This window comes from Eublepharis macularius, chromosome 5 (genome assembly GCF_028583425.1).
Source record: "Eublepharis macularius isolate TG4126 chromosome 5, MPM_Emac_v1.0, whole genome shotgun sequence".
Lineage (NCBI taxonomy): Eukaryota > Metazoa > Chordata > Lepidosauria > Squamata > Eublepharidae > Eublepharis > Eublepharis macularius.
In genome coordinates, this window is record NC_072794.1 from 87,546,950 (window position 1) to 87,691,128 (window position 144,179).

At 42.2% G+C, this 144,179-nt stretch overlaps 1 protein-coding gene across 1 annotated transcript; it reads left to right on the plus strand.

Annotated features, from left to right (window-relative positions):
- Positions 1-283: 283 nt before the first annotated feature.
- EPS15 (epidermal growth factor receptor pathway substrate 15) lies at positions 284-105,660 on the plus strand. The gene is made up of 25 exons (XM_054979590.1): positions 284-424; positions 29,440-29,481; positions 40,193-40,282; positions 41,946-41,993; positions 45,193-45,288; positions 51,287-51,349; positions 56,655-56,780; positions 57,627-57,686; positions 64,492-64,692; positions 64,787-64,932; positions 66,521-66,677; positions 69,856-69,941; positions 72,944-73,016; positions 77,711-77,872; positions 79,354-79,551; positions 80,394-80,588; positions 81,628-81,699; positions 81,869-81,956; positions 90,361-90,396; positions 92,270-92,400; positions 94,931-95,000; positions 97,070-97,146; positions 98,184-98,346; positions 98,847-99,025; positions 103,491-105,660. Exons 1-25 carry the CDS (start codon positions 398-400, stop codon positions 103,635-103,637), a joined length of 2,733 nt encoding a protein of 910 aa, XP_054835565.1. The 5' UTR covers positions 284-397; the 3' UTR covers positions 103,638-105,660.
- The last annotated feature ends 38,519 nt before the right edge of the window (positions 105,661-144,179 follow it).

Sequence of the window (144,179 nt, forward strand, 5' to 3'; positions counted from 1 at the left end):
TCGCACTCTACTTCAGGCAGCCATTCAACATAACTTTTCGTTGTCAAGAAGTCGCTAGCAGCACGACACAGTTTAACACCAATTCCAAAACCACCCCAAGAAAATATTGTCCATACCACACGCCAAGATCCAGCAGGTCTTTTTGTTGCAGCCGAGTCTTGCTTGCTCGTCGGAGGCCGAGTTTTGCAGCTGGCCGGTGGCTCCACTCCAGAAGAGCAGTCGGGAGAAATCCGGCGCCGGGATTTGCGGCGTGGCAGACAGGCGGGCGGGGCCTGGCTGGGGTGGCTCGGGAAGTTACTGAAGTTGGGCAGCGAGCGGAGGCACAAGCGCCTGCCCGCCCAGGCCTTCCGCAGTGCCTTTCCTTCTTCCTTCTCGGCCGGTGCATGATGGAAGCAGCATGGCTGCTCATTTCTCCTTGACACAGGTAACCACCGGCCTATCGGAGGGGGAGAGCCCTGTGGGGGGTCCGTTTAGCCTAGCGGAGAGGCGGGCAAGCAAGAAGCCGCTGCGGGCCTCCTCTCGCGAGGAGCAGCGGAGTCTCCCCGCCTCGCGTAGCTTCCCTTGCCACCCTCTCGCCCCGTCCCTCCCCGTAGTCCTTTCGTCGCTTCTTCGCGCCCCCGGCCCGCGCGCTTCCCCGGCCTGTCGCGCGCCCCGCAGTCTCCTCCCGCCCTCGCCGTCCCCCAGCACTTTGCTCTCCCTTTAAGGCTCGGGCGCTCTCGCCGTTCCACGGTTTCTCCCCTTTCGTGATCTTTCCCCCTTTCAAGTTCTGCTGTGGTCCCAAAGCCGCTCGGCTATTGCTTTGCCGCCGTTTCTGCAGAGACTCCCGTGTTTTGTGCACCCGGCAGGTTTGGGAGCTGTTGAAAAGGACTGTCGTCCGTTCACGAACCTCGCGTCCAATAAATTGGCTGCGATTTAATCTGCCACAGGAACCTGCAGTTTCTCCATACCCTGTGTCACAGTGCAGCTTCCCTTTTCGTGTGTTTGAGTTGGCTCCCAGAACTCCTGATGAATCTATTTAAACCCCAGTTTTAATGCTTTGCTTCTCTGGTGGGGTTTCCTGCTTCTTTCATTGCTTTAGCACACTATCTTTTTGTGTTCCCACCTCCCTTGATCCTGATTTTTTACTTCTCATCCTCCCTTAGTTTCCTATGAGGTACAAATGTACGCTGCACCTTTCAGTTGGTTTTGTTCTACACACCTGCTTGTATGGTGTGACTTTTACAAACACTGTTTTTTCATTGATTAAACACCTTTCATTGATTATAACACTTTTTTTCTCTCAGTGGGCCCCAGAGCAGCTTACAACATTGGTCTCCCTGCGCCCATTTTTTTTTGCTCATAATAACAACCCTGTTGGGTAGGTTGCACTGAATGTGAGTGGCTGGCCCAAGGCCACCAAACTTCAATGGCTGAATGGTGATTCAAACCTGGTTCGCACAGACGGTGGTTTAGCATTCTAACCACTACAACCACCTAATTTTAAAAATTATTCCTTCCTTTCTCATACAAACTGGGCAGAGTAGGCGTGAATAGATAATGTTAAATAAACTTAAACTCAATTTTGTATAATCCATAGCTTGATAAATCCTAGGTCACCATGGCACCTAGAATTTTCATTGTGGCGGTTAGGATTTCTGGCAGTGATTTTATTGTAGTGTTTCTCTGTAAGCATAGAGTTTGTCAATCATTTTACATCAGAATGTTTCATTGTATGACACACAAAATCTACATCCATGAAGTTCTTGTCAATGCTTGTTTATATGTTAACTATATTTCATTCAGTGGTAGTAGACGAATTAATTTCTTAATCAGATGCTTTCTATACTCTCTCCAATATTCAATTAAATGCAGCTTTTTATAGCAATAATGACATTATCAGAAGTTGGGGAGAAGTTAGTTTAGAAGTTAGCTTTATGTTCGGTGATTATGAATGGGAAATTTCACTAACTGTCAAGCAGTCTCAAATGTTCCATTCATGAGCAAGGTGATTGAACAGCTGGTAGATGGACAACTTCAATCCTGGATGAAGCAGATGGTTTGGATCCTTTCCAATCTGGATTTAGGCCTGGTTATAGGACTGAACAGCCTTGGTTGCGCTGGTGTGCTGGGAGATGGATAGAGCAAGCATGACTCTGTTGATTCTCCTGGACCTTGGTGATTTTTTCATACTGTTGATCATGGTATCCTTCTGGACCACCTTTTCAGGCTGGGATTGGGAGGAACCATTTTGTGATGGTTCTGGTCTATCTCACACTTCTAGCTGATCTGATCCCAAGGAGACTGTAGAAACCCTGAACCAGAACCTGGATGCAGTTTTGGGGTAGATGCGGGCTAATAAACTGAAGTTTAATCCTGACAAGAGTGTTACTGGTGAATAGAAGATCTGACCCAGGATTTAAGGTGCTACCTGTTATGGTTGAGGTTGCACACCCCTTGAAGAAACAGGCCCATAGTTTTGGGTACTCTTGGACCCAGGCCTATGGCTGAACAAGCAGTTAGCAGCTTTAGCAGAAGGACTTTTTACCGGCTTTGACTGATTAGCCAGCTGTGGTATTTCCTGGGCAGAAAATATTTGTCCACTGTGGTGCATGCCATGGTTACATCTAGATTAGATTACTGCAATGCACTTCACATGAGGCTGCCCTTGTAAAGTGTTCAGAAACTTTAGTTGGTGGAGAATGCTGCAGCCAGGACATTGACTTGATTGGATTGTAGGGACCATATCATTCAAGTCTCAGCCCATCTCCACTGGCTTCTAATCTGTTTCTGGGCAAATTTCAAGGTATAAGCATTGACCTTCGAAGCTCTACATAGCTTGGGACCAGCATACCTGAAGGACAGCCTTCACCTGACCACTACAGTCATCTTAAGAGGCCCTGTTTTGGATGTTCCTGCCTTCTGAGATTGGCAACCTGGGAGAAGGCTTTCTTGGTCATGGCATGAAAACTCTAGAACACTCTCCCCAGAAGGAGTAATCCATCCCCTTCTGTTGCTGTCTTTCACCAGTGGGTGACTTTTTTTTTGGTTGGCATTCCCTCAGTGAACTTATTTCTTGCCATGTTTTAGTTGTTGTTTTTATGTATGTGCATTTTTGTACTGTATGTAGTTTTAATTGTTTTAATTGTGTTGTTTTTGTTTTAATAGGTTTTAATACATGTTTTATTATGTGTGTTTTTAATCTGTTAGCTGCCTTGCCTTGGTGGCCTTGATCAGGCAAGAGATACATTTTCTGAATAAATAATAATGGCAAATAAATAATAAACCCATATTTATTTCTATAGGAATGATTTTTAAAAAACAGTATTTTAGCATCGAAACAGTTTGTTTTAAATTGTCTGTGCTCTTTTTTATGATTTCTGTTTTTATGTTGGGCTGGGGCTTTTAATATCTTAATTTTAAAAAAAAATGTACGCTGCCTTCAAATTCCTGGAAAGACAGCATAAAAATGTTCTAAATAAATAAATAGAAATAACAAGAAAAGGTGTTCATTGAAGTACAAAACCCTGAAGGCTCAAAATAAGTGTGGTTCATGAATTTTTTGGTCTGGCTCCTAAAGACAAAGAAAATGTGTCAAGTCCTGGTATAATTAACAAGTGGATAGCATATTTCTGAAGTTTTCTGCAACGTAAAAGCAAGAACTAAGTTCAGCATTGGTTAATAACAGAATTTATTTGTGGGGTGGGAAACTAATTCTTATCATACATGTTATGGAAATCAGTCCTTGTGTAACATCAGTGCAGATGTTAATTTGGAAGACAGAAGATCCTGGTTACTTCCTTAGTGATAATTAGGGTTGCTTTTTTAACAGGAAGCCCAGCCATTATGACTTATACAGGTGTTATTTATTTGTTCTCTGTGCTCATCATCCTCATGTATTTGTCCACTGCTCCACTGCATTAATTGAGGGTTTTTTAATATGTGTAACATACTACATAAGGAATGAGATGGCTGTAGTTGATTTCTTGGTCTGGATATATTGCTGCATATAAATATATAAACATATATACATTGCTGCGTATAAACATTGCAGATGAAGTGAAGTTCAGGGGTGCAGTTTTATGTACACTGAAATGGCACTATGTTCCTTTGAAGCTGAATTCATTTTACAGCACTGTGATCATTTATAGGATTGGCAAGTGGAGCTTGTATCCCTGCTTATCCAAAAGAGTATCCTAGAAGAGAGGCCCTATGGTTCAGTAGTTAAATTATAGAACGTTAGGGCATTACAAGACCATATGGAGGACTTGGGGCTGCGATAATAACTTTGGATAAGGCCTGTGTTGGAAACCCGATTCATATCTGGACTGCAGGGAGATGGAGCTTAAACTCCCAACCCCCTTCCCAGCACTTGCACATGTTTTTTTTTCATCTGGAGGTGCACTTAGAAGCCACTGTCTGCCCTGATGGGAAAACATACATGTACTGATGCTAACTTGTAAGTTTCCTGAGTGAGGTTACCCCAGTGAGGCTAATAGCATCTCCCAGGACACTTTTGCATCAGGAAAAATATGGAGGGGGGAGTTTTGAGCCCCTTCTTCACAGGCACCATGGCCCTGATCCAAATCAGACCCCTGTATGCTTGGAAATTGAGTTCCTGGTACATAACTCCAGGCTCATGTTGACAATCCAGGTGGACTTAGTGACGTGTGAATTGGCCCTTAGTGTTAAGTCTGGATATAGAAGTTCCAGATTCAGGCTCTTGTTTGATCATGAAGCTTACTAAAGGTGAAAATAAATTTGCATTCTAAATATGATGGAAGCATTTGGAACATTTTCACTGTGAGGCACTTGTTTTCAGGGCAGAGAGGGTATATACAAACAGCTTTTCCCACACTTTGATTGCAGGTCTACATGTGAATTTCTCAGCTAGATTGACCTCACTAGATTTTTATAAAGAGCTACTCTGAGTTCCCTGGAATACGAGCAGGATACTAATGGCAACATTTGTCAGATAATGCTGAAGCACAAGCGTTGTAGGGGGCAGAAAAATATAAAACAGCCTTGGCTGTCATAGATGAACTGAGAAAAGAGCCCTTGACAATAGAATAGACTAGTGAATGGTGTATCATAGGTAACTGACCTTGAGGCATTCATTTAGCGAGGCTTTCCAATCTATATGTGTGATAAGGGATAGTATTTAATGTTTAGTTAATGAAAGTATCTTATTGTGACAAATAGACTCAGAAAAACAGTTTTGTACTCTTTACTTGTAGCAGGGCTGAAAACTATAAAACAGAACTTGGGATTTCTAGGATTCGAAGAAGTATTTTCCCATATAAGAATGTGTCTCTTGAAGTGCCTTCTCCTTATTAGCTGAGGAATATATAAGAATCCATTTGTAGTCACAGATATAGTACTATTTATATAGATGTAGTCCCCCAGTATATACCCATGTTCCCAGAAACTCTTGCGTGTACACAGAATCCATTAAACTGGATCTTCTCTGTGAAATTTCCTTGTTGGGGGCATGAAATTGTTCATGTGGAGTATTATCATATTGAAGTAAGTGGGAGGGACTTGCCTGGAATTCTGTCTGTCAGAAAACCCACATGCAGAACTGTTGGGCCAGGATTCTTATGCTGTAGCTCTTTATTTGTCTCACTGCCAAAGTAAATCTGTAATGAAAATGAGAGTAAGTGTTCAAGTAATACTGTGAAGTGTTAAGTCTTTTCAGGTTTCTGATACTTGAATGTAGCAGATGAATTGTTTAGATCTTGTTGTGATTTTTTGTTGACCATTGTAATGTTTACAGTGATAAACATAGTGAATAATTAAATTCTGCATTTTGTATGCATTTAGGGTACCATGTAACAGCACTCTAGCACAGAAAAAAGACTCTTGCAATAGATGGTATTAAAAGTTTAAACTCCATTTGTTAATATCTCTTCTATTGAGAACATTCTATCCTCACTTTTAATTGATGTTGCCTGAATGATTTATGTTACTAGAAATGTTTGGAGTTAAAATGACTAACACAGATGCTTGCTTTGTTTATACAGCAAGATATATTTTACAAAGTACAAAACAAAACAGGTGTAAAAGTGCCAATAGACATCTGCCTGCTTCCAACAGAATCAAAATGAGTGGGCATTATATAAAATAAACATGACCCATTTAGACATAGAACATTTTTTTCTTTTTCTTCGGGTTAGGCTGTGCTCATATTGATCTAGTACTATAGATATTCCCAACAGACTGCCTTAACATCTGGTAAAGTCACCTAATTTTGACACTAAATAATAGCACTGAAAATACTCTTTTATGCTGGCACAGCATAGTTCTAATATTGCATGTAGAGAAGTATGCCTGCATGAGCAGTGATCAAAATAGAAGTTGTGCTATAAATAATAAGAATGGCCTTGGGAAAGCTTTGCAATAATCACATTCCATAAGGAAATGCAATTTCATGGTAGATCACAACTTTGACTTTATGTGCAGGAAAGAGGTATGCATGCACATACTTAGCTACTTTAATGTGATGGGGCTATGCAAGCACAAAATGTGTGAGTGTAGGTTTCAGCATCTTGAGAATATCATCTCTCATTTTTCTTTTATAAAGCAGTTTTCTATTTCTATAAGCTTCAAAGTTTTGTACAAGGCATATGAAAGACAGTGGAAGGGTTAAGTAGCATTTCCAGTAGTAAAGGGGAGGGAAGGATTGATGCCCTTGTAAATAGTTATAGGTTAAACCAAGCAAATATATGCAAGTTGAGAAAACTTGCATAACCTAAACAGGGTGCAGAATTCACCATGTTGATGAAGATTTCATTTCTTAAATGTGAGGAACGTAGCAATCTCTTTATAACAGTATATATGGAAGCAGATGCAAGTTGTGAGGGGAGAATGTCATACAGGAAAGCATACAAGAGAGCCAGCATTGTGTAGTTGTTAGAGTATCAGACTAGGATTGGAGAGACCTAGGTTTGAATCTTCACTCTGTCATGAAAGCTGTCTTGGTGACCTTTGGCCTGTCAAACTCACTTTAAACTAACTTTCAGGATTGTTGTGAGGATAAAATGGAGGGGGGAATGATGTCATTGAGTGAAGGTGTTGCATGTCTGCCTCCCTAGTGATGAAACTACCAGACAATGTACTGCAGAGGCCTCAGACTGGGAGGGGCTCTCTTGCCCTTCATTTTACCATGTCCTATTTGTTTTGGGGCTGGAGGAATTTAAATAGTCACTAACAGTCCCTGCAAGTCCCTCCCTCTTCCTCTGGTTTGTGGGGAATCAACCTATCATGGGTGTTGCCTCATCACTTAAAAAAAAAAGCTTGGGACGGGATGCACCCCCTTGTGGCCATGTGTGCTCTGGCCTGGCCTGAGTCCATCAGGTCACCAGAGGCATGGCTTTGGTTTCTTCCCTGCTAGGGTTCAAAGCCACGGCATTGCCAGTTCAATTGATTGGGCAGTTGACTGGACTGGACACAGCCTGAAAGGGCTTGCCCCTCCTTGTCCCCTCCAGGCCAGTGGAATGCCTGGCAAGGACTCCCAGCTTGGCCTCACTCACCAGCTCTAAGATTACCAGGTCCCCTGGGAGTGAAAGTGACAGGGGTTGTGAGGTGAGTAGCATGAGAGGGCATTCACCTTGCACATGCACTCTGGAGCGTCCCACTTAACAAATTCCTGGGATGACATAGAAGTGTTGTGATGTGCCAGGGGTCAAATTGACTCCAAATACTTAAATTGGGGGCAATTTTTAAAAATCGGCCCCCAATTTAGTATTTGGGGTCATTCAGACCCCCTTCATGACCCATCACTTCCACATCATGGCACAATGTGGGGGTGCTCTGGGGATGTAGGAGCTCGCTTTGCCCCTCCCACTGTCATATTTCCACACCTTCTTCCTACACTGGCCAGGTAAGAGATGGAAGAAGGCTGGGGGTGGTGGATCCCTTGCCTATACTGGGGGGTGCAATCCTAGGCAGCTGATCTTGGGAGAAAGTGACGGAGCCCCTGGGAACTTATGGGAGCAGCAGACAATGTGGCACTGGCCAGTCATGTCATCAGCCGGCACCTGAAGAAAGCAGCACCAACACCAGGGGAATATCTTGGTGGCCTGCTGGACCTGAGGCCCCATTGTGCAAGCTGTCCAGGCCTGACTCAACCCTCAACCATGCCCAAGGAGCAGGACACCCAGGGATTGGAAGAGGCCACTCCTAAAGAAAGGCAAAGCCTGGAGCCAGAAGCAAAGGGTGGGCCCAGCTCTTCCCCAACCACTAAAAGGCCAAGGCATAGTGGGTGGGGGGTGGCTAGACTTGGCCGGGCAGGGATTAGTGTGGTTGCCTGTAGCCCAGGTGCTTGGGTCTTGGAGGTTGGGCAGGTAGGGAGGACTGGGGAGAATATAAAGGAGGGCTCTATCAACATGGCCAGGGAGGATCCACTGGAAGGAGTTGGTCCTGCTATAAAAAGGGCAACAATCCCAGAGCAAGTTGGAGGGAAGCTGGTGATGTAACCTGGCACCTCCTTGCATCTGAGGCTCCAGGAGCTCCCATCATGTGGCATGGCAAGACAGAGGGCCGGGAGATGGCCGGGGAGCAAAAGCAACTTTACACACCTGCTTCTACCACCCTGAGGAAGCCTGGCTTGCAGCTGCACTGACCACCAGCCTCACCTCTGGAGCTGTAAGTAAGTCCTGTGACCTCCTCTTATACTCTCTGAGGAGCTGCAGCCCTGCCCTCCTGACCTGCTTTTGCAGTGGTTGCGCGACTGGTATTAGAACTTCCATCTGGTTCTAGCTCTGGACAGTTATATTGTGTGGTAGCAAACATTCTGTTTCATTTAATCAATCCCTTTTTTAAGATTGGTGTTGAGCCAAATTTTCACATGCCTCTGACTTCCCTCTGACTTCTTTTTTGTATAAAGTGAACATTGGATTAACAGTTGCAGTAAACCTTGTTGCACATGACCCACTGCAGAGCACTACTAAACTCCTTACCAATAAGCCTCCCAGCAGAAATCTTTGTTGTCATAAGTAGTTCAATTCTTGGCCCGTCTTACAAGGTCAGTTTTTTTAAATGAGGTAACAGTTGCAAATGTATTGGTGTAAGTAGAAAAGTGTACTGCATGTCTGATTTATAAGAACAGGTCTAAACGGAGAGCTAGAACCAGTCAACAATTTCACAGTCTCTTACTGGAGATGAACATTTATTTTGGGGGTACATTTTTATCCCAATGCACAGATGAGAAATCTAGTTGAACTGGAACATAAGCCAAAGGCTCATTTTGTACAAGTAACTACGAAGCATTCGGTCATGCTCCTGGATTAGTGATTTATAGGCCATTTTAAATCCACGAACCATGATTTCTTTGCCAGATTTTTCCCTTTGTCTGCCATTGTCTACTTAGAAGTGGATTTTTTTTTTTTGGTAAGGGAGGAGGTCTCATTGCTGAACTAGAGGAGGGACCCCTGGACAAATATTCATAAAATGGAGGAGAGAGGACTAATATAAGATTCTTTGGGTCCCCCTTGGGGACAAAGTGGGGTATAAATGAAGTAAGTAAAATAAATAAAAAATACTTTAGGAGGAAGTATTGTTAAGCTGGAGAAAGGCTTCAGACTGCTGAGCAGAGTAGGATAAGAGTACCTAATGGAGAAAGGGGCATTTGTGTAAACCAGAATAGAACATGCTATCTGGGCTCATGTGCACTTGCATTAGAAAGCAAGGGGACTGAATTTTATTTTATTTATTTTATTATTTTATCCACTCTTCCCGCAAGTGGGCTCAGGGCGGATTACAGATGGTAATAAATACCATAAAAACAAGGTAGCATAAATTAAAACATATCAATCAGTTCAATAACATCTATATAAGACAGTCGCGCCCATATTGCACATCCACCAACATTAAAACAGATCCGTGGGGTAGGGTGGTCAGCTACCAGATTAAAACAGTCTATGGGGCAACATTCTCCCCCTTGGCAGGAAGCCGGCTTTTCAACCTGTCCACCCCGTATGCCTGGTGGAACATCTCTATCTTGCAGGTGGGAAAGATAATAAATCCAGCTGGGCCCATGTTTCTACACACAGAGAGTTCCACCAGGTTGGGGCCAGGACTGAAAAAGCCCTGACCCTGGTTGAATTAAGGTGAACCTCTCTAGGGACAGGGACCACTAGTAGATGTTTATCTGCCGAATGGAGCAACCTCCAGGGAACATGTGGTGAGAGGCAGTCCCGCAGGATCCTGAAGAGGGTGGGTCATGTGGTAATGAGGTCATTGTGCTTAATTTCATAGTTCAAACTTTAAGGCTATCAACATTCAGAAGTCTCTAAGGCCTAAAACTGCTAATGTTCATTAGGGCACGTGCTTGTGTTCCACAGCAAACTGAAGAGAGTCACAGTATTATTTTATTTTTATTTTAAAACATTTGTATGCTACCTTTCTACTCAAATCGAGTCTTCAATACTACCTCATGCTTGTAAACAGTTATCTCTTTGACTTTAAAACTTGATGCATAGAATATTTCCTATAGCTCAAAATTTTCAGTACAATACTTAAAAATTCTAGCTGTTCTGTTGGCATTGCAAGAGAGTAAATATCTCCAATGCTATCTCCATATCTTCTTGCCAAATTTGACTTTATATCATAATATATGGTCCCTAGTTATTGAATGAAGAATTTAGATGTCTTTGCAAGATTCTCATTATATGGAAAATGTAATTTGTTTTCCTTGGTTAGATATTGAACTAGAAATGTTAGTTCAGATAGCTTGTATATTTGCTGAATAGAGAGTCTGCTTTCTTCTTACAAGGTTATATAACTGCAGGATATGAACCAGCATCTGTTTCCTATTCAACAGTAAGTTTGGCTGTAGTAATGATTTGTTAGCAAAATGATGACATTGCAATAGTTGACTCAAGATGAGAGATTAGTAATTGTTCTTCAGAAGGGACACAGATTAAGGAATTTAGATTTATGATGTGTCAGTGCCTCTACAGTGGTTTAGCAGAACTGTTCCTCCTCCTAGCTGTTCATCAGTTTCAGAAAACAGTACCTTTGAATGGCTATTGTTTATTATAAGATGAACTTTCTAATAATTGTACAGTATTACATATGGAGGCTCCAAAAGGTAATGTTTTATAGCAGTTCATAAGAAACTGCACAAGTGAGGGAGATTACTAGGGATGGACACAAACCAAAATATGAACCAAAGTTTGTCATGAACCATTCCGGTTCATGGTTTACAGCGAACCATGAACCGCCATACTCCCAGTTTGTGCCCATCTCTAGAGACTACCCATTTTACTGCAGTGTTGTGAGAACTAAAGATAATTGAACTGAGATGGATTCTAATGCACCTTGTAATGAATTTTTTTTTAGGTTTTAGCATGTGACAATCGGATAACAAGGTGCTAAGGAATATCTCACACTTAAACAGTAAGATTGGAATGACTGTCTGGATCCCTTGACAAAAGTGACTTGAAATCTGGTAGTAATTTCTAAATATGGAAATATTTTTAATGCATTGTCGAAGGCTTTCACGGCCAGAGAACTATGGTTGTTGTGGGTTTTCCGGGCTGTATTGTCGTGGTCTTGGCATTGTAGTTCCTGACGTTTCGCCAGCAGCTGTGGCTGGCATCTTCAGAGGTGTAGCACCAAAAGACAGAGATCTCTCAGTGTCACAGTGTGGAAAAGATGTTGGCAGGTCATTCGTATTGATACACCTCTGAAGATGCCAGCCACAGCTGCTGGCGAAACGTCAGGAACTACAATGCCAAGACCACGGCAATACAGCCCGGAAAACCCACAACAACCATTTTTAATGCAGTCAGCATGTTATTTGCTCTAGTCAGTCACGTCTCAGATAAACTGTATAAAGTACTTGAGATTTGCCAGAACTTCAGGTACTACCCAAAACTACATACATGTTCTTTTCCCCCATGAAATGGAGACAATTTTCTAGGTCAATGTTCTATATATGTAATTTTCTCACTGTGGTTCTTTATGTCTATCTGAAGCCAAACACAAAGTATCCAGCTTAGTGAACATAGGACTGCTGTTCCAGTCCACTAAGACCCCTCTATGTAATTCTCATTTAGACGAATATGAAAGCTCATACGCTGGAAATCTAGTTGGTCTTTAACGTGCTACTGGACCTGAGTCTATACTAGAGATGGGCACAAACCGCATTACGAACTTCAAAAACCCACGAAAATGGCGATTGCGCAATTGCGACCTGGCGGCTCATGATTGTCCATGGCCAACGAACCAGCGTTCAGAAGAAGGCTGGTTCAGTGCATTCGGCCACAGTTCAGGAAGCCAGTCAGGCGCCAGCAATCAATTCCCCTGGCAACGGAGCCGGGGGAATGCCTGAACTCTGTCTGTGCTCCTGTTGCCCTGGAAACCCGAATGGAAGTCCAGCTTACCTTGATTGGCAGGTCTTCCTTCCAACCACGGAGCTGCAAAGCGGTTACAAGTTGGGAGAAGACACCCAGGGGAGGGAGGGGGAAGGGGGTGTCATGTAGCCACGGGCACTCCAATCTCATCCCTGTAAACCCTGATAGGCAGCTCTGACGGCCAAACACAGACCTCCTGCATTGCTCCATGGGACCTGTGCTTATAAATAGCCGTGGGCTCCCAGGCTGGGTTTCACTTTCAGTGAGCAGTGGAGTGGGACAGAGCTCTTGCTTGCCACTTGCTAGCCTTTGGGGAGAGAGACTGAGAGTATAATTCAGCTTGGATTTAGGAGATAGGGATCTATCTCCTCTGGTTCCAGGGCTGCTGCCTGGCTCTGGGGCCAAACTCAGTGGACACCTCGGCTGAGGGCTCACATTGATTATTGATCAGTGCCTGATCGGGTCAGGTCTGTGGGAGTGGTGGGCTAGGGCTCTAGTCCCTCCCTCCCTCTGGTGCCAGGGCTGCTGCCAGGTCTGCTGCCAGGCCCTGGGGCCAAGCTCAGTGGGTACCTCGGCTGAGGGCTCACATTAGTGCCTGATCTGTTCAGGTCTGTGGGAGTGGTGGGATAGGGCTCTAGTCCCTCCCTCCCTCTGGTGCTAGGGCTGCTGCCTGGCTCTGGGGCCAAGCTCAGTGGGCACCGCGGCGGACAGCTCACAGTATTATTTCCAGTGCCTGATCTGATGGTCAGGCATCTTGGTGTGCTGGACTAGGGGTCTATCCTCAGCCTCTGGTTCCAGGGCTGCTGCCAGGCCCTGGAGCCAAGCTCAGTGGGCACCACGGTGGAGGGCACTCAGAGTCATCTCCTTTCCTGTCCTCCTTAATTCTAATTTGGTGGCACAATGAGTCTTCCTCTTGTGTTGGCCGCCAAGGGTGGTTGTAGGGTGAAGTGCGATGGCACTCCTTCTGGTTCAGTTGTGGAAAGCAGTATTGGGTGTGGCTCGGGGGCCACAGAGAGTTTTCCCGCTCCCCTCAATTCACCTGTGTAGGCTGTGGAGGAGGCCAAAGAGGTCTTTGCACAGGGTGGGTGGGCGATGGATCCCTGGAGGAATGGTATGTGTGTTATGGAAATTCCCTCCCGTCTCCATCCCAAACTCTTGGTGGTGTCCCCGCCTGCAGTCCACCCCTCACCCCGTCGTCTGTGTCCAACCCCACAGCACAGCCTGTAACCATTCGTCCTCCTTCCCCTGGGACAGTTAGTGGTCGACATTTCAACACCTCCATATGGAGGCACTTTCGGGCCCTTCCTGCTGACTCCCGTGTGGTGCGGTGCCGTGCCTGTGATGTCCTGGTGCGCAGGGCCAAAAACCCGAAGCACCTGTCTTCGACAGCCCTGACTCGGCACCTGAAGAGGCACCACCCAAGCCTGTCTCCCTCCTCACCCAGTGAAACATCCATTGGGAGGAGAAAGGGGGCCACCAGCTCTTCTGAGTGGGGGTCAGTGGGAGGGTCACTTTGCCCTGAGGGTGATGCTGGTGAGAGCAGAGTGCTCCGGCAGGCCGCGCTCGCGGAGGTTGTCCCCTTGGGGTCTGGGACAGCACCGCTTACAACCTTGAGGTTGATGGCTCAGGAGGCAGCTGCCGCTGCACTGTTCCTCAGTGGGACCCTCGGGTGAGAACCCACGGTGGCTGGGGGATCAGGCCCCCCGGTTTGAATGACACGTCCTCTCCCTCCCACGCCGGGAATACCAGCGCGCTCCTCTTTGGCCTGGCAGTTGCGGGGGGATCTTCCCACTCCCCCCCCCACATGACAGGTCCTCTCCCTCCCATCCTTTCTGGCAAGGCAGGAAGGTGGGTGATGCTGCCAATGGCAGCCTCCTTTGGGCACTAGCGCAACAGCTCAGGAACTGTTGCACATATAGTTCAGCCGCACGGTGCCCCCATCCATCGCAAACGCAGAGCCCTCTGAGCAGGGGGGAATGGGTCGCTCGACTGATGTCCTTCCCGCAAAGGCAGGAAGGTGGCCGATGTCAGCTGCTGCTGCTGTCATCACGTTTCCGTCTCCCCCTCTCAGGAACCACGCTGACCCGTCCAAACAATGTCTCCTGTCCTGCCCATCCCCTACTTTCCGCAAAGGCAGGACGGCGGATCAGGTCAGCCCCTGCTTCACAAGGGACTATCCTGTTACTGCTCCCTCCTTGGTTACACAGCTTGGTTGCGATCGTGCAGCTGATTGTATTGTATAGGGATACAGTCAGATGACAGCGTGGCGGCTCCCCTGTCAATGGGACTGACGGGACCCCTTTCAGCTGGGTGGGAATGTGTCCCACAACTTCCGCCCTTTCCATCAAGGCAGGAAGGTGTGTACTGTCGGCTGCCACCGTATTACTCCTCAGTGGGACCCTCAGGTGAGGACCCATGGCTGCTGGGGGATCTTCCCCCTCCCTCTCCTCATGTTGGACAGAACAAGACAGAGAGACAGATAGAAAGATGTATTGAAAAACAAAAACATTGGAAAAAGATGGACACACAAGCCTACATATGGATGATGATAGAGAAAGGAATATAGAAAACATAGTTATTGAAAGAGAAAAAAAAGACAGCTAGAGATGGAAAGAAATAATAAAGGACAGATATATACGTAGAAAGAGATAGATTCAGATAAATAGTGGTGGAATCATATAGGAAGAGACAGAGAGAGATAGAAAGTTGCAAATAGACAGTGAGAGGGAGAAACAGAGAAACAGATAGAACGGGGCACACAGATATCAACCATTCTAGAAGTAGAAATAGAATGTGAATGCATCAAGAAGATATAGAATCAAACAGAACACGCCACATCCATGGAGAAAAGGACTGAAAATCAAAAACAGAGAAAGAGACAAACAGTACAAAATGTATCAGTATAATGCGAAAGACATTAGAATGTATGCACAAACATTAGAGAATAAATGTTACACTCAGAGAATGGTATATGGTTGGAGAACTGTATGTAGAGACAGAGATTCCCGGCCCCTCCGTGCCAGGAATACCAGTGCGCTCTTCTTTGGCCTGGAGGTTGGGGGGGGGGATCTTCCCACTTACCCCCACATGACAGGTCCTCTCCCTCCCATCCTTTCCGGCAAGGCAGGAAGGTGTGTCCTGTTGGCTGCCGCCACCGCACTGTTCCTCAGTGGGACCCTCGGGTGAGGACCCGTGGAGAATGGTATATGGTTGGAGAACTGTGTGTAGAGACAGATAGAGATTCCCGACCCCTCCGCACCGGGAATACCAGCGCGCTCCTCAGTGGGACCCTCGGGTGAGGACCTGCGGATGCTGGGGGATCTTCCCCCTCCCCCTCCTCATGATGACATGTCCTCTCCCACCCACTCCGGGAATACCAGCGCGCTCCTCTTTGGCCTGGAAGTTGGGGGGGGATCTTCCCACTTACCCCCCCCCATGTGACAGGTCCTCTCCCTCCCATCCTTTCCGGCAAGGCAGGCTTATCGCCGTCTCCCGGTGCCCGCCAGGCCCGGTGTCCGCTGCCAGTACCCACCTTCCTACATAGCTGGGAATACCAGCGCGCTCCTTTTTGGCCTGGCAGGTGGGCACATAGGGGATGCCACCAGTGAGCAACCAAACCCCCCGCCCCCTGAGGAGAGGCAGCTCAATGCCACCTTCTCATGCCCGCCAGGCCTGGCAGCCGACGCCGGTATACACCTTCCTGCCCTTACTGGGAATACCAGCGTGCTCCTTTTTGGCCTGGCAGGTGGGCACCTGGCGGCCGCTGTCACCACCCACATTGCCTGCCATTGCCGGGAATACTAGCGCGTTCTTTTTTGGCCTGGTGGGCAGGCACATGGGGGTTGCCGCTGGTGAGCGGCCAGCCCCCCCCCCCGCCCCCTGGGGGGAGGTGGCCACCACCAGTACACACCTTCCGGCCTGCGTCGGGAATACCAGCATGCTCCTCTTTGGCCTGGAGGGCGGGTACATGGGGAGTGCCGCTGGCGAGTGGCCAGACCCCCCGCCTCCCCATGCCCGCCAGTTCCAGCAGTCGCCGCCAGTACCCACCTTCTGTACATTGGGCCAACGTCAACCGGTGGCTCTAATTGTATCGAGTGGGAGTTTCCTGGGGGTCTTGGATTGGAGAGGGGGTAACTCAAAGATCCCTTTTGCAATCTTGTCCAAACTTGGGTGATGGCTGTAGGAGAGCCTGCAAAAGATGGGCTCTCTAAGTGCCACAGGGGCTGTTCTGCGCCCCACGAACCGCAAACCGGTTCGGTAACAGAAAATGTTCGTTGCGGTTTGTGATCTCGGAATCGTCATCGGCGCCGAACCACGAACTACTGGTTCGTTGAATTTTTTTTGGTTCGCGCCCATGTCTTGTCTATACCCCTGTGGAATCCAGACTTTAGAATCTGTTGCACAGGACTTCCGGTTTGGGATTCATGGAGGTCTAACGCAGCTCCATTTGCGGAGCTGACCGGATTGCCGTTTTAACCGGCCGGAGGGGTGAAAATAACCCGCGGCCGACTGCTCTCAGGCGGGGAGCAGGCAAAGAACGCTCAAGACCCTAGGGTGAGCTAGATCTCGGACGAGGGGGGGCTCTACACAAGGAGTCTCCCCCCCGATCCTTGAGGTCCCACCTTGCGACGGGTCGGCTATAATCTCTGCGGCAATTTTGGGGCCAACTCGGCTGGCATAAGACCTACATACCCAAGCTTCGATCGGGGAGGGAAGTCGAGAGGAGAATTTAAGATCGAAACAGCGATTACAACCCGAGAAAGTTGAAGAGAAGGTAAAGATCGCTATCTCTTGAAACGGGACAGATTGACAAAAACAGAGAGGAAAGAAAGTAGATTTTTAAACTGCAACAGACTAGTGAAAAGGAGGTGAAGACTCGGCAGGAGTTGTATTTTAAAAGAGACTAAGTTTAAAGAAGTTATTACAAAAATCGGACTATTGTTTTGAATACCTGTGGTCTTGGAGCTGTGGGAAAAAGACACCATCGCGAGACCTGCTGTGGGAAGACGGGAGACAGGAAGTGCGTAATAACAATAGAGTGGCTGGAGGGAAGCGGCCCTTGCCAAGGGACAGGAAGTGGGGAATCGCCATTTTTGAAAGTGGAAGGGTCGTGGCTTCAGCGGAAGAGGAAGTAGGCCATCTTGGATTATAATAACATAGAGAAACCATAGAGAAAAGACGCCCGACATTTTGGATATAAAAAATTAATTTTGGCAAAGATTGGGACATTTGAAAAAAAAGGAAAACGTTTAATTATACGCCACGGAGCTGAGGAAGAGAGCAGATTCGTGGGAGCGAGCTAAAGCAAGCCCCACGATGTCGAAAAAAGAGTGGCAATCGGCAATAGAAAATTTGGACAAAAAACTTATAGACATGATGAAAGAACTTAAGGACACGAAATTGGAGCTTATTAAAGAGGTCAAAGAAGTTACACAGACAGTAAAGTCGGAGCTGTCAGAAGTGAAAAAAGGCGTGGAAACGATTAGCAGTGAATTACAAGGAACGAAACAGAGAGTCAAAACAGTAGAAGACGCGATGGAGAATTTAATAGAAACGCAACAAACAGAGATGAGATCGGTAAAGGGGAGGATGTCAGTTGCAGAAACTAAACACATGGAGAAGCAGCTTCGTTTTCGTGGTCTGCCAGAAGTTGAAGGGAAGTCAGCGCAAGAACAGATGACTGAGGTGTTGGCTGAATACCTGGGGAAGGAGGAGGAGGAAATTGTGGCTATCCTAGATGTGGCGTATCGTGTGAACTCGAGAATTGCAACCCAGAGGAAACTACCAAGGGATGTGATCGTGCAGTTTACAACTAGAAATATGAAAGAGAGGATTGTGACAAAACAATTTCAAGACCCATTGGAGATTGATGGCAAGACGATTATCATAATGAAGGAATTGCCCAGATCAGTGTTACTGGACAGGAAAAAATATAGAGTGTTAATTCAGACTTTGAAGGACATGAACATTAGGTACAGATGGGAGTTACCGGAAGGAGTGTCCTTTGAGTTTGGAGGGGCAAAAAAGCGTATCAGATCTGAGCGGGAGATGGAGAGATTTATTAAGGACAATGAAAAAGACTTACCAACAAAACCATGAATATGGAGAGTAAAGTATTATCTTGGAATGTAAATGGACTAAACTCACCGAATAAGAGAAAAAATATTTTTCATTGGCTACTAAAACAAAAATGTGATATTGTTTGTTTGCAGGAGACCCATATTAGAAAACAGGATGTAAAATATTTAAAATCTGGAAAATTGGGCAAAGAATTTGTAGCGGCTTCCAACAAGAAAAAAAGAGGAGTGGTGTTGTATATAAAAGAGGAGCTGCAGCCAAAATTTGTTATGAGAGATGTGGAAGCTAGATTTGTAGCAGTGGAATGTAACTGGAACTTAAAGAGAGTGTTGGTAGTCGGACTTTATGCACCTAACGGTGCAAAGGAAAGCTTCTTTGAGGACTTAAGGAAGCACTTAGACGATCTTGTATATGACCAGATAATTCTTGCTGGAGATTTCAATGGAGTGACAGATTTGGAACTAGACAAAAAGACTACAAAAGCACAAAAGAAAAGAGGATTATTGCCAAAGCTTTTTTTTGAGTTGATTCAACAAGAGACTCTCGAAGACGTATGGAGGAGAGAATATCCTAAAACCAGACAGTTTACTTTTTATTCTGCAAGGCATCTTACATTATCAAGAATTGATATGATCTGGGCCTCAAAGGACTTAGCGTTATGGACTAAGGAGGTAGGAATAATGCCGATGGTAGGCTCAGATCACAACCCAATTATGTGGAAATTCGGAAAAAGGAGAAAAAGGAAAGCCTGGAGAATAAATGAGGACTTGTTACAGGAAAGTGAGAATATGGAAATATTGAGAAGAGAGACAAAGTTTTTTATACAATACAACGTGAATAAAGAAGTACCAACCAATAAAGTTTGGGATGCGTACAAGGCGGTTGTAAGGGGCATACTAATGGACTTAAATGGCAGAGCAAGAAAAAAGAAAGAGGAGAAAAGACAAGAGATTGAGGAGAAAATAAAAGCCAAAGAAGTACAGTTAAAAAAGAGACCAGGGAAAAAGAAAATATACCAGGAAATCAAAATTCTTCAAGAACAGCTAACAGCAATGAGTAATAAAGAATTGGAGTGGAATCTTAAAAGACTGAATCAAAAAGCGTTTGAGGGTGCTAATAAACCTGGGAAATATTTGGCATGGCAATTGAAGAAGAAAAGGGAAAAGAAAATAATAAATAAAATATGTGAAGAAGATAAAACGTACTTGGAGCAGACTACCATTAGTAGAGCCTTCTATAAATTCTATGCTAAGCTGTATAATAAAAAAGAAGTAAACAAAGAATCAATAGCATCATATCTGGAGAAAACCAAACTTCCAGAAATCTCGGAAGCTTGGAGAAGTAAGTTGAACAGTGAAGTAACTGACGAGGAAATAAGCAAGGCAATACAATCTGCAAATCTAGGAAAGGCGCCAGGGCCAGATGGACTTACGGCTAAATTTTATAAGACAATGGCCAATGAACTGGCACCATTCCTAAAAGAGGTGATGAATGGAGTTTTTAGGGATCAAAGGATTCCAGATACTTGGAGTGAAGCGAATATATCATTGATCCCAAAGGAGGGCCAAGACCTGACCAACGTGAAAAATTACAGACCTATATCACTACTTAATAATGACTATAAAATTTTTGCGAAGATATTGGCGGAGAGATTGAAGGGGTGGCTCTCGGAAGTCATAGAGGAGGAACAAGCAGGCTTTTTGCCAGACAGACAAATAAGAGACAACTTAAGGACAGTGATCAATGCTATTGAATACTACGACAAGCGTTGTGACAAAGAGGTTGGTTTCTTCTTTGTAGACGCCGAAAAAGCGTTTGACAATTTAAACTGGGACTTTATGTTTGCCACTATGGAAAAGCTACAACTGGGAGAAAGATTCGTCAGAGCAATCAAGGAAATCTATAGAGACCAGACTGCAGCAATTGTAGTGAATGATGAACTGACCAAGAAATTGACGATTAGTAAAGGAACAAGACAAGGTTGCCCGTTATCTCCATTGTTGTTCATCTTAGTATTGGAGATTCTGATGATACAAATCCGACAAGATGAGGAAATACGAGGAATAAAGATAAAGGACTATTCATATAAGGTCAGAGCATTTGCAGACGACATAATGTTAATTGTAGAAGACCCACTGGAGAACATGCCAAAAGTGATAGACAAGATCAAGGAGTTTGGAGACTTGGCAGGTTTCTTCATTAACAAAAAGAAGTCAAAGATATTATGCAAAAACATGACTAAGCAGAAACAACAATTGTTAATGGAAACAACGGATTGTGAAGTAACTAGTAAGGTGAAATACTTGGGAGTTGAGCTGACTGCAAAAAATATTGATTTGTTCAAGAATAATTATGAAAAATTATGGACTCAGATAGAGAGAGACTTGATCAAATGGAATAGATTGAACCTGTCATGGTTGGGCAGGATTGCAGCAGTTAAGATGAATGTGTTACCAAGAGTAATGTTTTTGTTACAGACAATACCAATCATCAGAGACTCTAAACAATTTGAAAAATGGCAGAGGAAAATATCAGATTTTGTTTGGGCAGGCAAGAAGCCTCGAGTGAAAGTAAAAGTTTTACAAGATGCAAAGGAGAGAGGCGGAATGCAACTGCCCAATCTGAGACTTTACCATGATGCAATCTGCCTAGTTTGGCTAAAAGAGTGGATGACATTAAAGAATAAGAAACTATTAGCCCTAGAGGGATATAAAAAAATTTTTGGATGGCACGCATACCTATGGCATGACAAAGTAAAGGTCAACTCGATGTTCCTGCATCATTTTGTAAGGAGAAGTCTATTTACAATCTGGAAGAAGTATAGAACTTACCTACAAGAAGGAACCCCCTTGTGGGTGGTTCCATATGAGGTGATAGATCCGAGAGCTGTGGATAATGAACAACAATGTTTAACGTACAAAGAAATAACTAAGATTGAAGTATCTAAACTTAGAATAAAGACGCAAGAGGAACTATCACCTAACTATGATTGGTTCCAGTATAGACAGATTAGAGACTTATACAACTCAGATTTTGCAAAAGGGGGCATACGAACAGAGAACTCGGAACTAGAGCAGACCCTTCTTAAAGAAGACAAGAAAAGAATATCCAAGGTATACCAAGTATTGCTGAAATGGTATACTGAGGATGAGATAGTTAAAACACAGATGGTGAAATGGGCTATAAATTTCAATAAAGAAATAACAATGGAGGCATGGGAATACTTGTGGAAAACTACAATGAAGACAACGACATGTATCAATATTAAAGAGAACATTTTCAAAATGATCTATCGTTGGTACATGACACCAAAGAAGATTGCGCTAGGGAACTTGAATACTTCTAATAAATGCTGGAAATGTAAGAAACATGAGGGCTCCCTCTATCATATGTGGTGGTCGTGTGAGGTAGCTAGGCAGTTCTGGGGGGAAATAATAAGAGAAATGAGTGAAATTTTACAGTTTCAAATAAATAAGAACCCAGAACTCCTGCTGCTAAACTTGGGAATGGAGGGAATTCCAGCCCATCATAGGACGTTGATTTTTTATATGACTGCAGCAGCTAGACTTTTGTATGCGCAGAAATGGAAAGTACAAGAAGTACCAACTATTGAAGATTGGATCTACAAATTGCTGTATATGGCTGAAATGGACAAGATGACAAGAAAACTGAGAGACCTGGACTCAGGGCAGTTCAACACAGACTGGGAGAAGCTGAAACAATACCTGGAGAAGAAATGGGAGGTGGGAGGAAAACTGTGGCAGTTTGAGAACTACTGAAATATAATAAAAGTATAAAAGAGAGGGGTGACTTTACCGGGGGAGGAAGAGAAATGTGAATTTATAAGCAGTTAGATTAATTGATTGAGATATATATAGATATGTATAGGTCAACTGATAGAGAATAATTAATGATAAGGTTTAAACATGAGGATTGACTAACTAACAATATTTTCTTTCTTTGACAAGATTTATATGCACCAAACTGAATATATAGAAGAGTTAAATTGATTGAGTATCTGAGGAGTTATATAGAATTACCATAAAAAGTTGAAATGAGTAATATATAGAGAACAAATCAAATTGTTTGATTTAAATGTGGGAAATTTTTATGGTTTATGATATATAGGTTTATATAGAATTATTCAAAACTGGAAAATGGGATAAATTGTTTATCTAAAGACGTATAGTTTGGGTGTATAATAAGTAAAGGAGTTAAAGATGTACTGCTTAATATAATGGAGAATGTATATCTGTTTTAGACAGAGGAACTTAATAGAAGTAAGGGAAAAGGGACAGAGGGTGGGAAAGCTGGAAGTCAACAAAAGGGGGGGAAAGGGAGGGGGTTAGAAACGAAAAATTAGGGGAAAATTGACTGTAATGTAAAAATAAAAATGTTCTAACCCAATAAAAATTTTTCAAAAAAAAAAAAAAAGAATCTGTTGCACAGGTTTTTTTCTTTTCTTTTAGGCTTTATGCTAAATTAACACCATAGTTCTCATGACCACATTGCCAAATTGCTCAGCTGACTATCTTTTAAATTTTCTTTCGAGGAATGATAGGACTACAGCAATAGTAGTAACATTTATCTCAAAGGCATTAAACCTTTGTGATAAAACCCTGAAGTCATCTTGATAGATTGGATCTTTCTGTAGTTGTGACTTTAAAATTTATCGTTAGCTTTATGTGATGATTTTATTATCTGTATATATTTTAAAATATCATACTATTATTTTATTATTAGGTGTATCTTTGGAGGTTTCTGATTTTGATTTTATTTGTATTGTGTGGGTGAAAAACTAGATAAGTCTAACAAGATGTGCTTTATGGACTATTTTTGGAGAAAATGAAGGAGAATTTTGTGTCTCATGTTTTTAAACATCTGTCAGTGTTTTTGAGTGTCCTTTAAAACTCTACTTTTGAAAAGTAGTTTATAAATCTAAAGATTCACAAGTATATGATTTTGTGAGTTTTATGGACAAAGCTTTTATTGTTTATTTGAAGAAATGAACTCTTGTCAATGAGAGAGAGCTCATGCTACAATGCATCTGTCAATCTGCTTTATAGTAGCTTTAGTGGTTTCCTCAGAATATGAATCCCCTCTCTGCTCAGATCTTGCAATGTCATCATTATGTTTTTTTATAATTAAATTTTTATTTCAATTACTAACTCAAAAACATACAACATAAAATACAATTAAAAATCATCCAGATCTTATCTCTATCATCATCCACAACTACAATCATTGATTTTGTGTGTGTGTGTATGTTAGGTAAATTATATCATATATCTGTATGAAACTTGCTTATGTATGTTTACTAGCTTGATACCCGTGCTTTGCTACGGTATTTAACAACTTTAAATCCAGTTATAATACTTACGACTATGTAACATTTTTGGGTTTGGTGTATCTTGCACAATGCCGAAGTCAAAGAGGGGAACGGTCTTGGAACGCAAAAAAACAAGGCAAAGCCACACAGACCGTTGTATTGCAAAATAATGTTTTACTCAGTGTCGTTTTCCTTTCCTTTTTGTTTCAGGCACAAGTAAACGTAGTAATAAATGAAAATTAAAGTCTAGGAGCGTCTGCCCACCGGGGACTGCTCCCGATGGGAGGATGGCAACGGGTATGTCCGGCTAGGATGCCAAAGGTGCAAATTGCACACAGCACCCTACAAAAACGGACTCTGATTGAGTCCACCAGGAGCCAAAGTGGATTTTCAAGCTCAAAACTTTGGCTCCTGGTGGACTCAATCAGGAGGCAGACTTCACACCGTTTTTGTAGGGTGCTGTGTGCAATTTGCACCTTTGGCACCTGAAAAAGTGTATCCGTAATGTTTTATACCAGTACTGTTTTGTGTATCCCATTAATGTAATGTGATCTGTATTGCTTGTATGGTTGTAAGGAAAAGTTTTGTGTGTGTACTCGGTAAAGGTCACTTTAAGTAGCTTTGCACCTGGGGATAACGATTCATCGGGGGCGTTTGTATTTAAATCCCACCCACTTTGTAGCAGCACCAAACAGGAGATTTTGAAAGGATTGAGGCTTTATGCACGGTATTAAACAAAAAAAATATTGGACGACTCCTATCCAGCGATTGTTACACAATTTATTGGTAATTATATATGGAGGGCAGCCTTTGGCGTTTCCATTGGACAATTTAAGTTCTAAACCATTGTGCAAATGATGTATTTATTGTATGTATATATGTTTTCAGGCAATTTTACGAAGGCTTTGGAAGAAGCGTATGTTCAGCGAAATGGGATATCTAGCCAGGCATACCCGTTGCCATCCTCCCGTCGGGAGCAGTCCCCGGTGGGCGGACGCTCCTAGACTTTAATTTTCGTTTATTACTACGTTTACTTGTGCCTGAAACAAAAAGGAAAGGAAAACGACACTGAGTAAAACATTATTTTGCAATACAACGGTCTGTGTGGCTTTGCCTTGTTTTTTTGCGTATCTTGCACAATGTCTGCCAGGAGGTTTCTTAGGGGCAGTAAGAGGTAATGGGGCTGCGAGAAGTATGAGATGGAGTTGGACTGAGGGAGGGGTGGTGTGGTGGGCACTTTGGCAGGTTCATGTGAGTGATTTGTATCGAAATGGCCCCTATAAAGTTCATGCACCATCTCCCCATGAACATTTAAAAACTCAGTTGCCATACTGACTTTTATATGAAATCCCTATTCAGGAGTCTTGTACTGTCTTTCATTAACTGTCTGCAGTTTCTTTTATCTGATTTTTACTTCAGAACACCGAGTTCCACAGCTGACCAATCCGGGAGGGGGGGTGCAAGCTGTCAAGAGACTGCCAGCCACACAGGAAAGCCAGGCCCCATAGGGAAATTGGCAACCCTAGTAAACTTTTAGGGGAAGACTGGGAGGTGCATTTTACCTCAGGACACATTCAATAACACCCAATAGCAACTACATACTGTTTAGAATGTTGGGGTGAAGACCAATAAGGCCGCGTATGCAACTGACCTTGAAAGGTTGGCCTAATCAGGGAAGAGTGGCTGAGCTGCCTGGGGGCGCAAGCAGGCAGCAGCCTGCCAACCACACAGGGAAGCTGTATCCCTTTGGGAAAACACTTTTTTACCCCCTTAAGGGGCAGATTTCTTAAAATCCCTTCTTAGGGATCTTAAGAAATGATGTTCACATCATGAAAGGAATGTTCTCCTCAAATTTCATGTTTCTAGGTCCAGGGGGTTGTGCTGGGCATTGATGAGTCAGTCAGGACACTTGTCTTTATACAGAGAGAGATAAGTATTCACTTCTATTCAAATATCTTTCTAGCTAATTTTCATATCTAATAACATTTTTTTATTTATTCTTAATTTTCAGCTATATAATCAAAAATACTTTTTTCTTGAAATTCTGAAATTAGCCTATTATGTATATAAGATGTTAATTTTGCCACCACGTATATTCCTATAGATTGTTCTTCCATTCCTTAAGATCTGGGCAGCTTTCTGTCTTCCATTTTGTTACAAATACTATTTTATATGACTGCAGCAGCTAGACTTTTGTATGCGCAGAAATGGAAAGTACAAGAAGTGCCAACTATTGAAGATTGGATCTACAAATTGCTGTATATGGCTGAAATGGATAAGATGACAAGAAAACTGAGAGATCTGGACTCAGGGCAGTTTAACACAGACTGGGAGAAGCTGAAACAATATCTGGAGAAGAAGTGGGAGGTGGGAGGAAAACTGTGGCAGTTTGAGAACTACTGAAGTACAATAAAAGTATAAAAGAGAGGGGTGACTTTACCGGGGGAGGAAGAGAAATGTGAATTTATAAGCAGTTAGATTAATTAATTGATTGAGATATATATAGATATGTAAAGGTTAATTGATAGAATATTGATAGAGAATAATTAACGGTTTAAACATGAGGATTGAGTAATTAACAATATATTTTTTTTTTTACTTGATAAGACTTATATGCACCAAACTGAATGTATAGAAGAGTTAAAACGACTGACTATGTGATGAGTTATATAGAAATACTATAAAAAGAAGAAATGATTAATATATAGAGAACAAATCAAATTGTTTGATTTAAATGTGGGAAATTTTTATGGTTTATGATATATAGAAATATTCAAAACTGGAAAATGGGATAAATTGTTTATCTAAAGAAGTATAGTTTGGATGTATAATAAGTAAAAGAGTTAAAGATGTACTGCTTAATATAATGGAGAATATATATTTGTTTTAGACAGAGGAAGTTAATAGAAGTAAGGGAAAAGGGACAGAGGGTGGGAAAGCTGTTGGAAGTCAACAAAAGGGGGGGAAAGGGAGGGGGTTAGAAACGAAAAATTAGGGGAAAATTGAATGTAATGTAATGTAAAAATATTAATGTTCTAACCCAATAAAAAAATTTAAAAAAAAAAAAACATTTTGTTACAAATACTACTGTTGCCACAGTCACCGTATACTTAAATAATTCACTGTGCACTTTTGTAATATTAATTGGTAAAATATTTAATAACATATTTTAGGAGTTAATCAAAACTTTTATCTAGTATTTTCTTACTTTCTTGTATGTCCACCACATGTAATAAAAGGCATTCGTATTCTGGCATTTCCAGCACTTTCCATTATCGTCCTCCTTACTAGTTTTTGCTGTATCTTCGGGAGTGATATACCATCTGAAGAACATTTTATACCAATTCTCTCTTAACAATTGACATTCAGTAACTTTAATATCTTTAGTCCATACATTTTTCCACTGGCTCATACGTATATTTTCTCCAAAATTTTGCATCCATTGTACCATACAATTTTTACTTGCTCTGTTTCTGTATCATATTGCTGTAATATTTTATATATTTTTCCTAGTAGATGTTTTGAATCATCTGCATAACTTTTCATCTCATACTCTTCTTTATCTTTTATTTCAACAGTTCTGGTGTCTTGTCTGATTTTTATAGCCAATACTAAAATAAATAGTAGAGGTGATATTGGGCAACTCTGACAAGTTCCTTTTGCTGTTTCGATTTTCTCTGGTAATGAGCTGTTCACTAAAATTCTAGCTTGCTGGTCTGTATAAATACTTTGCATCCAATTTAAAAATTTGACTCCATAGTTCATATTTTGTAATACTTTCATTAAAAATAATCAAGCCACATTATCAAAAGCTTTCTCTGCATCCAAAAACATTACTGCCGTTTTTTTCTTTCTTGAATATTCAGTTACGTTCAGGAAATATTGAATATTGTCTTTCATATATCTCTTTGGCACAAATCCCATTTGAGCTTCATGAACTAGGTCCAGAATATATTTTCTTAATCTCTCATCCATTATTGCTATAAAAATCTTATAACCCACCTTTAAGAATGAGATTGGTCTATATGTTGGTGTTAATAATGGATCATTTCCTTCTTTATATATTAAAGGTATGTTCTCTTATTGCCAAGTTAATAGTATATGCTTTCTTGTATTTTCTTCATTACTCCTTGTAAAGGTGTTGCTAATATATCTTCAAAGCATTTATAATATGTTGCCCTCAGTCCGTCTGGACCAGGCAATTTAATTTTTTAAGTGTTTTTATAGTATGACTAATCTCTTTTATTGTTATTGCTTGATTCAAGATTCTTCTATGTTCGAATTGGTACCTCAGATAAATAGTTCTCCATTCCTTCCTATGAGTTCTTTTTTTACAAAGATTTGAATTTTCAAAAATTTGTTCTTGCATTTCTTGTTCTGCCTAGACTATTTGATTTCCTTTCCTGATCTTGGGTATCCTTCTTTTTTCTATTTCTTTTCTTAAACAGTACACTAAATATCTTTCAGTTTTATTCACAACTTCAAAGTGCCTTTGTTTTTAATATTTCAATTTTTTCTGCATTTCTCCTACTTCCAATAGATCCAGTTGGTTATTTAGTTGTTTCATTTCCTTCAGTTTTTCTTTATTTCCTGTACTCTTATGTTCTTGTTCTAATATCTTCAGTTTGACCATTATCTTCTTTATAGACTCTTGCTTCTCTCTTTATCTTTAGTACGGCTATTGCCAATATAGTTCCTCTCATATAACCTTTGCCAGGTTCCCATATTGTTGTCGCGGTAACATCAGTTATGTTGTTCAAATTAAAATATTCCAACAAATCTTTCTTACATTTTTGTATTACTTCATCTTGTAATAATAGAGTATAATTTAGTCTCCATCTTCTGTCTCTCTTTCTGCCATTCTTCCAAATTATCTCTATTGGCTTATGGTAGGCTAAAGTCTTTGGGAGAATCTCTGCTTTCTCAGTTTTCGTAATTAAGGTTTTTGATACCCAACATATGTCTATTCTAGAATATAATTGGTGCCTGTCAGAGAAATATGTGTAGTCTCTTCCATCTGGATTCCTCTTCACTGGCAGTTTTCAAGAAGAGGCTGGATGAATATTTGTCAGAGATGCTTTACAGTGCAATCCTATGCAGAGTTACTCCAGTCTAAGGCCATTGACTTCAATGGGCTTAGACTGGAGTAACTCTGCATAGGATTGCACTGTTAGGCTCATCCTGTATTGGGCAGGGGGTTGGACTAGAAGGTCTGTATGGCCCCTTCCAACTCTATGATTCTGTGAATAGTTGCCAAACATCTTCCAGTTCCAACAGTCCCATATATCTAAATACATTTTTGGAAGTTTCCTTCCAAGATTTTTTGATCTTTTTTTGAATCTAACATCCATTCATATCTCCAAGAATTAGAATCTCACCTTCTTGAAAGTCTAGTAATTTTTGGTAAAAGTTTTCAAAAAAATGATTTTTAGTATTATTTGGGGCATATATTGACGCCAGTGTCCATACTTGTCTATATCTCAAGAATAAATGTTCTTGGTCTTTTTTAATGCGAGTTTCTTGAACACATATCTGTTTTTAATTTCTTCGATTGATTATTATTTTAAGTTTTTGTGATATGTTGGGCAGGTTGGACTTTGATATCGTCAGTTTATCTTGTCTTTCTAATTAGAAACATTAATGATTAATGAAGTTTTTAAAAAGCATTTATTTTACATTTTAACTTTTTTCCCGTAGCTGTCAAGTGCAAATCCTGTATATGAGAAGTACTATCGGTTGGTAAGTGTGATTACATCCTGTGTTCTTATTTCTTTGTGGAAATATGTATGTAAGTCTATTATAAGTCTATTATGTTAAACAGGAGAAGAAAATGGTTTCTGTGGTTTTTGTCTTTAGGCTCCAAGTAGAGTCAGATAAATAGTTTGATGTAAAGTTAATTATTGAGATATTATTTCACCAACTTTACAATACAAAGGGCTCCATTCATGCCATGCATGTTTTATATAAATCATTATTTATACCAATATAAACTAGCTACTGTTAGTCACAAATGGCAGTCGCAAAAGCTAACTGCTGTATATCATTCCATGTTTGCACCAGAAATAATGGACTTACTTCATTATAAGACGAATTCAGGGAACACTATTATAAGGACTCCTTGTTGGAAGAGTTCATTGCAACTAAATTTGCTTTGTATGTCCTTCAATAGACAGTTTTTGAAAATGTTAAGTGTTAAAAATAAAGGATTGTGGTGTTGGGCATTGTGGTGTCCACCCATATTATTATAGCAAGCAGAACTCTATTCTGGATTATTTTCATAAATGTTCAACAATTTCTGTGTTAAGACCAAGGGATTACTATATGTGGGTCATCTTTTTGAAAATCCAAGCTACCAGCCTCTTGTTGCATAGGTAGAATAGGAGTCTCCTTCAATTAAGCTATGAAGATACGGGAGATTGAGCAGTATTCCTATAGGTTCCAAATATTTAAATGCAGAAGTGTTTGATTTCTGATTTAAGTCATGCTTAGATCAAATACTAATTGTATTGATTAGGAGCTAGATCCTGTAGTAATTAATAGGAAAATTTTATTCCAAGCGAATCTCTCTTCATGGAATGTAATAAATGCTGTTTTTCAGCACAATTTGGATCAATGACCTCTACTATTAAAAAAAATTAGACTTCTGTCTGCATGCTTCATGTAGTAAAGTAAAGAATTTGCATTCTAGGGATGTTTGTGATAGAACCACATTTGAAGCTACTTATGTCTTTTGAGAGACTGTGTAGTATCTTTGTAAAATGTCAGTGATTGTGCAGTGGTTATTTAAAGGTAAAGTTATAAATAAAAAACTTGCAAGTAATTCTACTGAAGCAAGTAAGACTGTTTGTTTATTTATTTATTTATAGTCCATCTTTCTCATTGAGACTCAAGGCAGATTACCAGTAACTGGTTTCAATGGGTACTAGTCTGTGTAAATTCCCTGGCTGGTAGTGTTCTGTGCACAGTGCATTTCTTTATACATATGGGTTAGTATGAGTTCCCTGTAGTAGGATATAATATTCATAATATGAGTATGGAAGTGCACTTCCATGCTTTTCTTAGTGCTGTGCTTCACACGCAGTGTTGGAAGTGTGCTAATTTGCCCAATCCCCAAATTTACAAAGCTGTGTGCAATTGAGAGGGGTGAACCTGAAGGCTTTCTCGGGTGCAGCACCTCATGCCAGCAACTGTGAAACTCCATTTTATCTGCTGTCCACTTCTCCCTTTAATGTGCATACTGGTTTTTGTGGTTGCTGATTTGAATGTTAAAGAATTAATTTCAAAGCAGAGAATCCTATTGCGGAGACTCTTACCTTTCTGATCAAAACAGAGCCTTGAAATGGAAAGTCTACAGCTCTAAGCAGAAACATTTGCAAAATCCTAAATGGGGCCACTTGTCCTCCTAAAGAACTGATTAGGCAGACACTACGATAGATTATAGGCTTTACAAGTAGGGGATCCTTAAGGACTTGTTGGGGGTATCTCATTCCACCCTTTCCTCACTGCCTTCTCTGAAACCCCATAAGCTCTCCTCCTTTCCTGCTTTCTTCTTTCCTTCCCACAAACCAAGCAATCTATATCTGTCCCTCACTTTCAGCTTTCCCTTCTTCATTCCCTGTGGCAGTCTCTACCTGAGAAAATGTATGGCCCAGTTGTACAATGCTAGCCACTGAGATGGACCAGTTGCACAGTGGGGAATTGCAGAGGGCACCTCATTTACCCCTATATCCCTATCCCTATATTTCCTCTTTCCCTCCTCCTGACAACCCCCATATCCTCACCTTTCCTTGCTTCTTTCTGTCCTTTCCAGCTACCAATCAGCCTGCCTTTTATCTGCCCCCATTCTTCAGCTGCCCCCTTCTTCCTTTCTACCCTTTCTCCATTATGGGGATCCACAGCATTATCGAATCCTCCATTTTTCCTCACAGCAACCTTGTGAGGTATGTTAAGCTTAGAGTGTGCAACTGGCCAAATGGTTCCCAACAAGTTTCCACGGCAGTGTTGTGATTCAGACTTGAGGTTCCCAGACTGTAGTCTGAAGTTCTAACCAGTATACCAATCTGACTTTCATGGGGTGACTGCTCTTGTAAGCAGCCAGACCTGATTCATTCAAGTTGGGTAGTATCAAGTTGTCCAGTGGTTTGTGCCAGGCCTGGCCTCAATGAGTTCTCACTGAAAGGCCAAAACAGCCTTGGAAGGGGCCCTTCCCCCTCTCCCTTCCTTTTACTGACTGAAATCAAGGCTAAAAAGCTGACAATATTGTGGTTGCCAAGCAACAGTCACTGAGGGCATTCATTTCTTAAAATTACAGGAGCTGCTACTATTATTTTGAGGGGTTTCAATCTCTGGATTTAAGTATTTGCAGGTTTGGTCATGTTGAGAATTAGATGTTTTGACAAGCAGGAAACTGAAAAGACTTGCAGAGAACATCTAATTTCTCCCTCCCCACCATGTCGTCTTTCCTTTCCCTGCCCCCTATAGTTTCTGTCCCTTTTCCTGCTTCCTTGTCTCCTTCCCACCCACCTTTGTCTGTCCCTGTCTTCACTTCCCCACCCCCTTTCCTGGCAGCCTCTCTATGGTCCGGTTGCATGTTGCTGGCTAATCCAGGCCAAGCTGCATGGTGGGGAACCTGCAAGGACTTGCGGGGAGGAGGTTATTTCACTTTTCCCTGTATCCCCTTCCCTATGCTATTTCCTCTCTCCCTCCTCCTGGCAGCGTGCAGATTTAGTTCTAAAGGTGACATGACTCCTTGTAGCCTCTTTCTCTCTATGTCCTTCTCTCCTTCAAACCCACTAAACAACTTGCCTTTTATCTGTCCTTCATCTTCACCTATATTTCTTAATTTATTTTATTTATACACTGCCTTTCTCCACAGTGGAGACCTAACACAGCTTACATCATTCTCTTTGCCTCCATATTATCATCACACAACAACCCTGAGAGGTATTTAGGCTGAGCGTGTTGACTGTATCAAAGTCATTCAGTGTGCTTCCGCAGCAGAGTGGTGATTTGAACCTGGGTCTCCCACATCGTATTCTGAAACTCTAACCAGTACACTGGCTTTGGGCGGGGGCTACTGTTGAACAGTAGCAAGCAACTGACCCTAGATCAGTTATGCAAGTCACTCAGTGGTTGACTCTGGGCTTGGCCCCAATGAGTCTTCCCTCAAAGGCCAAAACAGCCCTGGAAAGTACCCTGCCCCCTTCCCCTGCCTTTTGTTGACAGAAACCAAGCCTGGAATACTAGCTAAACTGTTATGGTTGCCTAGCAACTGGTTAAAGCTACAGATGTTACTTTTATCATTTTGGGGTTTTTTTAACCTCCCTAATGTATTTTTGTTTAGATTTCAGGTTTTTCTACAAACCTGTGGCATTTTTCAGGTGTATAGCAAGATCTGTCTTGTTCATGGCTCCAGTCTCTGAATTTAAGTGGCCTCAGATCAGGGCTACTTGGCCATTGGTATATAAAATTTAAAATTATAAGGAATTGCAAAATGCTGTTTTTAATATAAAAGAGAAAGACGCTACAAGGAGTCAAATCACCTTTAGAACAAAATAAGGGAACAGGCAAAAGGATAACATACAGGTGAAAAGAAAGGATAATAAAGGCAAAATCCCAAACATCTTTTTAGAATCTTAAGTTAAGTTGGTCTGTCAGTCCTGGTACCCATAAACTCAGTGGCTGGACACATTCCACAAGGAGTGCCAGGTGTATTTTACATGAACTCAGAAGGAAATGCATTAGGAATTGGTGGGTTCCTAAGTGCTTTCCTCCCAGAACAGTTTGCATCTTAGAACTTTCATGGGCACCAGGTTTTCCTGATGCTGGGGCAGGGGGAACAGGGAGGGCTGATGCCTTTACCCAAGCAACTATCTGAGTTGTCTTCAATTGGAAGAGGAAGGAAGAAGTCCTCATCTTCTCAAACCAAGAATAAACTCATTACATAGTGGATCTGCTGGCTCAGCTGAGTGAAGTACCTGAAAGATGCTCAAAGTAACCCAGGAGCTTCTTTTGAGAGGGGGAAGTACACAAAGTGGGAAAGGTAAGTTTTAAAAAGATGGAACATCAGCATGCTAATAATGGATTCACATTTCACCATGTTTTCAGCACAACCCAATGCTTTAAGCAACTGTTTCCAAATTACTTTGGTTCAGGGGTCATTTCATAGAAAAAGAGCTACAGGAACTCATTAGCATAACTCATTAGCATTTACCACACCCCTTGCCATCACCGGAAGTGTGTCATTGGCATAACTGATTTGCATATGCCACACCCCCTGACATCACCGGAAGTGTGTCAGAAGGCAAAACCCACCCCTCAGGCTCCACCCCCCAAAATAGGACTTCTTACTGTTTTTACAGCCTAAGTCATAAACAGCAACCCTCATCCCACAGGAGGAGAACCAAAAAAATTAGTTATCGTGTAACTTAACAACAGCTGCCAAAAGTTTCTGCAGATTTCAATGCAATAGGACTACAATTACGGACTAGAACATAATACCACCCCTCAATGGCCCCTAAAAGATGACATACCAATGGGGAGGAGATAATAGCAACACTCACCACCACTCAGCACCATAGCTTGCAGGCTGGGAGGATGGGCCGCGCAGGCTGCAGCAGCGCCGACTGGCCGCAGGGTCAGCTCCAGAGGCCGCTGTGGGCTGCACACGGCCTTGACCGGCTCGCAGGCTGGGACGACGGGCCGCACAGGCCCGAGCGGCCTGGCTGGCAGCAGGGTTGGCTCCAGGGAGGAAAAGGAATCAAGTGGGCGGGGCCACCACCCACATGATCTCTTTTCAGAGGTTCTGGAATGGCGTTATGGCGCGTTCCCCCTCAAAATGAGCCCTGCTTTGGTTTAATGGTGTGGTGGAGGCTTAATTAAAGTAGGCCTTTATACCAGAAACAAATTGCCAGGATTTGGCTGTGTTATATGATGTAATACTAAAGAGGCTGCTTATGAACATATACTTCACTCATAGCTGAGTAACCACAGTTTATTGCTGCATAACATTAAATGTTGTAGCCCTGCATCCAAAGCTACAGCCTTAAGCTGTTGGTGCAGAAACTATTAAAGGTATGGCCTCGACATTGCCCTCTCTGGCATGGAGCTAATGTTTGTGGTCAGTTGACTTTGAAGAATTTCTAGCAATTCTGTGGAATAAGTGTATGCACTTATTAAATCTCACTGCTTCAACAGCATATGCAATAAAACTACTTTTGTGGAACAGGTTTATAAATGTGAACATTTAATTTGAACTCCTCTGCTGTAATGACGTTTGCCTCTTGCTTGGGACAGGGAGTGGAGGAGAAAGTTCTGACAGGAGTCTCAGATTTGCAGGCTGCATTTGTTGCAAGCATTGCCTCTCTATAGAATCTGCAGAGAATATTTAAGGAGTGACATTTGTTTTTATATTTTAACTTTGAAAGATCAAATCCCTGTATTTATGGTTTTTTAAGATCCAGAGGAGTTAGCCGTGTTAGTCTGCAGTAGCAAAATAGCAAAGACTCCAGTAGCACCTTTAAGACTAACCAACTTTATTGTAGAATAAGCTTTTGAGATGCATCTGACAAAGAGAGCTGTGGCTCTCGAAAGTTTATGCTACAATAAAGTTAGTCAGTCTTAAAGGTGCTACTGGATTCTTTGCTATATTTTTTAAGGTTTTATAAAATTACTTTTATATCAAATCTGTGCAATTCGAGTATGGCATCTATCTATGTTTATAAATGAATGTAATGGTTATTAACTGTAATAATAAATCAACTGTAATAATAAATCAACAAAACATCTCTTTATTAATGTGATAATATCCCATGTTTCCTGCTATTTATAGCTTGAGGACACTAAATTTAATGCTGTATTTCACATATGAGGCATTCATCGGAAAAGCTTTTACTCTTCTCCTATGCCTCAAAGAGTGGCAAATCTACTATACTACTTGCATAAAGGTGTCCATTTTCAGTTTTATTTGTTTAAATTATTTTAGCTGAATTTTCTGCCTATGACTTGCAAAATATGTACAGTTAAAATAATACACATCGAAGCAATACATGAGGCAACTACATAAAGTATAGTAATTGAAATCAGTTTTTAAAAGTACACTGCATGCCCATCAATTTAAAGTCTACAGCTAATTACCTTCTGGAAAAAATGCTGTCTTAAAACAATATTTTAATTTCTTGCTAGAAGGTCAACAGCAGAAAAGCCAAGCATATCTCCATGGCGTAACTGCCTTGCCTTCAGTAAAGGATGGGATGTTAAGCAATATGTCTACACAACACCCTGGCCATTCCTAACATTTTACTGAGGCCGAGGCCCTTATTCCGAGTTAATGGGGGTGACTAGTCCCCGATGGCTCGTCCATCTGGAGTCGTCTACAAGGTGACTGCGACATGACTCTTGGCCGCGCCAGATGACATAGCGCGAACCAAGGTAGTAATCATTACGAGATCCCTTTGTTGGGTGCTACCAATGTGACTATTTTACAGGTGAATACCACAACCAGGAACACATGTGTAGGTTGGGTCGGGGAAGGAGAGAAATAAAAGAAAAGTGTTTAAAAACTGACGTGAAATGGATGCTCTATATCCAGTAAAAGCACACCCAACAGGGTGGGACTCGCAGACCAGTCCAAGGTCACTCACTCTCCTTCTCCAGTTGCCACCGCGTGAGCAGAAAACAACAGTCCGTTCGAGACTTTCGAGCTCCCTGGGCGAGCAGATGACAACCTCCTTCACTTCTCCGCCCAGGTCTTGGGCAAAGCACTTCTTTCAACACTTCAGGCTTACATCTCTCTCACCGATGTGCTAATCAATAGCTGGCTCTCACCCAGCGCTCGACTCGCCACCTTAGGTGCACCTCCAGTAGCTGTTCCACAGTTCTCTCACTACTGTGGGCATGCTACCTTCAACCTTTTCACAACCATCTTCAAACCAGCCAGGCACATCCACAGACACTTTTGTGGATTGTGCCACCGTTCAAGTCAAATCTGATTTGAGGGCACCTTCCCTCACAGCATCCCACGTAACATCCGGTAGAGCACCGGGGCTAGAGAGCCACACCAACGTGTCATGTCCTTGGAGGGTCACATCCGGGCTCTGGCACCTGGATCTGGTCTCCCCAGCAGAGTAAGCTCAAGGAGAGGCCCCCTCGCCCCGACGCACGGATTTCTGGTGTTACTGGGGGCATCGCTTGCGACATAATTATACCCAGAAGCAAACAGACAGCTGATGTAATTGGACAAAAATGGATTTATAATCTAACCCTCGGGAGAGGAGGGGAGGGTCAAGTCGACAGAAGACAGACGACTTGTTGGAATTTAAAAGGCCACATCTATATTGGTTTCAGCGTATGGAGCCTTGGTGCTACATAGGGCACGGGTCCAAGCATCAACCAAACCTCCTTGCCTGCTGATGGGGGAAACCACAGGATGACGGGCTGTAGAATTCTACATGGGCCCGCACCTCTGCGTGGATCCCCCTACCACCTGGGAGTGAGCATGCCCTGACAGCCCCCATCTGGGTTTGTCCCTACAATGCATCACCACAAGATCCTTTAAGAAGATCCCCAAGTATGAGGAAACTGGGCTTGTGGCCTTATTTCCCCTCAAAAGGATCCATGCCCAATGCCAAAACCACAAGATCCCCAAAATGGCTCCCGCCAAAGCTCCTAAATCTGCAACAAAACCAGGAGTCTGGCTGGAATGCCATGAAACCAAGCAACCTGTCCTACCTGACAGGTGAATCTCAATGGGCCTCATAGCTGCCGATGTTCCCACAAGGCATCTTTTATCTTCAGATGTGCCATTACGTAGAGAATCTCAGTGGCATGAGGGGACCCCTACCGCACTGCAGAGAAAATAAAGTAAAGCAACTAAGATGCATTTCAGAATCCTGGAGAAAATATTTGATGTGCCCTAAATACTTCAGCTAGTGAATTTGTAGCCATACCATACCAACTGTAACGTTCGTTCTGGTGAGACACGGAAGTTGGACGAGGGAGGGCAGCCCGTCCATTCGCTCCTCAAATGATGAGGAATAGGGGTGTGCACACCAGAAAGATTCGGTTTTCCCACTTCGGAATTTCCGAAGTGGGAAAAAGAATCAGAAATAAGCGATTTCTGAATCGGCAAGCAACTTCAGAAATTGCTTATTGACCCTCTTTGGTATGCTCTGTGACGATTTGGAGCACACTGAAACTTCCCGCCCATGGCTTATTTCACCCGAGGGGGAAGAAGGGTTTCCCTCCTCCCCCTCCTTTTGGGTGAAATAAGCAGGTGGCATTTTCCATGCTTCATTTGGGAGGCAGGGGAGTCCTCCGCCTCCTAGCTGATGTTTAAAGCGCCAGAAGCTGGCACTTCCCCGCATTTCAGCTTGGGAGGTTGGGACTCCCCTGCCGCCCAGCTGAAGTTTAAAGCCCCTTTTGGCTGCTTTAAATTCAAACCTCGAGGCTGGCTCCAGCTGACCAGTGGAGGAGGGAGCTCCCCCACCAGTCAGCTGAAGCCAGCCTCATGGATTGAAAGGGCCCCAAAGCTTTCTGAAGCAGCCCCAATCACTTTGGAAAGCTTTGATTCATCATTTCTGAATTGGGGCCAGTATGCTGGGCCCAAATCAGGAATCCCAAATAGTTATGAATCAGGTCCAATTTGAGTATTTATCCTGAATCGGAAACCCGAATCACATACCCTTAGTGGGAAATACTGAGGTGGCTTCCTCAGCAATGTGCCCAGAGCCAAACCTGCCACCGCTGAGAAAGCCACCTCAATATTCCCCACCACCACCCGGGGATCCTGAGGGGGCCAACACTAGCCAGACAACACCAGCCAAGGGAGGGTGCCCTGCTTGCTCACTCCCTGGCACTGCCCACCATGAAGCAGCATGAGCTTCACTGGCAATGGCATGCCCACAGGACTTCCTCCTACCACTGCATCCTTGCAATGCAATGGTCCCTGAGGAAAAGAAGGCCACCACTAAGTTGTCTGGCCTGGCCTCCTCCACTTTGCTCTCCGGTCCACTGCTGCAGCCTCTGCTGCTCCTTTTCCCTCAGTGAGCTGTGATGCCTCCAGCTTCCTTGCCAGTTCAGGAGCCAAGTGCTGTGGCCCAGCTTTGCTCCCCGACTTTTCTTTTTGTCGGCAGACTGGAAGGAAGCTGTGGCTGCCCGCCACGCCTGTAGGTGAGCTTCCAGGTCCTGCACAATGTTGGCAGACTTATGCTGTACCCTCCACCCCTGAATGCCAGAAACTGGGCCGCAGGTGAATCTGCAGCCATAGCTTTTGAACCAGCTATTGAGCTGGATCTTGCAGGTCTATTCCATTAGCAGTGGCACTTTCTTCCAGCACAAGGAGCCATCCCCTGATGTAAGGATCCAACCCATAGCTTTCAGCTACCTTCATAAGTAGCCCTGAATAGAGCATGTTGTAGTAATCCAAATCAGAGGTTACCAAAGCATGGGTGATTCCTGTCTGAAATCCCTATCTGAAAGGAATGGTCGTAGCCAGTTCTCAGCTTAAGTTTGTCAAACTGCTACCCTCTGATTATTGTAGCAACACAGCATCAAGAACAACTCCCAGATGCTGAAACTAATCCTGCAGAGGAAACATAACTTTGTTCAGAAAAGGTGAAATTAATCACTATGCTCTTTTCAATCCCTTGGGGAAATGGGTGGAGGAGCTTCTGGCTGGTGGTTACAAAGACTGAGCAGAAATCTTGTCAGAGATGCTTTAGGCTGATCCTGCACTGGGCAGGGGGTTGGACTAGATGGTCTGTATGGCCCCTTCCAACTCTATGATTCTTCAAGGATCCATGGCTGCCAATAGTAATAAACATTCCACAGACTGGGGCACATAGCATGACATGGTAGATGCAAAATGAGACAGGGTTTGGGTAAGACAAGCTAGCAAATAAATGTTCAGGTGATAGCCTGTCTGTAACTTGTTCTCTTCCTAAGAGGCAGAATGCAACATTGCAGTCTCGTCTGCCAATCCCATGGCATACTTTGTCTTTTGAACAAGATGCAACAGTAAGAGGGCTCATAGCTACTACTGGGAAAACACAGTGGCATGGTGTTAGCCAGTCGTCCATTATTGTGCCCCCCCCCCCATTAACCTTAGAATAGTGAATGCTGCACGTAGTGTGTTTCCCAGCACATCCTTATGGTATATTAGCAAGTTTGTTTTCACTCCTTGCTGTTCAGCCAGGAGTACTTGAGGGTTCGTATTGTGAAGAGAACCTGTTCCTACAGTATTGGAGATTCCTCTTATACATTTTGAAGTTCTGTATGGAAAAAATACATCCTTACAGATAAAAAATGCATGGTGATGGTATACTTGCAAGTTTAAGCTAAACACGCCTTATTGGTTCAGAAAGTAATCTAAGTTGCCATATGCTACTTTCGTAAGGTTCTTATATGCAAGTTCCATCGTGTCTGAACACCAACAGTGTCTCTGTTTTGGCAGGTTGATCCTGGCAACACTGGAAGAGTTTTAGCCTCTGATGCAGCTGTATTTCTGAAAAAATCAGGACTGACCGACTTGATTCTTGGGAAGGTAGTATTAATTTTTTGTCATTCTGTCTTAATTTTGACAAAGTCCCCTACTGCCCCCTGTGGTGCTTTTAAACATAGCTTTTTGTTGTGTTTTGTTGTGTTTACAATCCTCCAGATTCACTGTAAACAATAGTAATTTTTCTTGACAAGTCATGATTGCAGCTTATGATACTAGGTTGAGTAAATCAAGTAGTGGGCATTTCTGGGTGCATTCAGTAGCTATACTTCAACCTTATTAGATATGATTAATACCGCTGGAAAGGGCGTAAGCACCTTTTACTCTGCATTGAATTGAGGTTAGTGTGTTCAGTATTTCTCAGGACTGACTAGGGGCTTTAACTGGTTGCAGCTCTGGCTTGTGTTTTCAAATAAGAATCAATACACGATGAAATCCTTTGATCTGGAAAAGGTATCTTTGCTGTGATATGAGAAGTGGCTATCCTCATTCTAGTTCTACAGTCTCTCACTGATGAGAGACTGTAGAATGAAGATGGTATAAATATTGGCCAGGAAGAAGAGTATCGAAATGAGCTGATTTCAAGCCAGTAAGCTCGTAGCCTTTATATTAATTACCTTCTTGCTAATTGCTGTTGCTCAACTTGGAAGACGCTGGAGGATTTTCTTGTCCTTGATCAAAGGAAAGACTGAGACAGGATGATAAATTCTTATTGCTTTGTTGTTAAGGGCTGTTATTCTGCCTTGTAAACGCCAGAGGATTTACCATGGCATTCTTCTTTGTTCCTGATTGAGGAAAGACTGAAACAGAACTCTATGTATTGATTAATGAAAGGAATGAATGTTGCCTTCCCACTGTGCACTAACTATCTGTATTGACAATATAATTGGAACAATTTGTCTATGTTTGTCTCCCTGGGGATTTCCCCCTTTATTTTTCTGGTCCGAATTTCTAATTTGGCAGTCCCCCTGCGTGGACCAAGGACCAAACTACATGAAACAATTTTGCAGGGCATGAGCTTGCAGATGCTATGGAGGCGGCAAAGTACTCCTTCGTTGCCTTCACAGCCACCTCATAGGCCTTCATAAGCACTATAAGAGGATCTCACTTCTTCGCCCCAATTCCGCCGCCACACTCACTCTAGGTGTCTCAGTTCCCGCTTCATCCGACGTTGCTCCTCCATGTACCAGGGAGCCAGTCTGACACGGGGACGGAGAGGGCAACGGGGAGCAATTTCATCGATGGTTTTCAAGAGATGGTCATGCCAATCCCCTACCAGCTCATCTAATGAACTGCCAGGGGGCATTGGCTCCCACAGAGCATTCTGGAAGCCAATTGGATCCATAAGTCTCCGTGGGAGAGTATAAATTAGCTCGCCACCTATGCAGGAGGGGACTGGCATACCCAAACGAGCCCTCAGGACCACGACACCACTTTAATAGCGTCCAGATCCACCTGTATAATGAATATACAGATTTTGTGTAGGTAGTGTGTGCGTGTGTGCAGATGCACGCACACACATAATAAAAGCTTGTGTTGATGGATAATCTAATGTATTGTACTGGACAAAATTCTTGCTAATATATTAAGATATGGTTACATGTCTGAGATGATTTTCTGGCACTTGTTTAAAGTGGGGCAAAAACTTTTCTGACACAACTGCTTCAGCACTATTTTTACATGTTGTTTCCATCTAACTGTGTTTTAGATTTGGGATCTGGCTGATACCGATGGCAAAGGTATTCTCAACAAACAGGTAAAAATGTGTTTGTCTCTCTTACTAATTTCGTTTATAACTTTCCTTTCTCACTGATATCCAGGACAGACTACAAAATATAAAAAGGAATTAAGTCAGCTAGCCAAGACCTCCAATAAACAATGTAATAAGACTGGTATTTGGAACTGGAAAACAATGCAAATGAAAAACTGTTTAAGGCAACAAGAACTGTCTAAGGCATGACATACCATAACAAAGCTAGGGAGTTAAAAAGGTAGAGGACACTGCAATTAAAAAAGGGAGATGATATGTATAATAAGTATGGCAACAGACCACAGTGCTGTCCCTTGAAGAAGTGACTTCCTGTGATGTTCCATTATACTACTACCCTTTGTAACTATGTCTTTCTTTTTTTTTATAATTTTTTTTATTTTTCATAACTACAAAACACTACACAGCACTACACAAGACTATCACAAGGAAAGGGGAGAGGGAAGGGACAAAGGGGGATGGAAAAGGAAAAAGGGGGGGAAATGAACTACAAACACTAAACACTACACTTCAATGTTTTCCCTTCATACTGTCATAATACAAAAATAGCTCCATAGGATAATGATGGAGTGGTTAATCATACAGAGAATAGGCATTTCAAATTCTGATTAAACTTTCCTCCCCCTTCTAGGTCCCGGACGCAATTCTCTCTGTGCAACCGCTGTTGCGGTGCTCTCCTCCCCCCCCCCTCCGGCTTCTCCTTTTCTTCGTTCTCGGTGCAGCAGAGTTCCGGGTTTTTATTCTCAAAATCCTTTAGTTGATCTTCTGATAGTATCTTATAGGCCTGATCTTTATATCTAAACCATATTCCTTCCGGAATAACCATTTGTACTTTATTCCATGGTCCCTCAGAAGAGCTGCAAACTTTTTATACTTAAAACGCCTTTTCCGGACTAGAAATGGAACGTCCTTCAAAATCTTGACTTTCAAACCCAAAAAGTCCAAATCCGCATTATATGAATTATATAGGATGGTGTCCCGAATCTTTTTAAATGAAAAGTCAATAATGATCTCACGAGGCAACTGTCGCTTTGTTGCATATTTTGAAGAAGCCCGATGGACCTCCAAAATGGCGCTTTTAACCTCTTCTTTAGTCGTCCTCGCAGGTATCGCCAATAGTTCCGAGACCACCTCCCACAGATCCTCATTTTCCTCCTCTTTCACGTTTTGGAGACGCAAAATTGTCTGCGTTCGTTCCATCTGTAGCCCGATCAGCTGGTTCTCAACCAACTTCAGCTCCTTTTTTGTAGCCTTCACAAGTGACGCACTTTCCAGAGCAGACTTCTCTGCCCCCCCCCCCCGCTGCTTCCTTGATGGTTTTTACTTCGCTTTCAATTAAGCCCACCCTTTGATCAGTTTCGTTCAGCTTGTCAACAAAGGGTTTTATGGCTTCCACCACCGCCCTGCGCACCAACTCTTCGAGCGACTCTCCCTTCAAAGTAGCCGAGATTGACTTACCGAGAGCGGGACTTTGCTTCTTTGCTGCCATTTGGGGGGGGGGGGCGCCAACAAAATTCTGGAACTCAGCGAAGGGGAAGAACGAGTCTTCTTCAGATGAACCTCTCCTTCACGAACGCTTGTAGAACAGAAGGGATTCGCTTGTTTACGGGCTTCCGCCTGTTTCTTTTATTTGCCGTTTCTCGTTGCCCGGCGGCACTCGAGGCGCCGCGCATGTCTGCCGGCCTCCATAGGGACAAACGGGCAATTCCCCCCCCCCGCATTGATTTCGGGGAGTTCTTCCCGCAGCGTCCCGGACCCTGGCTCCCTCCCTGGGAGTCCTGGAGGCTAATCCTTGCGGATCAGCCGCCCGGTCAGGGTGCCCGGTCGTTTCCTCCCGGACCAGCCGATAGGAGCGTCCGGCATGGCTGAGAAAACGAAACCGAATCCTGTAACTATGTCTTTCTGAACATTTCTGGTTTGCACATTTATGTGCTAGCTTGGCCACCTCAAAAGGACTTTGCCAATAGCTAACAGCCTATCTGAACTTGCTATCTGCAGCTATGTTTTCATTTCTTCAGAGGTGCTGAGCTCTTATCTCATGGCCATGGGAGAGAGGAAGCAAAATCCACACTGACATGCATATTTGCCTCGTCTTGTTCTCCCTTCTGTGCACATCTGTGGTCTGAGAGAATTCTCAATCAGTGAATTTGATTCACGTTGAAATGGTTTCACAAGGACTGGTTTATAGAAAATATTTTAAGAATTGGGAATATTTGGGGATGTATTAAAGTAACTCAGCAATTATGGTTTAATTGCTAACTGAAAATGAAGAAAAATAAGGGGATTTGTTAAGGTTTATGTAGCTGTAACCGTGGTTGAGAAATTAAGAGGGGACTGCAGAACTGCATATTCACCCTCCTCTCTGACCCTATACATATATGAAATATTAAACTTTTATAGCTTATGTCATGATTAAGGCTGGTGAAATAGTTGGCCATGGTTAAGACCATTAGGGAAAGGCTGGAGTTATTTGAGCAAGGAAAGGGACTGGGAGATCAGAAGATGCCTATAGTTTATTTTCTATTTATTCTTACCCCCAGTTGATGAATGTATAAGTGGGATACATGCAGTCTCACATGGATCAAGTGCTGTTTAGTTGCATCCAAATTATTTTGTACTTAACTGGGAATGAGCCAGTCCTTGGAGTGGCGAATTGAGAAGCTGCCAGTCACCTGGACAGCAGCATCTTGGGGCTGAAAACCTGTCACGTGCTTTTCAGTCCTGTGCCATCACATATCACCTGAGTGGCAGAGTTTGTGTAGGGCCCACCACCCAGATTATCAGTGTTGACTTGGGGTTGAAGGCGCATGCAATGCTGGGTGACTGGCAATGACTTAGGAAGGGAAGTCTTACAAGACCTGGCAATTTCATGAGGCTCAGCAGTGGGATGGGTTGTTCTTAGAGAACTGAAGAACCCAGCACAGTACAGAACTTTGCCTTTACTTTCTTATCCAGGTGCAGCAGCTTGTATTGTATGAGAATCTGCTCCAGAAGTTACTCTGAATCTTGTGGGCAACATGTTAGGTAGCATGGTGGCTATTCTTGGAAAGCAAGGAAGCCTTTGGATCCAGTTACACTGGAAGTGGGGGAAATGCTTTTTGTTTGACATGCAGGGTTTTTTTCTTTTAGTAAAAATATCTTTGAGACCAAAGTAGTACTATATTAATAACTTCTTTCTCTTCTGCAGGAATTTTTTGTGGCTCTGCGGCTTGTAGCCTGTGCACAGAATGGACTGGATGTTTCACTGAGCAGTCTTAACTCGCCTGTTTCTCCACCTAGATTTGTAAGACACTTTAAAAAAACAATTTGCATGTTTACTGTCAGAATTTAAATTTAGTAAAATGCTTATTACTAAATATATAGTATATGATTAATACATTCTTTTAGAATTCTCATATGCAACAGTGTTCCTTTTTTATGTGCACCATTGGAGATACTTTAATTGTTTTGGAATGAGACTACGGTTTTAGTTCTTGGTAAACTTTATGCCCATTATAGCTTGATGTCATTGATTCCTTAAGAGAAGCAATAAGGTTCTAATTAAAGTGTAGATGACAATATAAGGAAGTCAATATGCTGTCCACTTGCACATTGACATTAGCCAAAATCTTTGATAGTTGAGGAATGCTATTGAATAAAAAATTGGAGCTGTACTATATTAACCTCAAAGAACCAGTTCTTACTGTTTGCATTCTAGATGTAACTGCCCTCAGTCTTCTACTTGTTTTTCTTCATGAGTTCATTTGGAGTAGTGATGAGCAGTATTCTCATGCCTTTCTTTTTAGCTTGTTATTACCCTGCTTTCTCTGCTGACCTTTTCCCAGGAGTTCTCTTAGTGTTTGTGATGGTAATGCATTTGTGAAACTCTCCCTTTCTTCAAAAGCTTACAAATGGTGGTGGTGGCAGCACCAGCAGAGAGCTCTGGGGGCAGGGCTTATGGAGGCTTCATTTTAAGGATTCAGGTGCTTCTGTATAGTGTTAACTGCCTCATGGGAAATGACATTCCCAGTGGGGTTGAGACTCAGTCCTTTAAACTAAATGAACTTTGGGAAAAGGGAAACTGGTGGCATGGAGGACTAGGGAAAGTCTGCAACTAGAAGCTCCAATCTATGTGGATTTGACTTGTAATTGATTCATTGTAATAACATTTCATTTATATACTGCCCTTCAGGACAACTTAATGCCCACTCAGAGTGGTTTACAAAGTGTATTATTATTATTATCCTGATAACAATCAGCCTGTGAGGTGGGTGGGGCTGAGAGAGCTCTGAGAAGCTGTGACTGACCCAAAGTCACCCAGCTGGGTTCAAGTGGAGGAGTGGGGAATCAAACTTGCTTCTCCAGATTAGAGTCCTGCTGCTCTTAACCACTGCACCAAACGGGCTCTCACTATACTAACTGGATCTCCAAACTGGCTCACTATACCAAACTGGCTCACCAAACAGAAAAGCCAAGAAATAGTATTCTTACAATACATTTCTATAATAAACCTTTACAAAGGGGAAAAATCCATTCCTCACCTTAAAATAAAAGTGTGAAAGAGCTTGGATTCAGCAGAAGTGTGATTATATGTTTCTTTAAGAATGAAATAATGTGAAATAATGTGATAAAAGCACAAATGTCACTACAATTCCGTGATGTGGCATAATCCACAGTTTCCAAGACATATGCTGAAGCATGAAAACTGGCATGAAAATGTACAAGTAGTACATTTTTTTTACAAGGAAAACATCTCATGAGGCCTAACTCCTGGCAATCTTTATAGATTTCTACCATCTGTGCTGGTGTAGCTATGTACCAATCAGTTTTGAAAACTTGTATCTTGAAAGTTGTGTCCAAGGGCGGTGGAGACAACACCTCAGCCCCCCACAGGGTCAAGCCTGACAGCCACCAAGCTTACTGGGTTGACTGAGGCACCTTATAAAGAGCCAGTTGATCAGTGGCAGCTGGCCCTTTAAGAGTCAGGCATCCACTGACAGCTGACCCTTTGCACCCACTGTCTGACAGTCAGTTGGTGAGAAACTCTGTCCTGAGAGCAGGGAAGAGGAGTTGAGGCAGAAACTGCTCTGGAGGCACTGTTAGCTCCTCACAAGCTAGGCCACACCCATATAAGGCTCCAGTAGAAGGAGGCCACTGAGCATGCCTCAGGCCTGGCTAGGGCCTTCAAAAGACTGGAGGAAGGAAGCCAAGGAGGGGGTAGAGCTAGGGAAAGGGAGATGGCTTAGGATGGCATCCAGTTCCCCTCTTCCATATTTGAAGACAAGATAAGGCATTTAAGCCAAATTATGTCCTGGTGCATGATGGCTGGGGCCAGGATTCCTACAAGCAATCCTTGTAATATCACACAGTGTTATATTGTCCAATAGTTGCCACTTTCACTGTATGCTGTTCTTTAAGGCAACAGTGATACTTTTGTAAGTATGCGGGGTCAGTTATCCACCCGTAGCAGAGACTTAAAAGAGGTAAGACCTAAACGCTGACAATGCAATCCTAAATGTTCCTTTTTACCCATGCTTTTCATTAAGAGATTGATTTTTAATGCTGCTTTTAAGAACTGATTTTTAAGTCTGAAAATGCATTTAAAACTGCGTAAGGGGTTTTTTTACACTCTGCTTTTAATGCAGAGTTTTAATTTGTTTACGTGACCTGTTTGCTGTCTTAGATCTTTGTATGCCATTAAAAGTATTTGAATTGAATTGTATTTATTTACAGCATATGTGATGTTTTTACTATGTTTTATTTTGTAAGTTGCCTCAAGCAGGTTCCTTGAAGAGATGGCATAAAAATGCACTAAATCAGTAAATAAGTGGAGCTACAGCTTTCAGAGCCCATTGAAGTCAATGCGTTTAGAACAGTGTAACTCTGTTTAGGATTACATTGCGAGTCATGTAGACAGGTGGCAAACAGTCTCCTCTGTGTCATTATCTTAACCATAACAAGAAGATAATTATAATTTTTAAAAAAAAAAATAGCACTGACAGAACAGAGACTCCAGTTTAAGTTAAACATTGTCTGGTAAACAGAAGCCTGGAAGAAGTTTCCTAGTATAGTGTATTAAGAAATGCAAACGGTAGGAGGGAGGGAGGTGGCAGGAGTAGAAAGGGGATTCCTAGCAAGAAGGAAGTTCAGTAGGCTGTGGAAAGCTGATGGATCATGAAGCTAGCTGGCTGGAGATTAGGGAGAGGATGAACTAAGAGACAAGCAGAGGAGGAAGGATGTGGTAGGTTCAAAGAAGGAAGGTAGAACAAAAGAAATTAGACTGTACTTTTGTTTTGTGTTAGTGGAAGGAGGTTTTGGGAAGGAAAACCAACTGAAATGGGGAGGGGGAACTAGGGATACCCAGTGAAATTAATGGGCAACTGATCCGGAAGTATTTTTTTCCAATTAATAATTAAATTATGGAATTCACTGACAGAGGATGTAGCAATGGCCTGCAGCATAGATGGTTTTAAAATTAGATTAGACAGGTTGATGGAGGATAGATCCATCAGAGAGTACTAACCAAGATGACTAAAGAGAACCTCTACATTCAGAATATCACTGCTAGGAGGCGACATCAGGGGAAGACTTGGCCTCTGTGCCCCCTTTTTTGGCCCTCCAGACTAACTTGTTGGCCACTGTATGAAATGGGATGCTGGACTATATAGGCCACTGGTTGATCCTGCAGGGCTCTCTTTATATAATGCTGTTGGTTGGTACTCTTTGTGGGGTCCTTCAGATGACTGATGTTGTGGGAGAGGAAGGGTGCTGGGCCTCTCCTGAGCTAATCAGGTTAACTCATAAGCAGTGTTGCTAGGCCGGGAATGAGTTGATCTTGTCAATATCAATCATTAATGATGGGCATGGGGTCTTGAAGCGACACAGGAAAGAAGTCTTGGTTAGTATGTATCTGAGTTCACTTGGGAATCAGGCTGTTTCCTCATTCCCTGGTCTCCCAATTGCATGTAGCCTGATGATGAGTCTCAGGTTTGTACAAGGCCTGAGGAGTTGTGGGGGGAGGGGACAGGTAAAAATTACGTTTCTGACAAAGGGAGGGGGGCTTTGGAAGTAACAGTGTTTTCCTTTAGCCAGTGGGGGGGGGGCGTGAAAGATATCACAAGTATTGCATATATGAATCTGTCTCATACAGAGTCAAAGCACTGCTCCCTTTAGCTCAGTATTGTCTGTTATATCTGACGTCCGTTCTCCAGAGCCTCAGGCGGAAAAGTTCTTTCCCAACATCGGCCACCTGAGATTCGTTTATCTGAAGATGCCAGGAATTGAATCCTTGACTTTTACCACTGAAGTAGACCCCCTCCCATAGTTTCTTTTAAAACAATTTTTTAAAAAGAGCCAGACTAAAGTTTTCATTCCCACCCCCATGTTGCAGAAATACTGTTTTGTTAATAGCCCTGTAAAAGCTGTTGTATTGATATACCAGTTTCAGAATACTAATGTTTTAATTATCACCATATTCCAATCTAGAGTGGCTCTAGAAAGATTCTTCCACAATAATTCTTTAGCCACTCCATGAAACGTTGCCCTTGCATCCATAAAAGCAACATATTCCTTACATTATTTTTGTTCAATTTCACTGCAAAATAGTTCTTGCTAGTTCGGTAATCTGATCTAAATCCTGCTAGCTGTTCAGAAAAAATTCTCTTTTTTGTTAGCATTATTTTTTACTAATATTAGATACAGATCATATAATTTTGCTGCTTTTAAGAAAGAAATAGCAACAAAAAAGGTGATCTAATCATATATATTCCTAGGTCTTGTTAAGTTTGGCTTATACCTGGGAAATTATGATAGTGCACATCAGGACTTCTTTCCTGTCGAAACGCGGTGGAATGGAGTTTCAGGACCACTTGAAAGTAATCATGTGTCTGGTGCCCTGCCTCCTGGTCCCATTTCCTCCTGGCGCACAGCCCAGGGCACCTGGCTCTTTTACGGCACACTGAGTCTCAGCGGTGGCAAATCTGGAGTGGGCCCCATGCCCCAGCTTGCTGGGGAGGGGCTGCCTCTATCACTGCTTCCTCGAGCACTTCCCCCTGGCTGGAGGCAGAAGGGGGCCTCCCCCCTGCAAGGGTGCACCAGGTGGCAAAGCAGCAGACATGGTCAGTTAGCACAGGAGATTTCCTGTCCCGGGCACAGAGACCATGTACTGGCACTTCCCCTTCCTGATGCTCCTCTGCTCCAGCCCTATGCCCAGGCAACCCGAGGTCATGGGCTTGCTCAGGTCAGCACTGTGGACGCCGTCCCCAGCCAGCCAGATGGTGAATCTGCCCATCCCTTCCTCCTTCCCTGTGTTTCCTCTGGGTCTCGCCTGGAGGCATCGCTCCATTCGTGGCTTGTCTGCCTTCCTTCCTGCTCACCCGCCCTGTGGGCAAGGGTGGAGTTTGGGGAGAAGAGGGACTTCAGCAAGGTATAATGCCATAGAGTTAAGGTTGCCAGCTCCAGGTTGGGAAATTCCTGGAGATTTGAGGAGTGGAGCATAGAGAGGACAGGATTTAGGGAAGGGAGGAACCACAGCAGACTATAATGTCATGGAGTCCACCCTCCAAAGCAGCCATTTTCTCAAAGGGAACTCATCTCTATGGCCTAGAGATCAGTTGTAATTCTGGGAGATCTCCAGCCACCATCTGGAGGCTGGCAACACTACAAAGAGAGCCTGTACTGCATCCCTGGGAGGCCGCCTGCACCACCTGCTGTGCTGACAGGGCAGCCAGCTCGCTGGGCAACAAGCTGGCCCTCCTGCAGCAGCTACTGGCCAAGGAGCACGCTGAGCAGGTGGCGCTGCCAGGTGGTTGCACCAGAGGGCTGCCAGGTAAGGGATGGGGAGGCGAGCGGGCCCAAATCGTGGGAGCACTGGCGGGGGGGGCAGCTGTGCCCTGTGCAATGACATCACTTTCCGGAAGTGATATCATCATGCAGTCCCAGGAGCATGAACTCCTCCTGCCAGGAGTTCCCCAGGTACTGGCAACCCACGCTATGCCACTATGTTCCACCACCTCTTTTCCCAGAAAAAAAGCCCTGGTGCACATCTTTGTTGTGGTCTGTTTCCTTTCATTTTGAAAAATGTGACTGGTTCGCTTTACTTTTACTGGAAGTATAAGGTGTTAGTCATGCAACCTCTAGGTATTATTTTGTCCATATTGGGCTAATTGGTTTAAGGGGAAGAAGATAATGCCGTTTGGACACTTTCCATTTTATTGTTGATAGGAAGAATGAGGTGAGCTTGAATCTAACTGGAACGAGTTAGCAATCTATAGTAATAGTTGTCTTCTCTTCCTCTGCATTAGAATGATTCCACTAGCCCTTTATCAGTTGGAGGAGCACCACTGGATATCCCATGGGCTGTCAAGGTAAGCAAAGGGAACAGAAGCATAATTGGCCAAATACTTATCTTAGTGGCGCTATCACATTTTTTTTGTTTTCCTTCTTCCATGGTAGAATTGCTTGCCTTTAGCTGAGCAGAAAAATAACACAGAACCCTTCATTAAGAAATAAAGGCTGCCTTTCTGTTGTGTTTTGGTTTGATTTGGCAGCTGTTGACTGGCATACTCTTTTCTCTTGCCCTATATTTCTAATCAAATACTTGATAAGATGTCTTTATTTCTCCTAATTCGAGTCAACTACTGGAGGTTTCTGTAGAGCAATAGAGGAAGGAATACATATGTGCCATCCCCCCCCTCAGAATGTTTCTGAGGAGACAGAGTCCCTACGAGAAAAGTTGGCAGCCATTCTGTGTACAGATTGGTTCGCAGTGAATGGAGTATAGGGAGGAATCATTCTGTTTTTGAGATCCACCAAGATTAAGTGGAAAGGAAAAACTGTTTATTAGATGGAGCTCCTAGTAACAGTTCTTAGAAGGTTTTCTTTTGCTCAAGCATTAACACTAGAGTACAAGATAGATCTGTTGTGTTTCAAATGTGGAAGATGTATACATTTTAATAATTTTTCTCTTAAGCAACAATTTGGGCCTTCCCTCTCATGAATATTTTAAAAGCATAAGGGGGGCAAAATACATTGTGCAACATTCATACGGAATGGTTCACAGATCCGTTTTATCATAGAATCATAGAGTTGGAAGGGGCCATACAGACCATCTAGTCCAACCCCCTGCCCAGTGCAGGATCAGCCTAAAGCATCTCTGACAAGTATTCATCCAGCCTCTCCTTGAAAACTGTCCGTAAAGGGGAGCTCACCACCTCCCTAGGCAGCTGATTCCACTTTTGAACTACTCTGATGGTGAAAAAGTTTTTCCTAATATCTAGTCGGTACCTTTGTGCATGTAGTTTTAGCGCATTGCTTCGCGTCCTACCCTCTGCTGCCAACTGGAACAGCTCCCTGCCCTCCTCCAAATGACAGCCTTTCAAATATTTAAAGAGAGCAATCATGTCCCCCCTCAACCTCCTCTTCTCTAAACTAAACATTCCCAAGGCCCTCAGCCTTTCCTCGTAGGGCTCAGTCTCCAGACCCCTGATCATCCTCGTCGCTCTCCTCTGCACCCTCTCGATTTTGTCCACATCCTTTTTGAAGTGAGGCCTCCAGAACTGCACACAATACTCCAGGTGTGGCCTGACCAAGGCAGTATAGAGAGGGGCTATGACCTCCTGCGATTTCGACGCTATGGCCCCTTTGATACAACCCAGGATTGAATTAGCCTTTTTTGCCACCGCATCACACTGACTGCTCATATTCAGTTTACAGTCCACTCTTACCCCAAGATCCCTTTCACATATACTACTGCCCAGAAGTGTATCCCCCATCCAGTATTTGTGCTTCTCATTTTTGTGGCCCAGATGTAATACTGTGCACTTGTCTTTGTTGAATTGCATCCTATTCACAGCTGCCCACTTCTCCAGAGTATTCAGGTCTTGTTGAATTTTAATTCTATCTTCTTGGGTGTTTGCTGCTGCTCCCAATTTGGTATCATCAGCAAATTTAATGAGCAGCCCTTCCACTCCTTCATCCAGATCATTGATAAAAATATTGAAAAGTACCGGGCCCAAAACCGAGCCCTGTGGCCCCCCACTGGACACCTCCCTCCAATCTTATGAAACACTGTTGACCACCACTCTTTGAGTGCGGTCCTCCAACCAGTTCCCTATCCACCGAACTATCCTATAGTCTACTCCACAGTCTTCCAGTTTGCCCATCAGAATGTCATGGGGGACCTTATCAAAAGCTTTACTGAAATCCAGATAAATCACGTCAACAGAGTTCCCCCAATCCAGTAAGCTGGCCACTCGATCAAAGAAGGAAACCAGGTTGGTCTGGCAGGATCTGTTAGGAACAAAACTATGCTGACTTCCGCGGATCACTGAGCGGTCCTTCAGATGCTTACAGATTGATCCCTTTAAAATCTGTTCTAATATCTTCCCAGCAACAGAAGTCAGACTGACTGGCCTGTAGTTTCCCGGGTCATCCTTCCTCCCTTTCTTAAAGATTGGGATAACATTCGCTCTTCTCCAATCTTGTGGCACATCCCCAGTCCTCCAGGAGGCCTTGAAGATGATGGACAGGGGTTCTGCAAGTTCTCTGGAAAGTTCTTTCAGCACTCTTGGGTGCACCCCATCCGGCCCAGGGGATTTGTATTCATCCAGTGCAGCCAGATGCCTCTCCACTACCTCTCTGTCAATGTCAATTAGCCACTCAGGTGTCCTGCCACATTTTCTACTATCTCTAGATGTGCCTGAGTTCTTCAGGGAGAAAACAGAGGCAAAAAAGTCATTAAGCCTGTCTGCTTTTTCTCTGTCCTGCATCAGAGTTTCTCAGTCTACTCCCAACAGTGGTCCAATTGCCTCTTTTACCGTGCGTTTCCTTCTCACATAGCTGTAGAAGTTTTTCTTGTTGTAGCGAGCCCTCCTGGCCAGACCCAGCTCGTACTGAGCTTTGGCCTCTCTGATGGCTGATCTGCAGTACCTAGTAACCCTCATATACTCCTCTTTAGAGGTCTGTCCTTCTCTCCATTTCCTGAACATTTCCTTTTTCTCCCTTAGCTTATTCTGGAGCTCTCTGTGCATCCACATCGGTTTCTTGGAGCCCTTACCATGTTTCCTTCTTGCTGGGTCAGTGAAGGCTTGAGCATGCAAAAGCTCGTGTTTGAGAATGGCCCACCCTTCACTCGCTCCTTTTCCTTCCAGCACACTCCCCCACGGAATGACTCTCATCAAGCCTCTGAGTTCATCGAAGTTGGCCCTACGAAAATCTAACCTATGAGTCTGGCTATGAACTTCCTTGGCTCCCCATAGCAACTGGAATTCAAGGAGGACATGGTCACTTCCCCCTAAGGTTCCCACCACCTTCGTCTCATCTTCCAATTCTTCCCTGTTGGTTAATATCAAGTCTAGTATGGCCGAACCTCCTGTAGCTTCCTCCACCTTTTGAAAAAGGAAGTTATCGGCCAGGCAGGTCAGGAAATTGCGTGATTCATGACGCTTTGCTGAGCCTGTCTCCCAGCACACATCGGGGAAGTTGAAGTCACCCATAATTACAAGGTTCTGATGTCTGGATACTCTGCCAATTTGTTCAAAGAGGGCAGCATCCATTTCTTCTCGCTGGTCGGGTGGTCTGTAGCAGACTCCAACAACAATACCCTTTGTCCTTCCTCCCCTTATTTCTTCCCATATACTTTCCACCGGGCTGTCCGCCCCATTCTTCATAACTTCTTGACAATCATGCCCTCTCCTCACATACAACGCCACTCCACCTCCTCTTCTACTCTTCCGTTTTTTCTTGAACAACTCATACCCATCCACTAGCCCATTCCAGTCATGGGAATCATCCCACCAAGTCTCAGTAATTCCTACTATGTCATAGCCCTCTGTTTGTAATAGAAGCTCAAGCTCTTCTTTCTTATTGCCCATACTTTGGGCATTGGTATACAAACACGTGTAGCCTTGTACCTTTGTTTGACCTTTCCTACCCAGGTGGGTCCCCACTGTGTTCACTTCATCATTGAAGTCGCCATGTTGATCGTCCCCTGCCCCTTGCGGCATCAGTTTAAAGCTCTCCTGATGAAGTTCTCCAGGTTCGTTCCAAACGTTTTCTTCCCTGCCCTTGAGAGGTGAAGCCCATCATGTGCTAGAAGGCCTTCTCTAAGAAAACCTATCCCATGGTCCCAGAACCTAAAGCGCTCCTGCCGGCACCACCATCTCAGCCAGCGATTCACCTCAAGTATGGTCCGCTCCCGGCGTGCTCCTCTTCCTGTGACTGGAAGGATAGAAGAGAATACCACCTGAGCCCCCAATGTCTTCAACTGCCTTCCAAGGGCTTCGTAATCCTCTTTAATTCTTGCAACAGTATTCGAAGCCGTGTCGTTCGTTCCCACATGAATCAGCACAAACGGGTACTTATCAGCAGGCTTGATGAGTTTTGGCAGCCGGTTGGTAATATCCTGAATTCTGGCTCCCGGCAAGCAACACATCTCTCGGAATAGGGGATCTGGCCCAGGGACATGGCGTTCCATACCCCTGAGCAAGGAGTCCCCGACGACTACCACCTTCCGTTTTTTTCCACTTCCATGAGGCCCCATGTCTTCTGCACTCCCTCTTCCAGATCTTTGCGGTTCTCCTTCCACTGTCACCTCTGTCACCATCCCTAGCACTTCAAAGCGATTCTTGAGCTCAAGTGGACCAGAGCATCTTCTTCGTTGACGCCTTCGGGTTTGTACTGTAGATCTGAGAGGAGGCTCAGAAGGGAGATCGGCTCTTTCCCCTCCTCCTTGACTTTCCTCTTCTTGGCTGTGCGGAGCTCACAGGCTGTTGTCAATAAAATTGTCTCCCTCCTTGATCTCCTGAAGGGTGGTGATCCTTTCCTCCAGGCTCTGAACCTTTTCTTCCAAAACTCTGACCAGCTTACACTTCTGGCAAGTGAACTCTGTCTTCTCCTCTGGGAGGAAAACAAACATGGAACACTCCATGCAGGTGACTGCAAAGGGGGCTTCAGTAGACATGATTGCCTTCCAAATGTACCTAGAGTACTAGCAGAACCAGTATACTAGCAGAGTTTCAGGTCCCCCAGGCAGATCCCCAGGGCAAGAGCCCTTTAGCTCTCGCCCTTCGGCTCGCGCCTCTGGCGAGGAGGAGCCTTTTGTTTCAAAAGGTGCCTTCCTGCCTAGCCCAGCAGGGCCCCAGGACACTAGGGGGCGGGGCTTGTAACCACAAGCAACAGCAACCAGCTGCAAACAACAGCAATTCACTCAGCCCCCAACAACCTCACACAGAACTTAACCAGAACCACTCTCTAGCAAGCTACCCAGAACCACTCACCCTCAGCTTCTCACACAGTAGCTAGGAAAGGCAAAAGGCAGAAAGACAACAAACCCTTACCTTCTAGCTTCAGCTCTCCACCATGTGCTCTTGCCTCAGCTCAGGTGCTTCTGCTCTGCCTCTGGCGAGGAGGAGCCTTTTGTTTATATCTGACAATTCATACCAACCTTGTAAGACTAGGCTTCTGGATAATTTCTATGAAGTTCTGTTTTCACGGCTTTGTCCGTCTTTCACTAGAAAACCACTGAATTTGTTTCTTATACTATTAATTATAGAATGGCTTTTCTAGCCATGACTCATTCTTAGCACTTACCTGTAATATAATCAAGTAACACTTGCTTGTACAGATGTTCTTGTCAAATTAATTGTAGCCTTTTGTTATTTTGATAACCAGGTGGAAGACAAGGCCAAGTATGATGCTATCTTCGACAGTCTGAGCCCGATGAATGGGTTGTTATCAGGTGATAAAGTGAAACCTGTTTTGCTAAACTCCAAATTGCCTGTTGACATCTTAGGAAGGGTAAGAATGGCAATCTTTTCATTAGTTTGGGGAGATATTCTGGGATTCTATGGGTTGGTACTTCATAACTTGTGGAGAATGTCCTTGACAAAAGAACCCTCCAAGATGTTTATTAAGCCTCCAAGGTCTCCCTTTTTTATACACATGGGCTAAAGAAATGTATTTTCCAGATGGAACACTCTCCCCTTTCCACTGAAAACCTAGAGAGTTAGGATCCACCTACATATTATGTAGCGTTTATACAGCTTTCCCCAACTCCTTTAAAAAAAGTATGATATTTCACTAAGAAAGGTTGTGGAGGATGGGTGCTTAATCCTTCTTATGCAACCAGTTTTCTTGTCATCGTTGCTCCCTTTTGAAATACTTTTCTTCTGCATGGGGAAAAATGCTTCAAAGGAAGTGATTTGGGGGAGAAAGAGGTAAGCAGAGGACCTCCCTGTCTTTCCTATCAAGCAGCTATTTTTTATTAAATAATTGACTTCACTGGAGATGGGGGATTAGGGAAAACTTTGCTTAGACTTGAGTATAATGTAAGATGGCTCTGAGATAGTCAGTACTTCTTGGATAACATGGTTGAGAGGGATGCTCATCTGTAGTTTGAATTGCCATTTAATTAAGTTAACCACTAAGTAGCAGTAGTGGTAAAAATATGCTAAACGTTAGTAATATTTCAACATCCAGTCTTTTAATTAGTTGATTGATGATGGAATTAGACAAAATTTGGACAGGGAGGGGCTGTGGTAGAAATTGCTTATGTAACAATAAAAAGTCAGGTTCGTAAAGCAAATTTATTGAAGCTATTTGACAACATGATGTACATTTTAATGACTTTTTTGTGGCTATTAGGTTTGGGAGCTAAGTGATATTGATCATGATGGAATGCTGGATCGAGATGAATTTGCTGTTGTAAGTATAGTGTTTCTTGTAGGCTTTTCAAAGCTATTTTGAAATTTGTTTACAACAGTTAAAGACTTTCATGCTATAAATTCAGTTTGTTCATATAGTGGTTATTTGAAGGGTGCAAAAATCTGGGGGCACAGGCATAGAGGGTAACTAAAAAAATGGGCTGGTGACTGGCACTCAGGTTATTAAAGAGAATGGAAGCAAAGCATGTAGTTCTCCTTTGTGGGTGCATGAGATCCAGGCAACACCACTTCTTATCCATAGTCTGAACTTAACTCCACGATTTCTTTCAGTGCTAATATCCTGCTCTGGAAAATATCAAGTAATGATAAGATTGGCTTTGAATATGTGCAAAGAAGGATGGAATTGAGAGAAGATCAAATCAGTGAAATGGATCCCATTCTGTTGGCAAATTCAGATAGCCATTTCTTCTTCCAGGCTGGTTCCTAAAATGCTGACATTCATTTCATTCATTATCTCAAGTTATGGGAACTAATGGTACTATAGACTGTACTCTATGCCTTGGCTATCTAAATATTTGCTGAATTCCAGTTGTAGCTTCTCCTTTTGAACAGCTAAACTGCTGTTAAAATCTACATTAACAAATTGGTTTAGAAAATCTTGTTCCAAGATTGCAAAAGTAGAATGGAGGGGTACAGAAAAAGCAGAATAATGTATGCATGCAAAAGGAAGTTCTTTTTGTCAGCTCTTGTGAAAATTTCCTAGACTGCCTTTTAAACTTGGAATTTTAAAAGCTGTTTGGGTGATTAAGTTACTGAAATGGAAACTCTCAGCAAGCTTTCTAATGTGCCCAAATTATCAGAATTCCCATCATGTATTACCTGTATGACTCTATAAAAAAGCTTTCCTGTGTTAGCCAGTGTTAGATTGCTTTGCTCTCCCTTTTCCTAATTAAGATTTAATAGCCACTTCTTACATGAACAACTTTTAGTAGAGGGGGCTGTTGCGCTTAAGTTTTCTCATATTAGGTTACTTTATCATTGCATATCTACGGTGTCTGTGTCTACATTTTTATAATATTCAACTCTGTATTGGATTCTTTCTAGTTTCAATCTTTGCAAATTGCATTAATATTCCCCATTACATTGTTTATTGAAATGTCTTTGAAATTGACTGTGCTGACCCACACTGTAATCTGCCTTGAGTCTCAATGAGAAAGACAGACTATAAATAATGCAGATAAATAATATGACTTTGGAGCTAAAGAACATGTAAGATGAAAAACAAGGTAAAACTCATTTAAAATTGTATTTTATTTATTATGTACTATCTGCTATTTACAATTTCAAAGCGACAGCCCCCAGTAGAATGCATTCAGCTCAAGAGAAAAGACATAGAAAAGAAAGAGAAAAACAAGCAGACTCTTCTGGAATGACCACTGCAGAAGACAGTTCTGGAAGAGGAGGAATCAGGTGGCATCTGGTCTCTGTTAAGCCAGTGAAGAGGGCCTTGCTGACTTGCCTCTCCCTGTGATCTTAAAAGCAGCAGTAAGGCATGCTGATAGCCACCCCAATCCCTCCTCAGTCTTCATATACTTGGCAGGGCATTCCTAAGCAATATCCTTCTAAGTCCATTGAAGTCATTGAGCTTAGAAGGGTATAACTTGGCTTAGGATTGCACTGCTGAACCAAGCTAGTCTAACTGGAAGGGTATTGCACAACATATGAGCCATCAGAGCCAGCTTGTAGTATATGACAATCTGTTTCCTAGAAATGATGATAGGCTTTGAAAAATGTGATTTTATTTCTGCCTCTGCGATAACTTTTAAAAATTTTTTAGAGTTAGTTGTGCTAGGCTTCTACAGCAATATAAAACAAAAGTCCATCTGAGGAAGTTAGGTGTGACTCATGAAATCTCTATCAAAATAACTTAGTTTTTAGGGTGCCACTGGCTGACAATACCCACTGCTGACAGTACCCACACCACTGTTCCCCTGACAACCCCACCAACACCTGCCAGTGGCTGCACTGCCTCCCTGACATGTATGAGGGGCAAGGATAGGGGTGTGTGCTTCGGGTATCCAATTCGGGTAAAACACCCAAATCGTGCCCGATTCAGAAAGATTCGTTAATTCCGAATCTGGCCCCAATTAAAAAATACTGAGAAACAAAGCTTCCCGAAGCATTGGTAATGCTTTGGGAAGCTTCGGGGGCCCCGGGGTTTTTTAAAGCCCCCCCCCCCCCGTTTGCGACAGGGCCCTTTAAACTTTTTCATTCCCACTCTTTCCTCCCCACCCCCACTTACCTGGCACCAGCTGGAGGAGGAGGCCTTCCTGTCTCCCCGCTGGCCTCCGGCAGTGGCGGCCCTCTCTGCTGGCCACTCACACTGGCGGTGGCGGCAGGGAAGGCCCTTTCTGCCGGCTGGCTGCAACGGTGGCTGGAACCTGACCAGGTAAGTGGGGTTGGGGGATGGGGTTAAAGGGTGGGAGTGGGAGTTTAAGGGTGGGGTGGACTCCCCCCTCCCCCGTCACTTCAGTATGCTCCAAATCTTTACGGAGCATACCAAAGCGACTTAGAAACCCGAATCCGAAGAGGCATTCCACTTAGGATTTCAGGGTTTTTTCCAAAGCTTTTTCCCACTTTGGGTAAACCCGAAGTGGGAAACCCAAATATTTTTCGGGTGCACACCCCTAGGCAAGGCACAGCACAGCCAATGGGCGGTCCACAATCACTGCTACCTGGTGACACCATCCCGCCTGAGAGTGGGTGAGCAGGACAGGGAGATCCCCACAATCAGACTTGCCGCACCCCAAAAGAGGCATTCGCCTTGAAAGGAGCCCTGCCCCATTGGAGAGGTGGACATCGACAGTGTAGACAGGGTGTCGTCTCACTCACATGCCCAACCTCCATTTCCGACAAGAGCCAGCCTGGTGGCTGAAGCCCCACTTGCTTGTAAACCCCTTCCCTGCTGCTGCTGCTGTCTCAAGAAACATGACCCCCCCCCCCTCCTTGAACAGTAAGACCAGAAAAGTGGCAGGACCCAGTAAGGGTCACACCTAGAGTCTATGACACTCAGGAGCAGTCTCCAAGTCCCAGGGGGGCAGCTCCGTAGAGGTGGGCAAGGGGTAAGGTCTGAAACAAATTACGGGAATGCCTATTGGAATCCATGGGAGAAGCTGGAAGGCCCATTGGATGTGATCGGGACACCAATTGCCTGTTAACCAGCAGCAGTGCCTTTGAAATACATCACTACATCAAACAGATGTTGCAAGGAGGAGAATGCATGGTGGATTTCAAGAGCCATACCCCAGAGCTTGGATGATGGCACCTAGAGTGGCCTGATGGCCTGTGGAACCAGGTAAACCGCTTGGGAGCCAGCATCCCATCTCTAGTGCCAGATTCCCAAAGTCCGCCTCAGCAAATAGCAAAAAGGGAGAGTAGTCTGGCCTTGCAGGGTGGGAGTCCCAGAGATCCTAGAACATCGCTCCACGCACACGTCCTCCCAGCAGCAACCTCACCCCCCGCATGCAGTGGTCCTCTGGCTGGCTTATCAAATGCCAGCAGTACATGTGGAGAAAGAGTCCTCCATGACACCACCACCACCACCCCTCCGGACACACACAGGCAACACTCCATGGCACGCGCGCACACACGCGCGCGCGCACGCGCACACACACACACACACACCCCTCCCTGTAGTGATGATGGGGTGGGGGGAGGAGACGGAAGCTGGACAGGGCTTGAGTCTCCAAGGTGCTACTGGACACCTGCGCCTCTTGGTTGCAGAGCCATACAAAGGCAGCCTCTTGGGGACAGCCCATCCGTACCAGCCCAGGGCCTGAGACCATTTGCTGGACTGTGTGAAAAGAACAAAAGGACTCCCAGTATAGGTTATGCAAAACCACTCTATGAAAACTCATATATATTTAAAGTGCAAAAGCGCTCAAAATGTACAGAAATATATATAATCAACCACAATCAATATCAATGAACAATACATAAGCAATACATGTAATGAATGCTCAGGAATAACACTGGTCAATGCTAGAAATCACTGGGAGTCCTAATTAAATTCATGCAGTTATACAGTAGGTATTGCCAAATAGTAGCTCAGGAGTCAAGTCCAAACCACAAGTTCTTTTCAGTCAATAAAGGAGTGGTGTTCGTCTGTGAAGAATTCCACTCACCGCGGGCATTCAGAAGCCTCCAATTAACAGCCACGCCTATGCTCTACAGACTGTAGGCCTTGTCTCTTTTGCACCACAGTGCTTTTTCAAGAGCAATAAATCGTGCAACAAACGTTAATCCATGTCAGATACAATTTACAAAAGCCCAGTCGGCTTATTCCATACAGCATTTCATTCTGACGGCAAATTAGGACGCTGAGTGATTTCTAGCATTGACCAGTGTTATTCCTGAGCATTCGTCATTACATGTATTGCTTATGTATTGTTCATTGATATTGATTGTGATTGATTATATATATTTCTGTATATTTTGAGCACTTTTGCACTTTAAATATATATAAGAGTTTTCATAGAGTGGTTTTGCATAACCTATACTGGGAGTCCTTTTGTTCTAGTCTTTGTTGTACTCCCACGTTTCACCCTTCGTTATAGTTAGTTGGACTGTGTGAAAAGGCAGCCCAACAGGGAAGTTAAGGGGGAGCTATTGCCATACACAGGCAAGCAAACAGACAAGGATATAGTTGCTTGACACAAACTTTATTAAACAGGCAAAGGGGAAGAGCACATCTGGAAGTGTACCCTCTGGATGTCTGGAAGCGTGCCCAGCTGCCCTCATCTGGGTACAGAGTTGTGCCTGGTGGTGCAGCCTCCCTGATGGCTTGCTCCTGCCTGGAGGGGAAACAAACACATGTTTAGCAAGGAGCAAGGCCTTGCTCAATCCACAGCCGAGTCTGCCACATCCTGGGAATCTGCCCCTCACCATGGGCGGCAGCACCTCCGTCACAGGCCTTGCCGGCAAGCAGGTGCAAGATGCCACCACCACCCCCTGGCAGGGAAATGCTCCTTGTCTGCATTAGGCTGTTCCACTACTGTGTGGCTGCTTGGAACCTTAATCCTGTGAGGGAGACAGGCTGAGAATAGTGTGTTCCCCATACCAGGGAACACAGCAAGTACCTAGTCACCGAGACCTGCAGCTGCACTCCTTCTTCTGACTGGGGGGAGGGGGCTGAGGGTGTCTGAATGGCGCTCCCAAATGGGTAACTGGAGGGCCCCCCAGAATGGCAGTATCGAGCGCAGCTCACAGGCAGGGGCTGCTCTCCTCCCCACTGGTGAGCCCCAGTTGCAGAGGCTGGTGTTTGGAAAGTGAGAGTGAGGAGAGGGGGCAGCTGATGTGAATGGGCAAGCCGGGGTGGCTGCCTGCCCAGCTCCTTCTTACCTGTCAGTGTGCCCTCATCCCTTCCAGGACTCAGGAGTCAGATAACTTGCAAGGAACCTTGGGTGGTGGTTGTTAGTCAGACATTCCAGACTTAGCTCTCCTCTCCTGAGTGAGTGCAAAGTACTCCCTGACTTTTTCAAAGTTCCCTCTGCGCACTCTTGCCCAACCACCCTGAGCACACTCCCACCTTACGCTCAAAGTCCTCGCATGAGGAGGCTTTTGGGCAGAGCCTCCAACCACCTCCCTACTTACCTGGGTTCATGGGCGCCCCAGACAGAATTTATGTAGGGTGCCCGGAGAGTTGATTAGACGTGCAGAGGGGGGCTCAGCCACCACAGGGGCGTGACCAGATTGGTCCCTCCTGTACGCTGCCTGGCTGCCTGGGTGGGGCCAGGTGCAGGGGGAGAAGCTTTTCCTCATACAATGTGGGTGCCTATTGGCTATGTCACCGTTTTTCACCATGTAACTTTCCGCTGCTACAGTGGGTGTTCCCAGGCCCGGAGCAGCTTTGGGAGCCAACTAACTTGCACCCCGCCCCTCAGACGGCCCCTCTGGCTGCCAGCACAGGGACTTACACCGCCCTTGTACTCCTCCGCCACAGCTGGGCGCCCTCGGGAGGCTGTGACAGAGTGCTGCCATGGCCAGATGCCCTTGTAGGAAGGGTTATGCCAGTGTAAGTCTGGGATACGTCAGCATGACCCTTAGTCCGCTTCCTGAGCGCTTTCCACTCCTCCCTTCAGGACTGAGCTGTTAGTATATTTGCTGTTTAATATTTTGGGTATTACTGATTTAGTTTCGATTGTTTTTATCAAAATTATGTGTTATTTTTACATTGTACACCAACGTTGGTATTTTTTAGAATAGAATTGAGAGAGAGAATTAACTAAAAAAATTAGATAGTGTTATTCAACCCAGTTCTTAGATGAAATTCTTTCCATTTATGATGTCAGCCCAATTTCATTAATTAAAAAAGTAAGTAATTAACATTTCAGAATATGTTTCTATTATAGCTGAAAGATGTCTGGTTCCTTATTTGGAAAAATAAATTTTGAACATGCTTGTTTGTTTAAAGCACGTATTCCCTACACTTCCTGCAAGTCAGCATATAGTAAAACTAAAACTGCCATTTTCATTTTTGTCATTGGCTTTTTCCTCATTTAAATGAAATTTCCGCAGTTTGTTTTTACACCTTTACTTTACTGAAGGTATCTACCATCTACTTTAGTAGAGGTCTCTGAGTTGCCATAATTTCAGAGACTGTATGTAGCCTCCTTTGAATTGTAAAATCTCTTAATATGTTGAACTGATCAACATCTATAGGAGCACCTGGGACAAAAGACTGTAGCAATGAGATGTGTGAGAGAGGAGTCAAGTACTTTTGGCCTTTTGAGTTGCTGCAATGACTAATATTTCCATCTTTTGTCTCTCTAAAAAAATTTGTTCAGGCCATGTTTTTGGTGTACTGTGCTCTTGAGAAGGAACCTGTGCCATTATCCTTACCTCCAACATTGGTGCCACCTTCCAAAAGAAAAGCTCTCAGTATCCCTGGTGCAGGACAGTTGATGCCGCCTTCAACATCCAGTAAAGATGCTCATCAGTCCATACCACCTATAGGGCTCTTGCCATCCATAGCACCGTTGACACAGGTACACTCAGCACCAAGCTGCCCTTGGCTTATACTCCGTTCATAAAGTGTGAAGGAAGCAGAATGTGATTTTTTTTTGCTTTGTTTTTCCCTAGTGGGTTGTATCACCTACAGACAAAGTAAAATACCATGAAATCTTTCTGAAAGCTGATAAAGACATGGATGGTTTTGTGTCTGGTGTAGAAGCTAGAGAATTGTTCTTGAAGACAGGCCTGCCTTCTGCATTACTTGCACACATCTGGTAAGATTTTTTATGGCAACTCTTGTAAAAAAAAAAAAATCCTGCTTCCTACTTTTGATGAAAAATTATTCGTAAAGCCTAAATCTTCAGGGTAGAATTGTAGGCTATGAGTACACACATTTTTAACATGAATGAGTTACACTTTTTAAAAATTGTGATGGAAAGACTTGGTGGTCTCAGAAAATGCATTTTAATTTCAAGGATATGTTCTTAAGTAGGATACCATCAATACCCATGTAACATTAGAGATAAAATATGGGTAGAAGAATTTGCAGCTAGCCAAGGCAGTGATCTCAGAAAACAAACCCTGAAACCCTGGCTCTTTATCTGCTACAGATTAGGTTTAATGGTAAACGTCCCGCTAGGTCTCCCATTTCTGCCTCTAAAGGACTGAGCCACTGTGAAAAAAAAAGTTTAGCATTATGGTCAGATCTCCAGCTTTCAGATATTATGACAATCTATAATTAAACTGAGGTGAGGCATGAATGCATGCTCAGATACTCCCTTTCTTGCTTTCTTCTCCTTGTGGTGGGAGTTGCTTCAAAACTTCATTGTTTTTTCAAGCTTCATTTGGCCATGACATCTGAATACAGAAACTTTGGCAAATTGGAGTGAGCAAACTACGATTCCAGTTTAGAATTGCAGTTTGTGGGGAGTAAACAAACTCCAGTTTACCAAGGTGCATTTATTCAGAGGTTACATCAAATTGAAACTTAATGAAACGAGGAAGTTCTGAATCAATCTTCATGCATGAAAAGAGAAGGTAGGCAAGAGGAGCACATGAACATGACAGGAAGTTGTGCCTTTTCCTTCTCTTAGTTTGATTACAGTTTGTCATGGCATCTGAATGCAGCCATTGTAAGACTGTGCTACTTCCTACTTAATGTAAAATCTTTAATTAAGAACCTAATGTAAATTTTCACCCAATCATGGATCTAATTCTGTCTTACTAAGCATGGCAGTTCTAAATTTACTTAGTAAATAGTATTAGATTTTACTTTGGTGTCAAAATAAAAAGTAAAGAAAATGCTGTACTCTTATTTATTGTTACGTTTTGGGGAGGGGGCTTGGCTTTTCAGGTAGAACATCTGCTTTGCCTGCAGAAGGTCTTGAATTCAGTCCTGTCATCTCTAGTTAAAAAGATCAGGAAGTAGGTGACATGAAAGCCTCTAGAAGAGGCTCTGGAAAACTGTTGCCAGTCAGAATAGACAGTACTGATGATAGATGAACAGTCTGGCTTGGTATAAGGCAGCTTCGTGTGACTCGATCTCCTGTTTCTTAAAATTACCCTGCTGGGTCAGACCTCGCTCCAACAAAATCAGAATTTGGTTTCCAGCATTTCATGACCCACATGCCAAAGGAACCGTCTAAGCAGAGCAGGAATGTGAAGGGCATCCCTATTTGTTTGGGTTCCAGCATATTTTGCTGCTCATTCATGCATTAAAGAGGTTACCATTTGTATGTGTAAGGTGACTTAAATACTGTCAGTGTAAATTAGAACATCACATAATCTTTCTGTTTATTTGACACATGTGCATATTTAAATTGGACAGGAAAATATGTTGAATCTTTCTGCTGACTTGTGCAGGGCTCTCTGTGACACAAAAGACTGTGGGAAGCTTTCAGATGAGCAGTTTGCCCTGGCATTCCATTTCATCAATCAGAAGCTGACAAAGGGCATTGATCCTCCTCAGGTGCTATCTCCAGATATGATCCCTCCATCAGAGAGAAGCACTCTGCAACAGGTGAAATTTTGTTTGCACTTTAGGAAGTGTATTGATCACAGAAAGGTGAATAAAATAGTGCTGACCTGTGGCCTTGCTATATGGCAGGGTATACAGTGATGGGTTCATTGCCTTGTACTCATTTTACTGGAATATGTTTTTTCATTGTCCTGGCCAACCAAGCAGAAATGGGCAGTAGTTTGGAGTTTATTGTGAAGGCATTTATTTGAAACTTGCAATAGTAAAGTTATGTAGTTTAATCTAGCTCTGTCCTGTGGTCACAGAGTTCTTCATGGGGATTCAATACAATATTGGTGGTAGTTCCATGCCTAGAATGTAAACCTAAGTAAAGAGCTGTTCCCATTGTTGCACTGAAGGAAAGAGCCCCTTTTGCATGTGGGAGCTTTTTGCATATCCCTGGGATCTCTTGCCTGTGGCAGGAGTTGTTGTGATGTATCCAGACTACAGTTTCTGCTCACTCAAGGCCATTTCTGTCAGTGGAATAGAATGTTGTCTCCCACCCCCGCTACAGCTCATCGATCTCCCTGAAATGCTGCTCTTGGGGGATAGGGAGCCCCCTATTTATTTATTTATGTCATTTATAGTCCACCTTTCTCACTGAATCTCAAGGCAGATTACATAGTGTGAGATTAGTACCATCAGCAGCAAGGACAAGGACAGGCATTTCCATACAGTGTCAAGGACATTTCCATAAACAATGTCATAGGGTAAATAAATGCAAGTTTACAAAGACATAGCATTAGCAAGGATCCAGATGGGTCTGCAACAGGAAGGGGTAGTTGGTGGAAAGTACTACACTCCTGTTAGTGGGAAATTTAGTCTGGATCCAACCTGCTCTCTGCAGGTAAATTCTCTGACCTCCTTCATACTTTTTTTTTTTTAATGTGTGGCGAATTACAGATTTGCATGATTCCTAACCTTTTTGTTCTAATAATGCCATGCTGTAGTAATTAAAATAGGTTTAATTGCAATATTCTGCTTTGGTGGTTGTGTTATATGGTATTTTGAAACTGAATATACCAGGGTAAAAGATAAACATAACAGTAAAATTTCATTTGCAGTGGTGTTATAGGGTGCCTTGTTCTGCTGACACTAAGGGGCTTCTTCTTGGTTGTGCTGAGCCATGTTATCTCCAAACTTCTTATTCAAAAATGAAACCCTAAAATTCTTCATTTTAAAATCAGGTTTATTTTTGCATTATTTTGAACAAAACTGCTTTTATTTCTTGCTTTACTAATCTTTTTTTGTATGTTTGCTTTCCTTCTATGTCTTTCCTAGTTTGGACTATATTTTCCATTCTGCACCATTCTGCTTTACATCTTTATTATACTGTCAGTTTCTTAAATCTGCCATCTCAAGGTTAGAGATTCTTTGCTTTTCCAATATTGACTGTTTAATAATGAACATCTTTTTCATGTCACATTTTCTTTGAAACAGCAGCATGCTGCTTACTGACAAATTTCAGAAATGTGGTGCTATTTCACATAGCTCTTTTCATCCAAAACCTTGGCAGTACTTGAAGATACACAGAATAGCACATTGTGTGCTTGCCTGTGTAACAGCAATACAATAGAACTTAAAGCTTTATTATTTTCAAAGTTTATATATTTTATTTATAAATTAAGGTCTGTTTTCTATCCAGATCACTTGCTTAAGTATGAATGTGCCCACGTACAAGATGTATTTACACCACAGTTACATGTTTTAACAATTAGGAAATAAAATCAGTGAAGTGACACAGCTATTATGCCATTTACATTAAGCAACTAATGATATGAGTTTGATGAAGGTAGGCAGCAATAAACAAGGAACTCAGCAGTGGCAAGTCTGACTAATAGAATAGAAATGAGGCTCCTGAGTTTAAATTACTTTCATTTTAAGCAGTGTTTTCCACTGAATAAAACTAAATTCTAAATTGACATTTGTAAATTATATTTTTTATCTGCTGAGCAGTATGACATGTGAAAGTTTATTAGCACCACACATACTAGTATCTGTTGTATGATTAATTCTTTTCAAATCCAGCTCTGCAGTCCACTGTTTGAAGTACTCCTTAGAGAGAGTGTCTTTCCATTTAAGATTGTAACCAACATAAATGAGATAAACTATTATTAAAGAAGCACTTTACCACCTAAAGAGTCAAAATGCAACTTATTTGTATTTTTCTTGGCAACAGCCTGTTGTGCTTTCTCCAATGGCATTTATAAGCTACAATGAGAGGGAAGATTTGGAATGCACATAGTCTCACTAGATACTACTTCAGCTATTTACATAGCAAACAAAGATGTATTTAAAACTTCATATAACTTTATTTGAAAGCCTTTTTCAAAATTTTCTGTGTAGAAGTTTCCGTCACAGGTTTCTAACTGAAATTTAATGCAAGCTTTCATTTTTGTGGAAAGGTTGCAACAGATACTTAACATAAGCTCAAGCAAAACAATTTCTGTTGCTGATGCAAGTCTATCAGATCATTTGTACTGTAATTTTGTCTCTAGTTGTCTGATATTTTGTAAAGCTAGACTAACTTTTTGACAGATCTCGCAGAACAAATTTTCTTCTCTCATTTGTACATTTTAATGCCAAAATCCTGACTACTTTGATTGTTGCCCTGTCTAAAAGAACAGGGGGTGAGATCTGAGCCCAGTAGCACCTCAGAGAACAACAAGATTTTCAGGATGCAAGTTTCGAAAGTCAAACTCCTTTCATCAAATACCTGACTAACAGAAAACAGATACCTGACGAAGAGAGCTTTACTTTTAAAAGCTTATACCCTGGACATTTTATTGGTCTTTAAGGTGCTGCTGGATTCTAATCTTGTTCTTATACTGCTGACCAACATGATTACCCACTTGAAACGACAGAGAGAGTCCTTTCTTTAGTCCTGTTACCACTGTGTCTGAAGCCTAAAAGGTGTGATGAGATGCATTTCTATACCTGTGGTTATAACAACATATAAAACTAGAATAGGGGACATATTTTGTAGTGCCATTCAAAGAGTTGATGGGATTTCTATGGAAATTCAGATTCTAGAATAGTAATAGGCTCTATCATCCTGGAAATTCAGGTTCTGGAATACTAATAGAAAAGTTCATAGCCTAAAAGACATAACACTACGTTTCTGTTAATAATAGACATGTGTAAAACACAATCTCACCATATTTTCTTCTTTATTTTGCAGAGTACACTAGGACCAAGCCCTGTAGCAGATTTTTCTGCAATCAAAGAGCTAGATACTTTGAGCAATGAAATAGTGGAACTTCAGAAGTAAGTAAAGAGAAGTGCTTTAATTTAACAGCAACTTACATTTGAAACTCTAATGGCAGTTAATAGTTTGGTATGTTCTTTCCAGTCTTTTAGCAATATATAAACTGAGGAAGAATTGAATATATTAAAACATATCAAGCTTTTTTAAGTGCAAGAATTAAATTTAGTACAATTTCTAACCCTAAAGCACAGGGTGGCCTAAATTTTCCAAATTTGTAGCTTTATTATGAAGCTGCCATATTAACGGCACTGCTTAGACTTATCATGTTAAATCCAGATGAACAAACAAGCTAGCAACATATTGAAGAGGCCTTTTGTGACAAATGTACAATTCTAGAAATTTTTTGGAATTTACTGACAGACAGAACGTTCCTAGTTCAAAAAAATCAGTTTTTAAGAAATGGAGAAATAAGAAAGGGCCTCATTAAGAAACTGGTACAACTCCATTTGGACCCATTTCATATTGGGTAAAGTGGACTGCTTCATAGGCACTCAGAATGTGGAAGCTCATCTGAAAAATTTTCAAGCAATCTGGTTTCCTATTGTGCAGTTTTTGCAGGAAAAAAATTGTTTCTTCTAATATTGTTTGTCAAGAGCTATTGAATTTCTAGATTTATGGAACTCTTCAGAAATTGGTATGCTTCAGGTTTCTTATGGTTATGTCTTAATTGAATGCGTACAAAGGTGAAGTTTGTATATACACAGGTGTTGGTTTTGTATTATTACATTTTCTTTTTAAATTTAATAAAAGAATTTTAAATTTTTTTTGAAAATAATTAACGCATTAATATTTTCTTCACATGGGAATGCCTCCACTTCATCAGCTGTCAGCAACAACACGCTTTGCTTTATTCAAACACCTTTGTGAAGCACGGGTACTATGCTATTATACTACAAAACCAACTCAACCCCACGCCCCACACACACACAAATCAAAAAATGTTACATACACTTAAATATTGTAACTGGATTTAAAGAAGTTAAATACCGTAACAAAGCACGGGCATCAAGCTAGTTATTACATATGATACTACTTAAATTCAACAGCCAAGCAGTGAAGAACAGGAAAGTGACACTTCTTTTGCAAACAACACAGGGCAAAATTGACATGAGTGCAGAAGGATAATCTGGCTTGCATCTTGATCCTAAGCATGCTTCTTTGGAAGCACATTTCACTGAAATAAATGGTATTTACTTTCCGTTTAAATTGGACACTGTTTAAATCATTGCTTTCTTAAGTGTGAGTGTTTCAGTGTGTGTAGCCATAAGAATGGGAAGAATAATATGTAGACTTCCAGAGACCATAAGTTCTTCAGGGCATATTTTCTGAAAAGCAAATACAACATTTTATAAGCATCATGAAGAGGGTTATTTTAAGCATTGGAATCGAAACTGGGGTCTTATATATTGCTGGTAAAGATGTTTAAGGGCTTATTATCCATCTATTGTCTCACTTGTTTGCTTATTAGTAAATGCATTATTCCACAGAAGCAGATGTATGCATCTCTTATGAGGATAGCAAGCACACACCTTAGAAAAGTTCATTGTTAACAGTTCCTTTTTAAAAGCCAAAATATGCTTCAGTATTCTTCTAATATGACTGAGCTCTGCTATAACAGGACTGTTTCATATAGTGTTTTTTATTCATAAAGGGTTCATATAACATTCCTAATCTCAATTGTTCAGAGCTTAGAAGCTGATCAACACATTAGTGAACTCTGTATTCTCTCTGGAGTGGCTTTCCCTGCTTACAACTTTAACCATTTTAATTGTATCAGCACTAATCTCTTAACTATGGATCCCTCTTAACTTGGATTCAGCAGGGTATTACTGTCAGCTAATGGATTTTCCTCTGTAAAACATTACTTTATTGTCCCCCTCAACCTTTCTGGCACAAAATGCCCCTCAAATGCAGCTTCTAGGGAACAGATGACACCTCCCCAGGAAGAACATTTCAAGAGCATTCGGGACTGCAGTGAGAGGGTGTGAAAATGAGAAGACTGTGTTCTGGATGGAAGTCCTTTCATCCACAGAAGCACTCTTTTGGGCTCAACCCTATGGTTTTAAGTTGCTAATATACCCTAGATAAGAGGAAGTCTGGTTAGTGGTCAACATTAGCACCAGTATAACATTAAACATTAACACAGCGTATAATAGTATAATACAGGCAAGGGAAGAATGGGCTAACTTGAGGAGTGATTCTTTAGTTAGGAGGTCGGGAATCTCACTTTGGCACTGGCATCAGTATTAGTGCTTACGATGGGGAAATCATGTCTTACTATGTGCCAATGTTATATTAAGCTTACGATTTACAAACTGATTGACAGCTTGGGCTAGCTTGTTTCACGAGAAAAGCTAAACCAAATCCAAAGATGTTCTAAGCTTGTTGAAATATGAGAACTACTTTAGAGCCTATTAAAACACTACAAATGTTTCAGGAATAGTGTATTCATCTCATGATCAGAAAGCTGCTGATGCATACATCTAAAATAGAAGAAAAATATTTGCTCTACTTATGTTTTTGATTGTATGTGCTTTTACCAATGTGTGAAATGATTGCTATCTATGTAGACAAAAATAGTATAGTGGTTCAAGACTTGCTCCGTTCTTAAGATTATGGGTCTTTTCTTACTAGAGCTACAGATCTGGTTCTCAAAGGGTTAAATACATGCTTGCTGATGCAATCCCTCCCACTTTTCACCAGACAATTGCTCCATAGCAACAGTGAGATCACTGAAGACAGCATTTCATTCATTTCCCCCTTCCTCTGCTTTCTCTTTAAGCTATTATTTCCACCTCTCAAGGTCTACTGAGAGTGGAGATCTTTTTTGTTTTAATATTTATCATGTAGAGTGTTTTTGTCAATAAAAGGAAAAGAAATCTCCTGTAATTTAATGTTTCATTATGTATTTAAAAAGAGAGACTGGCTTAGGTGGCTGGATAAATGTACCTGGTGTAGCTGATGTTCTCAAATATTCTTGCATTATTTGCTGGTCTCCTAGGGAAAAGAATAACGTGGAACGAGACCTGAAGGAAAAAGAAGGTGCCGTCAGGCAGAGGGCAAGTGAGATCCAGGTAACTGAATTTTTGTGCTTGGGTGTGCTTGGAACAGTGTAAGGAATGAACGCTTAAACTAACATTTGTGCCTTGCTACCTAATTAATGGGAGCTCCTATGTAACATAACACCTGCAAATCATAACTTCACATTTCTCTGTCTTAGGTACACACCAGTGAACAATGTACATGCATTTTTCAATAGGATTGAAGTGAAGTATCCTTAACAAGTATATTAGTAACTAAATGTTCATTCGTGTACTTTGGGAGGTATTATAGTGCCTTAGAAATTGACATGGATGAAAAGGTAATGCTCTGTTCCAGTATTTTGGAGGAAAGGCGCACTGTGTATTGGAAAATGTTGCATTTTACTTTCTATAAGCAGCACTTGTTATATGTGCTGTAATTTAATGTCTGTGCATGATGAACATTCTTTTTGTATTTTGTTACAATTTTTCATAACTATAGTAGTTTTTATCAACCCCTCTGCCTGCTACAAAGCTGACTTATAGTTTTTAAGATATAAATCTGCCTGGGATTGGTGACACCCATGCATAGCTGATGGTAAAACAAGCAGCTTGCACAGTACAAGCAGCTGCTGCTTCTTTTTTCAATTTAAAAATCTGCCGAGTAAGGACTCCATTTTGGGGTGCCTGAGATAGAGATTTATTTATTTGATTAATGCAACAGTGCTTTTTTTTCTGATGGCATAAAATGAGGCAGTGTGTTACACAAAGCAATCCTTGTATTTTATTTGTCAGCAGTGGTGATGAAGCAGTGCTTCTTACAAAATGGTCAGCAGCACAATTCATTTTTAAAATAAATTTTATTAATAAAAATGTATTAATAAAATAAATTTTATTTTAAAAAGAGACAGAAATAACAGTTGAAAGTGCATAGAACCTTACACAAAGTATATTAGACTACTTCACAGAAAGTATATATAATATTAAATCTGGACTGCATGAAAGATATAATCAAAATATATAAAATACTTTTATTCCTCTCCCTCAGTTCCATTATAAAAAAAATGAAAAGGAGAAAAGGAATGAGCCATAACATTTCTAAATATATTTGTTAACCTATTTTTAGGGGAATTCAGCGTAGGTAAAACTTTACACATTTTGCATTCTGCATTATATTCTATCACCCAATATTTAGTATATTTATAGTTATTAGTTTCACTATTTAGCTTAACTGTTAGTCTATTTTAGTGTCAGTTGTCCATTCTAAATTTGATAGGTTAACCTATTTATATGTATACTGAATTAATTCAATCATAGAGAGAAACACAGAGATAATAGAGAGATAATAGGAACATAATATGAAAAATAGTATTTTTTCTAAGCAGCACAATTCATTAATGATGGCAAAATAAACAAAAACATTTTGTTGTTAAATGTCAAGTCTGAAATGGAACCCTTCTTACTATTCAGTAAAAATGTAAATCTCTGAAAGTATACACACTCAGAAATCATTTTGGCTGCAGAAGGATTTTTTGTGTGTATGTGAATGACTACTACTTAAGCCCTATAGCACTGATTTTATTAGTAGAAAATGACTTCTAGATGGTGTTGATATGTACTGAGGCTGTTGCTTTCACATACCTATCAGACCAAGTAGTCTGATCTAAATGTTGAACGTGGCTATTTTTTTAAGACTATTTAACAGCTACTTGCTGTACACTTACCTATTTATAAAATTATGTTAATATGAGGCTTCTTGGAACACAAATATATAGAATTGCAATTTAAGCAGGCCTCCAGTTGTAAGAATGTTTTAAATTTTAAAACTAAAAATTAAATGCATATGAAATTTCTATAATTAAGCACCCAGAGGATAAACTTGCAGTGATAGGATTCTAAAGACCAAAAAGGCATTGAAGGTTTTTAATAAAATCAGTGCAAGATCTGCTGAAATGCGGTTATCTGAAAATGGTCAGATCAGTGTTCCAGTAAAGTAAACTTCTATGACTATTAAACTTGGGAGAAGGGAGATCAGGAGGGTACTTTGACTAAATTTATAGAAGAATTAACCAGCGTCTTAGTTATTTCTGTAAAGAAATGCTGTTTCAGACCTGCAAATAGCTTCTTACTATAAACTACTGAGTAATTAATAATTTCCTTTTAGATATGAGCAGAATTAATTGATTAAACTACTGTTCCCCTCTAATTCATAATAATGGCCATTGTATATTGAGTTGCTGCCATGATTTCAGATTAGCTCCTGATAATTCCTTAGAACTTTAGAAGTTTTAATTATTTAATCCTGGTCACTGTACTTCATCAGTGGTATGTTTTGATATGGGCATACAGGAAAAATGTATGGATTTTTTAAATTTTAGAGTATCATATAAATAGATAAAGGTAGTCCTCTGTGCCAGCACCGAGTCATTACTGACCCATGGGGGGCTGTCACATCGCAACATTTTCTTGTCAGGCTTTTGTTATGGGGTGGTTTGCCACTGCCTTCCCCAGTCATCTACACTTTACCCCTAGGAAACCGGGTACTCATTTTACTGACCTCAGAAGGATGGAAGGCTGAGTCAACCTTGAGCCGGCTACCTGAACCCGTCTTCCGCCAGGATCAAACTCAGGTTTTGAGCAGAGCTTGGGCTGCAGTACTGCAGCTTACCACTCTGTGCCACGGGGCTCCGATCATATAAATACTTCATTTTAAAATAAAGTCTATGAAATTTAGACGGGATTTTATTTTATTTCATTCTCTTGTGCCTGTATTCAGTTTTATTCTTGCTGGAGTGTCAGTTCTCTATTATATTAGCACCCTCTTTCATTTCATGCATATAGATGATGTGGTTTATGGAAAGATAAGAGTTGAAATCAGTGAGCTTTGTGCTAGGAGCAGCTATTTCATTACTAACCCAGTCTCAATTTATTTTCTTACCTTACTTGATCACCTCAGCTTTGGGACCCAGTCTTCATTTTTTGATCATGTACCATAACTGTAAATCTTTTTTGTTAATGAATCCCAGTGAGAAAGGCAGTCTATAAATACAAGTAATAATAAAATGTATCATTTTGCTACAAGGAGCCTTGATAGCTTAACTGACTTACTTGCAATTAATAGCATGAGAAATTTTGAGCCTCTAGTTCTAACGTTTGGGATCAAATAATTTCCAGCATGATATGGGGCATTTCTTGAAATCTTATGTGTACACTCAACTATGATCCTTTATGTGTCAAGGAAAGCTCTTTGTACAGACAATACTGTCTTGGAGTGTAGCATTTCTTAGATTATTGGTGATTGGAGTTCTGAATACGATATGTGAGACCCTGTATCTTAACAAAAATCAACTGCTAGAGAGGCTGGTACATTTCATCCAAGACATTTTAGAGATATGCATCTATAAATGCTTGGTGATTGTAATCCACAACAGCTTTTGATAGACCCTTCTGGCATGCCAGTACCTGGATAGACAGCTCTGAGAGTTGGGTGAGCCTGAACTTGCCTGAATTGCTCCCATACTCAAAGCAAATGTCTGATCTTGGCTGCATGGAATTTTCCTGCCTGCCTATCAGGGTTGACCCTGAGCTTATACCCATAAAAGCACAGTACCATGTTAGTTATTATGCAATGGGACAGATTCTGAAAATTTGCAGATTGCTTCTTTAATTCTGTGATGCCATGGAGTTTTGGTGCATCAAGGGTTAATAAAAACAGCTCAGGACTCAGTTCTGCTAACTCCATGCACCTATACTGGAAGACTTCTTTCAGTCTAATTAGTCAAGGCCATTCCAGCCAGAGAGTGTAACAGCTTGATTTCAAAGTTGGGAGGGGGGAATAAAGAGCACCCCAAAGGCAGCTCTGGAAAATTATCAGTGTCTGTCTCCCTGATTGGCTGAAGTGGGTCTAGGGCCTATAACTGGCCTAAGATCTGGCAAACTTGGATTGTCTGACCCTTTTTTCAGATCTGGCTAGCTTTTCTTTCGGGAGAGCATAGAAGAGTATAATAGCAAACATTAATCAAGGGGAGCGTAAGGGATTGATGTTTGGCAGCACTTTGTGAATACTCTGGCCGGCTGACACTTGGACTATGTAAGCAAGGAGCTAAGAAACAGCACAGGCTCCAGGTAACATCTTGCTAAGGTAGACTTTATTTTATATACTTAAGAGTTATAATGACCTGCACTGGATGTATTTTTAATTATTTAATTAATTTGAAGTTAATTCTTTAATCAAGAGATTATTATCTCAGTTGTCTTTTGCTTGCCGTATACCAACTCTGGAACCTGAAAAGAAGTATCTGGCGGTTTTGCCAGGGAGTATTAAGGGGTTCCTCTGACTTCCAGGCACAGGGAGTTAGAAGGAGCGACATGAACGAGGCTCTCTTTCCTCGCCCTTCTCAGAGCTGTCAGTGGGGTGAAGGAATGCAGAAAAAGTTCTCAGCAGGGAGGTTCTGGTATCATAAACTCTCTTCCTTTGTCTGTTCCACTTTCTTTTAACATTATATTTTAAATAGAATCCTACATTCTTATTGAATTTGTTTTTCTTCCTCAAATATGTTCTACAAACCTCATCTTTCATGTTCACTACTTTTACTTTACTTGCCATTGTTCTGCTTTCTTTTTGTTTTTTTCTTGTATCAGATTCAGCCACCAAAATATCATATTACTTGTCTTTTTCTTTTGAATAGCCCTTTCCATTAAAAAAGAATGTACAAAATGCTTACTTTTTCACATTTTTAATTCCTCAGGATCTTCAGGATGAAGTAAAAAAGGAGAATAATAATTTGCAGAAGCTGCTGGCTCAGAAGGAAGAAGCAGAGGAAATCCTTAATGGTCTTGATGAAGAGAAAGCCAAACTGGAAGAACAGCTTAACACTATCCGACAGAAATGTGCTGAAGAGGCTGATTTGGTAGGTCTTGGCAGCTCATTTGTGGTTGCAAAGAAGTTAGAACCACTGCTTCACTGGAGCAAGAGTAGCACATTTTTTATATGGGCAGGGAATAGCTGGAATAGAAAAGTGTGATATCTACGTTTTATGTGGAAAAATAAGAGGATGAAAGTTACTTCCTTGTTTAGAGATTTAAACTTTGTAAAACAGAGGTGAGGAGAGATTTTTCCGTAATTTTGAAAGCATTCTTAGCTTGCTTCCATCTACTGCCATATTAGAAACACATAAGAACTATATTTAGCACCTTTTAAAACTTGTTTGTTGTTATATTGTATTGAGATCCTTTGAAGCAAATGTTAACTTAAATTTAGATGAATATAGTCTTAAATTCCTACACCTGAACTTTTCAGACTTGCTTTATGAATATAACTTATTTGTTCCTAAAACAGAATAATATATTTCTAGAAGGAGGAGGAAAGAAATATCCATGGAATTTCTGTTTCTAAATTATTTATGTATTTATTTAAATTATTTTACCCCACCTTAGATCTGCAAACTCAGGGCAGATAACAGAGCACCAAAAGCTGTAAGGACAGAACATCATGAGGCTCCAGAAAAAGTTAAAACACGCAGTTAGAAAGCCAATACTCATAATTAAAAACACAGCCAAAAACCATTTATCCGCCACAGAATGCACTCTAGAACAAAGCAGTCTTACATGCCTCCTTGAAGGTGGCAAATAAAGGCATCTGCTGCCCCTGATCTGGTAGGTCATTCCAGAGGAATCAGCCTACTACAGAGAATGTCTGAGAGCTAACTATTGCCAAATAGGAAGGCCTTCTGAGGACTGTAACTGGCTCATAGATGTGGTTTGAGATGTATGAAGGGCTTTAAAAATGATAACCAGCGCTTTGAATTGTTCCCAGAAGCAGAGAGGCAACCAATGCAGTTCATGCAAGCACTGGCATTAAATGTTTTAACTTGATCTGCTAGAGAAACCCCATCTAAGTCTGGTGCCTAAGCATCAGCTACACACACTGTATAATCTGTTTTTTTTAAGTAATTGTTATTAGACTTAGATTAGTCTTGAGAGGAGACTCAGTTTTATGTAGTTTAGTTCTCTTTTCTTGATATACAGTCAAAACCGTAACTTACAGGCAGAAGAAAATATCCTTGGTAATAAGGGCTAAAGCAGTCATAACTTCCCTTCCCCAACATGCCAGCTGAAGCCGACAGAGAGATTGTTGCCCTGGAATGGGAAAGCAATTGCTGCCATTGCACTTTTTAAAAATTCTGGGAAGAATAATTCACAGCACTATATCCTGTTTTAGGCCCCAGGACAGTCTTAAATTAGGATTAGATGTTGAATGCTACGATGAAATAGCATTCTCATGTTCTGTTGTTTCTTTATATTAAAAAATCTTTGGGAGAATGTTTTTTAAATAAATAAATATATACATTTCTTGTAATTCATTTCATCAAGTGCTTCCTTCGCTTTGCAGATTGCATCTCTAAAGGCAGAAATAACTGATCAGGAGTCCAAAATTTCAACATACAAAGATGAATTAAGTAAAGCTCAGGAAGAGCTTATCCAGCTACAGCAGGAAACAGCAGAGCTTGAGAAATGTGTAGAGGCAGGGAAGTTACAATTGAGACCTCTTCAGCAGAATCTTCAGGACTCCCAACAAGAAATCACTTCAGTATGATTCTTCATTATCATTTACATATTTCTTCTTACGCAGCTTTGTTTTTCCCCTTTTATTGCAACTGATATCTAGCGGATGCCCTGAGCTGGATAGCCCAGGTGAGCCTGGTCTTGTCAGATCTCAGAAGCTAAGCAGGGTTGGCCTTAGTTAGTAATTGGATGGGAGACCTCCAGTGAAGACCAGGGTTGCAGAGCCAGGCAATGGCAAACCACCTCTGTTAGTCATTTGTCATGAAAGCCCCACCAGGACTTGCCATAAGTCAGCTATGGCTTGAGGGCACTCTCCAGGCATCTAGCAGATGTGATTGGAAATAACTTGCATGAGACATGTGTAAAGAATGAACACAGGAGCATGTTGCTTCCTCATCAGTTTTTTCAGTCTGAGTAATTATATTTCCGTTTTAATCTGAGCAAAAAACAAATGCTAACTAACACAAAATAGTCTTTAAAAGGCTTATCTTATAAACTAACTGTTAGAATGATCAAAGAGTGCAAAGCTTCAGATTCTGAAAATACCTGGAAGCTACCCATGCTTTTCACAACTTGAGCTTATCTAAACAAGGCTGTAAATCTGCATCAGTTTCAAGTGAAAGAATGCAGTTGCAATGAAAACAAACCATGATTCTAGGAAAACATGACAGAGTAAATAATGCAAAGTATGGAATGAAAGCAAAGTCTCCTGCAAAGAGACTTGTGAAGTATATAGACATCTGTATCGTGACCACTTTTTCATCTTGTACTTGAAACTGAAAATTCTGAAAATAGGTACTTAATGTAAATACATGAAGATATGAGAACATTACATGTTCTATTTTTGCATTCCCTTCTATGCTGCAGATGCAAGAAAAACTAGATGAGCTCAAAGAACTGGAAATCAGCCAGTGTAACTGGGAGGCTCAACCACAGAGCACACTACTTAATGGGAATGAAGATCATTCTAGCCTCAGCAACAGCAGCAGCGAAATGGCTAACTTGAATGAGAATGTTGAAGGAGAGAGTGCAGATAATGAACAAACACACCAAGATACTCCTGTGAGTTTGTGTGTGTGTGTGAGTGTGTGTGTGTGTGTGTGTGTGAGAGAGAGAGAGAGAGAGAGAGAGAGAGAGAGAGAGAGAATTGGCTCTACATATGTACTCAAGCCTGGGTGCTTCCAAACACACCCCTATAAGGTGCCTATTAAAAGAAAATCAAACATTTTGGTAGGGGTACACATATCAGTTACTTCCATAATAGAGTTTTAAAATTTTTAACAATATACTACCCTGAAAATTAATCCATTTATAGAGCTTTTGGGGAGAGGGTGGAATGTACTACTTTAATTTCTTCTCTTTTGCTTATCCTCTTTGGCAATAATGATGTGAAGCATAATAGTGGGCCAGGATGGGGCCAAAGTTTGCGGATTATATACTGTGTACTTATGCACACACCCAAGCTATTTTGTATTCAAATTTCAAAGATCTCTGTTCTCTCTCTCTCTTTTTTTAAGGAGATTTCATTGTCTAGCCCTCAAGATGGCATGGGCCACCATGTTTTTTCATGGACTCAAGCTTAAACAGAAATAAAACCAGGAAAATATCTACTCCATATGCCAAGATTTTTTCTCTCCCAAGAGCAGGCTCTTCCCCCCCACCCACCCATGTGAGAGTTTGATGAGTAGAGTAAGAGTAATGAGTCCACTAGTCATTGGCATTTTATAATGCAATGAAAACATGCAAATTTCCTTAGCTTTCTGCCTCATGATATTCTGGCACAGTCCTTAGTGATGAATAAATTGCTTACTGCTGGTAAGCATATTTTTACCACATTTTTCAGAAGTAAATTATTTCAAATTTATCTGTTTACTCACTTTCTCATTGCAGCCTCTTGTGACACATCCTGCACCAATCCCAGGGAACCACTGACCCTTAGAAGACTGTACTGGAAAATGAAAGCCAGCCAAAATCTCTTTTCATGAATTTTGGTTTTCACAACACATTCTTTAGCACATACCAATGGTCATATATCTATCTCAAATATTTTATATCATAGCAGAAAAAGAAAACTTACATGTGTGATTTCCTCCCCACAAAGGCCAAGAATAGTCCAGAAACAGTTGCAGTAGAAGAAAAAAAAGAGGTCCTGCCACCAGCTGTTGCTAAAAAGGTGAGTTTGCCCAGTATTTTAAAATTACAACCCTGCAAAACATCTAAATAGTTTTACATGAGTTGAAAACATTTCTTAATTCTGTTTGGGGAGGTAAATAAAAACAATTGTAACTCCCAAGAGAATTTGTATTGTATTACAGAATAAAATATCTTTTTTCCTTTCCTAGGAAGATCCATTTGATGAAGCATCTCATCAGCTCTCTGAACAGATTACAGAATCCAGTTTAGACTTCTTCGAGTCTGACCCCTTTGATAGTAAGTAATCTCTATTTTGGTAGTAGTTTGCTAAGAATGTATGGGTAGTACACTGATAATGTGTGGTAAGATTCATTTTACAAATGGGGGTTCTCTAACACTAGAATCAGTCTATCCAATAACTTGTTTTTATTAATTTTTTATACTTCTATACAGCACTTTATAGCAAAACAAGCAATAAAACATATACAAATAGCAAGAAATAAAGACAGACTCCAGCTAATTTTAATTCAGTTAACTCACTGAAATAAACAAAAATTGTTAACCTAAAAGCCAATAGGGAAATTCAAGTGAATCTTCCTGGGCAGGTATTCCCAGGGCCGATGTGTCGATTGAGGCGGTGCCAGCAGCCACCTTGAGCACTGGGCAGGGGTGCGCAGCGCGCACTGCGGGACTGGCAGCGGCAGCGCTGGCAGCTGAATGGGAGGGCTGGGAAGCTGCTCCTGTGTGCTGTCCCCGCCACCTGCCGCACCTGGCCCGCACGTGCCTGGCCAGGAGCATGTGCTGGCGGTGGCAGCGCAGGGCAACTGAGCAGGCAGCCTCCCAGCCTTCCCACTCAGTTTCCCCGTGCTGCCGCCACTGCCACCGCCAGCACACAGCTGCGGGCCAGCCAGGTGCGGCAGGCAGATGGGGTGATACAGGGCAACTGAGCGGGAAGGTGGGAGGCCACCCATGCACCGTCCCAGCTGCCTGCCTCACCAATGGGGCGGCCGGCTCGCAGTGGCACACCCTGCATGATGATGTCACACGTAGTGATGTCATCATGCAGTCTGGGTGCATGTACGCGCTTTGCGCACATGCACATGGAGGCAGCAACACCCCTGAAGCTGTCCCCGGATGCAGGTATCTGGCCTCAGGCGTCAGAAAACCTGGCACTGGCCCTGGGTATTCCTTATTAGTTCCTGTTTGCTTTCTCAACTGTGCTTCTTTTCTTCTGTAGTTCTAGGTTTGGGGCAGTCAGTAACTTTTGGAAAAGCAGCTCCCTTGGCTCACTGGCAGGATTATTTGCTTCTGATGACCATGGAGTGTCAGGCTTTCTCGCTGACTCTATCTGGGTAGTCATGGACTCTGGTCCTCTACAGTGTGACAACAGTAAATTCTAACTCAAAATGAATTAAAGCAATTTTCCCCCTCTCCCCTTACCCTTTCCCCTTCTGTAAGTAGGGCTGCGGAGGCATTGGGATGCAGTGGCCATATCCCCAATGCCAGGCGAAAGACCCATTCCAGGGGATGCAGTTTTTCCCCATCCAAAGTTCCAGTAGCATTCCAGAGTTTATTCATTTTTTTAAAAAAATCATGCCCAAGAATGCCCTGACCTGGATGTATGAGATAGCCCGGCCTTGTGAGATCTTAATAGCTAAGCAGGGTTGACCCTGATCAGTATTTGGATGGGAGACCACCAAGATGGCTAGGATTGCTGCTACTCAGAGGCAGACAATGGGATGTCTCTTGCCTTGAAAATCCTAGGAAGTCACCGTAAGTCTGCTGCAATTTGATGGAGAAGAAGAAGAAGACATGCAAAGTATTCTAGATTGAGGAGAAAACGCTTCCTCATGTAAATGTTCTGCTGTACTGTAACAACTATAAGTCAGGAAGACTTTCTGGTATTAAAGCATTTAAATAAAACTTAAACTCTACATATTTCTATACATGTGGGCCATAGGAAGTTTCTCTATTGTGCTTATGCAATACTAAGTGCTCCCTTTCAGACTGGTATCTACCCCAAGAGTGTATACAAAGATCCTAGTGACACAGGTAGCATCCTTAGAGATCCTTTGTGTGGCACTCTTCCCATATCTGGACATCCTATTGATCTGAACATCCCATATCCAAGGATCCCTGGAATGTGAACCACACCTTGCAGTGTGTTTGAGCACATAGCTCCATCATAAACACAGAGAGGAGCTACCTTGACTCCTACATTTAAGAGTGCTCATAGACACTTATTTTGATGCATGTTTTCCTGTCATATAAGATATATGAAAATCCAGGCTTTACTGTACACTGCCCTATAGCAGAAGAAGGAAAAATTTAATACCCTGGTAAGTTGCTCAGGGTGCTCACTTCTTTCTGAGATATAGTCAGTCCCATATGTAAAGTTTCATGCCAGATCACTTCAGAAACTGCTCCCATACCAAGACCAGATAAGCAGAAAATGAGGCAACTAGTGGGACTATCACCCAAGCTCGCCATTGGTAGCTAACACAGAATAGTCTTTTCCAAGGATCTCTGCTGAGGGAGCCACTGATTTTTGATAATGATGAAAGCCAGTCTCAGACAAGGAGCCCACAGCCAGGGAATGGTACCTTAGGAAATTTGGATGTCACCAGAATACAGAGTAAGCCTCACCTGACTGGATTTCTGTGCCATTCAGTTGGAACTCCTTGCTTTCCAAAACTATTTAGCAGGAAAGGACGTTCTCATACAGACAATATGTCCACAAAACATAATTAGTTGCCAGGGGAACATAAAGTTAATCACCCTTCATTGTGACACAATCAGGGTTGTAAAATGAATGAAACAACATCTAAGATCAATGAAGGTATTTGGTGACAGGATCGAGTATAATCAACACATCGGTTGACTAGGAAAAGGATGGATCAGATAGAATGGAGACAAGTGTGTGCACTTTCGTCAAGCAGATGTTAATCTGTTTGAAATTTCAAACAACCAACAGGTGACAGCATTTTTCTCCAAGATTCAGGCCCTGGGCCTAACATGCTGATTTATGAGTGGCTTAAAAGTCTTGTACATGCATTTTCTCCTAAAAAGCTTATCTCAAAGTTTGTTCAGCAGAGCTGAAACCAGAACTGATTCTGATCACCCAATTCTAGCCATGGAGGCATTGGTTGCAGGACCTACTCAGGTGGTCCCCCTAGCTTTCCTAGAGCTGGGATCTCTTGTCACAAGGCCCAGTGATCAGCTGTAGCATAGTGGTGAAGTGATTGGACTGTGAATCAGCGTTCTGCTGGTTCAACTCCCACTACTTCCATGAGCTTAGTGGGTGACTTTGGGTAAGCCATTCCTCTCAGCCCCAGCTCCCCAGCTGTATTGTGGGGATAATAACGCTGACCTTGTTCACCACTCTGAGTGGGGCACTAATCTGTCTAGAAGAAGTGTATAGAGGTGCAGTTATTATTAAATTACCTACAACTGATTGCTTGGAAGTTGAGCAGTGCCAGCTAAGGGCATTCATTTATTCCAAAGAAGCCACTTCAATGCTCCTAGTATTTTATAAGGCCTCAACCAACTGGGAATACAATGGCACATAGTTTTTATTTGCTGGTGTTCCTGCAAATCCTTAGATCAAGAGGTTAGAAGTAGGAGACCTTTGGAAGTTTCTTCATCCCCCCCACCCCCCCCAGGCTAGAGCATCTGAAGATGTCAAGTGGCAGCCATTTTAGCAGTCATTGGGGTAAAGCTGGGGTAGGCATTTCTCACAACACCTACATGTGAAACATTTTCTTAAGGATGCTTCCCTGTTGAACCACCCCGTGTTACATAGATTTCCTACCAGGGATCTACACACTGTTCTTTCAGGACTTAACAAGTCATCATTTCAGCTTATGGCCACCCAGTCCGTTTGAGGAGTTGTCTCTCTTTCATAGCCTTTCTGATGGGCATTACATCAACTTGCAGAATTGAAATACTCTTTCAGTTAACACATACTTTTATATATTTCATTTATAAAGACAAGGTAGTCCTCAGAATGGGCCCAGAAAAATAAATTCCTCCTTCTGCAAGTCAGAGGAAACCTGTTTTGGTCCTAACTCTTCCCCCTCAAGAAAGCAAGGATGGCATAGAATGTAGGGTCCTCTGTATGTTGAGAACAACATCTCATTTAGAAATTCTTCTCTATGTGCCCTAATGACAGTTTCTATTATGCACTGCTGCATTAGGGGATCCATTTCTAAAGTGTATCAAACTAAGAGATTCGTGGTACCATTACGTACTAATGCTCATTCATTCACTAGGATAGCATCCTTGGCTGCCTACAGGAGTCTTCCTTTGATTTAGGTGGGCAATTAATTTTTGTACTGCTATATAGCACTTTATAGTGCTGGAAATTAATCTCCTTTTTCATTTGCTGCTATTGCATTGATGCCTTCACTTCTACATGTGGCCTTTGGGAGGAGAGTTCTTTCTCAACTGTCACAGAATTTTTATCTGTATCCTGTTGGATCAGTTATGTGTGCAGTTGTTACAAAGGTTTATTTTTCAGCTGTAATATAGTCTGGGAGGTGATGGGGAAACCCCTCCCTTGGTCATTATTAAAAGTCAAGGAGCCTAGCCAAGGCAAGTGCTTTCCTAGATTGCTGTACTCTAGCACAGTAAGTGAACAATTTTTTCTTTCTCACACATCACAATCTCTTTTTTCTTGTAAGATGATATCACCTGTAGTCTCAAAAGTGGGTGATACATGAGGAATTAGTGAGTATTATTAAATTTCTATTAAGGCGATGGGCCATAAGCAACTTGCAAACTAAACCTTTCAGCAGTAATGTAACACTACAATTGTAGCATTCTCTTATCCAACCAAAAATTGGCATGTATGATAATAGAATTCTGATTTGTCAGTAGAATTCTGTGTTTACAGAAGGAGATAATACAGTAAAGAGAACCTTGCTGATAGCTACCTTGCTGATTTATCTAGTGATATTTCTTTTTGAAATCTATGCAAGAGGTAACTATATGAAATTATGTTAAATGTTGATAATAGTTCCATCTTTTGGGTGGTGTGTCAGCTCCCTTGTTTTGGAAGATGAGGGGCTATTTCTGTGTTATGAACTTCATAGCTGTTGTGCAGTCCTACAGAGGTGCTCTACATTGCAGTGTATGCTCTCTCAATCTCTTGACTAATGGGTTTTTGTATCTTTTCTCATGCTGAAGAGAACAAAGCACAGTTACTGTTACTTTACTGTTGTGGTGAAAAGATAATTAGACAACTTCTCCAAATTTGGTTTTAATTATTTTGCCATGGTTGCTATTGATTTTAAAGAATTTCCAGGAGCCTCAGATACATGGTTTGGTGTTGTGTTTGCTCGTTGGTTGATATAAGAGAATGTATTGTCAGTGTTTTCACTAAGAATTAATTTAGTTGTGATTGCAGCATTTAGTATTCTTGTTAAAAGGAAATATGTGCTGGCTCATTTGTAATCTAAACATTTTGCCAGAAGTTTACTTAATTTTTAATTGTTTTAATATAGTACAATTTAAGTAGATGATTAATAGCACTTGTCCTACTCCATTTTTAGTGAGATAAACAAATAATAAATATTTTGGCAAATAATAAATATTTTGGCAAATAATAAATATTTTGGCACGGCCCAGTGAGATAAGCAAACTATAAACCATCATAATACTTTCTACAGTGATTTTTTATATATTATTATCATACTGTTTGTAATTATTTTTGTTTGTTTTTAAACCTTTAAACATTGCCTTTGGACCTTTAATTTAGTGCTTCCTTAGTTTACCTTAAATTTATACCTCAGGAGGACTAGTCTGATCACAACAAACTCATGTTATTTCCACTCACACAGACCTTCAGGTGTTCTCAACTTACCCAAGCTTTTACCTTGAGAACACCTTCCCTTTTGTGTTTGTTTGCCCTTAATATTGCTGCCACCTTGACTCTCTCAAAAAGCTTTTGACTTAGACCTCCTAAGATTAACTGGTAATATAGGAAGGCTTGTTATAGATGGTAGTTTGAAAGAATAGTCGGCTCGTGGAGGTAGTTGTGTTTAAAAAAGGAAGATCTTTCTTGTTTAAACAAAAGTAGAATTTATTTATAAGTACATAAGCATGATGGTTGCAGAGTTTTGATAAGTGTGTTAGTTCCAGAATAGTTCTTAAACTTGATGGTTTCACAAATAATTATCTCTTCTTAAAGGTATATTCATAGAGTCAATCACGCAGTCGAATTTTCCACACATATCTTCACTAGCCAACTAAACTCTCTTCTCATCTACACAGACATAGATGCATTCCATACAGCTTGCCTGGCCTGGATAGAATAATCTCTCTGTCAGATGTACAGATTGATCCAGGCTCATAGACAATTTGCCTGACTTAGACAGAATTAAGCTCTCAGTCTTCCACACAGCTTGCCTGATGTAGCCAGAATCCTTTATCTGAAACACCCAAAGACTGACACGGGCTCCACAAAGTTTGTCTCACTCAGCTAGAATGATAACTTTCTCTCAGCTCTGATTAAAAACTGCAGTTCCTACAGCTACCAATCAATCATAGCATAGAATGGGTCTCCATTCACCCATCCAGCACCCCTTCTTTCCTAAGAGGCCTGCCTTTAAACTCAAATACTTTCGAAAACCCACATTAACAAGCAGAAATAAAATACTCAAGCCATTTAGATGCAAATATTTCACCAATGTTTAAAATTTACATATAAAAATGAATATATTTTCAACAAGGAATTATAAAAATCAATGGTTAAATCAAGCATCTGTTTCCAGTAGCTTAGAAAAGGTTGGCAGCTGTTACAAAACGGAGTTTTGCTGTCTTCCATCTCATAAGTGTACAAACTTTCTTAATCTGGATAATCTCAGCAAATAACATACTTTTTCATACACAAATGTATTTTTCCAATTTTTTGCCATTAGCAATTTGGCTGATATCAATAAATCTTGAACCATATTTCTATTTGTTCTTGGTATATAATCATCCATTAAACTCAGTAAAACAATGTTTACCCACATTGGAATGTACTTCTTAGTTCTGGCTTGACTGATGATAAAGCCATTTAAACATGGCAGTGTGTCCTCTGGTCCTCTGTATTTACTATTTATGTACTTGTAGGGTAGATTAACTTTGTGTACAATGATCCTTTATAAAATACCATGGAGGCAAAGTTCTTCTAACAAGCTGAGAATTTTTACCTAAAGTTGTTCATTTTCTAGATGCTCAGGATGAGAAGGAACATTCATGTCCCTCATTACATGTCAAGAGTTTTTAAAATTATAATAGACATGCTCTCAGAATGGACCTTTGTTCACTTTCTGTGTTTAGGAGAAAGAAAAATGAGAAAAGAGCTTCTACACAAATGCTTCCCACATGGATTATGTAGTCACTAAAACTTGTAGCCAAAGGTCCAGTACAGTGAGAATTGAAAGTGTATATTCAGCATGCAGCTGTCTTGAAGTGCTGCAGTGGAAGACATCAGGAAAGCAGCAACATAATCCACATTGTCATCTTTTACCAAGCATTACTTTATAGATATCAATGACAGAAAAGCAGTAGCTGATGAAAAAACAATCCTTTAGTAAGTCTTTTCAAGAAGCAACTGGTGTTTATCCTTGTTCTTCTGTGCAGTTCAACATTGGGACTGCACATGCTCAGGCCAGCCACTTGGAAAAGTTTTCTTTAGCTTCTCTAAAGCTCCATGGGGGGGGGGCTGCTTCTCCCTGAATGCATGAGAGATGAGAGCTCCTTTTCCCACCTAGATGGTCACACACAGAGAAGGAGAAGCGACCCCTTTGCTCAGTTCTCACATAGCTGCTGCAAGAAGAACTTTCTTTCATAGCTCCATGTTGATCTTTGACTGTGTATATTTTTCTTGAGGAGACTGCTTTAGTTTTTTTCTACATCAAGATTGTGAGTCTCCCATTTTTTCTTCAAAATGTCTCAAAAGGCATTATTTAAGAAATGTGTGAGATGTGGTACCAAAATAACCTACACAGACAAAGATGAGAACAGTGTTGCATTTTCCTATAACCATTGTTCATCAAGTTTCTTCTATGCAGGCACATATTCCCTCCCTCCTGCCCCACTGTGAGCTCCGATGTGAAGTATCCAGTGTGAGCTTGTGGCATCTCAGGAGAACTGAGAGAATTGGTTGCATCTCTCTCAAAGCATAGGACTGTTTAAACAGGAAAATGTGCTCTTGTGTACTTGGGTAGAAATAGCCCCTAATAGAGCTTTAGAAAAGCTAAAGACTTTTTTGAGCAGCTGATCTGCGCAATCCCAATGTGGGGCGGCACAGAAGATGAACGGTTACCATAAGTGCAATCCCATTTTCTAAAACAACCTAATCATCATCCATTGTGGCACTTCAAAAACATAAAAGAAAGAAAAAACCCTTGAGGCTTCACTTACATGTAACTGGTGTTCTTTGTGTTATAGTGGGTGATCAACCTCCAGCCTTCATCTGATAAATTTGGCTGATAATACTTCCACAGTGTCCCCATGAAAGAGCTGAGGAATGTAGGCATGCTTTCCTCAGCTAGAGGAAACATGGATAAAGCCATTAGTTGAGGGGAAGAGGAGTGCCCCTCAAACTCTAGAGGAGCTCTAGAAGATTTTTAGACTTATCTGCTCATGATCAGTTCCCCAGTTGATGACTGTATAGAATTGCTCAAATATCAAATACCATTTTTTTAAATAGGCGATCCTTTCAAAGATGACCCTTTTGGAAAGATTGGTAAGTAATTTCTTCTTCTTTCAATTATCCAGAAGCAGTGAATTATGAGGAACTAAATGCGATAGAGTGATGGTTTGATTTTGTTTTGCATGGAAGCTTTGGCACTTGGCCATGTATTTAGTACGTTTTCAACTAATATAAAATAACATTATTATATGAAACAAAAAAATGCTTAGTGAGAATCTCTGTGGGGGCACCTGTAATAGATGCTAAATTTATTTTAGAACAAAAAATATCTAGTTTTTAGTGTTCTGTAAACACAGGGAATCTGTCATCTTCCTAGTATGCTTAATACCCCTGTGCCTAGTGTACAAAAAGTGCTTTCGGACAGAAAATGCTTGTGGATATAAAGTGCTAAATGCTCGAGTTCAACAACTTTTGGCTTCTGGCAGGTGGCCATGGCATTCTCTTGCCATCATAGTCGGTTCATTTTTAAAGGAAGAAAAAGGGCCATCTGTTAGGTAGCAAAAGCTGTGGGGTCTAAGCATTGAGCTCTGTGTGTGTGTGCGTGCGCAAGTAAAGTGCTGTTAAGTTGCAGCCAAGATGGTGACACTTGCTGGGGCTTGCCATTACCTGCCTCTGTGTAGTGACCTTGGTCTTCCTTGGTGGTTTCCCAGCCAAGTACTAACCACCACCACTTACCCTACTCAGCTTCCAAGATCTGATGAGATTGAGCTAGCCTGTCCTATTCAGGTAGGGAAGCACCGTATAGCCACAATTGTTTTCTGTTGAAAAGAACTTTGTGTACACTAGGCACATGGATGTCAGGTGCATTGTAAGCTGCCCTGAGCAACTTTAGAGGAAAGGCGGCTAATAAATATTTTAAATAAATAGGCAGAACCATATTTTCACTGGTGCCTGGGAAGCTGCTGTAGCAGCATTCTGGTGACAAGGGAAGGTGGTGTGAGAGACTCCTGTCCCTGCCTTCTCTGCCACTGCAACAGGGTTAGGGTTTAGGAGATTACACTGTAGGTTGAAGGGAGGAATTTTATCTTTTTTGTAGAGCTGATGCTCTCACTGAAAGTGTGACAGACAGGATCTGAATTATGCCAGGTGTGGAAGGGGGGGGGGAGGCTAGGCAGGAGACTGAGCTATTTTCTGAATTCTCAGATAATACCTCAGTGAGCTGGGCTCAGTTCTGAATCAAGCCCGGAGAGGCCGAGTTTGCCCTCTCTGCTTTGATTGTATTTTTCTTTGTTTTACCTTATTCTCTCATCGTGGTGTGTAAGAGATGAAGTAAGTGCGTCGCACGGGACTGGGAAGTGTAGTTCAGTTGGCTGAGTTCTGGGTTTTGATTTGAGTTCAGATTCTAGCTCAGTTGGCAGCCACGGGCAAGTTGTGTCTTAGTTGGCTCAGTCTCTGTTAATAATGTTCTCTTGCATGGATACTGTGAGGTACCTTTTACAACATAAGTATTTGCAGGCCTACCTCAAGAGGGAAAGTGATAGTTTTAACTTTAAAAACTCATGTACATGGATACAGTAATGAATAATGATATTATGTATGTTACCATGTGCATTTATGTGCTGTAGCCTTGAAGATTAGACTGTCCTGTTGTATTTGTGTAAAAAGTAATAATTCAGATAATAATAATTGCATGTTGGGGTTTAAAGTGGGTCCCAGGTCTGGACAGATGGAAGACTTTAGGCATAAACAAACTACCAGAATATGTGAAGTAATGCCTTAAATGAGGGGAAGTTTGTTAGGAGATAGCTGCGTACTAAAAGTTTCTGCAAAACTGGAATGGGAATTCAAATAATATTGTTAATTGAAATATTTTAATAATTAAAATCAAAGTATTTTGTGACTTCTTCTGGAATTGCATTCAAAACATTTCTTCAATAATTCTTCCTTGGTTTGGTTTTCTCTAAAGATCCTTTTGGTGGCGATCCTTTCAAGGGTTCAGATCCTTTTGCTGCAGAGTGCTTTTTCAAGCAGTCATCCACAGATCCTTTTGGAAGCATTGACCCTTTCAGTGTGGCCAGCAACAGCAGTAATTCCACAGTAAGTAAGGGAATGTGTCATTTTTAGCATGTGTGTGTTAAACTTTGATGCGACATGGCTTCCTAATTTCTTTAGGGAACTCTTGTTAGTCCTCCTGCATCTACAAACATATGTCTATTAAAGGCAGTGAGCATTTGGTCACTGATCTCTGTTGCAGCCTCATTGTCATTGTTGTATGAATCCTTGAGGTTAAGTGGGATGCTGTGCCCAGAAAATCCAGCTTCTTGGTCTTTGAGGTATAGTTAGAAATGCATATTGTAAAATGGTAAATAGAAGTGTGAATCACTGCTGCGGTTCCTAATTGTTCCCATTTTTCTAAAAAAATAGGTGTCTATGAACAGTTATAACTTTTATGTATTTAGCACACATTGTTTCAGAAATCCAAGAAATTTTCATAGGCTGTTGGTATTTTATCTGTCTGTCTGTCTGTCTGTCTGTCTGTCTGTCTGTCTGTCTGTCTGTCTGTCTGTCTGTCTATCTATCTATCTATCTATCTAATTTGATATTTAGTCCATCCTCCCCACAAGCAGGCGCAAGGTGGGTTACAACCAAAACAAACAATACATAATAAATGTCATAAAATATATAAAACACAATTAAAATCTCAACATGTCATCTAATTTGCATAAAGTGCAGCAACTTCAACCAGAACCTCATAGTACAGGTCAGGAGGAAACGTGCCAGAGAGTCACCATGGCAAGATCAAGGAGGCCATAAGAAAAATGAGGGACTGCCTGCTTCAGCCATAAGCCTGGTGGAACAGCTCTGTTTTACAGGCCCTACAAAATTGTAACAGCTCCTGAAGGGCCCAGATCTCAATTGGAGGAGCATTCCACCAGGCTGGCGCCAGAACCAAAAAAGCTCTGGCTCTGGTTGAGGACAGGCGACCATCCTTTGGGCTGGGGACTACCAGCAGATGCAAGGCCCTTCAAGGGATATAAAGGAGGAATCGGTTCCAGAGATAGGCTGGTCTCAGTCTGCTTAGGGCTTTGAATGTCATGCCAAGAACCTTGAACTTGATCTGGAACTCACCTGGAAACCAGTACAGCTGGCATAGCAACTGATTAACACGTGCCCTATATGTGATCCCCATAAGGACCCGAGCTGCTGAATTCTGGACCAGTTGCAATTTCCGGGTCAGTTGCAAGGGTAGCCCTGCGTAGAACGAGTTACAGATCTGATGAAGATGGAAAAACACTGATCTGGCAACTGATGCAACCTGGGTCTCCATCGAAAGTGAGGCATCCAAGGTCACACCCAGACTCCTTACCACTGGCATAGGTGCCAGCGGTGCACCTTCAAAGGCTGGAAGCCGGATCCTCCCATCCATTTGCCCTTGGCCCAGGAACAGGACCTCTGTCTTTGCTGGATTTAGTTTCAATTGACTCTGCTTCAACCAAACAGCCACAGCCTCCAAACCCTTAGCCAACATATCTGGGGTGGTAGCTGGGTGGCCGCCCAACATCAGATACAGCTGGGTGTCATCAGCATATTGATGGCAACCCAGCTCAAAGCTCTGGAGTGGACTATCTGGGCGATGGGGCGCATATAGATGTTAAACAACATAAAGGAAAGGATCACTCCCTGCAGGACCCCTCATACCAAAGAGTAGCAAGATAATAGCCTCTGTCCCCGATTATGAAGAAATGAGAGCAGCCATTGCAAGGCAATCCCAGTGATCTCCCCATCGGCGAGGTGGTGGGCCAAAAGATCGTAATTGACCATGTTGAACACTGCTGTTAAGTCTAATAATGGACAGCACACTGACCTGCCTCCGTCCAGACGTTGCTGGAGCTCGTCTGTGAGGGCGAACAGTGCTGTCTCCATCCCATGGCCAGGGTGGAAACTGGACTGAAATGAATCCAGGATGGAAGAATTATCCAGGAAAACCTGGAGTTGCTCAGCCACCACTCTCTCAATTACCTTGCCCCAGAATGGAAGGTTCAAAATTGGGCAGTTACTGTCCAGATCTTCAAGATCCAGGGATGGTTTCTTCTAGAGAGGACGTCACACTGCGTCCTTCAAAGCCCCTGGAAAAATCTCAGAACTTAGAGACAGAATGATGATCTCTGTCAAGGGAGCCCGTATCCCATCACCACCGGTTTTCACCAGCCATGATGGGCACGGATCCAGGAGGTAACTTTTAATAACAGCGAGGCACATACCAGTAAATTGTGGGTCACTGTCCCTTTGCTTAGCCAGACATTCTGAGTTTTTAATATCTTAGAACCCTGAAAGTACTAAATGGCAGCAAGGAAGTAAGGCAATAACTGACTATTCAGGTTTCATGTTAAAAGGATGTTCAGTTGCTTTTGAAAAAGAATTCTGTGCATCAAAAAAAGTTGTAAGGTTTGTGTAATTGGGAGCCAAGCCAACCACTTCTACATTCTTTGGCATTTACTAACTGATGAAGAAATAGAGAAATTGTGCAGAAGTAGTGGTACTTCTGAATTAAAGATTAGGATTTTAAAATAAATGCTAACAAACTTTATAATCTAAAGAAACTAATCTATCATTTTTTTTACTTCAGATAGAAACACTGACACATAATGATCCTTTTGCACCAGGTGGAACTGCTGTGACAGTTCCAAGTGATCCAGGTAAAGAACCTACTGTTCATATAAATGCATATCTGTCTAAATTGTAAAAACATAAGTTCTGTCACATTAATGTTTGTCATCAGATGATGAGTGAGTAATATGTTATGATTGGTATGCAACGTAGGCAACAGCCTTGCTTCCAAGCACACTCTAAATATTTTGTTAGAGCTGGCACAGTTGTACTGCTGCCTGTCACTTAACTATCTGTGGTTAAAGGATTGGAAGTATTGTCACAGGAACTTGCACTCTGCCCTCCCTCGTGCATGAATTTCCCTGACCATCTCCTGCCAGCCTCAGGTTGGGCACCTGAGTTCTCCTCTCTCTGTAGTCTGCAGCCAAGACTGTTACTGGCTTGGAGGAGCCTAGCAGCAGAGCTGCAGCTGCCCTTCATCACTGGCATGCTTGTTCCCTCCCACTCCTCTGATGAAGAAACACATCAGCCATGCAATATGCATGAGCTTCAATTTCAGTGCTTCTGTGGGTTCTGCTTGTTTTGTCTACTTCCCTAACTTCTCTTGTTCCCATTACTTGTGGGGTTTCTTTCTTTTTGAGAGTGGCAAAAATAGTATATTTGGTACCATATTTATTTTCTGCCAAAACTCAACTGGAGTTCAGTTGAGGGTTTCTCTTTTTTGTTAGTTTTTTTAAGAACACAATTTGGACTGGATTTTGTATGATGTCAACTTGGATCACTTCTCTGACGATAACATTTCTACTTCTGAGTTTTAAATTTTCGGAAGAGCCCCCCAACCCCAACTCCCCAACACAGACTTGAGAGGATACAGGCACAAACATGTACTCACTTCAAAGTGCAGTTTTGGTGTAATTATTAAGTTTATAGGCCAACTTTCCACCCCACGGGTCTTCAAGATGGCTAACACATGAATGCCTTAGACTGAATCAGATCATTGGTCCATCAAGGTCAGTATTGCCTACTCTTCCTGGCAGCAGCTCTCCAGGGCCTCAGCAACAGGTCCTTCTCATCACCTACTTCATGATTCTTTTAGCTAGAGATACCAGGAACTGAACCTGGACCCTTCTGGATGCAAAGCAAATGCTGTACCGTTGAGCCATGGCCCCACTCCAAAACAAGATAAAATCTAAAACTATTAAAACGTCTAAAATAAACCAAGAACAAAGTATTATTTCACTCTGGAGAGAAAGGTGTTTAGGTTGTTCTGAAAGGCCTTCAAGGACAGTGTTAGTCTCACTTCTGGGGGATGGAATTCCACGGCATGGGAGGGGGTACAACCAAAGAACTCTCCCACAAGTCCCAGCCAACCTAAGTCTAGTTCCCACAGAAGGCACCATGTGCAGATTGCAAAACCTGGGCAGGCTGATATGGGCAGAAGCAGTACTTAAGGTAGAAACCAAAAATCGTTTTGGGGCACAGTACAGACTTGTAATGTGGTGGCCCTCCCATACACAATCTCATCACATACGTCCCATCTCATGAGACTTGTAAAACAGTGTCTATTTAATTCTGAAATTATACCATGTTCCACACTGTGGCTCCTCTATCACCCGCCATCTTTTTATTACTATTACTACTACTACTACTACTACTACTACTACTATTATTATTATGTTTAACATGCCTTCCAGCCTGAAGAAGAGTTGTATGAAATCTTGTTGACTATTTTGTAACAATGTATTGTCGAAGGCTTTCACGGCCAGTGACACTGAGAGATCTCTGTCTTTTGGTGCTACACCTCTGAAGATGCCAGCCACAGCTGCTGGCGAAACGTCAGGAACTACAATGCCAAGACCACGGCAATACAGCCCGGAAAACCCACAACAACCATATTTTGTAACAGTTTGGTTAGATATTGCAGACATTTGCATTATTTTTAAATTCTAATGGACCAGTGCATTCCTAATTACTAGTGCATTCCTAATTAGTTATCAAACAAGACCTAGAAAATGTTGGCTGTGACTTGTGTGCAAGATGACAGGTTATTTTTCATTGTTAAAAAATAGGCAGCCTCTGTATGACTGCTGCCTTTGATGATACTTTGTTATGCAATGAATGTAACTTTTTTTTCTCTTCTGTTCTTGGCTTAATTTAGCTACAGATCCCTTTGCCTCTCTGTTCGGAAATGAATCATTTGCAAGTGATTTTGCTGATTTCAGCACATTGTCAAAGGTAATTTGAAATGATTCATGCCATTGAAAGGGCATAAAATTACAGCAATAACTGAGACGTGGGAGGCTCCAGACTACTGGAGCACAAAATAAAACTTCTCCTAATGTTGAATATAAATTCAACAGGTCCATGGCTTCTTGGACTGATTCCTTATTTTGAGCTGTTATGTGTCTAATTAGCTATGAGAGTTTGCTTTATGAGCTGTTGCGAAAACAATATAGTTAATGGCAAGCTACACCTATTGTGATTTCAAACACCTGCAGTCTTATTGCCTGCCTCTCTCTCTTCTGTGTCTATTCAGAAACTGATCTATCATCTTTATAGTGGATTTGCATATGAAGCTATTAATGTTTGTATACTTTTGCAGTAACAGGGAGCTTAGCTTGTGTTCTCTCCTTGGGTTGGATGAATAAGTTTTGTAGCAAGTGAGACCGGTGATTTCAATTTATATCAGTAAAGTACAGCCCACATGAGTGATGTTATTGGTGGAGTGCATTTTCCACAAAAACATGGAAACCAGGACACAAATAGTTTCCTTGAAGATTTTCCAGTGGCAGTTATGCTACTGCACAGCACATTTACAACACTGTCCTATTGGCTGCTGCAGCACTAAATGTGTGAAGTGACATCCACATGCTTGGGGCAATTTTCCCATATGGTGCAGTTTTATAAGCAAAAGTATGTTACAACATAATATTGAGTTTCATGAAATTATATATCTCTTTCCCAAAATGGCTACTTCACAAATCAAAAAAATCCACACAGTGGGTCCTTCCCAAGGGTAGAAAAGGAAAGTGTGCAACTCGGAGGGTTAGGGAAGGGATGGAGCAAGAGGGGGAGGAAGCGGAGGCATTTCCTCTGGCAGCCTTCATGGAATCGTCTTGTATGAGTTTGTGTTTGCATGAGTTGTGTAGTATTCCAATTTATTTATTACTTTATAGAAAAAATAAAGGGGTAGCAACTTATAGCAGGAACAGGGCTGTGACAGAAGAAGTGATGCAAACAGTAATAATGTTCATCTGGTTTTTTTCCTTAAGGCAAACAATGAGAATCTTTTTAGTTCATCTGCAACAGGCTCTATGAACAGTGTGATCATAACTAAAAATGTATTTGAGGAACCTCCAGCCAAAAATGAAGATGTTCCTCCTGCATTACCTCCCAAAACTGGAACACCTACCAGACCTTGTCCTCCTCCACCAGGTAAGAGCCAGCATTACCTGTTTTTAAAAGATGTAATTATTTCCTTCATGTTTTATGTTAAAATAACCTGTAGTTCAGAAAGGAACTAATTCCCATACAAGCAGTTTCTACTAGATATTTAAATTCTTCCTCCTAATTTAGATCAGGAATTTTTAAATACATCTGAAGCCCTCGATTGGAAAAGAGGTAGTTTTAAATTACAATAACAGTGTAGTTTTAAAAGCTGGTTCTTGGGAAGTAAACTGAATTTGACAAAGCAAACTGGCTTAAACCAGTTTTTAAGACTGGTTAAACACTATAATTTAAATTAAAGGGATAGTTCTTAACCACATGAATTCACTCCTGGATACAATCATTGCCAAAAAAACCTCCCAGAAACATTTGAAAAAAATAAAGCCAAGTTAGTTCTGTATTAAATGTTTTATGTTGAATAATAAGGTGGTGTGCTCTAAATACTGTAACTGATTCTGACTCATTCTGAAGTGATTATTTTGATGTAGGGAAAAGACCTATCAACACATTGGAGCCTTCAGATTCCTTAAAAGTAAATGACCCTTTCCAGCCCTTCCCAGGCTGCGATGGTTCCAAAGAACAGGAAGCCGATCTCTTTCGTGACCCATTTGTTACCACTGGGGTTTGCAAAGAGAAGGACAACAACAATTTTGCTAATTTCAGTGCTGTAAGTAAATGGGATGGGGAGTAATCGAGTTGTCGTTAATAAAGATTTTGTAAGCTACCGTGATAATTATTATATACTTCTCAGGCTTCAAGCAAGTAAAATGTTTCATACAATGGTGTATCATATCTATATTATTAATGTTTCTCTTTAAGAAGTTTCAGGCCTTTGAAGCAAATACTATCAAGAGGAATCAGTCTTTGAAATAAACAACTACAAAAAGCACTGAGATAAGGGTCTCTAAACACAATTGAAATTCATTCTTATCCAATTAGAAATGTGTATATTAATGTAAAAATTGATCCAGCAAGCAATACAGCCAATAATATCCACAAATTTGTTCAGTTATTAGCAAATAACCAATAAATATTGTAACAAAGTAATTATATCTCATATACAATCAAATACACTTCATGTTGAATCCAAACATGTACAATATTCCTTTAATCTTCCTTCTTTCTGACAAGCTTCCGGATTACTCATCATTTCGGAATCTTCCTTGAAGGAGGAGTAAATACTTGAAAACCATACATATATCATATATCAAACAATGTAATCAGTGGAAAAAATAACCGAATCATTGCACAAAAGGCACCAATAAACACTTCTTCCAAAGACAAAACTTCAAATATTTATTCTTGTTGGTAAAACAATGAACAGCACATACCTTGGCTGTAGCTACAGTTGAACAACTTAATCTCATGAAATACTCATAAATATAAATTGATGAATACGACAGGGAAGTGTTGTCCCTGGGCCTTGTCATTGTCAACCAGCCATTCTCCAAGTCCCTGGCTGTTTACTCTAAAATTAGTCCAGGGTAGGGGTAGTATCCTTGTGAATAGCTGCCTTGTCAGTGAAGTCTCTCTCACCCTAACTTCATAGAGTGGTTGTGATTAAAATGTGGTGTGTGGGGGGGGGGTGTACACTGCCTTGACCTCCTTGGAGGAAAAAACTTGAACTAAATTAAAAGTTATGAAATGTGTACTGCACCTATATCCGACTTTAGTAAATTGAATTCTATATCAGTCAGGCTATCATATAAGTAAGTCAGGAAGGTAGACTTGGAATCCTTCAGTTGCTTTGGTAATCACTTAAAACACTTCCTTGGAAAAACTGAGGCGAAAAAATTAGGAATAAAAACAGTAATTTTCTTCCCATAATGCAGTGTTTTAAAAAAAGAATTGCTTTACATTAAAATTTTGTGGTCCATGGGTAGTTTCGAATGACTAACAGTGCAATCCTGGAGCAGTGGAGTGAAAGTGCCCTAGAAACTGTATAGGAGTTATGTAGGTGTATGCCGGACTTACGTTGTCATAACCCCCCCACACACACACACACAACAGCACAGCAGCCAGGCGCCACTCAGCCTGGGTCTTGAGATGGTGCCTGCCACAGCAGCTGGGTGCGGGCGTAACCAGGTCATAAGTCACTAGGCTGGAGGGTGGGGCACAAGTTAATTTGCTCCCTAAGCTGTTTTGGGCATGAGAACGCATCCAGCAATGGCAGAAAGTCACGCCACGAAAAATGGTGTAGCCCATGGGCGTCCAATATAGGAGAAAATTCACCTCCCCTTCATGGCTGGTCCCATGCAGGCAGCCTGGCGGAGCATAGGATGCCAACTATGGTGGCAACCAATCTGCTGACACCCCTTCCACAATGGCCAGTCAGTCCCCTGACCACCCTACATAACCTCCGTCCTGGGCACCCAAGAACCCAAAGAAGTAGGGACATGACCGGATGCTCTGCTTGAGCCCTCTGCTGTGGAGATCAAGAGCATGAGTCGGGAGAGAGTGCACATGGTAGCAGGGCATGAGTGCACTGGGGAAACTGCAAAAAATGAGATGTACCTTGCACTCACACATGGGAGGAGATCTACGTCCAAAATGTCTGACTAACAACCACCCCCCAAGTTCCTTTACAGGTTTCCTGGCTCAGGGAGGGGCGAGGGTGCACCAACAGGTAAGGAGCCAGCTGCTCCAGTTTGTTCGTTCACTCTGGCCTACCCTCTCCCCTCACTGGTGCCCACCATGGTAGCCTCTGTGGCTGAGCCTCACTGGCAGGGGGGCAGCCCATGCCTTCCAAAGAGGCAGTTGCCCAGGGAGCCGTACTTGATGCAGCTGTTTGGGGGCGGTTCTTAGCAGCCCATTCCAGGGCTCCATTCAGACTCCCTTAGCTGCCCTCCCCAGCTGCCCTCCCCTTGATGGTATTCCGTCAGATCAGAGCTCCAAGTAGTTACAGGAGCAGAATAGTCAGAGGCAGTCAAGGAGCATTCTCCCGCTGGAGGGGCATCCATCATCTGGTTGCTGGTAGCACCTGTGACGATGGAGTCACTGCAGCTACCCCAGGACGTGGCTGTTCTCGCTGTGGCTTGCACAAGGCCTGGCCCTCACCACACATGCGTTTCCCTTTCAGGGAGGTCGCAATCTGTCAGGGAGGCCAAGGAGTATGGCTGTTCCAGTCCCCAGTGATCCTTCTCAGCTGCCATCTGAACCCAGCCTGCGACACCGTTCCCCCAGCAGCCCACAACTCAACCCTGCCCCTGAGAAGGTAGCATGAGGGATAGCTCTGACTGCTGCTCAATCAGGCGAAGCTCCTGTCCCAGCCAAGGGAAGTTGGCAACGTGTCCAGACATGCTCTTCACTTTTGGCAGTTTAATAAAGTCTGTGTTGAACAGCTACTCTTTCCCTGCCTGTTTGCTCACCTGCGGCTGACTGTAGCTCCATGCTCCACTACTGTCACCTGGGGCAGCCCCACAGCACATCCCCAGGGATGGTCCCCAACCCTAGGCTGCCAGGGAACTGGCGGCCCTGAGGATCCACCTGGCACCTCTGCTTTGTTGGATGGCTTGGCCCCTGAACGGAGGAGAATCCATTGATCCCATGGGGGCCACCATCGCATACTGCCTCCATCCTGCCTCCATGGTGACGCAGCAAACGGTGGAATGTGGGATTTTGTCCATGTGTGGGGGGAATGCTGCCAATCCGTTTGTGCCGCTGGGGCCTGAGAGGCCAGGCAGATGGTTGTTGCATCTGGAGAGCAGCCGGTCCCCATGCTGCATGCACACACACACTGGGTGAAACTCTCCATCCCCAGGACCCTTTGGGGGGGGGGAGCCACCACTGGATTCTTCTCTTCACCAGTGAAAGTGGGGGTCTGGACAGGTGACTGCTTGCCATTCCCTCATTCTGACTGCGACCGTTAACCCAGAGACTACTAAAGAAAAAGAGAGGGCCAGGTCGCCCCGAAATCAGTGCTTCCACATGAAATACTAGTCCAGGGAGATCAGAGTATGTGTGTGGTGGTGCAAGCACCTACTAGCATTCTTGCAGTATTCGCCATGTTATTAGTCCTGACTGGACTGACCCAGATAGCCCAAGGGCTGCCCATGCTGGTTGAGCTTTCCACTCCTGGTCTCTCTGCCCACCATCTCCAGAGGATCTTTTCAGATACGGCAAGCAGCCCATCTGCCCCAGCATGTGAAGGACAGCCAGTAGCTGGGTGAGGATATGGGGCAGCCACAGCAACTGCTGGAGCAAGATCTCCATGAGTACATCCCTGGTAGGGCATGCCCAAAGTGGTTTTTGCCAGGATGTCCTCCTCATCTGCATAGAGAGAGCTTTTGTGGCAACTGAGAGGGCAGGGAGCAGGCCACCCCCTTCATACTCATGTGTGCATGGCTGGGTGGGGAGGCCAGCACAGGAGGGCCTCCAGTGAGACATGTGATGCTGGCACAGAAGGGTATCACGAGACTGTGGGAGACATGGCCAGGGAAATGGCCCCCACCCATGCAGGGAGGGTCTGGCAACCTGGACCCTATTAGGCAACTCGGCAGCTTCAGCAGAGCTTTGGGAGCTGCCCCACACCAGGTCTCCCCCCCCCCCAAGCTGAGCAACTTGCTGCGGGTACCTTGACCACAGGGTCTTTTGGTCCCCACCTGCCTGGTCTCCGGTGGGGTGTCAGCAGGCAGTGGAGATCATGGCCCACACACAGGCTTTGTTTTCACTTGCTGCCATGGGCACAGCACAGCATTGTCAGGGGAAAGGCAAGTTGTGCACCTCCTGCTGCGCCTTGCCGGGCTCGGTCACCAACATAGCTCTCCTGCGAAAGTCTTTAAGGAGTGGATGAGCAGCGGTTCATGCCTCAGGGTTACACTGTTTGTAATCTTTTAGTATGAACTGTAGCTAGGCCAGATATCCACTGGCTAAAATCTTAACAATGGAAATGGTTTTGACAACCTAAATAAGATAGTTGGCACAGAAAAACTGCCTTCTCTTATTCCTTGATCAGAAAAATGAAATGAACCAAATAACTCTTTGATGCAAACCAGATCCCCCCACTCATAAATGTAAGCAGTGCTAACAATAATTGAAACCAACTCAATTATAGTATGTTGCAGACTGAATCTTATTTGAACACTCAATTTCATAACAGCTTTTGCAATTAACAAATCTATTCCTTTTTGTAGTATCCTACTGAAGAGGACATGATTGAATGGGCAAAGAGAGAAAGTGAGAGAGAGGAGAAAGAACGGCTTGCAAGGTTAAAACAGCAAGAACAAGAAGATTTGGAACTAGCTATTGCACTCAGTAAATCTGAAATATCAGAAGCATGAAGAGTTTGTTTTGCCTCAACCACTTTGTCCCCTTTCCTTGAATAGCTAAGCTGTGTGTAATTAGACGTTATGTATAAACAGGGAAGTACAAAAGGCTTTAAACTCCTGCAAATGTGATTTTAGTATCTTTGTAATTTTTCATATTCACTAATCTCATCTGACAACTCGTAATACAGCACGCTTCCATCTGTACCTTGGAATTCTTCTGTACTATAAACTATTAAACCAAAGCAACTTTCTTCAATGCAAAAAAGTAATGCTGTTTTAAAATTAGAAGATCAGTGAGGCACAACAATCCTTTTATGAATACATGCGTAATCTAAAAAAAAAAAAAAAGCAATTCTGTCCCAAACTCAAGTTAATTGTTATATGCACCAATGTACTCCTAAGGATGTTAAAAAAATCTTTAAAAGTGCAGGAGCATCTACATACAATTAAAGCATTGTATACCCTTTTCGCTTTACAGATGACGTCAGGTGTTAATTTTTATTTACTTTTTTTAATGAGATTGAGTTTCAAGTCTTGTTTAGCTGTTTTCTGTGGGAGCTGGCCATTTGTGCCAGTTACCACAATATTCAGTTTATGAAGAGGCCTGTTGCTGAACAGCAAAACATATTTTCACCTGTAAGGAAAGTTGGTCATGCTGACAATGCTACTATAGGTAGAAAAATGTAGCTTGCGGATACTCGTTGAACAGAAAGTAGCTGATTCTGTTTTCGCTGAAATGTTTATGTCTGGCTATCACAAGTATTATACCTTTACAGAATTGATAGTAATTGGTGGTTGGACATATAAAATGCCTTTTGTGCCTATTGTTTGTCCTTTAATGAAGGTTTTACTGCTTGACTGGCCATTTAATAGAAAATATAGGGTTCCAAACACTATATATTTTGTCTGAAACTTTGAAGCGGCAGTTTGCCATGAGTTTTAAAAATGCAAATTTAGGATTTTCCCAGGGATATCAGTAAAATGAGACTGGCTAAAATCACTGTCAGGAATTTTGAAGGCCCCCTGCTAATTGAGCCACCTTTTCCTGTGAAATATGCAACTAAACTGGCAGGTTGGCAGCTGGATTTGAAACAGAGTAGTAAGTGCACTGTGTGAAGGCATCGTTTACAACAGTTGATTGCTATGTATAATTTATTGAATGCCAACTGATAGTTGCACCTTAAACTAAAGTTTCTTTTATGGTCACTGAGTCAAAGTAAAATTAAGATTGAATGTTCATGAAAGTAACTTATTGCCTGTTCTGTGTAATGTATTCTGTTCTGCAGAATGTAAAACTCACTCCAAATGACCCATTTCTCAATCTTCAGTACATACGCAGATGGGCTGTAGCACTAAAATGTTGAGTTATTTTCAAAACCTGTGGTATTTGTACCTGAAATAAAAAAAAATTAAAACAATTTTTTCTACTGCAAGAGGAAATACAGTCACCACTTTCAGGCTTAAATTTTTCCAGTTACCTGTGGATGCTGCTACCGGAATCGCTTGAAGGTAGTTCTCATTCATTTTTTCTGAAAAAAATTGAGACTTGTGAGAAATTTTTTTTTTGCACTGGGAAATGAGCATTTGAAAACACCTCAAAAATTAGTTTAGCAAAACCTCCTGCAAGTATTAAATATCCATAATTTATCTACACAAACTGCAATATTAATCGTGCATATTGTATGTTTAACTGGATTACATACATTTCTTAGCTTTTTTGTTAAAAGTATACTCAGTGGACCAATACAATATTTGTGTATATATAAATATATAAATATATATTATATTCAAGCTTTCCTGTATAGGATTTAAAGTTCTGAGTCACTTGATGTTGCATTTTATGTTACTGATTGATTACAGAACCTTTACTGGAAGGCATCTAAATAAACCACTGCTGTGTCAACTTTAATGGCATTACTTTTGAAGTTTTAAAAGGCTTTTAAGAATTTGATCAAGTGGGGTTAGTCCTATTTATAGATCTTTGTTTAAAATACTAAAGATAGCTTGTAATTATGAATAAAACACTTTATGTACATGAGATGGGTCATCTTTTAAATATGTAACACAATAACATGACTTGTGAAAACTTACAGGTATGTCACATCAAAATGTTTTTTTTGTATTTTTTATTTCTTTAAATTATTGCAAAATGAGAAAACAAAATCCCCAATACTAGTTACAAAAACAATATTAGCAAATCTATACATAGGCTTCTATAAAATATTTCCAAATATATAAAAATCAGTCCATACTCAATTGCTGTCAATATGCAATAGGTTCAGATGTTGATAAATGGATAAGGTCCTCAATCCAATGAATTTTGGGAAGTGGGCATTTGTCTTTCCAGCACGTACTTTTAGCAACTGTAAGGGCACATAGGTCCATTTCCATTGACCATCAGATTCCAAAAGATAGGCAAATAGTTTAACAGTACATAAACATCTTCAAAAATAAATGAGTATTCAAATACAAAATTAGTATGAGTAATGACTTCCTTCCAAAAGGGATGAATGACTGAACATGTCCAAAGCATATGCCTAAGAGATGCATCTTGTGAATTACACCAATTAGACACTGTGCTTAATCTTTTCGTTTAAAGGCGCTATGGTGTCCCATACACCTTAAGTTTTTGCTGAATAAGTCTCAGCTTAAGAGCCATAGCAGCAACAGGTATAAGGCTTAAAGCCTTGTCCTATTGCTTTAGCAGAGTGCTAAAAGTGGGGGAGATACTGAAGCACTCAACGCTGCTGGGCCATATTTGGACATCAACAAATGTTGCAAATTTAAATATTGCCATTCAGCAGAAGTTGGCAAATCATATTTAGACTTCAGTTGAGAAAATGAAAGAAACTCATCACCATGACTTAACAGTTGATCTAAGGTAAAGATTCCTTTGTTTGTCCAAGCCTTCCATAAAAACAGATTTCTTCTCAATTTAAAATATGGATTGAACCATAATGTTAGTTTGGTGTGTGAGAATGGATCAGATCGTTATTGTCGTGATTTTATATGCCATAATTCTCGAGCTTCAGAGATTGCAGGAGGAACAAAATTCATTTTAACAAATACTCTAACACATTCCACTTTAAAAGTGGCTTCAAAAAAGAAGCCTCCAAGGAGCCCAAGATGAATATTCTGAGATGAGTGATCCCAATAATTTGTACATGTTAACACATATGTCTGATGATAAGCATTAAGGTCCAGAAAACCACAACCTCCATCAATTGAAAGTTGCATCCTCTTTAAAGAAATCTTGAGTAGTGCTGAACTCCACATAAATTTCCACAACAAAGTATTTTATGAATATATCTACAAGGTATATATGCACACATAACATATATAATTCAAGGTACAATGTTAATTTTGAGTGTATTTACTTTATCCCATAATGACAAATTTAGGGTTGCTAATCTATCCAAATCCAAGAATATATCCAAAATCAGCTAATTAAAATTCAACAAAACCATGTACTTAATATTCCTTAAAACCAATATTCCAAGATAAGTAACAGCATCCAGGAAACATCAAAAATGATTTAACAGTGAAATATAGTAAGAGAGAGGAAATGTTTTGGAGAATGGCTGTTATAAACCTGAATATGATATTTAAAAGATATATAGATGTATTCCAGACAATCTTTGTAATGGGTACCTTAATCTTTCTTTAGTGCAATTTGCATTCCTCTTCCTTTTTTTTTTTGTTTCCCTCTTATAGTTTAGAAAATAAAAATATATATTAAAAAGGGGGGGGGGAGAAATGTCCCTCAGTAATTACACCCTGTAAGATATTGTCTTCCAATGGCTTCAATTCTGATTTTGTTCAATTAATTGAATAACCAGACAAATCACCAAAATTATTAATCAAACTCATTGATTCAGGAATGGAAGACTGAGGTTCTGTCATAAATAGTAAAAGATCATCTGCATATAAAATAATTTTAATTTTTTTAAAAAAAATTAGTTTTATTAAGAGTTAAAAGCCCAATAAAAGGGCAAAGAAATAAAAGAAATAAATAATGAAAGCATACAAAAAAGAAAAATTAGAAATAGAAATCATACGTTTCATTTACCATTTTTCTCTACAACATCTAATTTTAACAAACATATTTTAAATTTTAATCTCTCTCAAACTTCCTTTTCCAATACTGCCCCTCTTCTATTTATTTTTTCGCAAATTTATCTTTCTAAAAATCAAAACCAAAAACCATCAAATCGTTTTTCCTAGTTTCAGGCATAAAGTGTTAAATAGAGCTATTGGAGAAGAAAGTAAGATTGAAGGTATTAAAGTTAAAAAAGAAGTGTGTAAGCTAAGAGCATTTGCAGATGATCTGGTCTTCACCTTAAAAAAACCCTTAGAGGGAGCAGAGGTACTAATGTCTAAATTAAAGGAATTTGGTGAAGTAGCAGTATTTAAAGTTAACAAAGAAAAAACAAAGATGCTAACGAAGAATATGCAGGAAAAAGAGGAAAGTCAGTTACTGGAAAAAACGGGATTTACAATTGAAAAAAAGGTTAAATATTTAGGGGTAATACTGACGAACAAAAGTACGATGCTGTTCCAAAATAACTATGTCAAGGTATGGAATGAAATTTTAAAAAGACCTAGAAAGATGGGAGAAATTACAACTATCATTGTTAGGAAGAATTTCTCTTATTAAAATGAACGTTTTTGTTTCAGACAATCCTAATTTAAAGCTCTGACAAGCAGTTAGAGTTAAGGCATAGAGATATAATGACGTTTATATGGCAAAAGAAAAAAACACGTATTAAACAAAAGGTTTTGCAAGATGCAAAGGAAAGAGGTGGACTGGGGGTGCCAGATCTAAAACTATATTATGCAGGTGCCTGTTTAGTTTGATTAAAGGACTGGATAAAGTTAAAGAATAGGAGACTTTTGGAATTAGAGGGACATGATCTAAGGTATGGGTGGCATGGGGGGTACCTGTGGTATGATAAAATTAAAGTAAATGTAGACTTTAAGAATAATAATATATGCCAAGTCCTGATACGAATTTGGAATAAGTTTAAGCCAATAATAACAATAAAAACACCTTTGTGGCTTTCACCACATGAGGCACTATTTAGAAGAGAAATATTACATAAAGTGGCTTACATATTACGACCTATGTAATTTTGCGCAAGGGGGGATAAAACACTCGAGAGAGGAACTGAAAGAGAAAGGCTTTGATTGTCAGTGGTTTGCATATATGCAACTATCAGAAAGGTTTAAAAATGACTTCAAAATGTATGGTATGGAGGAATCAATTAGTACATTTGAAAAAGAGCTATGTATAAAAGAAGATCACCTAATATCTAGAATATATAAATTGGTGTTAAAAATAGAACCGGAAGAAGAACAAGTGAAGGACTGCATGATTAAACGGGCCAAAAATTTTGGATATAATATCCATAGGTAGCAATGGGAGAAAACATGGAATTACGGGTCTAAAGTTTACATTATAATTTGAAAGACAATTTCTATAAAATGATGTACAGGTGGTACATGACCCCACAAAAATTAGCTAAGATGTTTAATGGGGTGTCAAATAAATGTTGGAAATGCCAAAAAAAAGGAGGGCTCCTACCTTGGGTGAAGCACAGCAGACTGAAGTTAAATCCCACGAAGACAGAGGTCCTGTACTTAGGTCATGGGACGTTGGAGGGGGGGATCCAGCTCTTAGCCTTCGATGGTGTACCACTTGTGCCTGTTTCGCTGGTCAGAAGTCTTGGCGTGATGTTGGACTCCTCTTTATCAATGGAGGACCAGGTCGCAGCAGTTGCCCAGTCTGCTTTTTTCCATGTTTGGCAGGCCAGGCAACTTGCTCCCTATCTCTCAACCCGTGACCTGGAAACAGTGATCCATGCAACGGTCATCTCCAGATTGGATTACTGTAACTCACTCTACGCAGGGCTTCCCTTGAGTCTGACTCAGAAATTACAGCGGGTCCAGAACACTGCTGCCCATGTCTTGATCGGTGTGCCTTTCAGGACACGTCACTCCAGTTCTGTAGCAGCTACACTGGCTTCCTGTGGAGTTCCGGATCAGGTTCAAGGTTTTGGTATTAACCTATAAAGCCCTAAACAGACGGGGATCAGCATACCTGAGGGACCGTCTCTTCCCATATACTCCTCAGAGGGTGCTGAGATCAGCCAGTAAGCACCTACTGGTAATCCCTGGCCCCAGGGAGGCTCAATTGGCCTCAACCAGGGACAAGGCCTTTTTGTTCCTGGCCCCAACCTGGTGGAACTCTCTGTCTGAGGACACCCGGGCCCTCCAAGATCTTGTCTCCTTCAGGCGGGCCGGTAAGATGGAGATGTTCTGCCAGGAGTACAGTTGAGGCCATCAGGGTTTCCACCAAATGAACCTCTCTCCCGGTCTCCTCTATGTCTGTAGGGGGTATTGACTATCTACCCCCATATATGAGCGACCATGCATGGTTAAGCCGCACCTCCACCCCCGTCAGATGTTATATGGTTTTTATACAGTAAGCAGGTGTTTTATTAGAAAGCTGTGTTAATTTATTATAATTTTATCTTGTATATTTTATCTTCTGTTGTTACCTGCCCTAAGCCCGCTTGCGGGGAGGGCGGGATATAAATATAATTAATAACAATAATAATAATACCATATGTGGTAGACCTGTCCTGCTACTAAAAAGTATTGGAAACAAATATACCTAACAATGCAAAAAATATTAAAGAGTAACCTACAATTAAAACCAGAGATGTGCCTATTTAGCTTAGTGGATACTTCAATAGAAAGTGAATTTGGAATTTTGATTAGATACATGACAATGGCTGCAAGAATAGTCTATGCACAATATTGGAAATTGAATGAACTTCCAACAGGAGATGACTGGTTAGTGAAGATGTTGGAGATTGTGGAAATGGCAAAGCTAACGGAGTTGCTGAGGGATAAAACAACAGCCAACTTTGTGAAGATCTGGAAACTTTTCGTGGACTTTCTGTATGTAAAAGAGAAGTCAGAGCTAATGATTTGTGGATTTGAAAATTAGAATTGTAAGGTAGGCAACAAATAATAGGCTGAAATATGGAAAAATGCGGGTATCTTTCCAGTAAAGTCAAAGTTATATATTTATTAAAAAGATGGGTAATACAGAAGAGTTATTGATTAACGAGTTTAAAGAAATTCTGCAAAAATGTCCAAAATGGTAAGTCTCCCTGTAATGATTCCAAGTAAATGTGTGCATATATCTTTAAATGCTTGATGAGATAGGTGATAGGTTACATGAGCTGACCAAGAAACAGAACCCAGATAAAATAGTTTGGAATGAAAAATGCCAAGAAGCATTTAACTCTCTAAAACAAGCACTCACATCAAAGCCTATTTTAAGAGCACCAAACTACAATAAAAGTTTTTACATCGCCACAGACGCTTCATAATTAGCATTAGGTGCAGTGTTACTGCAAGAGGATAATGCTATAAAACACCCAGTGGCTTATCTAAGCAGGAAATTAACAGACAGGGAGAAGAACTACTCCTCAGTGCAGAAAGAATGTCTAGGAATAGTGTGGGCTTTAAACAAGTTGAGAAGTTACATATGGGGACAAGAATTCACGCTATTAACGGACCATCACTCTTTGACATGGCTTCAATCAATGAAAAATACCAATACACAATTGCAAAGGTGGTCTTGGTACATTCAGGAATTCAATATTAACATCCAGTATATCAAAGGCAAAGATAACGTAGTAGCAGATGCCTTATCCAGATGTGAAGCCAGGTTGGAACAGAATATTGATAGCGAAACAACCAGAAGAAGCCAACAACGACCTAGTAGAGAAGGCCAAAGCCGAGATGACCTCAGCCCAGCAGTGGAACATCCTAGAGAGGAAGATGACAGCCCAGCAGTGGAACATCCCAGAGAGGAAGATGACCTCAGCCCAGCAGTGGAACATCCCAGAGAGTAAGATGACACCCCAGCAGAGGAGGAATGCAAGATAAAGAAACACAAGACTTAAAAAAAAAAAACACAGAAGAGTGAGAAATGGACCTAACTGGAACTGCAGAGACTATAAAATATTCCCTAAACCAGAGGAAGCTGCACACAACTCTTCTGGAAAAGAGATGTGTTCCGCTTAAGGAGAAGGGGGGGGATTTGTAATGATTCCAAGTAAATGAGTGCATGTGTCTTTAAATGCTTGGTGTGAGATAGGTGAAGAGTGGGGGGTGAAGGAGATGGATAAGTGAGTGATATGATTGGTTGATGACTGAAAGGGTGGGCGGAGTGAATGCAGTTTGAGACTGAGTAGAGAGAAAAGGGGCAGTCAGAGGAAAGCAGGCTAGCTGTGTGCTGCCTGAATATGTTGAAGTGTTTATGAGAGAAATATAACCTGTGTGGAACCTGAACTGAGCATGTTTGTGAAAGGACACTCAGTCAGGGAAAGGGAGGCCAGCTGTGTGAATGAGAGTAAATGAAGTAACTTTAAGAACCAAGAACTACTTTTATGAAACCAATACGCTTCTTGAAAAATAAGCATTTATTTTATTTTGTTATATCCCAGTGTAGCTGTCATTGCTATATCCCATTCATATCCTCAGGGCCACATAGAACCACGAAGGAGCCTGACGCTTAAACACGTTACCAAAGGGGAAATTTGAATAAAATATTTTGGAATAATATATTCCTGGTGGCAGCAAACTACCCAGAGGGTGTAAGGGGCAGATTAAAAGAAAAATCTACCCCAAAGAAAGTACAGGTCATAACACTCCATGTTTTTATTCATTCGTTTGTTTTTGTTTCTTTATGTGAATCTTTATTTGTTGTTTATTGTAACAAAAATAAAATAATAAAAAAGTACTAAAGGAGCATAGTTTCCTTAGGGAGGATTCTGCCCTTTTAGACAGGCTAGGCAGGCACAAAAAGGCAAGAACTTCTAAGACAAGCAAATGTCAGGGATCATCTCCCCACCAAGATCTAAGAAGAGAAGGGAGGAGGAACCCACTACTCATAGGGAATCTAGCCCTTGGGAGGATGACCATTCCAACTCAGATATGTCAGACCTATCCTCAGTTAATGAGGAGGGAGAGCTATCAGAGGAGGAAGAAGATACCTTGGCACCAACACAAGTGTGATTGTTTCCTCAAGAGGTCTTTGCCAGACTATTGCCTAAGGTCCTGAGGGCACTGGAGATTTCCCCTAAGTCCTCTGACAAAAAGGAAACAGATTCTACCTTCCCACAGGGGTCAAAAAGGGCTCTACCCAAAAAGGGTGGTACTCAAACTGGCGTGCCTGTTGTTTTCTATGATATCATGAAGGCAGAATGGGAGACACCAGCAAAGTCAAAGTTCAGTCAGCCTGTTGTTTCCAACTTTACACCCAATGTGGCTAAAGAATTGCCAGTCGTAGATGACCCGGTTTCTAGTCTGGCAACCACTCCGGTGCTTCCCATGGGGGCGGATGGTCGCCCAAAAGACCCATGTGACAGGAGAATCGAGCAAGCATTGCATAGCAACTTCGAAGCCTCTGCAATGTCTCTAAGAGCTTCGGTGACTGGCTCCTTATTTGCAAGAGCTGCCTTCTCCTGGGCATCGGCTTTAGCTGCAGCTGAGAGTGATGTTCCAAAAGAAATTAAAGACGGAGTCAAGAAAATAGCTCTAGCCATGGCCTTTGCTGCAGATGCTTCTATGTAACTTCCTTCCAATTCTATTCCAGAGCCATGGGATTCAATGTAGTAGGTAGAAGAAACACCTAGCTGAGGAAATGGGAAGTAGACCCTTTGGCTCAAGCTAAGGTTGCGACAATTCCATTCAAAGAACTAATCTCTTTGGGCAGGCACTAGAAAAATATCTACTGGAAGATAAAGAGAAGAAGAAAGTGCTACCCTCAAAAAAGAAGGATGTGCAACACAAAAGGAGGTTTCAGTCCTTTTGTGACCCCAAGAGAGCACCATAATATGGGAGTTCCAGATCCCTTAAAGGACGCTGGCACTCCAGATCCAGGTCTGATAGCAAAAGCACATCCTTCTCCAGATTCAGATAGTACAAGGCACAGAAGGAGACGTCTGCATGACTACGATGCCCCAAGAGAGATCACCGAGGTAGGGGGCAGGCTACAGGAGTTTGCGGACATGTGGCATCAAACAATTTCAAACAGATGGGTTTTAGACAGGGTGACAAACGGATACTGTCTGGAGTTCAAATCAATACCACCAAGGCGTGTCTTTCGGTTACCAAGAAACTCATCCAATCAAAAACACCAATTTCTGGTGCAGGCAATTCAACACTTGCTACCAGTCAAGGTGATAGAACTGATTCCAACAGATCAGAGGAACCAAGGGGTTTACTCTACCTTCTTTATAGTTCTGAAGAAAAATGGAGACATCAGAGCCATTTTAGATCTGCAGTGGCTGAACAAATACATCAAGATGGTTGTTGTGGGTTTTCCAGGCTGTATTGCCGTGGTCTTGGCATTGTAGTTCCTGACGTTTCGCCAGCAGCTGTGGCTGGCATCTTTAGAGGTGTAGCAAAGACTTTTGGTGCTACACCTCTGAAGATGCCAGCCACAGCTGCTGGCGAAACGTCAGGAACTACAATGCCAAGACCACGGCAATACAGCCCGGAAAACCCACAACCACCATCGTTCTCCGGCCGTGAAAGCCTTCGACAATACATCAAATACATCAAGACTCACAAATTCAGGATGGAGACTATGAACCATTGCGGCGGCCATTCAAAAGGGAGACTTCTTAGCCTCTACTGATCTCTTGGAAGCTTATCTTCACGTTCCTATAAAGGAAGCACATCGAAGGTTTTCCGTTTTGCTTACGACAGAAAACACTTCCAGTATTGAGCACTCCCTTTTGGCCTTTTATTGGCTTTTAGCCGATAGGAATCAAGACACCACCTTAAAGGCGGCAAAATTTGCTGTGTGGACCATACGTCTCTGGAAGTATTTTATAGGGGGAAATATTTAAATATTTTATTAATTTTAAAGTTTTAAATATTTAAGAATTTGGATTTTGGAAATTCAGTGCTTCCTAGATGGATAGATTTGTAAACAATATGATTTATTTTGACTGTAATAATTAGATTGTATGTCGTTACTTGTTTGGTCTTTGACCGTATTAAATAGATTGATTGATTGATACCATTAGTCTATACCCTAGATCTAGGGGATGAATTAAGAATTCTAATCCATATGGTTTACTTTGACTGTAATAATTAGATTGTATGTCGTTACTTGTTTGGTCTTTGACCGTATTAAATAGATTGATTGATTGATACCATTAGTCTATACCCTAGATCTAGGGGATGAATTAAGAATTCTAATCCATATGGTTTACTTTGACTGTAATAATTAGATTGTATGTCGTTACTTGTTTGGTCTTTGACTGTATTATCATTTAATCTATCATTCAATCATTTCTATCTATCATTGAATCATTTCAACGTTACCAGACCAAATCCTTTTTCCCTCCCCCTCCCCTTCTTTCCCCCCTAAAGATAGTTATCAACCATATATTCTCCTTTCTCTTCCCTCCCTCCTCACCCCCCTCCCCTTTCTACCCCTCCCCTAACCCCACATATAGACAATCCTGACACGGTGACCTGTGGGTAATACCTAACAGGTTATTGGTATAAAATACCAATTCCAAGTGCAGGAAAAGACAATGAGGGCTAAGTGCAATTACCCCCTATCCCCCCTACCGCCCCAATCCCCTATGGTATTAGAGCCTCGGATGTTCTTTTCAGTTCTCTTCTTTTGCTCAGTACTTCTGGTGGTAAATCAGTGAAGGCTAATATTGGGGTTCCGTTGTAGTCAAGTGCTCCCCTCGCTCTAGCAGTTGCAAGAATTTTTTTCTTAATGTTCCCATCTTGAAAGGTAGCAATGATGTCTCTGGGATACTTGTGCTTTCTGCTGTTTCTTGATCCCATTCTATAAGCATTTTCTATTTTTATAGTATCATCTTCATCTTCATTCCACTGCAGTTGCTTTATTAGCCATGACGCCAAAAAATTAGACAGCTCTTCATTTGTATTAATATTTTCTTTAAATCCTCTAAATTAAATGTTCCTCTGTCTTATGGTAATTTCCAACCTTAATAATCTTTCCTGTTGATAAGCATTTTTACGCTGAAGCTTTGACTTCTATCTGAGTTGCATTGTTTATTTCTACCGCTTTATTAGCACTGTGGGTTGCTTTATTTATTTCGATTTTCATTTCAGCAAATTGCGCTGTAAATTGCTGTGACAACATTTTTATGTTGTCAAGCAGATTTTGTTCCATTTGTTTTATCAATTGGGAAAAGCTGTCCTGTTGGGAGGGTGAGCTTATTTCGGCAGTTTTAGTTGCGTCCGCCATTTTGTCTTCCTCTCCATGCTTTCTCCCTGGCTCTAGTGCTGTTTCCCAGTTCGGAAAAAAGTTCTGTAAGTTTTTTATTGCCTTTACCTGGTGCCTCTTTTTCTCAGACATCTGCTTTCCCATAATTAATGCGTTTCTTTTCGTTGTGACGATTTTAAAAGGGGAATTGGAGGGGGGGGACGGAGCTCTTGCACTAAGTGTCCTTCCTCCTCTCCGTCGACACCACGCCCCCTCGACTGTATTAGATAGATAGATAGATAGATAGATAGATAGATAGATAGATAGATAGATAGATAGATAGATAGATAGATAGATAGATAGATAGATAGATAGATAGATAGATAGATAGATAGATAGATAGATAGATAGATAGATAGATAGATAGATAGATAGATAGATAGATAGATAGATAGATAGATAGATAGATAGATTGATTGATACCATTAGTCTGTAACCTAGATCTAGGGGATGAATTAAGAATTGTAATCCATTTCAAAAATTCATGAGGGAAGTCAAATTTAGTCAATGTGGCAAAAATAAATTTCCAGTATATTTTGTCAAAAGCTTTTTCAGTATCAAGTGAAAGAATAGCAAATTGATCAGATCTCTTTCTATTTAATACAATCACATCAGCAACCAACCTAAAATAATCAAGACCTTGCCTACCTTGTATAAATCCTACTTGGTCTACATGTACCAGAGTCCTAATAACCTTTTGAAGTTTTTTAGCAAGAATGGCAGTTAATATCTTAGCATCCACATTCATCAAAGAAATAGGTCAAAAATTTACACATTATGATCTTTGCCAGACTTTGGAATCACAGTAATATAAGCATCCTGCAATGATACCAGCAATGCACCGGAGTCAAAAATCTCATTATACAATTCATATAATTTTGGAATTTAAAAAAGCTGAAAAGGGTTTGTACCATTCAGTTTGGAACCCATCTGGCCCTGGAGATTTGCCAGTGTTCATATTAGTTATCACAGCCTTAATTTCATCCATATTGTTACCTGAATTGTTATCTATGTGGAACAGCCCTCCGATTCAATCATCCTGAGGTGGGCTTTAAGGAGACACTGGTCTGCATTCCATTGCTGCTTAACAACCCACCTCCTTGCCCTCAGCATGGCTCATTGCCATTGTTGTTAGCTTAACTTTCGCAAGATGCAGACTTCATTTTCTAGTCCTAAGCCCATGTTAGAGCCAAAATGAGGGATCAATGAGACAAAGGTTCCAGGGGCTACAATATGCAAACGTTCAGCAAGAAACTGTTGCTGAACAGTATCTAAACATGGACAATCAAGGTGAGAGAAAAATGCTTCCAAGTCTTTTCCTAAAAGTGAAGAAGAAAACGAAAATAATAAAAAATAAAATAGTTTAAAAACAAAAGAATTCTTTGCTCCCAGGTAAGATGCCAGAGATCTTCACAATACTGGCCGCTCCCCTCTTTATAGTTATATAGATAGATAAATATGAATATTTATGGCCCTTGTATCAATGTAAAGCTTAGAGAGGCTAAGAAAAAAAACATATAAGCAAACACACATACAAAGAAAATCTAGCAATAAGCCAAACTGTTATCTGCAGCTGGCATTATGCCCAGATCGCGAAGTCAGAACAAGACAAAGAAACAGAGAAAAGAAAGAGAAAAGGCTTGCATCCAGATTCATTTGTATATGTGTAAATATTCTAATATTTCTTTAGATGATCAGTGCAAACAGTTTATTTATTTAGCCCGATAAGGAAAGATTCTGCCGCATCTGGGCTGTGAAACTTCTTAATTCGACCTTGGTACCAGTCACAAAAGATGGCATTATACTTAATATAGTATTGCAAAATCATATTTCTCACAAGACTTCTTGCTTTTGTGAATTGATGACAGAATACTGACACCTCTTTAGTATAATCTGTGTGAAGCATGATCTGGTCTTTATTAGAACCCCAATACAAGTCCTTTTTCTCTCTTGCCAAGTGTAAGAGATGTTCATTTTCAGTCTTCTGTGCAGTCCCACATGGGACTGAGCATGTGCAGGCCTGCCAATTGATAGGTTTCGCAGCTAAAATTGCCTTGGGGGGGGGGTTCCACCCCATCCCAGAGCACATGTGCAGCTTTTTTCCCGCCAAAACAGCCCGCTCTCTGGGAGGAGCGACACCCCTGACCCTTAGTTCCTCTTTAGCTGCCAGTCAGAAAGGATCTTCGTAGCATCTTTCTTTGGATTCCTTATCTACCTGGATGAATGAGAAAAGAGTGAGACAGAATGGCTAAAAAGGACTTATTTAAAAGATGCACTCAGTGCAATATGAAAATGACAAAAACAGATGGGCATTCCCTTTGCTTGGTCTGTTTGGGAGAGGGGCAAAATGTTATCTTGTGCAAACACTGCCAGAGCTTCATCCCTAAAGCCAGAGCCAAAAGAGCCACCAGACTCTTTGTGGGAATGAGCATTGTGGGAATGAGCATTGTCAGCTGCAACTAGCCCCTCTGTAGAGCTTGCCGACCAATTGGATCCAACAGTACCAGCCATTGCACTGGCCAAGACTCCGACTTCCCTGGACCCTATCATACCACCTCATATCCAAAAATATTGCTCATCTTCTAGTGTACTGAGCCCATCGGATCGGAATCCATCTCGGAATCTTCAGCTCATTGGAACTGGTAGTAACTTGGATCCGACAACACTCCAAGCCTGTCTACTTTGACAACCTCTCAGATCCAATAATGCTCCAAATCTAGAGAGAAATTAGGACTTCTTGAGGTTCAGCACCAGCGGGGGAATAGGGAGCTATCTTCGTGTCTTTGCCTTTATGGCTCATAGTTGAAAATTATCAGCCCACTTATCACAGAATGATAGCAAAAAAAACCCAAAACAGTAAATAAAGGCAAATAATCACTTCATCAAATAAAACAGGTTCAAATCAAAGCATAACATGCAAAGAAGATAGGAGCAGCACAGAGTTGCTTCTAATTACTCTGCCATCTTTACTGGAAAGTCAAAAAATATTTTTCTAACTTGAACTAAAATTGTAAAGGTATGCAATTCCATATCCTCCTGGGCTGAGCTCCTGCTACCTGCTCAGACCCATCCTTTTATTTTTGGTATCACTATGCAGGCTATGGCTAAAACGAAGACCTGTAATTGGACAAGGAGATAGTAAACTGTTCATTCTTTACTCTCCCCCATCCCTTTTTGGAACTGCATTGTTTACCCACTCAAGCTCTGTGTGCTGCGAGAGACATCAACTGAGGGTAGAAGAGGCCCCTGCTCAACAAGCTGTCAGAAACAGTACTGGACCAAATTAAAGCTCTTTTTTGGTATGTTTTCTTTGATTTTCATGGCAATTTTTATGTGCCTCATAAGCTAGCTTACAAAAAATATAAGGTCACTAAACAGCCCAATTGTGGTATAAATTTAATTCCCCCTCAAGTTGGTATAACCATTACTTGAATTACTTGCATGAGTATGTATTAGTGAATGTGTTTAGGGCGACTGTATATAAGAACCAGTTGCATTTATCTTGAACAAATGTTGTTCTAACCTGTCACTAAGCAATAAAAAGTTGTTTATATTGTGGGGATACTGTAAACATGTGCAATGTCAGTCTAAACATTAAGAGTTGGACCAGGCAGCATAAACGTCAAACAAATTTGGTGTTATGTACACCAGTATGGCACAGTTGGGGGTTGCCAACCTCCAGGTGGTGGCTGAAGATCTCCTAGAATCACAATTGATCTCTAGTTGAAAAAGCAATTTGTCTGGAGAAAACGACTGCTTTGGAGGGTGGGCTCTATGGCATTATATCCTGCTGAGGTCCCCTACCTTTTCAGGCCCCACCCCCAGAATCTCTAGGAATTTCCAAACCTGGAGCTGGCATGATGCCCCTTAAGTAGAGTTGATGCTATTAAGTGAATAAGAACAATGTCTGTTGTAGAAACATCATCTCTGTGGCAAATCAATAACAAACCCCCTCACAAAAATACTACTGCAATCCTAAACAGATTATACCTTAAACCCGTTGATTTATGTGGCCTTAAAAGGTTATAAACTCTGTTTAGGATTGTACTTTCATTCTCTCTGCTCTTTGCTATCTCTTTGGTGTACTGACAGTACTGACTTTAGACCTTTCAAAGATGCTTGAAGCGCTTAGGGAAAAAGCACTATACAAACTATTTGCTTCCTGTTATCTATTCTATTTCCCCCCCCCCTTTAGACATACAATCCTAACTTTAACTTGATGAATTTAATATTCTTTCCATCTAGGTTTCTGTTCTATCCAGATAATTAGGAGGGTCAATTGGCCTGTTTGTGTGTGTATTACCCCTTCCAATTCTATGTTATCTGCAGTACAGCACAATCTTCCTTTCTCTAATTGGTGACATTGAACAGCCCAGGACCAGAAAGATCAGTACAAAATGCCAGTGAATACTTCCTGCTCTCCAAAATCTTCCATGCTGTTTTATATTCTATCCTGGGGGGACTGCTTTCTAGACTTTGAGCTAGGTGTGAGTCTAGTGGCTACACCAGTGTTGCCAACTCTGGGTTGAAGATTTGGATGTGGAGCCTGGGGGGGGGGGGGCAATGTTTAGGGAGGGACCTCAGTGGGGTATAATGCCATGGAGTCCACCCTCCAAAGCAGCCATTTTCTCTAGAGGAACTGATCTCTGAAGTCTGGTGATCAGATGTAATTCCGGAAGATCTCTAGTCCACACCTGGAGGTTAGCAACACTAAACAGGATGCTGGGGTCCAGTCATGATCATTGTTGATAATGAAGGCTGAGCTACCCACCTGAAACTCTAGACCTCGCAAGGGTATCATGGCTCCAGGCACCTATTTGGCGCTGTAAACCTCGGAGCGCTTTCGAAATCCCAGCTTGGCCTCACTTTCCTTGTTCTGCATTGGTGCGCCATCTTTTCGAGTTTGTGCTACTAACTGATCGTAGACACTGGAAACTAGACGTGGGGTTGAGAGCCTTTCCCGAGTAGGCTTAGCAAACGCCTGATGTCCTGTAAGGCCTGGAGGTGGCAGCAGTCGCTGCTTCTGTAGCTGGTCTGGACTCCGAAAGAATTGGAAGCCGCAGACGCCTAAGAGCGGCTCGCCCAGAAAAGCGACAACGGGAGGAGGAGCCTAGCGGGCTGCTCGCCGCGAAGCCGCTTGGGGTTCGCTCTCCTTGCATTATGAGAGGGCGGCGCGCTTCCGAGCTGAGGAGAAGTAGCCTGGTGCTCTGCAGCTCTTTCCTTGGTCTGCAGGTGTGACTGGTTTGTGCATGCCATGCTTACCACTGGTGCTTGACAGTAGGAGATATTGAACTTCTTTTCTTTGGGGGGGGGGGGCTCTCCCAAGTCCTGAGGGGGGAAGTGGTGGAAATCAGTGCTTCCCACCATATACATAACAGCACCTAGTTAAAAAACAAAAAAAAGTTGTCTAAGTTTATTCCAAAGTGTTGTATTTGTGTCTGTCTTGCTGACATATATTACTTGACCTCCTTGACTTTGAAAAAAATCACAGAACATGCACACCAGTAGAATACATGTTATGTTTTTGTTAAAGAGCTATTATAATGTGAGTCTGTTAAACTATGTGAGCAAATTGTCTTTTGTCGCAGTATATTAAGTGATTTTTCAGGAAAGAGGAAAGAGCTTCTTTTCCGCTTATTGTTCTTGCATCTTGAAAATCTCTGGAGACTATTACTTCAGTGTTGAAATGGTGGTGAGAACCATGACATGTTCTGTTTTCTAGACAGATTGCTATTTACTCCCTGCTTATGCCAGGCAGAAACTAGAAACCCCAATTAGTCTACAAATGCTGCAGACAATAGGATGCCTGGTCTCCCAACTTTGTACATTGAGGAAGAAAGGGTCTTCAGAAAGTGTGGCAAACTCCCAGCCTCTTCAAAAAATGCTTACTACTCCCAAAGAATTATGTCCATTGGATCATTAAATGCACCACAAACTGTATTAATTGCCCATAGTTTGCCTTCTCAATGAAACTCAAGGTGTGTTACAAAATCTGATTAAAAACAATACAATCAAACAGCAAAGATTTCTGATGAACAGTGTAGTGAGGTTAGGACTGAAGAGATGGAAAACAACACAAGCAAGCAAACCATCTTAAGTAACAAAACAGTCAGAGTAGGCAAAAAACTATCTAAGGCAACAGAGCTCTAAAGTCTGACATGAAGAAAGGGTTACAAAAGTAGAAGACTTTGACTTGTAGTAACAATTAGGTGATACATACAAGCATTGCAATATACTGTAATATTATTTATTTATTTTTAATTTATCCTCTGTCTTTCTTCCCAATGGCCCAAAGTGGCTTATGTCCTTTTCCTCTCTACTTTATCCTCACAACAATCCTGTGAGGTAGGTTAGGTTGAGAGTGTATGACTGACCCAAGGTCACCCAACAGGCTTCCATGGCAGAGTAGGGATTTGAACCTGGGTCTCCCAGATTCTAGTCCAACGCTAACCATTATCCCATATTGGCTTTCATACTATCCCTCATACTAATACATTCCACTATAGGAGCAAACTCTTGAGCTGATCTATTATACCACAGTACTGATCTGTTTATATCTTCCTGAACATTTCTGTTTTGCACATTCTGTGAAACAATAGAAGTGAGGAGGCATTCCTGATAGCCTCAGGTAGGCCATTCCATAAGGTGAGATCCACCACAGAAAATGCATGTAAACTGCCCGGTGCCAATTTTAACCTTTTTGTAGAGTGGCACCTTCAGGACATTTTGCACAGATTTCTCTGAAGTGAATAAATAGAGGAAGAGATTGAATATAGCATCTTCTGTGCAACCATTACCAAAAGATGATATTGAATTACAAATCTAGAAAAAAACTTTAAAGGTTTTTTTTCCTGTAAGTTTGTAGAAAATACACATGGAGACTTTTCTTTGCCTTGGATTCCAAATTGGAGCATGTTTTCATTCTGTTTTGTTTTAGAGCATCCACACAACAGCATGCTCTAATTGGCCTCTTTCCAGGATTTCCCCCCTCCTCAATACTCTGTTTTCCTAAAATGCCTTAATCCAGTATTTTTGAAAAGAATCCCGTCCAATCATGTTAGTAGAATGAATAATGCACGTTTTCCTGATGTGAAAGGCATTTCCACTCAATGCCATTTTCCCACCATCATTTCCCCACCTCGTGTATCTTTTCCCCGCCATTTTTTCCAGCGACACCTCTGCAGGTTTTAACAACAAGAAATGGTTAATAGACTGTCATGATCTCTCCCCACTTATCTAGTTCTGCTTCAGATTTTAGTTTCAAGTTTCCATGAATCCTGTCCACATCCTTAGACTGAATAAACTGCAAAGTACCCCACGCAGCTGGACGAGCTAGCACCTTGGCATCATCTGACCCTGTCACTGCAGGCCCCAAACAATCCAGAGAAGAAAATAATCTATTGATATTTTTATAGATTAGTATTCCAGGCATAGCCCCTTGGATGCCCCCAAGCACAGCATAATGTTCCAGACTCAGAGTGGCATCCTCTGCTGCAATTGGAGAGTAAAAGTAAACTTGGGCTGCCACACCTAAAGTGATGAAGTAAGTTAATTTAAAAATCAAGTGAATCTTGGAATGGGAAGTGACACATATGCTGTCCTCTGTAGTATTGGTGCAGGGGGCTTGAAAAAAATTTCCCCACATTAGATGGTTAGAGTTGGTTAAGGGCTAATGTTTAATTTGCTGATAATAACTACTAGCTGAGGTTAATCTTTCAATATCTTATTTTTTTCCTTTGTGTGTATGTCAGATTTCATGTCTTAAGTTCTTTGTAACATTTGACAGCATTGAATATTGAATAAAACATGTTTGTATATTAGCAAAATTAATAACTATAGGATTGCTTTAAAATACCAACTTAAAGGCATTTATCCAACTGCACAGCCCCTTAAATGGTGTGGCATTTTTGTTCATGGGAGCAAGGGGTCAGAAGGTTTCTTCCAATTTCTTCCTTCCACTGCAGACATCCGCTTTGCTCCCTATGCTGTTGTGGAAAACAATAGTAATACTTTGTGTCTTTGTCATATTCCAAAATTTTGTCGCTTACTGCCAGCACATCATCAGCTGTAGCCAAGTAGGAAATCCATATCCCTACAAATGCAGAGTAATGACAGCAAAGAAGGAGAGCAGGTTGAACAATGCACTCAAAACTTTTTGAATAGTGCTTTACTGCCAACTTCCATCCCTTGAGATAGGTAAGGAAGTACAAATTAAATTTCAATCCATTAGTAAATCCAAACACTTCCCTCCCCCTCAAAAGCAGGAGCCTGGAGAGCCAGTTTGGTGTAGTGGTTAAGAGCACGGGACTCTAATCTGGAAAGCTGGGTTTGATTCCCCACTCTTCCACTTGAAGCCAGCTGGGTGACCTTGGGCGAGTCACAGTTCTCTGGAGCTCTCTCAGCCCCACCCACCTCACAGGGTGATTGTTGTGGGGTAATAATAACACTTTGTAAACCGCTCTGAGTAGGCATTAAATTGTCCTGAAGGGCGATATATAAATCGAATGTTATTATTATTATTATTATTCATGGATCACTTCAAGCTGTTTGAACTTCCTTAGGCTAATAAAGAATGTCGTTTCAGGCAAACTAGGTTATCCTAGAGTCCTGAGAGGCTTCTGCTGCTGAAGAGTATTGCCACCTGCTTCATGATGAGTGAGATGGTGGGAGCATTTTCTAGCCATTAGTACTCCAGTTTCCTGTATTTTCTCAGATATATAGAGGCACAAACCAGAAAAGGGATGGGTCTGGGTACAGTCTAGGAATATCATGATCCCAATTAAATCATGGAGACTCAAGTGTGTCTGTCTTAGTAATGTTTCATTTTTTTCTAATTACATCTTATGTTTGATAGTTAATATAAATTTGGGTTTGGCAAAATACTTTAACTCCATCTGTTATGGATCGGGGAGCGGGTACATCCCCCCCCCAATCCTGGGTACTTCAGTAGTGTGCCACCACTCCAGCTAGGAACCAGGCTTTTTCTTCCATTTTAGAAGATGTTTTTCAAGATGTAGCATGTCCCTCTTCAATCCAGATTTCAAAAGAGTTGTTTAGTCTGACACCAAGAAGGCAAAATGCAGTGGCATTTTAGACAGTTTATTGCTGTTCTCTCTTAATTGTAGGTAGCATTTTTCTTTCATGCTAATGCTTCCTTGCTACCCTCTAGTGATGATATATATACTACCAGTATATAACAATGCTTGGTGGAGGGTAGTATCTAATAAATAATGTCCAAGATAAGGTGTGGAGTTCCTGTGCTGTATGCCTGCCACTGAACAAGTTGTGACTGCTGCCAACTCTAGGAAGAGTAAAGGGAAGTGGGTGCTAGAGTCTGTCTAGTTCAGTCTTCTGATATATTTGCAGTTTCCTGGATTGAGGCCAGCACTTTCTGCCGTTGGCTGCAATCTTTAAGCTATTTTGTATTATCCACAAGAGGATTTATTATATAAAGGTCAGCCTCACTTATCCCTGAAAACATACTGAGCCACCGTAAAGAGAACAAATGCTGTCCGGTTAGGACAGAGCAGCAATAATTTGATTACAGAATGTATGAGTTCTTGTTCATCTGGGTGTTGAATTTTTTTCATTGTGGAAAAGTAAGTTTACTCTTTCATAGTAAATAACAATTCAAACCCTGGTCACCAAAACGCTAATGTTACCACCCTCTTTGGTCCACCCCTTTAGATCAACGATCAAGATTTCTATCCAGTTTTTTGGTGTTTAACTATTTTTTAAAAATGGGTAAGGAGCCATTGTACACTTCAGTTGAATCTTGCTCACTGATCTGTGAAAAAAGCAGTTGACTAATTTTAACATAGTCTCAGAGTTTTTTCCACTTGTCAAAATCTCTCCTTGTTCACATTATGAATGTAAAATGTCATTCATTTTTTTAAAAAGCTACTTTCAGATGAGTATGCTTGATGATATTTCCCAGCCTAATAAAAGGTGAAAGAGCTTTGTATATGATAATAGGGTAATTTTCTTATCCTTTTTGATACTTGATGGGGGATAACTAAGCTTGAGATAAGGCATGAAAAGAAGGAAACCGAGCATTAATTAACTTCTTTTTCTCCCCAGATCATCTACATTGGAGTTGAATGCTTCCCTTGGTGAATGCATGACAGCTGTGGATTTGTTTCTAAATAATAAGTTCCAAGATGCTCTTGTTTCTCTTCAAACAAAGTATGTGGATAATATCTTTCATTTTTTAGTTACTGTTGGCGTATATGTTTGATGAAAAAAGGGATTTTTTTTTCTAAACAGATTTAGTATTACATTTTAACTTCTTACAATTGTCTAAAGCTTTTTGAGGCTCTAAAGCCTATTTTCTTTTTTGGGAATAAAGTTATTGAGGATATGGCAAAAATGCTATAATGATGTGTTATTTTTAAAAAGTTAAATAAAAAATTATAGCAGCCTAGTAAAATATTAGAAGTGATGGTATATTTCAAACTGCAGTGCAAGTTATGAAGTGCTGTTTTAGTAGACTAACAGTGAAATTCTAAGCAAAGTTACTCCAGTCTAGGCCTACTGAAATAAATGGGTTTAAACTGGAGTTAAATTTAGGATTTCACTGTAAGGCCAGTCTGGAAAAAATATAGGATGGCAAATAAGAAGATGATGGTACATCTGGAGATATGCCTGTGTGGTGTCCCGCTGATGCCACACCAGAGAAAATCCTTCATAGCATAGAGAGCATGAATGGGCAGTGCTGTGGGTGTGGAACTAAGGTGGCATCATTAGCATTCTTAGTCCATATCTCCCCATAGCGTAACATTATACAAGTAAAAACACTCTTCTTGAACTCAATGAACTTTGTGTCATATCTATACCATCACAGTGTTGCCAACAAGTGCTGCAGTAATCACAGCTCTCCTTAGCACTCTATCAACCTCAACCCTGTACTTGGGCCATGGGCTGTCGGAGGCAGGGATCCTTCTCCCAACCTTTGGAGGGGCACCACTTGTGCCCGTACCATCGGTTAGGAGTTTGGGCGTGATTCTGGATTCCTCCTTGTCTATGGAGGGCCAGCTTGTGGCTGTGGCTCGGGCAGCCTTTTTCCACCTTCAGCTTGCCCGGCAACTGGCGCCCTACCTCTCGGCCCAGGACCTAACAACAATGATCCATGCAACAGTTACCTCCAGGTCAGACTACTGTAACTCGCTCTATGCAGGGCTGCCCTTGGGCTTGATCCAGAGACTTCAGTGGGTCCAGAATGCTGCTGCACGTGTCGTAACTAGAGCTTCATATAGGAGCTTCATGTTCTTATGTTCTTATGTTTTTAGGACACACATTACACCTATCTTGCAGCAGCTTCACTGGCTCCCAGTAGAATTCCGGATCCGGTTCAAGGTGTTGGTTTTGACCTATAAAGCCCTAAACAGACTGGGACCAGCATACTTAAGGGATCGTTTCTCTCTGTATGTGCCCCAGAGAGCACTTCATTCAACCGGAAAAAATCTACTGGTTGACCCTGGCCCTAGGGAGGCTCGGCTGGCCTCCACCAGGGCCAGGGCCTTTTCGGTCCTGGCCCCAACCTGGTAGAACTCTCTGTCTGAGGACACTCAGGCTCACCAGGATCTTGTATCATTTAGGTGGGCCTGTAGGACGGAGATGTTCCACTAGGCATATGGTGGAGGCTAATTTTAGTCCATCATTGCTGAGCCTTCCACTGGTCTCTCTCTACAAGGGGTATGGAGAGTCCACTCACGCTGGCTGCCCCAAAAGGGGTACAGTATTTTATCTGTTGCTGTTTCTATGATTGATTTTAAGTTGTATTTTAATCAATGTTGTATCTCGCCATGAGCCCACTTGTGGGGAGGGTGGGTTAAAATATTTTTAAAAACCCAGAATACCTATATCTTGGGGCAAGCAGCACAAAGCCAGCTTTCTGGCCTCATGTTCAGCACACTTTAAATGCAGGATGTGGTGGGGGGATGGGAGCTAAGGAAAAGTCATGTTGAAAAAAGGGGAACATTTTGCACAAACAGCCAAGGGGGGAAATGAATATTGTTATAGTATATTGCTAACACCTGTCCATTCAGTACCCTTACAGGTATTCGCCTCAAGAAACAAATACTGACCTGGAGTCTCCACTCCTCCAAGTGAGGATACAAAGACAATGCACTCTACACAGGTAATCAAATGAATGAGGATCCCTTGCCTCAGGCTTGGATTGCAGCAAATGTCCCTGTGGTCCCTCACCCCCCTGACATGGGCCTACTGTGTATTAGCTAAACAACCCTTCCTCTCTTAAGGGTCTTCCACACAGGGGGCACAGAATAAGTATGCACAGTGGAGAAAGGGAGAGATTCTAATGGAGCTTAAATTGCAGAACTTCACCATGATGTCATTGTGATGTCATGCTGATATTGCCTTACATGCAACTTAGGGAGATGGAGCACAACCACATTTGTGTGCGACTGCCAGCCACTACAAACATTGCTACTGCTAGCTAAACATTCAGGATGCCTTTTCCATTGCAGGATCAGAGCCCCATAGAGGAGTCTAATAAAAACTGCAGAGAGAATTGCAATGAGAGCCAGTTTGGTGTAGTGGTTAAGAATGCAGGACAATCAACCCTTTCTTAAATAATGGTCTCACCTCTGGAGACAGCCATTAAGTGATTGTATTTTGGGCAGAAGACGTGATCCTGCCTCAGAGTACATTCCACAATATAACAATGACAATGACAGCAACAACATTTGATTTATATACCGCCCTTCGGGATGACTTTGTTGGGAAAAAAAAGGTTAAAAAATAGCTTTAAATCATAGGTGCAATGGATCTTGGATCAATAGAGAGTCAGCACACGAGTTTAGCTTTTAAAAAACATTTACTTCTAAAGGGAAAAGGGTCACAGGTTGCCTACAAAACAACAAAGCCTGGAGCTACATTTTCTCACTACTGCTTACAACAAAGAGCTGGGATAATGGAAGTGGAGAATCTTCTTCTTCCTCCTTCTTCTTGACCCTGAAAGGACAGTCACCTGACCTGTTGACCAATAACAGTTTACAAACACTCTCAAGTTTCCCGGGCTTGCAGATTATTGGCTTTGTGCCAGGTTCCCTTTCCAGGTCAATCTAAACAATAGCATGGTAGGTAAACACATTAACCCCATAATGACTGAATCTCAGACCTTGCAACACACATATATTCCAACACCCCTTCTCAAGGTCTAGCATGGAAGTCATTATGCATTCATATTTAACAAACATCATTCAACTTTTCTTTCAGCATTAGGATCAAACATATTCAACATTTCACGAAGATACTCAAACTTAGTTTTAGACAATGGTTTAGTCAGAATATCAGCCACCATTTCTTCAGTACGACAATGTTCAATTTCTATTAGTCCCTTCTGGTACATATCTTTCACAAGTTCACATTTAAGTCCAATAGATCTGCTTCTTGCTTTAGTACTTTCTCCTTGGCATATAGTAATACACGCTTGATTGTCCTCAAACATAACTACAGGTATAGGTTCATTTATTCCAAAGTCCTTTGGCAGGTTGAAGATCCACTCTAGTTCACTGCAGGCACTCGCCGCTGACACACATTCAGCTTCTGCTGTAGATTGTGCTACAATGGTTTGTTTTCTACTAGTCCAGTCTATCAGTCCATTTCCATAAAAGAATAGATATCCGCTGGTTGATCTGTAGTCACTTGATTCTTCTCCCCAATTGGCGTCCATATATCCAACCAGTCTTGGTTTCTCAGATGGCGAGATTCTCAGCTTTAGGTCTGCTGTTCCTTTCAGGTATCTTGCTATTTTCTTTATCGCATTCCAGTCATGATGATTAGGAGAACTTACTTTTCTGCATAAGATGCTAACAGCTACTGCTATATCAGGTCTTGTGGTTTTGCTCAAGTACAGAAGTTTTCCAATTGCTTCTCTGTATTCACCAATATTCCTAAGTGGTTTTCCATCTCTTTCTCTCAAGTAATCAGGTTCAAGTGGTATACTTGTCGCATTGCAGTTTTTCATGCCAATAGATTCTATAAAGTCCAATGTCTTTCTTTTCTGACTTAGAAGAAAGGTTCCATCTTCAAGTCTTTCTAGCTGTATTCCGAGGTAATGTTGTGCATCTCCAAGTTGCTTCACCTCTACCTCTTTGTTCAGTCCATCAACTATTTCTTTGATGTCTTGTCTGTCTTGGCAAGATATTATCAAGTCATCAACATAAATAAGAATGTACTGGTATTGTCCTTTTTTAACTCTGGTGTACAGACATGGTTCAGCTTTTCCTTGCTTGAATCCTTGCTTTTGTAGTAGCCCTGATATTTTGTCATACCAGGCTTTTGCTGCTTGCTTTAAGCCATATAGACCTTTGTTGAGCTTGTACACATGATCTTCCATTCCCTTGATCTGGAATCCTTCAGGTTGCTCCATATAGATTTCCTCAGATAATTCTCCGTTGAGAAAGGCTGTCTTTATATCCAGATGCTCTACTATCATGTTTCTTGATGCTGCAACACTGAGTAGTGTCCTGAATGTTGCATGGTTGATAACTGGTGCAAAAGTCTCAAAGTAGTCAGTTCCATATTCCTGGGAGAATCCTTTAGCTACTAAACGTGCTTTGTATTTCTCAACAGTTCCATCAGCATTGTGCTTGATTTTGAACACCCATTTGCATCCAACAGGTCTTCTGTCTGGGGGTAAATTTGTGAGAGTCCATACTTGTTTTGTATTTATGGATTGCAGTTCTTCTTCCATTGCTTCAATCCATTTGTCTCTTTCATCTGCAGGTAGTTTGCATATATCTTTCCAGTTCTTGGGTTCTTGGATAAGTTGCACAGTTTCACAGAATCCATACTTCTTTGGTGGGTTTCCTTTGTTGCTTCTTTCCGATCGTCTCACAGTGGTTTCTGCTTCTGTCTCCTCTGGTCCAGTCCCTGCTTCCCCTTCTGTTTGGGTAATCTCTTGAGAAGGTGGACTTGCCGGTTTCCCGGGTGTCACTGCAGGTAACCAATCGACCAATTCTACAGGAGCAGTTTCTGTATCACTTGGATCAGTTGTCACTGTGGATTCAGTTGCATTAGAAGCATGTAATAAATGGCTCTCATCCACATACACCACGTTCTGTTCTTTGACTCTGTGCTCTTGAGGATTGTAAATTCTGTATCCTCTTCCACCAGTGGCATACCCTACAATTAGTCCAACTTCAGCTCGAGGATCAAGCTTTCCTCTCCTTTCCTTTGGTATAAAAGCATAGGCCTTGGAACCAAATGCTTTGATGTGCTTCAGAGCAGGCTTCTTGCCAAACCAGGCTTCAAATGGAGTAATGCCTGTCACCTTTGAAGGTACTCTGTTGTGTAGATAAACTGCTGTGTTCACAGCTTCGGCCCATAATGCATTGGGTAATCCAGAATGTATAAGCATAGATCTGCACATTTCCTGTATAGTCCGATTCAGTCTCTCAGAACAACCATTTTGTTGTGGAGAGTGATGTATAGTGACTTTATGTTCAATGCCTTCAAATTGCAAAAATTTCTTAAATTCTGCATTGCAATATTCTCCACCACCATCAGTACGTAGGCTTTGAGGAGCTTTTCCAAACTTATTCTTAACTGTAGCAACAAAAGATTTAAATTTCTCAAGCGTTTCATCTTTGCTCTTCATCAGATATACAATGCTATATCTCGTTTTACTTTCAGTAAAAGTTGCAAAATATCTGTTGCCGCCAAGAGATGGCGCTAGTGGACCAACAAGATCAGAGTATACAGTCTCTAGAAGTTCCTCATTATGAGTAGTGGACTTTCCTGTGTAGCTTGGGCTAGTTCCCTTTGCTTTAAGACAGGTTTCACATTTCTCTCTTGCTTTGTCACAAACAGGAACAAAAATTCCACAGTCCTCTAACAACTTTTCAACACTTTGTATGCCTCTATGGCCTGTTTTTACATGCCATGAATACAAGCATTTCTTGTGATCACAAGCACCTTGGCTAGTTTGATAAATCTGTCCTTCACCAGCATCAGCAACTTCTGGTCTTTCACTAACATCCACAAAATAATGCAGTCCATTTCTCTCTTCAACAGCAAACTTAACTCCAGATTTCCTTTCAACAATTACACTTCTACTACCCATTCTCTTCTGAAGAACCACCACACAGTCCTTTTCCACAAGTTTCTTAGTTGAGATTAAATTCTCTGCTGCTTCAGGAACAAGTGCCACATCTTGAAGGGTAACATTTACTATTTCCCCTCTTGTTGTGCATAGCTTAATTGGCACCTTTCCAGTTCCTAGCACATTAAGTGGTTGTTTATTTGCTTGGAACAGTCTGGGTTTATCATCAGTATCAAGTTCAGAAAACAATTCACGATATTTGCAAATATGCCAGCAGCTTCCTGAATCGATGAGGAATAATTTCTTATCCTGAATATCTTCATCATCAAAAACTCTTAGTGAAAAATTACTCCTGCCATTTCTCTGAAATCTGCCTCTAGACACACTCCCTCTGCTTCTGGCTCTGAAATTCCCTTTTTGGCTATAATCTCTTCTGCCACGAGAAGGCGCTCTTTCATCATGAGTCTCTGTACTAGGGTAACGTGCATTTGATTGACTAGCAATGGCTGCTCCATTATTCATTCGGTTTAATGCACAGTCTCTGGCCATGTGGCTCCTTCCACCACAAGAAAAGCAGTTAGTCTGTCTGCCTCTATATCCATTTCCCAAATTCAAAACAGTCATTCCATCAGACACAGCCTGTAAATTTCTTCCCTCTCTTGAATCCAGTTCCTCTCTTAAACTTGTCAACAATTGCTCCAGTGTTAAATTCTCTTTGTGTCTCAAGAGAAGAGCTAAATTTTCATAGCTACTTGGTAAACTTTTCAGCAATGCAACAATAACATCCCGCTCTTTTGGAGCCTCTCCGAGTTCTTCCAACTCTCTATGCAATTTCATAAATCTTTGCAATTGGGCTGGTATGGAATCCCCTTCTTTAATTTTAAAATCAAACAATTCTGTTTTAAGATAGATTATTTTGGTGCATGTCTGTTTTTCAAAACGCTTCTTTAAAGCTTCAAGCATCTCTTTTGCAGTATCAAAGGTATGCAAGTCCTGGACTTCATAATGAGATACTGAGGTCATAATTAATGTTTTGGCTAGAGCATTTTTCCTGGTAAATTCAAGCTTTATTTGAGGATCATCTGGTATGTTTGCAGTTAGAATGTCCTCAGCATTATGCATTTCAAGTTGGCTTTTTAATAATGCCAGCCACCAAGTAAAGTTGTTTTTATTTAAATGGGGCATATTGAAATTTCCTTGGCTAATTTGAAATGGCTTTGGATTACTCACGACTCCCTGGTCAGAGGCACTCATTTTTCAGCTGTGAAGATTCAGGCACACGTGGAGTTAACAATCTCCTTTGTCTCTGCTGCTGTCTGCCGGCTCCGCTCCGAGGGTAAAAGAAAAAAACTTCAAATAGTCCTCAGCTGCAGTTTTCTCAGTGCAGACCAGTTTTAAGAAACTTTTAAAGACAACAAGATAAACAGGGTTTCTCACCTGTAACTGTTGATCGTCGAGTCTCTTCTGTGCAGACACACATTGGGACTGCGCAGGCGCAGGCCAGCCGCGGAGAAGATTCTTTTAGCTTCTAGAAATGTGACGGGGACGTTCGGGCCCACCGCGCATGCGCGCCGGTGTTCCCGCCAATTTTGAAGTACAAGTACCCGAACGTCCCCGGCATTCCCTCAGTTCACCTGAGCCGCCGGAGAAACAATGGAGTAAACCAAGCACTCACAGCGGGGCAGGCGGGAGGGAATGTGTGTCTGCACAGAAGAGACTCGACGATCAACAGTTACAGGTGAGAAACCCTGTTTATCGTCGTCGTCCTTCTGTGCAGCCCCACATTGGGAGAATAGCTAGCATCTCACCAATGGGGGCGGGTGTGAGTGTCTATGTGAACAAAGAATGCAGAACAGCCGTGCCAACAGCGGATTCACGGCGTGCATTCACGTCTACAGAATAATGTTTAATGAAAGTGTCAGCGGTAGACCACGTTGCAGCTTGGCAGACGTCCTGGAGTGGCACTCCTCGCAGGAAGGCAGCAGAGGCAGCTTGCGCTCGAGTAGAATGAGCAGTAATCAACAACGGGCACCGGACTCCAGCTTGCTGATAACAAAGTTTAATTGCAGACACAATCCAGCGAGAGATGGACTGGGCAGAAGCTGGCGAGCCCTTGCGAGGGCCAGAGTAACACAGGAGACTTCCTGAAACACTTGGTGCGATGTAAATAAAACAATAAAGCACGTTTCACATCCAATGTGTGTAGAGTACGTTCCTCTGGGGAAGAGGGTGTAGGAAAAAAGGAAGGAAGGACCACCTTTTGACGCAGGTGAAATTTGGAAACCACCTTGGGCAGGAACTGCATACTAGTGTGGAGCAGGACCGTACCGGGGAAGAACTGCAGGAAGGGGGGGTCACACCTTAGAGCAGACAACTCCCCAACCCGCCTGGAGGAAGTGACTGCAACCAAAAAGGCCACCTTCTGCGTGAGCAGAGGCAAGGGACAGGCAGACAGGGGCTCAAAAGGGGAGAGCATCAGACGGGAGAGCACCAGGGTCAGGCTCCACTGAGGAATAGGACGGGCCCTAGGAGGAAAGGACTTCAGTAGGCCCTTCAGGAACTGTTTGGACAGCCAATGTGCAAACACAGTCCTCCCATCAATCTGCTCATGGAAGGCAGAGATAGCAGCCATGTGCACCTTAACACTGGAGAACGCCAGGCCTTGGGAGCACAGGTCCAGGAGGTAGTCCAGAATGACAGGCAGCGGGCAAGTGAAAGGGGAAACCCCTTTGGGGGCTAACCACCTAGAGAAACGTGACCACTTCCTCTGGTAGGACAACCTGGTAGACGGTTTTCGGGCATTCAAGATCACGTTAAGCACCCTAGCAGAGAGGCCTAGTCTGGGGCGCAGAGGAGCCAGGCAGTCAGATTTAGCACTGCCACATCGTGATGCCACACCCCGTCCCTGAGTAGCAGGTCTGGGGCGTGTGGAAGCGGGAGACACCGCCCCTGTGACAGGGAGAGTAAAAGGGGGAACCAATCCTGGCGAGGCCACCGAGGGGCAATCAGGATACAATGGGTCCGGAAGGCTCTGATCCTGGACAGGACCTTGTGAAGGAGTGGGAAGGGCGGGAAGGCATAAAAGAGCCCTGGAGACCAGGGTATCTGGAAGGCATCCCCCAGAGAACGATGGCCAATCCCGGCACGGGAGCAGAACAGGGGAACCTGTGTGTTGTGGGCTGTGGCGAAGAGGTCGATGAGCGGGGTGCCCCACATGCGGAAAACCACATGGAGGTAAGCCCTGTTGAGGGACCACTCGTGTTGGGGCAAAAACACTCTGCTCAGCGCGTCTGCTGCTGTGTTGCTCTCCCCCGCAATATGAACGGCCTTGGGCAGGACGTTGTTGGTAATGGCCCAATTCCAGAGCGTAGTCGCTTCCCTGCAGAGCTTGAGCGAGACCGTTCCTCCCTGCTTGTTGAGATAGTAACAGGCTGTGGTATTGTCCGACAGGACCTGCACCCTCTTGTTCCGAATGACATCTGCAAAAGAAGCAAGGGAGTAACGGATCGCTCTAAGCTCTAAGAGGTTAATGTGCATGTTTACCTCAAGGGAGGACCAAACACCCTGAGCAGACAGGCGCCCACAACGCCCTCCCCAGCCTAGATTGGAAGCGTCCGTAAAGACGGTGACCTCCGGCAGGAAGGGACCAAAAGGACAACCCTTGGACAAATTCTCAGGGACAGTCCACCACACCAAGGACCGCTGTATCACCCTCGGGATGGAAAACCCACGTTGTTGACTCATAGCGAGAGGGTTGAAAACCCGAACAAACCAGTTTTGCAGAGGCCGCATGTGCAGGCGTGCAAAACACACCACCCCTGTGGAGGAGGCCATGAGGCCCAACAAGGTTTGAATCAGGAGGGCAGTTTGGAACCGGTTATGCACGAAGTGGCGGGCCAGGCAGGACAGCCTGCTCAAGCGGTCCGGGGGTAGATAAGCCCGGCCCAGCAGAGAGTCAAAGTGGACCCCGATGAACCTAATGCTCGTACCTGGGGACAACACAGACTTCCCCAAATTGACCACTAGCCCCAGGCCGTCTAGCACGGACAAGGTGAGGGCGATAGAGGCCCGGAGGGAATCAGAGGAGGGACCCACCAGGAGCCAATCATCCAAATATGGATAGACAAAACAGCCACTAGACCGTAAATGCGCCACCACGGTGGCCATACATTTAGTGAACACCCTGGGCGCCGAGGCCAGGCCAAAGGGCAAGGCTGTGTACTCATAGACAGCGCCTCCACAGGTAAAACGGAGATATTTTCTGTGGCCCTCAAAGATGGAAATGTGGAAGTAGGCGTCTTTGAGATCCAAAATGGCCATCCAGACGCCTGACTCCAAGAGTTCCAATACTCGTGACAGAGTAAGCATCCTAAACTTTTCCACCCTCAAGTAAGTATTAAGGGCCCGAAGGTCCAAAATGGGACGAGACCCCCCATCTTTCTTATCCACAAGAAAGTATCTTGAATAAAATCCCCAAGGGGAAGCAGAGACATCGACCACCCGGACAGCACCTTTGTTAACCAACTCCAAAACATTATTTTGTAACACAACATTACAACAAGAAGCACAACGAGGGGGGTGCGAAAGAGGGGGTGCAGTGGTAAACGATAACTTATAACCACGGGCCACAATAGAGAGGACCCAGTTATCAGTAGTAATGAGCCGCCAATGGGGCAAGAAAGGCCGTAGCCTGTCCAAGAACAAGACATTAACAGTCTCCTTGTAGGCCAACTGGGAAGCGTCCTGGTCTAGTCAGAAGACCGTGGGCTTTTGCGCCGAAGTCGAGGGCTTGGGCGAGGGAAGCTGCTGTCGTCCCTTGGACCGGCCGGAGCGTCTCGAAGAGTGGCGCTGCTGACCAGAGTAGGAACGGTGGCCATAGGATTGACCGGAGGAGAACCTTCCTTGGCGCTGTTGGAACTGCTGGTAGGGTGACTGATAGGACCGGAACCTGCCGTACCGATATCTCGGACCCGTCTGCGGAACCGAAGGCGCAACCCCGAGGGACTTGGCCGTCTGCTGGTTCTTCTTCATGAGGGAAAGGGATTCATCCGTTTTCTCTGAGAAGAGCTGGGGACCCTCAAACGGGAAATCCTCGACCTTGGCCTTCTTCTCGGGGGGCAGGCCCGTAGATCGAAGCCAGGCGTGCCGACGCAAGAGCACGGAGGATGCCATCGCACGTGCAGCAGAGTCGGCGGCGTCCTTGCCAGCTGTCATCTGTTGCTTTGACAACCGGAAAGCCTCAGCCTGGAGAGCCTTGACCAAGGCACGGCGATCGTCGGGAAGGTCAGAGAGGTAGGAGGATAGTCGCTTCCACAAGAAGAGATTGTAGGAGCCCATTATCACTTGGAAATTGGCGATACGGAACCCCAGGGAAGCCGAAGAATACACCTTCCGACCAATGCCATCTAGCTTTCTGCCCTCCCGATCCGACGGAGCCGAAGAGGAACCGCGTCGGAACCGAGCTTGACCCTCCTCGGCCACGATGGAAGAGGGTTTTGGATGGGTGAAGAGGTAAGGGCAATCCTCCTGCTTGAGCCGATAATATTTCTCGACCTTCTTGGCCGTAGGCGGAACGGAAGCAGGGGTCTGCCAGAGCGCGAGGGCATTGTCGACGAGATCCTCGACAGGGGGGAACGCCACCGAGGCAGGAGAGCCAGAGTACAGCGGCTCCAGCAGCTTGCTCTTGGGCTTTGAGGTGGAAGAGGCGACATCCAGCTCCAGTGCCGCGGCCATCCGGACCAGCTGCTCCGCGAACACTCTGTAGTCGTCATTAGGAGACGAAGAACGGAGCTCCCCCACAGCATCATCAGGGGAAGGGTCGGAAGCTGCGTCCGAGGAGTACTCAGATGGAGACGCCAGGCCCTCTTCATCCTCGGAGTCGGAGAAAACCGCCGGGGCTTGCGTCGGAACCGAAGGGCGCTCCGTCGGAGCCGAGGTACAAGGCTCGGGAGCCGAAAGATGGCGATGCGGCCGAGCAGCAGGCGGAGCAAGTGGCAGAGTCGACGGCGCCGGAACCGAGGTCAAGGGCGCCGATGGGCCAGGCAGGAAGGGGGCGGACTGCTGGATCCAAGCCACGAAATCTTGCCAGGAGGCCACGTTCCCAAAGCCCGGGACAGGCTGCCAAGGAGGTAGAGCAGCAGGCACTGGAACGGATCGGTGAAACGGCGCCGGAACCGACAAGACTGGCTGCGCCGGAACGGAGACCTCCGACGGGACCGGAGCAGATGGCAGGGAGCGTTCAAACTCCTGGAACGGTTCCGAAAAACAAGGGAACGATTCATAGTCGTCCGGAACCACCGGAGGAGGCGTACGTGGAGGTGAAGGGGTGTGCAGGAGACTCCTGACGTCCTCAGCAGGAGGGGCCGATCTGGGAGGCGAACCAGCCAACGACGTCGGGGCCGGCGATAAAGCACGGCTCTTGGCTTTCGACTTGGCCTTTGCCTTTTTTGGCGGGGGCTCCGAAGAAGCCGCAGTGGCCAAAGGCTTCGAAGAAGGCTTCGACGAAGCGCGTTTCTTCGCCTTCCGACTGGACGGAACACTCACGGAACCGGAGGCAGTCGAGCCCTCCGGAACGGGCGGCCCCGTCGGATCCGAGGGGAGCGGTTCCGGCGACTTACGCGGAGCCGGCGAGGGAGCGACAGAGCTGGGCTTGCTCCCGGACGATCCAGACGGTTTGGGCGGCAGAAGATTGGCGTCCCAAAGGAAGGCTCGGAGCCTGGCCTTGCGGTCGTTCCGCGCCTTCGGGGTGAAGGCCATGCAGAACTTACAGCGCTCCACGACGTGCCCCTCGCCCAAACAGATAAGGCACAGGTCATGACCGTCTGAGTGGGTCATCTTAGTGCCACATTGCTGGCATTTTTTAAATAGAGAGGAATGGGACATGGTGGAGGCGTGTCCCAGAAAAGAAGCGATAACTCACAAGCGACGAACAGTCCGAAGACACGAGCGACAGCTAAAGAACCTTTTCGAACGGCGGCGAAAAAGGAACTGAGGGAATGCCGGGGACGTTCGGGTACTTGTACTTCAAAATTGGCGGGAACACCGGCGCGCATGCGCGGTGGGCCCGAACGTCCCCGTCACATTTCTAGAAGCTAAAAGAATCTTCTCCGCGGCTGGCCTGCGCCTGCGCAGTCCCAATGTGGGGCTGCACAGAAGGACGACGACGATCTTTAAAATAATCTCCTTTTCCCAGTTACAACTGAATGCAGCAAAAAAGGTTTGGTAGAAAAAAAATCTGAGCCTTTGTGCCTATCTAGCTTAGTCTCTCTTTAAAGATCCATTTCAAAATTATTTGCTTGTTTGGCAAAACAAACCACCATAACAAAATCACCAACCAAAATCGCCAAAATCAACCATCCTCTCTGCTACCACTTTGTATTGTCGAAGGCTTTCACGGCCGGAGAACGATGGTTGTTGTGGGTTTTCCGGGCTGTATTGCCGTGGTCTTGGCATTGTAGTTCCTGACGTTTCGCCAGCAGCTGTGGCTGGCATCTTCAGAGGTGTAGCACCAAAAGACAGAGATCTCTCAGTGACACTGAGAGATCTCTGTCTTTTGGTGCTACACCTCTGAAGATGCCAGCCACAGCTGCTGGCGAAACGTCAGGAACTACAATGCCAAGACCACGGCAATACAGCCCGGAAAACCCACAACAACCATTGCTACCACTTTGTTGGGAAAAAAAGGTTAAAAAATAGCTTCAAATCATAGGTGCAATGGATCTTGGATCAATAGAGAGTCAGCACACGAGTTTAGCTTTTAAAAAACATTTACTTCTAAAGGGAAAAGGGTCACAGGTTGCCTACAAAACAACAAAGCCTGGAGCTACATTTTCTCACTACTGCTTACAACAAAGAGCTGGGATAATGGAAGTGGAGAATCTTCTTCTTCCTCCTTCTTCTTGACCCTGAAAGGACAGTCACCTGACCTGTTGACCAATAACAGTTTACAAACACTCTCAAGTTTCCCGGGCTTGCAGATTATTGGCTTTGTGCCAGGTTCCCTTTCCAGGTCAATCTAAACAATAGCATGGTAGGTAAACACATTAACCCCATAATGACTGAATCTCAGACCTTGCAACACACATATATTCCAACAGACTTAACATCCACTCAGAGCGGTTTACGAAGTATGTTATTATTATCACCACAACAAAACACCCTGTGAGGTGGGAGGGGCTGAGAGAGCTAGAAGCTATGACTGACCCAAGGTCACCCAGCTGGCTTCAAGTGAAGGAATGAGGAATCAAACCCGATTCTCCAGATTAGAGTCCCGTGCTTTTAACTGCTACACCAAACTGGCTGTCTAATTAGACTGCCCTCCCATGTGCTCAGCGTGTGTGTGTCCCAAGATTCTATGGACACCCTCAGATGCGTGTCTGAGTTGCCTTCTTGCTACGAATCGCTAGTCGCTCAGCTGCTACTCTATACAGACATCCTCTGTCTCCTAGACTGGTAAATATCATCCAGCCCTGTACTCCTATCCCTTTTCCTCCCTGTTTTCTAGTTAGCTCTGTGTATATGTTGTGTGTGATTTCCTGTGTGTTTCCTCTTACCTCCCCTTTAATAAAACCTTTCTTGTTGAACACTTACCTAGTTCTTTCAGAGAGTTCTCTAAGGGAATGATCCTGGTATACATTGGTGGAAAGATCCCTAGTTATCTCCTCTTGCTGTGTCTCCTTGAATCCTAATTCCCCCCAGTTAAGTTTTCTATATGCATTTTTAAAAAAAATACGTTTTAAATTTACAATTGTGGCCACATGCAGAATGGAACAGCAGGGCCAGATCGAGGGGGGCAGGGGGGGTAGTCTGTCAGACTATGGAATCCCTGTTATCTAGAGTTCGTCTCCCCCTTCTGCAAGAAATACACAGATTGTCGTTCCCTGTTTCTTATAAATTGACTTTACTGCTTCTATAAATTCTTTTCCTAAATCCATCTTCTCCATCGATGCAAACATAAAATCCCAATTCAAGTTGTCAAAGGCCTTCTCTGCATCCGCAAAGAAGAACCCAACTTCTTTGTCTGGATGTTTATCAAAGTACTCAATGGCGTTTATGACCACCCTCGGGTTGTCTTTTAATTGTCTATTAGGCAAAAATCCAGCCTGTTCTTCTCCTAAAAAATCCATTAGCCATATTTTAATTCTGTCTGCTAGTATTCTTGCAAATATTTTGTAGTCATTATTTATCAACGAAATTGGTCTATAGTTTTTAACGTCGGTCAATTCCTGTGATTCCTTCGGTATCAAGGCAATACTCGCTAAGCTGATATTTCTGAATCGATCGGATGATATGGAGATCCCCCTCGACAAGACCTCATCAATATCTTCTTAATGACAGCAAAAAATTCAGTTGCTCTAAAATGGAAATCACATACTGTACTGACAATTACCAGTTGGTACTCTAAAATATGGCACCATTTTTTATTTGAAAAAATCAACGATGGAATCTGTCAAGCTGAAAATTTCCCCCCAACAACAAATTTTATGGAAAAATGGTTTCCCTTTTTTGAATACATTTCTAAAGAAAATCTATATCCTCCCAATAAAATATACCAAACAATCCTGAATCCATAATCCAAAATATATCAGATCATTCAACTTGAATTTGCTTTCCATGTTTTACCTTTCTCTGTTATGTAGTTTTCAATGATTTACCCATGTTGTATTTCATATTGTAAACAGTTTTGTTAATAATTGAAATAAAAAAATATTTCCAAAAAAAAGCCAGCAGTATCCAACTATTAAATTATTATATTTGAAAGCAACCTGATGTGCCAATAATAGGCTTTAATCACACACATTGCTATGAAGTGCCATAAATTTTATATAGGGATAGAGGGGGAAATATCTGAAAGGATTGCTATGATTATCTCCAGTCTAAAATGAACAAGAGCTTTTCCTGAGCCACAGAAGTCCATCCCTTCTCTCCCAATGCAGGTTGTTCTCCACAGAATAGTTTGCTTTATCCACTCCAGTTAAGTGTTTCAATTAACTCTTTATCTACAATTAACTCTTTATCCATGCCAATTAATTGTTTCAATTAAACTCTACCTTCTCTTACTTTGGAGACAGTAATTAATGTGTGATTCCATTAGCTTGTATATGAAATGGAGCTTTCTTGGTCTCTAGCACAATGAGTTAGTTGTTTCTTTGATGTGTGTAATGGGCAGAGAGCAAGTGTTTGGAAATAATTACTGTGAAATTTTGGGTGTAAATGGTCTTTAAAGTAATTTGGATTAGAGAAAGGAGAATCCATACATTAGAGAGGAGAATCCATGGAAAAAGGAAGAGAAGCTGCAAATGAATGAAACTGTTTCTGCATTTGGTTCTTACTTAGGTGTCTTCTGCATGGTCATTTTTAAGCATATTGTACTCCATTCTGCTTTTCATGTTCTCCTCATTTACAAATGTCCAAGATAGTCATGGGATGCAATTACAACATTTGTCCATCTTTTCCCCACATTTCCCCCCTGCTCACATTCCGTGATTTTTTGAAGCTGTTGCCTAGTCGACGCTGCAGCATGTTATGTCTGTATGAAACCACATACTTCCTTCCTTCCTGGACAGGCACAATAACCCTCTTAGAGAATCAATTCTATATTATTGGCAGGGTAGTAGTGAGTGCATTAATTATTTGGACGTTACCATCTATAAATTGAATGACAGGAGGTTGGGGGTGCGGCCCTTTAAGAAAAAAACAGATAGGTGCTCTTACTTACATTTTTCATCTTTCCATCCGTTACGCTTGAAATATAATATTACAATAGGCCAGTTTCTTAGGCTCAAGCGTAATTCTTCCAACTCTGGGGACTTCACGACTAGCAGTATTGTACTAAATAAAGCCTTTGCTAGTAGAGGATATCCGTTGCCGGCTATTCGCTCGGCACAGAACAGAGCTATAGCCACGCCACGTGAGAAATTACTTGTTCCTAAACCTCATACAGACAGTAATTGTTTGAAATGGGCCCTTGACTATACGACCCTGGCCACTCCCATTTGCAGAATCGTTCGGAAACATTGGCACCTTGTAGATAACATCCCTGGATGTGGGGGCATTCCGGCTATTGGTCTTCGCAGGACTAAATCACTTAAAGATATATTGACCAGTTCTGAATTTAAACGTGAGAATCCCCCGTATAGTCCAGCAGGACCAGCTCCTAAAGGCCATTTTCAGTACGGTGACTGCAATGTTTGCACATATATGGTGAAGTTCGAAGAAATGTTTACAGACAGACGGGAGACTTCCCGGGACTTCAGCACCTGTAGGTCATCCAATGTGGTCTATGTCATCCAATGTAGCTGCCCATTATATTATGTGGGTAGCACAACACGCCCCCTGAAAATTAGGATCCAAGAACACATCTCAAGAATAAGGAATCAGGTTAGAGAGGCACCACTGGTCACACACTTTCAGGACCGGCACCACAACCTGGGGGATATTAAAATAACTGTTGCTGATATGATTCATGAACCGCTCACTGACGACAGCCCTAAAAAACTTCTGCAATTAGAGAGCAGATGGATTTTTAAACTTCGGAGTCTTGCACCAGGGGGACTCAATAATGAAATTGATTTTTCTTGCTTTTTGGGCTAGTTTTGCATCCAGGATCCCCTTCCCCTATTCTTTTGATGGTTGTATACGGGTATGCTGCTCTTTAAGATGCGACCAGCTGGAGGTGATGTCTTTATGATGTTGGCTTTTTACATGGTCACTGTGGCATTCAATAATTGTTTTGTAGTGTTTATATTGTTCACATATGGTATGTAGCCTTTTAAGATGTGATCAGCTGGATGTGATTATGTTAATTATGCCAATTTAGGTCTATTAATCTAGTTGTAATGATGTATTTAAGAGTCTCTTACCTGCTGTATGATTCTTGTCCGTATATTCATGTCCGTTATTCATTGTGGAATGGAAAAGGCTGTGAGCAGTCACATTGGAGTGGATTGGTGACCTGTGAGTATATGGCGCCCACGTATGCACGTTGGCACCTTAATGGATTGTTTAAAGATTTACTTATATATTGATTTTTTACAGTCCAGGAATATCTGTGCCCAAGAAGAAGTATGTTTCATACGAAACGGGAATTGTATAAGATGCCCGCATAATCCCGTCGGCATCTGCGGATTTTACATCAATTGGA

What these genes read in the sequence shown, in the direction of transcription:
- EPS15 (XM_054979590.1), top strand. Translation starts at nt 398, where the DNA reads ATGGCTGCTCATTTCTCCTTGACACAG. An exon ending in GAAATAGTGGAACTTCAGAA is followed by an intron (nt 69,942 to 72,943) that starts GTAAGTAAAGAG and finishes CTGGTCTCCTAG; the next exon opens with GGAAAAGAATAACGTGGAAC. An exon ending in ACCTTGTCCTCCTCCACCAG is followed by an intron (nt 98,347 to 98,846) that starts GTAAGAGCCAGC and finishes ATTTTGATGTAG; the next exon opens with GGAAAAGACCTATCAACACA.